Genomic DNA, 144179 nt, shown 5'->3' with positions numbered 1-144179 from the left:
ACTGTACATAAGCAATTTGTCAATGCGCATTTGCGAAAAGCGAATATTACGACAGCTGTGAGTGCAGCATCGCTAATAGTGAATGTGTGTATATGAGCATAAATGTATGTCGGATCGCGTGTCGATGATTTTTTTAATGTTCGTCGAATGGTATGTCGATAGTGGTGAATGTGTGTTGAATTATGTGTCGATCAGTATTAATGTGTGTTGGATAGTGTGGCGTAATGGTGAAGGTACATTGGATGCGTGTTGATGGTGAATGAGTGTCGAAATTTGTGTCAATGAGTGTTAATGTGTGTTGTTTTTCATGTCGATGAGTGGTGGTGTGTGTCTAGGAGTGTTATTGCGTGTCGAATTGTGTTTCATAAGAAATACATAATGCCAACATTGGCTTTTATACACTAATATTTAAATATAACATTTAACTACTTCTCAAAGCTTGTGAAAACTTAATATTCATTGATATTTTAACATTTTATTATCAGAGTGTTGGTGTGGATGTCACAATTTATAAATAAATAAATAATATTTTAATATAATAATATTTTAGTATCTTATTGAAATCTCTACAGTTATTTGTACATAGCCTCGCGTAGCTGAGGTCTTGTAGACTTCCATCGGGATCTGTGTGAAACTTTCCATCGCGGCGCACAGACGTGAGGCGTCCACTCACTGTGGTTTCGGGGTGAGTCTTCCAGAACGCGATTCTATGGCTGGTTTCACGTCGTTTGCGAGACGTGCGCGCGAATTAGCTGTCTCTTTACTAGCTCGTCGACTATCGAAGTAAACCGCTCCTACTTTGCCTTCACCCCCTAACAATAATTGGGTCGATAAACCACAGAGGCGAACAATTCTAACACCCAGTGATGAGTCTACATGCGCTCATTACTTTGTGTATTTTATTTCGTAAATTATGCTAAACAGAGTGGCTTGCAATATTTTGGAAGCAACGCCCTCAGCATATTACCAATACTGTTGTTGAGTACAATCAGAGGCCGGGGAAAAGTTGATACTTGGGTCCGTTTGGTGTATGCCGACCGACACAACGTCGTCTGCGTATACCTCGGAAAATAATCAAAAACTTTAATGATCTCGTGTCGCGTTTGGGTGGCCGCCTGCGGTTATGCAACCTGTCTTTCACGCACGTATGTGCAGCTGCGGGATGCAGGCGTTGTTACGGCTGACATCAACTTAATGTTATTAACAAGATATAAGGAGACTCTTGGAGATATTTATTTACTTTCTCCAATTTCTTGGTCTTTTCTGTCGCCAAAACAGATTTCAAACGAAGTTTCGGATTGATCCTTGGTACAACGCCTCCATATCACAATTATTTGAATTATTTATATTTCAGTAATATAACGCATAATTTGCCATGTATTCATATTTATTTACTATGCTGTTCTACATTTTAGTGTTTTAAATTATTTATTTTCTTTGATGATTTATTTATTATATTATCTTTGTGGGAGGAACTTTAGCATGATTTTTGCCTTAGAACTTCTTAAGTGCAAGGAAATATTAAACACTTACACATCGCCTTTAATAAAGAAACAAAAAAATTAAATTATTCTCTTATTTTTTACCTCCAGACTCATATCTCTCTGTTATACAAACACACACATAAAGCATTCCAGTTAACACGAAGATTTGGAAATAGACTTCTGCCAAAACTGCACAATTTAAATGATTAAATTCAGCCTGTGCTACAACTAATCCAGTTCACAACACATTGGGACAAAATGTTTATAGATGCTAAATATGAAAATTTTAGTTCTACTAAAAATGAGTGGGATTTTCCTTGGACACATTTTTGAAACTGTTCCAAAATCATTCATAGTAAATCAAAATTCACTGATTCGCAGTTAATTCCACTATTTCATAGGCCAACTGGTATGCATTATAGTTGGGCATATGGGCTGCTCGTGCTTCGCGAAGCGAAGGTCACGATTCGTGGTAACAAATGTCGTAACACGACAATATGGGAAAGAAACTCTGGCCAATAATTATCATTGGCGAAGCGCGAGACAATGTACTGCATTGCTTTCAAGCTATTTTCACTACACGCCGCTAGATGCCATTACGCTCACGCACTTAAAACACACTGTAAAAAACGTAGTTACACTCCACGCCACCAGGTACGCTCGCGTATTTCTTACGAGTTTCCTATATTGTCCCTATTACAATATTTGGTGGTAAGAGATAGAATTATTATGAACATGCGGTTTTTTAACTGCGTAACAAATATAACAAGCAAATGCATACAAAATGTTTGTTCCCATTACATACGCAACCCACATGCAACAGCCATCGATTACTACAAGTTTGTTTCAGTGCGCCTGTAAAAAAAAAAAAAAAAAAGTTTAATCCAAATGTCATGTTTCTAACAAAAAAAAATTAAAAGTGACGTATTTTAAAAATTTCGTTAGCTAATTTATAAAACATAACCTCTAAGATACACTAATGATAACTGAATCACCAATGACCCAGTTTAAACAACATCCTACAAAACATTTCAGTAAAATTGCGCCCGCGACATGATGGAAATGTAACAACTTTCTAATGGGAAACTAAGTATGTCGCGTCCGCAAAAAATGTTGTAGCCCCTGACGTCACGGACGCGTCGAGTCGTGATTGGTTGCAAACTTATTTTACTCGATTCGCGTCCGACTCGCCGTTGTGATTCCGGCCAGCTGCGTGCAGACACCCCGCGCTGCCGACGCGTCTGTTTTATTTCCGGCTCGAAGGTTGGCAGCCCCTCCCACTCCCTGCGCAGTTGCACCGGAACCAGACTGTAGCCCGGCATTTTTGCCTTTATTTCCGCGTGCGCCCCCGCACCGTAGATCTAGGGTGAGGGGTGTGTAAGAGGGGGGAAGAAGGAGGGTAAAGGAGGGGGATTGCCGCCCACGAGTGCGAAAGTGACTCACCACTCCCTGCGCGATCGATCATTTAAACTGCTCGCCGCCCCACCTCCCCCACTTCTTCTAGTTAGCCGGCCGGCCAATCAGACCGCGGCGCCTCCGTCCCCGGCGCCCCTGCGCCGCGCTGCCAATCGCAACCCTCGGCCACCCTCGCGCGCGCTTGTTTTTTACCCGGGGGGCGAAGCGGGCGACAGTCGAAGGGGGCATAAACAAGTTCCCTGAGTAGCTGAGCGGCTGTGGTGGGGGAGGGGGGGAGGGAGGGAGACTCGCTGATGGAGCGCATCTGCTGCCGACCAGAGATTCTCACAAAGCATCCAGCAAACTATCTCTTGCCGTCGCATCGGCCTCTGCCCAGTTGCCAAACTGTCGCTTGCAAACCATCGCACATTGGTTCTTTACCTATGCTAGGCTTTTAGTTACCTGTAAATAAGCTGTTTGGTTAAATTTTGTAATGACGACCTCTCATATTTGATAATTTAGCTAAAGCTTTATTCTGATTTCTATCTTATTACCTATTTTGTCATCTATTGTGTTATTATTTTTATTTTTGTAAAATTCAAATGTATAGAGCAATTTCATAAAATGTGTTTAAGTAGGTATAAGAAACGGCACATCGCCTTAACTTCGCCATCAATAAAGACGATAATAAAAACATAACCACTTCAAAAATTTTACAAATACAGTTCACAAAACAAACAAAATATCTCTTTTGGCACAGCCAACAGGGGTAGGTAGATTTCGAAGTACCTATTTATTCTGTAAATATTTTGGAATCCTCAATAAACTACTGAAACATTTTAAGAACTTAATGTGCATGACATATTTATGTTTTTCAATATTATAAAATGATTGATTAAATATTTGCCCATTTTCCATGCAGCGAAAATATTACTCCTTGTATCCAGCATTCAATAGTTTACAACACAACATTGAGTATCTTAGAACGAATTTCATATTAGGCTATATGCCAACTAAGGTAATTATTTAATTTTTTTGACCTTCAAAAACTGTTTTCCATCCCTTGCGCTAATAATATGGTCAGATAAAAAATTTCTTTGCGCCGGGGTTAAGATAATATTAAGATGGTTTAAAATAAATCCAAACGAAATTGATACAAATAAAGTTTTGATTTTTTTAAATTTTCAACCCATGTTATTATGGCAATAATTCGTTTCATCAAAAACTGTTTCAGCCAAAGTTTTAGATAAAGTTTAGGATTCATACAATAAATTATAACGGATATGATAGATATCTATTCAAAAAAAAGTAATAATTATATTATACTTCCAAACATTTACACACCGTGCAGTAATGGTTTGGTAAACAAAAATTATTTTAAGAATAGTTTTAGTCAATATTTAGACAATTGCAAATATAAGAATGGATTCGATAACGTACCGGGTAGGGAAGTTTAATTTATTTTATCAATCCAACCCCAGATTTTTTCAACTCCTTGCAATAATGGTTATATTATCAAAAACTCTTTCAAAAAAAAGTTTTAAATAAAATTTATAATATTTACAAACAATTTTTACGGATTTTATAGTGTGTCTGCAAAGGGAGTTATGAATTTTTTGTTATTCAACCCCTGTTTTTTTCACCTCTTACAGTCATTGTAGATCGTATAAAAAATTATTTCAGACAAAAGTTGTAGATGATAATTCAAGGTTTTACAATAAATTAAAACTAATTTGATCTGTACATTGTACGGAAATAATGATTTTGTTTTAAATTTTACCCTTGATTTTTTTCAACCCCCTGCAGCATTGGCTCATCTTATCAAAACTTGTTTCAGACAAAAAGTTTAGATAAAAATTATAAGATCTACAAACATTTCAAACGGAAGTGATAATGTTCTTACTAAGGGAGATATGAATTTTTTAAAATTCTATCCCATTTTTTTAAACTCCTTGCAGGTTAGTTTGTCTAATCAAAAATTGTTAAATAGATAAAAGTTTTAGATAAAAATTACAACATTAATACAACATTTTCACGAATTCGATGTTGTTTTGATGAAGGGAGTTATAATTTTTTTTTGTCTTCCACCCCCTGTTTTTTTCAATCCCTTGCAGCAGTTGTGGTTGGTCGCAACAAAAACTTATTCAGACAAAATATTTTGGTATTACTCCTACGAGTTATAATGCGTTCAAACTGATGTGATATTTTCCATATTATAGGAGTTATGGCGATTTTTCTGTTTTTTAAAAACCTTCCCCATTTCTAACCCTTTGGTCGGATATTGCCCATTAATGTACTCGACTGAGATTTTCCACTAGTAGATTTTATTTATCAATTTAGAAGTGATTTAAAAAAATTGTGGCACTTATCGTGTTCACAAAAAAATTATATATATATGTATATATATATATATATATTCACACACACACACGTAAATATACATATATATATATATATATATATATATATATATATATATTTATATATGAGTCGACGAGTTTTGGGATCTATGGACCATATGGACTATATAAACATTTTCCGAAAGTCGCACCATGGTAACGGCTACAATAGGTTGTATTGCTTTGAAATCTACCTAAAATGGGAAGAAATCAAGTTAACCGCCTTTTCATTTTGTTGTGCCTTAGGTGGGTGCCCTTCCTTTCTAGCACTTTGTCTTGTAATTATTTAGCAAGATCGCTAACATGATGCCTGCGGGGTTTGTTAACCCGCAATGCTTGCTCGCCAAGTGAGCAGTCTAACAGCCAGGAGAGCAGCGGTTATGCTAAGAAAAGATGTGTCCCAAGGAAAAAAAATCCTATTGTCAACATCCGGAGATGACGTCATACCGGAAGGCAACCATTGTTGTGACTACATAGAAGAGTGTTCTAGGACGTTCTCTTCCGGGCCGATCGGCGCTGCTTCGGGCGAGTAAAGGTGGGTTTACGATTAAAAATTAAGAATTAAGACTTAAGACTTAGTCGTGTACTTACCATATGACTCTATGTAAACTAGTGGAATGGTTTATGATTGTCGTGTGTGAATTTTGACGGGTAGTGTGCGAACCATATGATGACTTAAGACTTAACAGAAATTGTTATTTTTATATTTTTCGTTAAGACTTAAGGGAAGCGACCAATCACAACAAACCGGAACCTTTCAACCGGAAGTTTATTTCTTATTATTGGACCGAGCGAGGCAGTATTTTGGGTTAGAATTCGTATATTTGTCATTTGTTATCATCATCCATTTCGAAAAATAGATATCCCATTTGTCAATAACCTATTTCAAACCTGCTTCTCCGGTTCGAATAATGGCCGACCACGTGTTTTGTGCTGTGATTGGTTAGAATTAACGACTTCTATGTCAATCATAGACTGGAAAATGTAGTTTTGACTTAATCGTGTGCTCGATGTTAAGTTATAATTCTTAAGGAAATCAATCGTAAACCCAGCTTAACAGTAGGGAGTCCGTCGGTGCCCGCCACCCCGTGACGTCACTACGCCCGCCGACGCGTCACGCCGCTAGAACACCGCTGGAACCACACGCCTCTGGGTTGGCAACGAGACGCTAAGTCGTAATTAAGTGTGAGGCCGGGCCCCATCAGAGTCCCAACTCCCACTGCAAGCACAAACTCTTGTTTCCTTCCACAAGGTAACACTTGCCCAGACGGGGCCTAACCTGCATATTAAATTCAAAAATCAAACCAAAATCAAACCTATGCTGAAAAATGTAAGGTGACAGAACATTGACCGAACACATCAAATTATTTTCAATGTTTATTGTTAATCTTTATATCTCATAAATAGTACAAAAATAGTTAGATCTGTTATGACTAGATATATCTCATAAATAACAAATATTTTATAGTTTACACACAATAAATATATCTGACTTTAATGCTTTCTTTGGTTTCAAACTCTAGGCTAGAAGAGCCAACATTTATTATAAGGAATATTTAAATGCTTCTTGTCTTTAAACCAAACAAACTTTGACAACTCATAAGGAAAAGGTCTTTGGAGAGCTAAAATAAATTATTGGAAGCAATATGGCCGCCACAACAAGAAAATGCACAGAAGGTGCAGCAAATTTTACCAAGTGCCAATCCACATTATGAGCACCTAACATACACTTTAATTTCAATAGGTGCATCATATTCACACAAAACACAAGTCCAACAGTTACTACACACAAATCTTAAAGTTATTTTCATCATTATCAAACATTTAAACTCTACTGGCCATTTCATAACAAATAATTACAACACTCATACTTAGCTCTCCAAAACACCTTGCCTGCTGTCAATCTCTCTCTCTCTCTCTCTAATGCCTCATTATGATGTTGGTGATGGTCCTGCTGCTCCATGCTTAACTGATCAAAATTCCGAGCTTATATACCCATTTCTCACCCCCCCCTCTTCCCTCCTATTGCCCCTCCAAATCTCGGGATTAATAGAGATGATTTTCGAATGTTCTAGAAGGATCTTCATACCAGTTCACATAATCGATAAACAACCAATTTCCGGGATTTATTCTTCTTCTTGCTAAATCCGGGGTTGGTAACACTGAATTCGATGTTGTGTAGGAATGAAGTCTCCACTTTGTCTATGGTATTTTGTTTGAAAGTGCACTGTCTTCTGCCGCACACAGCCGTAGCCTATCTATGAGTCGTGACGTCACAAGATGTCAGTTTATTCCTACACGTAAACATGAAAGGTAAGCTTCTTCATGTCCTTAAATGTTTTGTGGTGCAGGGTCGTAAATTACCGTCTCGTGACCACACACGGTCACAAGTGATAAAATAATTCCCGAGCCTGAGTGACAGAATATTTCTGAAGTTGAACGCTGTAGGAAGATGTTGGAAATATTCTAAGACAATTTTGGACTGCGTCATTTTGGGAAGACGTTGCCGTTCGTCGCAGAGTTTGTTAGACACTTAGGCTACTACTGGACTTAATGGCTGGTGACAATTATGGTTGGAGTAGTAGAGCTGGTCCGCGGTCGATGGTAGTGGCGGCGACTTTTATAGATTTGACTTAATTTCTTGTAGGAGACCATGGTGCTTGTGTGTTGTTACGTGAGTTACGTAATAGATGTTACGCTTACGTGATAGAAAAACCACTATGCATATTCAAACTCCATATGGCAGGGCACTCATGAAAATGATTGTCCGAGGTATTTTTTTTTGTAAGTGCCTACAGTGGGTTCGCAATTGAGTTACGTAAGATAGTCGCGCGCTTGTAATGATACAGTGCATTTATTAACGGATACGAGTACGCAGTGACTGTCTTCAGTCAAGGGACAAAGACAAGCGGTAGTGTGCCATATCTGTGCGACAGTTCTTGTGCGGGACGAGTGACTGTTTCAACTGTTTGCTGAGCGCTCGGAAGACCTGGCACCCAGAGATCAGCTGGCAGCCCGGTGTCGCTGTACGAGTGGTTCGCTCGCTTCGGCCTGCAGCGAGTCGCCCGGAGCGAGTTGAGGACGACACTACTACTAGAGCCGGCGCCGGCGAGTGGGAACTCGGCTGCAGCGCAGCAGAAACCAGGGCAAGTTGCGATGAGATTCACGACCACTAGAGCCAAGTGGTGGCTTTAAAAACTGACTCTGAACACGCGTGGTGCCCTGATAATATATTTTTATTTTAATATTTGTTGGTAATTATGTATCTTATTCGCACTAGTCCTTTGGTGCGCACAGTTAACAAGCGAATTTTCATTAACAATTGTTTGCTTAAACAGCCCATGTAATCTTACACTAAGAGTACAGTCTTGTATTATATCGTTATTGATTTGTGAATTAGGGTCTATTTACATTGTGTAATTGTGAAATCTGCAGTCCTACACTGGTCCTGCCTGTGTCAGCGCTGTACTGGTCTACTTTTGCACTTATTTCAGAATTGGCTTAATATCACTTAAACACTTCTCACGTGAAAGTTTAAATAAATATAATACTGTGTTTTACACAAACACACTTAAGGTCATACAAAAATACCTCTGTATTAGTGTAAATAATTTAATTTACTTTAGCAAAGTCGAAAATCAGATGGTCTTAGTACATCATTAATTAATTATTCTACTACGTCATTTTAGATGCCTTCAAGTTCATTTTTTCATTGTTCATTTAAAAATTACTTAAATTTTGTTTCCTGGTTCCTGATTGGCCGGAAGGTCGTCCAGATAAACGTTATTCAGCTAACAAACACACAACCAAAACTGTCAACAAAGGTAGTGATGGGAAAAAAGTGTGCATAGTCAGAGTTATCGTATATAAGGCTCAAATTGAAATACACGATACTGTTTATTATGACCAATGTGATAAATGCAAAGTATTGGAAATAAAAAGTTATTGAAACCATCTGTAATATACTGGTTTTAGCTCAGTGGTTGGTATATTTATTATGTTTATTATTGTTACCAAAAATAATGTATTATCCTTAATTTAATTCGGAGATATATATTAATCTTAAAACCATACCCTTTTTAACTTCTTGGTGGTTGGATTTCGCAAAATGTAAAAAGCAAAAGGTTGGGAATTTTCGTACATTCATTATTGGTACCATATTTTATATGCTTAATTAAATTCGAAGATATGTTTATCTTAAAACCAAATTCATTCTTTTTCAACCCTTAGAGGGCTGGAATTTTACAAAATTAAGTCTTTTTCACTCATAGACCTCTATAACTGAGACTGCTACTTGCCTGTACCTCTATAAGCGATAGTCGAGCGTATTTAACATATGCTATTTATTACATTCGTAAATTTCGTGGAACTAACATTGTTGTTGTTTTCTTAAATTTCGAAGAACTAACATTGTTTTTGTATTGTATTCTAATCGAATTGCCAAATGTATCGACTTATTTGTCGAACTTACTTCAGTTGACAAGTATCAATTGCGAAGAAAGGTTTGGCACTTACTCATAATGTTAAAAATAAAAATCAAAGTGTTGTCTTCTAAGTGATAAACTTAATTGTGAATGCATTTGAGTGCGGGAAATCGCGAAATGAAATATAGAGTGAGTTTGGTTTACCAGAATCTACCTTTTATAAAATTATAAAATCAAAAGATTCTATGCTCTGAGGGGCACGGGAATAATAAGAGGAGTCGACTTACCGAGTTTCCCGACGTTGAAAAGTGCCTTTTAGAATGGATAAAACAAACCCTCGATAAGAACATTCCCACACACATTTGCTACAAAATTGTGAATTCAGAACTTTTCAGCTAGTAATGGCTAGTTAGAGGGTTTTAAAAAGCGTCTTGATGTAGCTTTCAAAAAAAAGCAGCCGGGGAAAGTAAATCTGTGGACCAAGAAGTGTGTAACCAATGGACTGAAGATCTGCCAAGTCTTTAAGACGGGTATGATCCAGAAGATATTTACAACGCGGATGAAACTGCTTTGTTCTTCAAGTGTCTTCCGGATAGAACATTCACATTTAAAGGCGAAAAATTCCACGGAGGAAAACAAAGCAAGGAACGACTTACTATTCTTCCATGTGTAAACATGACTGGTACGGACAAACTTCCCCTTTTCATAATCGGTAACTCAAAGCGACCTAGATGTTTTAAAGGTGTCAAGACTCTACCTGTTGATTATGCCAGTAATACAAAAGCTTGGATGACAAAGATATTATTTAAAGATTGGTTGAAAAAAGTTAATAAGGAAATAAAGATAAAACAAAAAAAATATATTACTTTTCATTGACAACTGTGCTGCTCATACGGACTTACCAGCACTTTAAAACGTAAAAGTCATGTTCTTGCCTGCCAATACCACCAGTAAACTTCAACCTTTAGATCAAGGTATCATACACACATTCAAATGCTTTTATCGCAGAGAAGTCGTTAAACATATTCTTACGTGCCTGGAAGAAAGCAATAGCCATGTACTTTAGCCATGAAATTTGCAAGGAGAGCATGCATGGTACACAGTAAGTGACGTTTCTATCAAAAACTGCTTCAAGAAAGCTGGGTTTTCGATCAGTACAAATAGACAAGACTTTCTGCCCGAGGAAAATGAGGTTGAAGTTGGACCTAGCAACGGGGAATGGGCCAAGCCTGTGACTCACGAAACTACTGTTAATATGTTAACGCCAACCTTTGAAGACTTCATACGTATTGACGACGAAAGCGGAGAATACACTGATGACGATATCGTTCAGAATTGTGTGAGCACGTGTGCTGACGGAAATGACAGTGAAGATGAAGCCGACCGATCACAGATCTTGAATTTAGAAGTAGAGAAAATTCCAAAGAAACAAGACGCTTTAAATGCACTAGAGACGGTCCACAAGTTTTTTTGAATTCTCAACGGTAGGTATTTTATAAAACCATATTTTATAAAATGTATGAACTGGAAAAACATATACAAAATGTTAGATCAGAAACGCAGAAGAAATTAACGAATTTCTTTAAGTAAATATTAGTGTAAGATTTTTTTGCTAACATCTATGACACATTCTAATGAATATGCAATACAAATGTATGTCTATCATTACATATTTGCTGTATCAATACTAATATTATAAATGCGAAAGTAACTCTGTCTGTCTGTCTGTGTCTGTATGTCTGTTTGTTTGTTTGTTACCTTTTGCCGGCTGAACGGCTGAACGGATCGTAATGAAATTTGGCAAGGAGATAGATTATATCCTGGGGATGGACATAGGCTATCTTTTGTCTAAAAAAATAAATTTCAAACGGGTTAAAAAAATATATCTTAATTTTATGTAATGTGTGTCATAGAGATATACAAACTGTTAGTGTCATTCCTCTATGTCTGCCGAGCAATAGCTTTCAAGCCATTACGTTTCGTTTTGCTATTGTAAGGAATTTAGTAGAGAGTAAGAAAAATTAAAGCTGTGCATCGTAGTACCTCAATACACCAGTAGATGTCACTGTTTTTTTTTTTAAATCGTTTTATAGTTTGCTCATCCTAACTAATATAAAAGCGAGTGTTTGTTTGCTACGCCAAGAAATTTTGCATAGAGATAATTTATGGGCTGGAGAGTGGCATAGGCTCATTTTTATGTACGGTTCCAGTGGAATTAGTAAATTCCTCTAAAAAAAAGTATTTTTAAATTTTTACATTTTGTTTGGTTGATCGCAAGGTAAATTTATTGTCGGTGGTCGTCTCTCGGGGCGTGCGCATCTCTCTCGCGGGCTGTTGGCTGGGAGTTCCCTGCGACCTATTGGGTATACCGAAGGCTGGCAGTTCGTGTGGGATTTGTGTGCGTGCTGGGGGCGGCCTAGCAGCGCCAACTGCTACCGACCGCGTCCCGCGGGTGGCGGATACGGGAGCCCAGCTCGAGAGTTGCAATCTCGCTGGGGTGGCTGTGAATAACCAATAGCAGTCCGCGGACCAATGGCCGGCCTGTGGAGTCGTTATTACGGCTATCGGGGTGAAAGGTAGCCTGAATGCAGCTCGGCGCGTGGCAGGAAGCAGCTTCGTCGGCGAAGGCACCGCAGGGGAGCTCGATGTGCTGCAAAAATGCGAAGTGTAGACGAACTGCGGGCTGGAACTTGCGGAGCTGTGGACTGCTGCGCGCGCAACGGAATTGAAATGCATCGGAACTCTGAAGGGAGACATCAGGAACCTTCAGCTGGGGCTGCTGTAGGTGTGGCAGCAGTAGCCTCGAGCGGCGCGACCTTAAACCGTCTCGGGGATTTTGGGTGGCGAGGTTGGTTCCCTCCCCCCACCCTGGCTTGAAAAGTACTGCTGTTGACCTGAAGAAGGAAGATGAAGATGGCGCAACGTTAGGCTGCCTTGCGCTCCGAGAGCCAGCAGTTCGAGCCGGTTTACTGGCTCGTCTGCCCGCTTCTGTCTTAACTGTGGCTGCCTGGGCAGCTGTGGCTGGGCTGACGTGAAGTCGCCCGCCCCTGGGGGCGCATGCGCCCCTGGCTAATAATAACCCAGGAGCTCCCAACTTTAAATGCGGGCCGCAAGGCCCAAGCACCCAACTCCACCAAGGTTGACTTTCAGCCCCTCCAACTCTTCTTACCTGGACCCTTCTTCCTCTTGTCCAGTAGTTACCTGCTTGCTTAATGCATGTTAATTGATCCCCGCATGAACCGGCCCAGGGTTTTCCCTGTGTCTATGCAGGTTTTACCTGGGTCACACTTAGCTAGCTTTTAAGCTAGGCGACCAATGGGGCGTCAGTCATGGCGCCAATTGCAGCCATGGCTGGCCAATAAACCCCAATAAGCACATGATGCACGCGCCCTTGTCCTGCATGGTTAAAAACCCGCATGGTAGAGTGTATAGGCTTCGGCCTGAGACACACTTAGGTCCTCCCCTAACCTGGACCCTCCCCTACACACTTAGAATTAACTTAGGCTAGGAAAAAAAAATTGTAAATTTATTTATATATGTTTTTTTTATTTAATTTATTCTATATATATTTTCTCCCTACCTAGGGCACTCATAATTCTTTAAAATTTCACATGTATGTTTTCAATGTCATTCGAGTTGTAAAATTTTTTTTTGTCAAATTGGTCATTATTTATACTTTGTTTCATTTTGGAAACATGCGTTTTTTAGGTATTATGACAAAAAAATAGTTTCACTAACATTCTTAGGTTTTTATTGTGTGGATAATTTCAAGTTTAATATTATGTGGGTACATAAATTCTTAAACTTATAAATTTCTTCGAAATTTATTCATAGGTAGGTAGGGCCTACTAATATTTTCTATTTGTCAATATTGTTATATTTTTTTACATTACCTACTTATTTGCAAAGAGTTTGGTTTAGTGTTTATAATTTATCTGCTGAGCGTCAAGAGTCTTAGGGCTGCTGAGACCTAAGACCAGAAATATTTATCAGTTATGTAATATATTGTTGAAAAATTTGAATTTAACTATTTCAGGAAAGTTAATTTTTTTTTATTAATTAGAATAGTTACGTGTAATTGCCCTCTTCCTTTATTTCATATTAAACATTATGTTTGGTTGAGTGTGAGATAATTATATTTGTGTATGTTTTAATTTAATTTAATTTCTTATATATACTTATATTCTTACCTACCTACTTCTATTAAATTTCAGGCGGATGTTAACATTGTCATTCCAGTTGTATAAATTTTTTTGTCAAATTAGTTGTTATTTATACTTTTTGTTTCATTTTGGACTATGTTTTTTTAAAATTTAATTCAAAGATTTGTGGTGTGTACAGAAGTGATATCTCTATTAATTTCTATACTACTTTGGATAAGCGGAATATGGCCACCACAGTTTTACATATAAACAAATCCTACAAATGTTTTAAACATTATGACTTAATAAAAAATAGTTTCACAAACATCCTTAAATTTTTTTTGGTGTGTATAGTTTGAAGTGTTATATTATGTATGTACGTAAATTCTTAAACATAGAGTTATTTATTAATTTATTTAGAAAATTATTCATAGGTAGGTAAAAAGTTTTTCTATTTGTCAATATTGTTATTATGGTAGATAGGAGTACAGTAAATGCCTACATTCTTATATTCCTTTATATCTCTTTCGATTTGGAGTGTTTCCGAGCCATTCGGGGTCCTCAACATCAAACCCCCAGGTGGTCAAAGCCCCAAAATTTCGTAAGTTTAAAAAAATTTAAAAATCTTTCTCTTTCGATTTTTAGTGTTTTCGAGCCATACAGGATCCTCAAACCCCCCGCCCCCCTCTGGGAACAAAGCCCCAAAATTTCGACAATTTCAGGAATTTAAATATCTATTCTTTCCAGATGGAGTGTTCCGAAACATTCCAAGTCCTGAACAACCACATCCCCCCCCCCCTTTTTTTTCTTTTCACAAAAGTGAAAACCGCAAAAGTTCGATAAATTGGATGAAATTGTATTAAAATTAATTCATTACGAACTAAAGTGTCCGGGGGATGGTGGAACATTTACCCAAAATTGACTTCCCCATCAAATTTTGGGAGGAGGGGGGGGGGGAATTCAAAACCCAAAAATTTCAAAAAATCAAAAAAAAAATTTAAATGTAAGTATACTTTTTTTACTATTTGGAGTGTTTCCGAGCCATTCGGGGTCCTCAAACTACCCTCCCCCCACAAGGAGTCAAAGACCCAATAATTAAAAAATTTACAAAAATTTCGAAGATTTATTTAATTTAGATTTGGGGTGTTTACGAGCCATTCGGGGTCCTCAACATCACCCCCCCCCCCCTCACAGGGGTCAAAAACCCTAAATTTAGAAAATTTCAAAAATCATTCTCTTTCGATTTTTAGTGTTTCCCTGCCATTCAGGGTCCTCAAAATTAACCCTTCCCCATCTGGGAACATAGCCCCAAAATCTCGAAAATTTCAGGATTTTCAAATATCATTTTTTGAGATGGAGTGTTCCGAACCATTCGAGATCCTGAACCTTCACCCCCTCCCCCTTTTTCAAAAAAGTGAAAGCCGCAAAATTTCGAAAAATTGGAGGAAATTGTACTAAAATTAAGTCATTACGAACTAAAGTGTCCGGGGGATGGTGGAACTTTCACCCAAAGTCGACATCCCACCCAATTTTTAGGGAGGGGGGGGGAATGCAAAACCCCAAAATTTCTTAAATTTAAGAATACCTTTTTTACTATTTGGAGTGTTTCCGAGCCATTCGGGGTCCTCAAACTACCCTCCCCCGACAAGGAGTCAAAGAACCAATAATTAAAAAATCTCCCAAAATTTCAAAAATCTATTTTCTTTCGATTTGGAGTGTTCACGAGCAATTCGAGTTCCTCAACATCACCCCCATCCCCCAACCTCTAAGGGGTCAAAAACCCCAAAATTTAAATATTAAAAAATCATTCTTTTTCGATTTTTAGTGTTTCCCTGCCATTCAGGGTCCTCAAAATCAACCCTCCCCTCTGGGGACAAAGCCCCAAAATTTCGAAAATTTCAGGAATTTCCAATATTTCTTTCGAGATGGAGTGTTCCAAACCATTCAAGGCCCTGAACCTCCATACCCCCCCCCCCTTCTTCCTCAAAAGTGAAAGCCCCAAAATTTCGAAATATAAGAATATATATAATTGGATGTTGGCATGTATGACGTCGATAAACTCTTACACTGTTTGACCGATCGCCATGAAAGTTGGCACAGCGAAGTGTTTTTATCATGGAGAAGGTTTTTATGCTATAAATTTTTTTGTAACTCGCCGCTAGATGGCGCTGTAGCGCAACAACTTCTAAACCTTTCAACCGATCGCCATGGGTAAACAGAAAATCATAGTTTACAGATACACAAAAAGTAATTGTGTGTCATTTCTTAATGTCCACCACACTGGACATATAGCTATCCATTTTGCTGTAGCTCGCGGATAATATATCACCCGGTGTTCAGCCCGGGCAAAGCCGGGTACTGCAGCTAGTTTTTTTTATAAACCTCTATAAGTGAGAAAGGCCACTCCTGAACCTCTATAAGCCGCAACCACCATTCGTCATCTCGAAGACTTGTTGATATAATTAATTACATAATTTTTAGCGTTTGAGTTATTTTGTGTTTGAAAGATATGCGATTTATATATTTTTTTTAATTTCCTGTCAGTTATAAAAAAATTTAAAAATATATATTAATTACGGACTTCCATCAAAAACAAATAATACTGCCTATAAAACACATTTTATTTTCAAATGCATTTTGTTGATCGTCAGTGCTCTCTATTACGTCCATTTGAATTAAATATAATATCATCCATTAGAGACACTGTTACCAGTGTTGAAATGCTCTTATTTTTTTCAGGAGTGCAGTAGTTTACTAAAGACAGCGACTTCAGTGGGTCTACAGAAACTTTAGAGATTGTTTCTTCAAACTTGATGCAGCCAAAACCTACAAGAAAAGCTAATTAAGACAGTCATCCTTAAATACTGCATCCCTACTAATATTACACATGCAAAAGTGTGGTTTTTTGTCCTTTCACGCAGTATCGGAGCAAAGGATCGACATTATTTTTTTTGCATAGGCTATAGATTGTTTATGGGCCGGAGAGGGATATAGACTACACATTGTTACGGTCGTCGACTTCCTAATCCTGCGTTGACGTAAATATTGATATGAGAAGAAAGTATAAATGATAAAATTGATAGTGAAATTATTATGAGGTGTTGGTGAGGAAGGGAATGGAGGTGAATTCTACCAGGATCGTTAACTTTTTTATTTATTCATGATATACCTAAAGCCCTATGTAGATATCAGAATACTAGGGGGCTGGATCTCCACCACTCATCTTTAACCTTTTAAAAGAAAGAAAAGGGGATGAGTCCCTTTTCAAATGCGAACAAAAAGATTAACACTTAAAACACGATTTGGTGACTTCAAAACAACGAGCAGTTTTTATTCACATGGAATTACTGGTTAATATGGCTGGTCACACAACCTTTTACAACAATAAACTTTTAAACTAATAAAACCATAAAAAAACATATGTTTAAACAACCATAGTGGAACCTAGCAGCGATAAGTTGTTAAATTGATATGTCATGCTATCGGCCATTTCCGTCTCTTGCCCTCATTTGTTTCGCGGATCGTGCGGGTACAGTCCTACCAACTTTTGTTTATATTTTTCTCGCATGTGAAATGTTAACTGTTATTTAAACACAATTATCTAAAGGCTTCAAATTATGTGTAGATTCTTTATAAATTATTTACAGAACTTAAACAATTGTATCACGTTACCTTAGCGTACCTAGTTAAAAAACGAACTTTTAATTTTTAACTGGTTGAGACGTTTTTCTTGAGGAGAGAGAAGTTCTTCATTAAACCTTAATGTTCCTACAGAGGCCTTTAGACGTATTCGTAAACGTTTATCGTTAAACCATAATGACTTGGTCAAACACCGTCGTCCTGGCGGCAGTGTTGACTGACCCCGACTGACTAATTTCTCCCGCCGCCGTTTCCTCATATGCTCGGCCGGGAGCGTGTGACAGCGATACCGGGAACTATTACGTTCCCATAACTCGCTATGTGGTCGCCAATATAAATAGTGCAACCCCGTCACTTTGATCGAATCATTGGAAACGTCGGCGGGGCGCGATGTGTGTGATTTTAAGATTAAAGGTGGCTCACGGTCCAGAAGAAGTAAAATAGCTGTCGCATGTTGCTTGGCTCTATTTTTAATAGTGTAGGTGTCAGGCGGGGGGAGGTCACCCTTTCCCCTCAGTTAGTTGGCTAACTGATGCATGAGAGTGTCGTGATGTCTGTATTTAGAGGCGTGTGGAGTGTGCGCAAAAATGGCCTAATTAATTTCGTTGTGTGAGTGTAGTGTATAGCTCCAAGGCCGCACATACCCGGCTGACCAAGCAGGCATATCATCGTGTAAGTTTACCGATGTGTAGGAGAAATTACATAGATTAGTAAACACCTGGCCGCCTTAAGGACCGAACTATTGCGTTCCAGTATAGTTCGGTCAAAGTTAGGCTAAACCAGTATTGCTGTAGTTAGCCCCCAGGCTGTTGTCGTCTAAACCTGAAAAATAGAGAGTGAAATTAGTAAATGAATGTCATCCTATTCTATTATTGTTCGAGCAGAGAGATGCCCTCGTCCAGTTTTTTTTTTTTTTTTTTTTTTTTTTTTTTTTGTCGCAATTCAAAAACCCATGCCTTCCGAAACGCGGCCGGCACTGGAGGTGAAGCCTGCCAGGCGGGTCTCACCCTTCAGGCATACGGAGTCAGCCCTAACACACAGGCAGTGGACCGCTGCATGGGTCAAAACCTACACCTGCATGCTTCGGACCATTTCGAATTAGCAAGAAAATGAAAGTTACATTAATGAATTAATTAATAATGGCTGGGGAAAACAACTAGCAAGGACTAGTGGAGGAGGTGGGGGAAGGAAAGATTTGGTAATTAAAGGAATTTGGGCCTGCGGTCGAGTTGTCGCTGGTTTATAATTAGAGCCCCGCTGGGTCAAAGGTAGTGTTGACGCAATAAAATAGAGCCCCGCTGGGCCAAAAGTAGTGTTGACGCAATATTTACGAGTCCTGGGCATGTCAATCATTGGCTAGTCCAATGTTGATTATTTGCACCGCAGGACGTAGACAGGCACATCGGGGCCAGAGAGAAACGTCTGCTATGTTTGCTAAGTTGCCCTGCGTACATGGGATGTGTGGATTCTAGTATAACCTGGCTTAGGCAAGTCGCGGTTTTTTAAACTGTCGCTGTGCAGCTGGGTCGTAGTCCGGAAGTGAATTCATATAAGTATTGGCATGTTCAGGGAGCTGGCCATAAAAAGACCTGTTTTGCCGTTTTATATATTCCTCTACATATTCTACTTTGAGTAGCTGGTGTACTTCTAGTGTGCTGGTGTACCAGCCGCAATCTGCAATGGCTCTAAGAAATTTATTTTGAGTGACCTGTACTTTATCGATATGGCATTTTGCTGCATAGCCCCAGATTTCGCAAGCATATAATAATTGAGGGCGAACTATTTGTAAATACAGCTGTAATTTTTTCTTTCTAGGAAATTGGGGGGCCTTAAACATTGAGTATAGGCTGCGCAAAGTGCCTCGCGCAAACTGTGTCACCTTAGTGGTGTGAACTTTCCAGGTGAGCCTGGTATCTAGAGTTAAACCTAAATATCTAGCCGATTTAACAAATGGTATGGCTTGATTAAAAATTTTTAATTCGCGGTCGGGGGCGGTGTATTTTTTAGTTAAAATTAAAGTTGTGGACTTGGCTCCATTTATTTTAATGCGCCAGCGAGTGTACCATTGTTCGAGTGAGGTAAGCTGCCTCTGAACTTTGGTTAAAGCAAACTTCAAATTCGGGGATTGATATATTATTGCAGTGTCGTCTGCATATAATTGCACGTGGGCATGTTCCCGCGGGATGTCGGCTGTGTAAACATTATAGAAAAAGGGTGAGAGTGGGGACCCCTGCGGCACACCTGCTGTCAGCTCCCGAGTGGATGATTTCGCCCCCTCTATTGATACAAAAAATTTTCGACGCCATAAATAGTGGGCCACCAGATGAATATACGTGTCTGGAAAGTTAAATGTAATTAATTTTTGAATTAAGCCAGGTATCCAAACTTTGTCGAAAGCTTTTTCCGCGTCTAGCATCGTTGCGACAGTAAATTTCGCTCGTGAGTTAAAACCGTCAGTGGCCTCTTCAATGAGCTTAATTAGGGGGTGAGAGGTAGAGTGGCCCCTTCTAAAACCAAATTGGTTATCTGGAATGACTTCGTGTTCGTCCGAATGGTGTTGAAGTCGTTTGAGTAAAATTTTTTCGAAAATTTTACTCATGCTATTTAGGAGGCTAATAGGTCGCCTGTTTTGTGGTAGTGACGCATTTTTTCCCGGTTTCGGAATGGTGATAACTTTAGCTAGTTTCCATGACGCTGGGTAGGATTTAAGAATAAAAATAGCATTTATTATTTTAAGAAAGTATTGTATAGCCTGAAATGATAATTTCTTTAAAGTATCAAAATTTATTCCGTCAGGTCCGCCTGCTTTATTTTTTGGTCGCGAGTGAATAGCTTCTAAGAGCTCTTTAATTGATACGAGTTCCGGCTCGGCTTGTGGAACGATTTGTAAATAGTTATTAACAGCTACTGTCGTGGTCCTAGTAAACTGAGGCTCGTTTATGTCCTCGTTTGGTGAAAATTGTTTTTCAAAAATGTCTGCTATAGCATTTGCTTTATCTATCGCGTCATATTTAATGCCCGCGTTTGTAACAATGGCCGGTGTGGAGATAAATTTATTTTTCCCTCGTAAATTGCGTGTGAGCCGCCACATTTGCCGAGGTTGAGTTGCGCACTCTGTTATTAAGTTTCCGTATTTTTCTATTTTTAAATCTTTAAGTTTTCGCGAGACTTGAGCTTTAAGGCGATTGTATTCAGTCCTAGCTTGCGGTGTTCTCGTTCGTTGATAAGTGTTGCGCGCCTGCCGTTTTAAAACGATTAGCATGTCTACATCTGGGTAATTTATTCGCGTAAATTCTCTTTTATTCACGATTTTCGTGTGTTTTTTGCGCACGTCTGTAATTGTGTCGGTGAAAAGTTTTACGTGAGTTTCGAGCTCATCTGCTGTGTCTATCGCTGGAGTTTCTGTAAAAGTTAATTCCAGGTCTTCGCGAAATTTGTCCCAGTCGGGAATACCAAAAGTGCGGCTAAATATCGCTGCGCAAAATTGAGCATTAAAAGTTAATTGAATTAGTACCGGAAAATGGTCTGAGTCAAGCTCATCTAATTTTTCTGAAATAACCTGCGCACCTGGTATGTTTGTAAGAGCTATATCTAATATGTCAGGCATGCCGCCATTCGTTGGATAGCAAGTTGGCGAGCCTGGAGCAAAAATTTCGTAATTATTTGCTACCGAATGATCTAATAATTTTCTGCCTGCTGGGTTAGTATTTTTGCATCCCCAGTCTTCGTTTTTGCTGTTTAAATCGCCTGCGATGAAAAAGTGTTGCTGTGGATTAATTAATTTATTTAAATCCCTAGAAAGTAGTGGCTTATCTGGGGGTTTATATACTGCCGACATGCAGACATGCGCATTTTTATTACGAATATTTATGCTGGTGGCCTCTAGGTGCTCTAAGCCAGTTATTTCTATCGGATGGTGATGAATCCCGTGTTTAATTAATATGGCTGTGCCGCCCCCACGAGTGGCGCGGTCAGTGCGGTAAGTGGTGTAACCACAAATATTAAATCGATGATGCGGTGATAGGTGAGTCTCGGTAATGAATGCCACATCAATCCCATATATTACAAGGCACTGTTCCAACTCGTACGACCGAAGGCGGAGACCACATGCATTAAAGTTTAGGAGTTGTAGTGTTTTCCCCATGTTTACTGCCATTTACTGGAGCACTGTCGCGAGTGCTTCCAATAGAATGGTTTGGCGGTATTTAATGCTCTCGGTGGAGCGGATGCGCGCGTAATACGGTTCGAGTGCCTTCACTAAATTCCAATAATCGCACATGCGTAAGATCTCTGCGAGTTCCGCGAGGCTAGTGATATTATTTGTTGGCTGTGCTTCTGGCGCGGTTTCTGCTCTATGTTGACTTTTTTCGACGCGAGCCTGCACAATTTGCTCCGCCGTGCGCCGCGGTGCGCTTACGCCTGACGTAGCTGCCGCGTATGACGTGGAAGCTACTGCCTGTGATTGAGTTATGCCCGGTTGGCTGGCCTGCTCGCTGGGCCGTGCGTTTCGCGGACTGCGCTCTGTTGTTGTTGTTGTTCGGTGCACGTGTTCCCTGATGGGCGCGGGGGGAGGGGGGAAACTTTCCCGCGTCGGTGCGGCCGGCTGTGCTCGCGAGGCTGTGCGCGCAGCTTTCTGTGCTGCCTGTTCCGCGGCGGCCTGTCTCCGAGACTCTACGATCTTTAAAAACGCGGGGCACTGTCGCCAGGCCGCGGTGTGGCCTGTTTCCCTGCAGTTCGAGCACACCTTTGGTGCCTCCTCTGGGACGGGACATTCGCTGCGGGGATGCAAACCCGCGCACCTAATGCATTTCGGAACCTCCGCGCAGTTCTTTGTGGTGTGTCCGAAGGAACTACACCTCTTACAAAGCGGGACGTCCTCCGCGCGAGTCGTGTACCGCTCGATCTTTATTCCACTTGTATAGTACAAGTGTTTTACGGCGTAGATGTCGTGCGCGCTTGGTGCCACGCACACCACGAATGACGGAGTTGGTTCAAAATTTCCTGCCCTGAGTTGCGGTCTGTGAGCCGCCGACTAAGCTGTTTGATGAAGTTTACCTTGAAACCTAGCGCGGTGAGCTCCTCGGAGATCGCGTCTACTGGCGTGTATTTACTAAGGTTTTTAATTACAACCTTCTCGCCTCGCTCGCTGGGCTGGGAGAAGGTGTGGTAGGGCACATTGTTGGCCTTGAACCACGCGGTCGCCTTGTCTTGATCGGATTTACCGTCGAACGTGATGCGAATTTCTTGTCGTTTCGTTAGCGTCATCCGGTTTTTGACGCCGAGTCGCGCGAATGCAGGGCCCAAGCTGCCGATTGCCTGGCTGTTGCGTACGACGAAGGGGACGCGTTTGTAGCGCGGAGCCTCGTCAGTTGGTGTCCGTTGTTGCGGTGTCGGTACCGCTTGTGACGCATCGCTATTACGCCTGCGTTGTCTACGCTCAACAGTGGTGAAGCCACTGTTGTCGTCCTCGGTTGTGGTGGGCTGGAGCCCTGACGGTTTTTTAGACTGAACAGAGTGTTCAGTCTCTGAGTCGCTGCCCTCATGCGTGCGCTTCGTCGCGGTGCCGACCTCCATCTCCTCGTCGCTACTACTCATCGCAAGTAGGTGCCCCGCCTTGAAAAAAGCAGGGCACACAACAGGCGTATCGTCCGACCTAACTAGCGTGGTATTCCTATCTGTTCGCCGCGTCCTAACTACCTATCGAACCTAGCACCTTACGCACTGGCCACTGACCTGAGCTTCCTTTTTAGGAACGCCAGGCTAGGCAAAGAGAGAGGCTGACCCTTCTCCGACCAGCACGCGGTAAAGAATGAATTTCTCCCGGCTTAAGAAGCCCTCCTTTAACGAGTTGACGTTTGTTTATCATAACAACGCGAATCCTCCTCGTGCGTCGATTTGGAATATTCTTCGTCGCTGATTCGCTGTGTTTCTCCCTCCCTTTCACAGCTGTCTCTGTCGTCTCATAGGTCATTACCCCCTCCTCTCGCGACACGCCTGCCGATGTTTCTCAACATTACTTCTTTTTCTTACTCTGTTTTGGATTCTTTATTCTGTAACCTTTTTTCATTGTGTGAAAAAATCGAGGAGAGAGATAGTTTCCCCTGTGAACCGTCAAAACTTTATCCCTTATTCTGTCCCTCCCTTGAAATTATCGAAATATGGGATGGAAAGAGGTGGGTAACTTTGAGTTTTTCACTCTTTTCTGTTTGCTGTATACCTAAATGGTTCAGTTCTTTAACAGTTCCTGAGTGTCTATCACTTATATTCTTGCCCTGATGTATTGAGTTTGACTGCCTGCATAAACTCTGCAGTATTGTATGGCGTGTTTGTCTTTCTGACTGCTGTCACATATTCTTACTCTGCTAAACCTGTATCTTGGCGTCAGCTCACCTTCCTGCGTCTTTCTGCTGTGGCTGGTGCTGAAACCTCCCGAGACGATTCTCTTGCAGATGGACGTTGGGCAGCACTCAACAGGCTTCTTCTGTAGCATCCAGTAGGGCTGATGGACTTGACTATCTCTCTCTGGCCTGAAGTGTCTGTTCGATGTGTTCGGTGCGTGCTGCTCCGAGTAGGTTATTTTCACTGTTTGTGGTCAATGATGTTGCTTCTCTTCTTACAATCTTTCTCTTCTTGTTAGCGAGCCTTATTTTACTATGTGGAAGTATGTAACACTTTATAATCCGTCGGTATTGTTTGTCGTACTATTATGTTTGAGAGTCCATTTTGACCACCCATGGATTTATAATTATTGGATAGTTACTGGGAAAGGATTTCTGGATCTCCCACCCTCCTATGTTTATCATATTAGCCATATCCTTTTATTAACTTTAACTTATATTTTATAACTATTTAACTTTATACAATGTATGGATCTCTACGTGAATTGTTCTTAAGGTTAATATGCTTCTCCGACTTATGTCTTTAATACACGACTTTATATTTTAACTCCCGGTAAGAGTTTCTTTCCTTGCTGGACAATTGTTCCTAGCATACATTATTTTTGTCTTAACCTATACAATTGTTGGTTTTAATACCATTTCATTTTACAACATTCCTTAACTTTGCACGATTCTAACTATTTTATTATTATATTATTATAATCCTTTTAATTATAATACTTTTTTAACTGCCTTCACCCGCGGTCCTGTGTCCAAAACCTCGGGGTGAACTCAGTATGACGGATGCGAATGTCCGCGAATAGCGCCAGGCTAGTCTCCAGAGCTAAACACGAGAGAGGGGTGGGTCGTCCGCTCACTATGGTACACTGATTTCCAGGCTGCGATAGTTCGGGACCTATTATAACTATTACTGCGTCTCTTTCCAGCTCAGCTTAAGACGCTGATGCTTAACTAGTGTGGGCAGGTGAAAACACTACAAATGATTAAAACTATTTGGTCCATAGACTTTAATCACACGCGTTTGTCGGGACGTTACACTGCCGCGTTGGGGCACATCACACACTATAAAACAATGTGCAGCAAACACTTGCGACCTGAATCTGCGGCAGTCTCTTTAACCACGTGTCCCGTGGAGAGGGTTCTACACACCAATAGCTGTATAGAATGACAGTGCAGTCTCAGACGAAAGTCGGCCAGTGCCGTACGTAAGCAAACCGCGCGCGGGAGGGTCACCCAGCGGTTGAGCTGCAACAGGACAAGGTTGATCTCTTACTGTGAAATGGTTCAGAGCCACGATGGTTAGCGTAGATCAAGGCTCCTGCTTAATTGCTCACGGAACAGTAGACACAGTTGTCTACACAAGTGATGCGCACTGCCGGATACGGACAAGGGATGGCGGGAGGGGGGAGTATCCTCTCACCAGTTCCATGCAAACAAAACTTAACTACTCTCACATAGTCTTACAGACCAAGATCCCTTCAGAATTATTTTATAATTATATGGCATTGAACACTAAATTAACAGGTTTTATTATTTACGTGATTATTTATGTTATTAATCATTATTGGCTGCTGGAGTCAAATGGAAGATTGTTCGTCACTTGCACTTAATATTACGTACTTAAACTTACCCTGTCAAATAGTTTTGAAGGCGGTGCTCACAAATAATGAGTGTTGATTTACTATAAACACATCCTCACAGTGCACTTTCCTTTTTGGAGTTTTTCACCAGTTTAAAATGATGTCTACATTCTTACGGGGGGAAGGATCACTGGGTCCTCCCTATAGTCGTCTACGGGCCCTGTACGGGTGCGTGCCGCCAGCTGGGACGGATATTAGCGGGTTGGGGACCGGGCTTAGTGACCGTAGGAGGTACTACGTTGAATCATTTATAACTCTCTAGTCATTATACTGATTAATACTTTCATTACTATAACCAGTCTCTAATTATATTTCTTTAACTGGTTCATAATTCTATAATTTTAACTGGTCGACCAGATTTTTTTCTCTTTATACTTACAACATTTTTAAACTCTGATACGAAACAATAACTAACTAACAATAATTACTTTTAAATTCTTAATTACTCATTTTCCCCCTCATCTTCCACTCTTAACCAAACGAGAAATTTATTTCCTTTCTCATCTTTGTATGTTGCCCTCATCCTCCCTTGACCTTGAATAATCGTTAAGATTACTCCCACGGGTTGTCCGTTCTTCTTCTTTTGAAGTTGACTACGTGACTGGACAGTTTGGGCTCGGCATCTGTTTTCAGAAAACCTCCACAAAACCTCCACAAAACATACATTAACAATACTACAGCCCTTAGTGTTACTGCTACATAGAATGTTTCTAACACAAATAACCCTTCTGAGTACTATGCAGCTACTCTTGGTAATGAACCAAGTCCTATTAGAAATGAATTTAGGAGTATAATTACATGTAAAAACATGCTCACAATTCATAATTTCAAATTGTGCAAGTTTCTATAATAATACTGCATATATCCGTTGGGTTACTTCAATTCAATCGGTGAACTCTGTTTAAACATTTCCAACTAGGAGGTTGTAAGGCGCTTAAGGCGCTCTTTGAAAAGTGTTGAATATAACAAATAGGCTACTTCAATTTAATATAACCTAAATTTTTGTTACAATTTACATTTATTTTAATATTATGCAATTGAAAGTAATTTCTGATATATATAAATATGAAATGATAAATAATATTTGAAAAAATATATATACATACATAATGTGCATCTGTACTATCTACATATAATTTTAGCAGTAAGAAATTAAGTGACTACAAATTAAGAATATAATATAAAAATTTTAAAGTACATAACTACAAAAAAGCGAATATGCAAAAATATTTTAGGGCATACAAACGTATATTATATACATTAAAAACAAAAATATCAAGGTTTTAAAAAAATATATAAACTTAAAATATATAAGCATTTTTAAAAAATAAAAAAAAAAGATTTCCGAAAGGGAATAAGTAAAAAATTCAAAATACCACCAAAATTTTCCCAGTGACGCACACTTAGATTTCCAAAAAGGAAAAAAAATTCCAGTTTTTCGTTAAGAGATAAACTTTCTTAGATATTCTAATTATAAGCATAGTGTGTTGTAAGGAGCCGTTGAAAAATTATGACTATAACACACAATATTAATCTATGCTACTAACAGATAATTTCAGCAGCAGGAAACTAAGTGACCACAAAAAAATAACAATATAAACATTCAAAAGGGTATAACTACAAAAAAATCTGCCAAAAAACTTTTGGTTACACAAACACACATACAAATATATACTCTATATATATATATATATATATATCTATATATATATATATAAGACAAGTTCCAACGGTTTTTTTATAAAATTATAAATTTCAAAGATATAAGCATATTTAAAAAATAAAATAAAAACTTCGAAAGGGCATAAGTACAAAATTCAAAATAACAAAAGATTTCCAGTGACGCATACTTAGATTTCCTAAAAGGGAAAATTGTTCACCGTTGTTCGTTAAGAACTAAACTTTCTGAGATACAAGTTTTTTTTAGTAAGTAATTATAAGCATAGATGGTTGCAAGGCTCCTAAGGAAGTGTTGAAAAAAATTTAAATATAATAAACGTTTTAATCTAATAACTAAGGCGTGTTCCACTTATGTAGCTGTATTTCAAATGTTACTCTACTGTTATACTTCCATTTTCTATTTTATACACATCTCTATGGAGTACGCTAATACTTGTGCTTCATGATACGCTTGTCTACAAGGTAGACATGCCTCTTTGGCGTTACTCGATCAGTTAGTCTATGATGAGAGAAACTATATATAGGATGATACATTTAAGTAGGGAATGGCTCCTCCAAACAATTGGATAATGATGGGAAAGTAGTTCTTTTGGATGTGAAATGTGATGGGGAATGTAGATGTTTCAATTTTCGATCAATCTGCTGGAATTACATGAATCATTTCAAATTTTATTGTAGTCTGGTAATCACATGGGTAAGTTTCATTTATCTTTAACTCTCCCTCTAGATATATCTGACAATCACATGGTACAGCCACATCTATATATAGCTCCTGGGCGTCCAATTTCGCTTAAGACCTTACTCTGATCTGTACTTTTGCTACACTCTTATCCCAACCTTCCTACAGCATTGGTTATATAATACATCTGCGTTCCTACTTGAGTAATTAATAACTAGGAACCTGTCTGACACTCGAAAGCACATTTTTCTCCTAATGTCTCTGCGGTTTTACCTTTAAATACTGTTCGTGGATATGACGCTCCGGCCACCACATCGTCTGACTATCTTGGTACATTTCATAAATGATCCTGAAACGGTGTTTCAATCTTGTAGTGCTCGACGTCTAATTGTAGTGATCAGTTTTCCATTAACTGTCAAAAATGTATTTTCGTGTTGTAATACATGCTGTATCTGTCCACTTAAATGGTATTGCTATGAAATAAAATAATTCCCACTCTGAATTCTGTTTAATTATTGGGATTTTATTTTTCACAAATAATGTTGTTTTTTTTAGTACTGCATTCACTTATTTATAAATGATAGTAAACATGAACTTCTTCCACTGACATGCTAATCTGTAGCAATCCTTACTTAAATTGTTACTTAATTTTAATTATTTTTTTTAAATTTATATGGGGGAATCAAAACAGCTGGTATCATGTGTGACCTACATTGATTAAAATTTTCCATTCGAAAAAGTTGTTTTGTCTGTTTGGCCATTTTTGCTACTGTTAGTAATTGAAGCTGGTTTAATTGAGATATCTCTTGTACTATTCCTGAATATTCTTCTTGTACTGTGTTTCTAAATTCTGAAAGAAATGTTAAATTTTGGAGTATACTTTGAACTAATACTGGAATATACTTTGTACTTAGTCGAAAACATGTGACACTGCTTGATTGATGGTGATAACTCGATTTTAAATATTTGCTAGGCCTAAATGATTTTGTGCACTCATATCTCTCCTAAATTATTTGTGCACTCATATCTCTTTAATTTCTGGGCTAAATTTTGTTTATTTTTAGAAATATTTTTTACTTGACTTGTAATTGCTGTCACAACACCAGTTTGCTACCTCTCCGATAAATGTTAATCCCTCTACTGTGCATTGACAGAATCTGTTCCTGTTCTAATTATTCCCCTAAAGCTCTATTTAACTCATATAAAACAGTCTCAATTAAATTTTTTTTTTTAAGTTTCCTCTTTCACTAGTTTACATAACACTAGTGTTTTTCCTGGTGTGCATGCTGTGATATTACTTAATGCAGCTTGATTTGAAGTTACCTAATTCATCTGGCCATGTTACTCCGAAGTGAAGTAGGACTGGTGACGTGTACAAATTAACTTTACTCGGTGGCTGTAATTGTGCCCCTGTGTACTCCGACTTGTGGTTGGTTGGCTGTCGCCTCGGTGCTCCGGGCTGTGATCCATGGCACCTCCCATGTCACCATTAAGATAAGCATTATCCTTCCTGCGGTCGTCATCTTGCTCTCTCTCATCTGTACACTTCCTATAACAATTCTAGTTACACATATATGATTTTCTGACACGTTATTTTAACGCACGATGTTCGACTTCACTAGGATTGTTCCAATTATTTTATTTTACTATGCTTTTTTTATTTTTATGAATAAAATGGCACATTTCCTGTGTAACAACTCTCTACTTTATAACTCTTACTACCTTTGCTTTACAGTTTTACCTACTTATTACCTACATATACAACTTAATTATTCATTATTTGAACACAACTCTTGCACAACTGTTACTTTAAATTATTTTAAATACCTTTTTTCTCATTACTTTCACAATACACATATACCTACTTGCACAGGCTTTTTTCACTATCCTTATTGGACCCTTCCAATGGTGAAGTCATCCTTCCCTGGATCGTACTTGACCTCCTCTGTTGCTGTCTGTCCTCTCTCTCTCTCTCTCTCTCTCTCTTTCTCTCTCTGTGTGTGTGTATCTAACAACACTAGTACCCCTGAGTATGTTAAAAGAGATACGATTAATTTTTTCTCACTCCCATTTTTTTCTTTATTTACATATATTCCTATTTTTTACTTGTTAGTCAACTGTTTAACTAACTCTTAAATATCCTCTTTTTTTTCCATTTAGTTTAAACTTTATTATCTCATCTTTTATTAACCTGACTGTGACTTGTGTCACTCTCACCCCACTACCTGCAGCTAATTGAATATCCTGAGCCATCCTGTTTTACTACAAAAATCAAATCTAAATCAAAATATATCATAATAAAACTAACCTTACTTATTAATCTGTTCATTCGGGTCACCTCTTCTAACTATAGGTATAACCCTTACATAACCTCATCTTAATTCAACCACAACCACAACACTTTGGCACATTAAATTTCTAAAAATACTCTCGGCATTTCAGGGTCTTAACTGCTGCCCCTATTCCGGTACAAAACTCCCACTAACACCACTGTGGTCCACCTCTTCCTGGGTGACAATATCTTCTTGTCTACGATGTCTTACACAAACATGGTTTTACGACTACCTTAAAGGACATAACCTGAGATGAAGCTCCTATTTAACACTATCATGATGCTAGGTTTCTCTTAGTCACACTCAAGTCATTCCCTACCCATTTTTCTCTTGAGCACTACTAAATTCAATTTACTTTTTTCCCAAATAAATTAATTCTGTCTTTCTATAGCCACCAATCAACTCTCAATAGGTACTTCTTTTGATCACTTTAATACATTCTATCTTTCTTTTATTCTGCATTAACTCTTGACCTTTTTAATTAAACATCAACATACTTCATTCTACATCTTCTAACTGAAAGACTCTTATTATCTATATAACTTCTTTTTTTTTTTACTTTTAACATCTAATTTATCAACTGCTCAGGATATAAAAAATATTTACTTCTACCTTTAACCTAACCTAACTTCTACATAACTCTTGAAACTAAACTTCTCTCCGCCTCAAGATTCAATATTTTACTATTCATTTTAATGTTTTTATTATTTCTAATCGTTAAACTCTTTATTTCAAAGTCCTACTGGATTATGGTCATTGGATGGACTGCGGGTACGGATGTTGCGAAGGGGCCATTGGCCACCAAGGTGACTTGCTTCCTACCAATGCCCGCGTAACGGGAGTATAGTAATTAGATGGACTGTGAACAACTGTTGATCCTAGCTTCAGTGAGAAGAGTGAACTGTGTACTAGACAAATATTTAGTGAATTGTGAACAGACATTTTAATAGCGATAATTTAATTATTAATGTAAATTTTATTAGCAAATAAACCTCTATAAAATTAATCAGGCTATTTCTACGGACCTGTTTTCCCAATTCGTAAAATTTTGGTGTCCGCACCGCTCGCAAGGGGGTTCTATTTCCTTCTTCGCTATACTCGACTTCACTCAACTCGCACTTTCGGAACTCCTGCGGAGGCCGGCGTCACCGCTTTTATACCAGTAGGCTGTATTTCTGGTGGAACTGACTGGAGTGGTTGTGACGTGTCGTGTCATCCCGGGCTAAGACCTCCGAAGCATCCAGAACAGCGGCGCATTATTCACACCACTCCACGCGCTGGCCTCCGTAAGCTCGGAGAATTCCCAGGCCATTAACGGACAGATGACAGCACTTTGGAAGGCGGGAGTGGGGGCAGGGGTGTGGTGAGGTCGAGACGCTGTAATCCCCAACAGTATGCGCATGACGTCAGTACACGTGCCTGGCGCGCGTCGCAGCCTGCCTCCCACGTTCGTAACAATATAGTGCACCTTTTCTCGGTTAGAAATTATATCACCATTTAAGAGCACATATTGAAAAAAAAATTATTAATTAATTATACATATTTATATTATTTAGGTGTGAGCTATTTTATTTGTTGTAATTTTTAATTATTTTTATTAAATGTTTATTTGCATTTGTAAATATAATACATATTTTTTAAATCTATGGCTAAGTTTAAGACAATGGGGTGTCCACTCCTTAACTTTGCCACATGTTAAAATAAGACGAATAAACAAAATATCGAGGAGATAGATATAATATAAACGAGTGCTAAATCGGGTATTTAACGTATTTATCTGTTAATGACATTTTGGAGATGTAATCTGAGAGCAGATATTTTAGGATAGTATTTCATCAAATTAAAACTGAGCTGAATTATTGTCATTAGAATTTTAAGTCCAAGCCACATTGCGTTAAGGTATTTAATGTTATCTATGAATTTGTTGTTTCTAGCCTTCATCCATCGATTGGAGAGATTGTTCTCTGCACAGCCGAAGATCGTTGACCATGAATGCGTTGTACCCATGAGTAATCGTAATCCATGTGACACCACCTACCTCCCTCAAGACTGATTTTTAATCACAAAAGGTTAGTGGGAATAATTTAGGTTAGGAAATAAGTTAGTTCCTGTATGAAAATGCGCACTGTTTATCATTTAATTTTACAGAAAAATTTTCCCCCTTCAACCTTTCATGAACTAGGGATTCTGGTTTAAAAAAAAAGTTGTATATTTTGGGAACAAGTTGTCAAAGAATACGTTTTATTGATGGTGGCGCACTAGGGTTCTAGGGTGCTGTAAAACAGATGGAAAAAAAAAATGAAGCTCCCCTTGCCACTTCTTCCCCATTGAAATTCATGACGAAGAGTATCTTTTTTTTGCTGCTTGTGAAATCGAGCCTGTTCTCCTCGCCTTCCCTGTTTGGATCCCGCGCGAGAAGTCATCAGGTTTGCGCTTCCCTCCCCCCTTACCAAGGTCCCATCGGTAAAAAAACACGCTTCGACCCTCCAGGGGCAAGGGGGGGGGGAGTGCTCACTCCTCTCTTGTTACCCTTCAACCTCGCCCCTCCAGAGGGGCGATAAAATAACGCATTTAAGTTACCACGAGGGTTGGTTCATTTTTAAACCCCGGCTAAACGTTGAAAGCCCCGTGTTAACACGACTGGGGTGGCGTTGCTTCCACAAAAAAAGAAAATCGGGGTTGGCCAGGGGAAGGGGGAATCACAAAAAAATACTTGCCTTTAAATAACCTTTGCCATCTTTTTAAGACGATTAGGGAACTGTCATCCCGCGCGAAAGTACCTGTTATCCAAAGCTCCTCCTCGGAATAAATTAGGAACCATTTAAAGCAGGCGTGCGGACAGCTGTAAGGGAGGATATATATCCCCCCCCCCCCCGGAAATACAAAAAAAAACCTCTCATTCCCACTAATAAAAGGAACGATTTGAAAGCAAACAGCGGGAATAGACACCCCCCCCCCCCCCCCTTTTTCGTTACACACATAAATATTTTTTTGTGTATTTGCGTACAGGCTAAAAAAAAAAAAGGGTACGTTTACTTGTGTGCGTGCGTTAGAAGTTAAACTCACTTGGCGTGATAAAAAAAAAAGCTAACTTTAATGTTGCATGCAAATAATTAATAGAAATAAAATAATAAAAGGTATGGAATTATATAAATACTTTTGGTAAAATATAAATCAATCAAATTTTCAAATAAATACTCAGTATTCATCAATACCAATTAATATAAACACGTGTATAAAAATAATTTTATTTAGTAAAGTAATCGAGATCAATTTTAATTAATAATGAAAATCAATTAATATGCTGAATATTTATTTTAATTTATTAAATAATAATGTAATAGTTTATATTGCAAATCAATTAGACATACGGGAACATAACTTCACTTGCATAAATGCACTTGAAAAAGTTTGTTAAAACTATTTATAGTATCAATAATGTTCACTATAAATAATTGTTTTTTTATTATTATACGGAACAGTATTCAATATCAATCACTAAAGTATAATATTTAAAAGCACATATATAATTTTTATTTATATGTAGCCTCTTTTACATACTGTGAAAATTTCGTTGCATAGTGCGCGCGCATCGTAAAAAAAAAATCACTATTTTTTTTTTCGTAACGCGCCTAAACAAGTATAACTTAACATTTTTTTTTAACTTCACTAACTTGTTTCAAAAATAACTTCTGTTTCAATTACACTACCCGTGGTTTTTAACGTGGCGCTCAGTGAAGAAGTCCAGATGGGTTAGGTGCGGCTATCTATCGAAGTGGCCAACAAGCCATCGTCCAGGAGATGTGCTGCTGAGATGCTGTCACGAAGCACTTGTTGCGTGGGCCGGTGGACCGACATGCAGGAACCACGTGCTGCTCCTCACAGCCAGTCTTCTAACGGCCCTGGCAGCCCACGGGCCTAGCACGCGAACCCAAGCACTACCTGCCATCCACTGCGCAGTGCTGGCGCGTGCGGCTGACAGACTGGACGGGATGCGTGCCCTCCCAGCCAATGGAGCGGCGCCTAGAAATTCAAATTTCCGCGCTACCAACCGCGCTTGCAACCGAGCAGGGTCGTGTTTCCGGACATACATATGTTGCTGAATTCAAACTGATTATCTTGGCATTCCCTACCATCCGTTAAAATGTTTTGGCAGCAATTTCCCAACATCCTGTAGGCCTATTTGCGTAAAATTGTGGATTTTTGTTACCGTATCTCATCTTTACTACTAAACCGATTTCGATTAAATGTGCAACAGATATAGCCTGTGAACTGGTTTAACACATATGCTACAATACATTTACTAAATTCGACACATAATGGTGTGAAATTAGAATAGTTATGGTTTTACATTAATTCATTATAACTTCGAAGCTAATCAAGCAGAGATATCGATATTGGGTATAAATAATTGACACGTAAAAATTATACTTTTTACAATTGTTTTTATATTTCCGCTCTAAGGGAGGGCAGTAAAAGGAGCAAGTTTAGATTTTCTAAGATAAAATCATATCTCTAAACATATTAGAGCAGGAAGAAAACTGAGCGTGAACAACATGCATACAGACTGTACGTATTAACTTTTTATTTCATTATTCCATTGCTTGAAATTAGACCACAAAAAGGGCAAAAAGTGGATACGTACGGTTTTGTAGTATAAAAATAACATCTACGAAGCAAATCAAGCGTACACGAATAACGTATACGTAAAGCTTTGTGTAGCGCGTTTTTTCCACTTTCCGTGATTCGACCGCAAAAAAAAAAAAAAAAAAAAAAAAACACGAAAAGGGGATAGGTATGATTTTATAGTAGAAGTATCTCCCAAAAATATCAAGCTGGAGGTAAGAAACTTAGCACGAATAACATTATATATATATATATATATATATATATATATATATATATATATATACTAAGGTTTTATGCTTTTTTTTCTAATTTAATTTTTTTCGAAATCAGCCCGCAAAAAAAAAAAGATACTGTAAATTTGGTTTTGCTAAAAGCAATCATAGGCATATTTGACAAAGCTAATCAAGTACGAATAATTTATTAACATGCAAAATCTACAACTTCTTTTTCCGAAAGTCCGAATTTTTAGCCTTTAAGGCATTGAATATGTTTTCATTATAAAAATCATGTCTCCTATGCTACTCAACCTAAAGTTAAGATGTGGCCTATGATGAAGCGGTAGAAAAGTAACTTTGCTTGAAATATCTCTGGAATGGTTTTCTTTAAGATTTTTAGAGTTTGTTGTTGAATATGAATTTCCTGATTAGCTATGAACAGATTATTTTTAACGTCGTGTGTTTCAGTAGCATCTTGTGAGAGATTTCCCAAACGAAATTGCATCAATAGTTGTCTTAGATCCACTAAGTCAAGCTCGGCTCTCTGGCTTAGCCATCTTATCATCTGAAAATAAAGTAACCAAAAGAATTGGTTTTGACGATGTGATTTCCAACTATTCAGAGAACGAAGTAGAACAAAAAGTTTTAAGTGTTAGTACGGTTATGATGTCAAGCAAATAAACCACAAAATAACACTTGCAGCCATATAATATAAATTATTTTTACTTATTTTAATAACTTCATGCCTAGAAAAAAAATTGTGTGTGCGTGTGAGGGGGGTGGGGGGAGGGGGAGAGAAGAAAGACAAGAAATTATCTGCGCCGACTACCTACCACCTGACATAGCTACGTCACTTCATGCGGTTGGTTCCAATTTAGGTTACAGAATTAAGTCATCATATATTTCTTGGAATTAAACAAGCGATGGTAATGATTTAATTAAAACTTACAATGTTGCACTGACACGGAACTTTTATAAAAACACATATTTGCTTTAACTAATAATGTGAAATTAAAATTTTTAATGTGTTCCAAATTACAGTCATTAAATAACATTATTAAGATATATATATAATAGGTTGTTGGTGTGTATGACGTTGATAAACTCCGACACCATATGACCGATCGCCATGAAAGTTGGCACATCGAAGTATTTTTTCATGGAGAAAGTTTTTATGCTATCAATTATTTTTGTAACTCTCCGCTAGATGGCGCTGCAGTGCACCGCCTTCTACACAGTTCAACTGATCGCCTTGGGTAACCAGAAAATCATAGGTCATAGACATCAAAAAAGCAGTTGTGTATCATATAGCGCTATCAATATGGTTTTAGCTCGCGGACAATATATCACTCTGTGTTCAGCCCGGGAAAGGCCGGATACTGCAACTAGTATTTTATAAAACTATAGCAAACAATAGTTGTTCAAGGGTTAATGCACCACCAGGTATTTCTGGCAACGTCCTTGCAGGAATGGGAGAGACAGATGGAGAGAGAGAATACATTTCGAAGATAATCCATTTTATATTGAGATGGCGCCGCTTATACGTATGCCCGCTTATACGTATTCAACGGATTACCGTTAGGCCGATAGCAACCGTCCAAGGAGCAGTTTTGTTGCTTGAGAACTGATAACATCTCAATATCAGTACTGACTTTCGTGTATCCTACAGTCTCCACAGAAAACTAAGACTTTTTTTAATGCCATGCCACTCATAAACGTGAGCTTTAAAACGCGGCAAAGCACTTATCAGTACCTATCTATCACCGTTGATAAGGAATTCGCATGGGCTGATACAACCCACGGCCACAAGTGCCATAAGGAGGATTAGGCCTAACCATCTTGGATTTCTTCCATGTTTGGCTATAATCCCAATGTTTAACTATTTATTCCAATTTTGTTGGCATGTCAAGGCATAAGTAATGTCTCCCAGACCTTCTATACCTTGATGCCACCACACATTCACTAGCAAGCTCGAGTATGTAAGCGCCGCGAGGAAATAACTAATTATTTCAAGCGAGCGACTAAAACTGTCGTGATAATCACACCAGTTCGCAAGTGTTTACTTCAACAAGTAGCCAAAGCTAAGTCCTATGTCATGTTGAGCCAAAACATTAACACGGAAGATTTATTGCAAGCGGTATCAAATTACTTGAAATTAATTAATCGTTGGGGAAACCGCCACCCGTGCCCGCTGCCAGTTTTCTGCAGCGACATTGTGAATCGAGTTTCCCGTAACCTGCATCAAGGTTCTCACGAAAAGTTGTTCCTTTATTTATGCAATCACGGTTTAGAATAGTAAAGGTAGGCTTACCTTGAGTTGATCTGGAGAGCTGTAGTATTGTGCGTCTTAACCTTTTTTTTTAATTTCATATAACACTATACCAGGAGTAAAACTGATCTCTTTCAGTTTTTCCAGATAGTTTTTTTTTTTTAGTTGACGTTTGAAGGTATATATTACCTTCCTTATATTTCACTAATTATAAATGCACACAGTCATATAGCCATGAGCGTAAATCCCGTGGAGGGAGGCAGCCCCTGTTGGAAGGTAATTTTCATTTTGTTTATTATGTTGGCAATGGTAGAGGCAATAAGAGTGTGTAATAATAAAAATATAATATGAATAAAAGAACAAGAAAATGATATATAAAATGGCGTATGTATCTTGTGGTTGATTGTAATATTGGAACAAGATGTATTGTGATGTGATATAAAATAAAGTGAGTAATAGTATAAAGAGCAGTGTAATGATTAATAGTTAAAAATCCACACTTCACTAATAAATAAGATAAAAGGTAAATCAACAGGTTATGGGCCCAGGGAGTGTAAGTGTGGGTAGGATTGCGATCGTAAAACTTAGTGTGGCATGTGTAATATGTACCTAACAAAAGAGTGAAAAACATCAACGTAATTATGAAGGAGGAGGAAAGCGTTGAAAAACTTAAAAACATTGAGAACTTTAATGTGTGGAAGTTCCAGTTGAAAATAATACTAAAATCTCAGGAACTGTGGTCGATAGTAGATGGCAGTGAACCATATAATCCTGAATCGAAAGAAAAAACTTTGTGGATGAAACGTGATGCTGTAGCTCAGAAGCTAATAATTACCACCATCGAAAAAGGACCGCTTATACATATAATAAACTGTGAAGATTCGAAATCAATGTTTGACAAATTGTGTAAAATTTATGAACGGGACAGTGAACAACAAAAATATAACCTATTACAGGAGTTTTTCAATTTTTCGTATGAAAAGAACCTGGACATTGCCACCAACATCAGTAATCTTGAAAATCTTTCTCACAAACTGAAAATTCTGAAAAATGAAATCACGGAGGAGATGATCATTTCGAAGATTTTGTGTATAATACCTGAACAGTTCAAGTATTTTATAAGCGCCTGGGAGTCCATGCCAGATGACAAGAAGACTCTATCTACCCTAACCTCAAGACTTATAGCCGAGGAGATCAGAAATGAGACTATGAACAATACCGGTACCGACAATGTAGCGTTCAAAACTGAAATAAAATGCTTCAAATGTAAAATGACTGGTCACATAGCTCGAAAATGTACTAACAACAGTTTTCGACCAGGGGTAAGTAGGCCTAGTAATAGTAATAATGAAAGTGTAAAGAGATGTTTCAACTGTAATGACATTGGGCATTTTGCTTCACAATGCAGAAAGAAAAAATCGTGCTCAATCTGTAAGAAGAACAATCACTTGGAAAAAGACTGTTTTTTTAGAAAGAAAGATAAAAATACAAATCAGGTATCCTTCCTTACCTCAAACAAACTTTCTTCTAATATAAATGTAGATGCTAAGATTGAGTTTGCGATTGATTCTGGAGCAACCTCACATATGGTTAATAATAAAGAAATAATGAAAAATGTAGAAAAACAAAATGTTGAAATAGGTGTAGCAAAAGTAACTCAGACTATGAATTCAAATTTGAAAGGTAATGTTATTACTGAGGAGTGTAACTTGAGTGATGTATTATATGTTCCCGATCTAAGTAAAAACCTAATTTCTGTGAGTGCTATAACCTCAAAAGGTGGTTCAGTTAATTTTATTGATGACAAAGTTCAAATTAAGAAAGGTGATTGTATCATAGAAGGTCAGAAATTAGATAATAATTTATATTCAGTAAATTTAACTATGAACTATCAACAGGTTAGTCATGAAAGTAATGTAGCTGTAAAGGAAAGAGATGCTCTAACATGGCATAGAAAGTTAGGGCACATTGGTTTTAAAAATATGAGTAAGCTTTTGAGTATGAGTCATGGAATGGATGTTTGTAAGAAAAATATATTGGATACGTCCAAGAAACTGTGTGAAACCTGCGTGACGGCTCGCCAAACAAGGCAGCCGTTCAGTAGTATAAGAGAAAGGGCTACAAGACCTCTTCAGATCATTCATACCGATCTTTGTGGGCCGATAGACCCAGATACTTGGGACAAGAATAGGTACTTCCTTGTACTTCTTGATGACTTTACTCACTTTGTTATGGTATATCTGCTAGAAAAGAAAAGTGAAGTGTTTGATCTTATCAAACAATACTCAGCGGAAGTAGAAACAAAATGGAACTCAAAAATAGGTCGGTTTAGGTGTGATAATGGAGGTGAATACACATGTAACAATTTGAAAGAGTGGTGTAAGGGAAAAGGGATTGTCCTTGAGTATACTGTTCCATATTCACCTGAATTAAATGGGAAATCTGAAAGAATGAATAGGACTTTAGTTGAGAAAGTAAGGGCTCTTTTATTTGACTCAGGGTTAAACAAAGAAATGTGGGGAGAAGCTGTTAGGGTTGCTGCCTATCTGATGAATAGAAGTCCCACTGAAACTCTTGAATGTACTCCATTTGAAAAATGGAATTCAAGAAAACCAGATCTTTCCAGACTCCAGATTTTTGGGAGTAATGCTTACAGTCATGTACCAGGACATTTAAAAAAATTGGACAGTAGAACTAGAAAATATATATTCATTGGGTATACTGTGAATGGATATAGGCTGTGGGATTCTAAAGCTAGAAAAATTGTTATTTCTAGAAATGTAGTTTTCTCAGAACAAGTTCAATGTCAAATACAATCCGATGTTAGTAATAAGAGTAAAGTACAAGTAAAACTGATAGATGAAATTCCTGAGTGTGACAATGATGATTCTTTAGTTGAAATAGTTGGAGAGATAGGAGGAAATTGTGAAAATAGGAATCAAGACCAAGTAGTAAATGAATCTATACAAGGAAATGTGAATCAATACAATGAAGTAAGACCTCAAAGAAATAGGAGAATTCCTGTTAGACTTAATGACTATGTGTTGCTTACTTATGAGGAAGCTATAACAGGAAATGATAGGGACATTTGGAAACAAGCAATTGAAGAAGAAAAAAGATCTTTATTGAAGAATAATACTTGGGAGTATGTTAAAGAAAAAGATCTAGACAATTCTAAAATAATTAGTAGCAAGTGGATTTTTACTATCAAAGATAATGGAAAGTATAAAGCTAGACTGGTTGCTAGAGGGTTTGAACAGGAAAAGGGCATTGATTACCATGAAACATTTAGTCCAGTAGTCAGTAATGCAGCCTTAAGACTCATTTTTGCTGTTGCTGCAAATAAATGTTATAAGATGATTCAATTCGACATCAAGACTGCATTTTTATATGGTAACCTTGATGAAGACATATTTTTGAAATTACCTGAGGGGTTTGAAGAAAAAATAGTAAAACTCAAAAAAGCTTTATATGGGTTGAAACAAGCTCCACTGAAGTGGAATCAGTGTTTTTCAAAGAGTTTAACTGAGAATGGATTAAATGCTGTTAGTGTTGAACGATGTATTTTTAAGACTGGAGATTCTAAGATAATCTTAGCACTTTTTGTTGATGATGGTATTGTGATAGGAGATAATGAAGTAGAAATGAAAAGATTGTTGATTAAATTGAGTAAACAGTTTGAAATAAAAATAGATTATAAACCTAAATATTTTTTAGGGATGACAATTGATGAGAAATCTGATAAAATTATATTGAAACAGTCAAAGTATGCTAATCAAGTAGTTGACACGTATAACATGACTGATGCCAAAGTATCTAGTATTCCTATTTGTCAGGCACATAAAAATTCTATTACTGATAGTAGAGTCAGTAATTTCCCAATGAGAGAAGCAGTAGGCAGTTTGCTTTATCTATCAAGTAAAACTAGACCTGACATTGCATTGGCAATGAACTTTGAAAGTAGACATCTGGAAAATTTTTCAAGTAATGATGTTATGAATGTGAAACAAACCTTGAAATATCTGAAAGGATCCATTGATAAAGGTATTTCTTATATGAAAGATGATAATAATAGTAATATCCTTGAAGCATTTTGTGATTCCGACTATGCTAATGACATTGAAACTCGTAAAAGTATATCTGGGTATGTAATTTTCTATTCTGGAGGGCCAATTGCATGGTGCTCAAGGAAGCAACCAATTGTTGCTATGTCCAGTACTGAGGCTGAATATATTGCTGCCGCTGATTGTGTAAAAGAGTTGTTGTATCTAAAATGCTTACTTGAAGACTTACTTAACAGGGAAGTAAAAGTAGTTATGAATTTGGACAATCAAAGTGCTATAAAATTGATTAATAATGGAGTTTTCAATAGAAGGAGTAAACATATTGATGTACGTTATCATTTTCTTATGGAACAATTGAGGGAAAACAAAATTGAAATAAAATACATTGAAAGTTCAAAAAATATTGCTGATGGTCTAACAAAACCACTTAATACAATAAAGTTTGAAAAATTTAAATGTGCTGTTATTGTGTAGATACTTTATCTTTATAATTGTATATTACAGATGTTGACTTAATCTGTATTATTTGTTTTATAAAAGGGTGCTCTGAAATGATGTAACTTGTAAATGTGATAGTAAGATGTGATAAATTACTGATAAGTGATTTTTTTTTTGTAAATCTATTTTGTAAAAGCAAAATTGAAAATTAAGGGAGGATGTTGGAAGGTAATTTTCATTTTGTTTATTATGTTGGCAATGGTAGAGGCAATAAGAGTGTGTAATAATAAAAATATAATATGAATAAAAGAACAAGAAAATGATATATAAAATGGCGTATGTATCTTGTGGTTGATTGTAATATTGGAACAAGATGTATTGTGATGTGATATAAAATAAAGTGAGTAATAGTATAAAGAGCAGTGTAATGATTAATAGTTAAAAATCCACACTTCACTAATAAATAAGATAAAAGGTAAATCAACAGCCCCCCCCCCCCCCCCCAGGAATCATAAAGTCCTCCACTGGCGGGGCCCGCTTGCACTTGCAAAAGTTTTAACTGTGAAACGGGAATGATAAGCATAATTCCGTCCCGACCCCCAGTAAACCATGAGATCCTACAGATTTTCGCCCCATGCATAATATCTAAGTAAAAATAACTAATTATGTAAAGCTATCTGCCTTTAAATCCAGCAAATTACTGCCAAAACTTTGAGCCACGCCGTTACTGTGTCCGAAACAGATATTTTGGGCTTTAAATCGACCACAAGACTAAATAAGTCGGGATTTGGGCCTCGCCAAGGGTGTGTCTGTGTTAGTGAGGCGGGATGATAAGCGCGACGCTCCCTAGTATTTCTAGCGCAGTATCGCCTCTAAGCGCAAGAACTGGCGCAAAGTCTGCTCGTCATGCAAAGGGCAACCGTGAAATCTGAGCGGTGACCGTTGCATTATATGGCAGAGAAATGAGATAAATGTGCAATGGAAGTACCTTAAGTGCTTTCAAGTATCTGTACCGGTTTTAATGCCTAAAAATTACTCTGAAAACTCGCCTTTTAGCCATTTTAACTCTTTTTAAAATACAGTTAAAACATTTAATTCAGAAACAAAATTACTTATCGACCCTCAGCGAATTCTTAAATCTTTGTCGTTAACAGATTCCACTCGGAGATTTTGAGTTTTTTTCAAATCGCATTGTTTTTGCAGAAGTTCTGCGCACCGTGTGTGACTCCAGATATGCGGGGCCCTTAAGACTCAGTGTTACACCTGGAGTTGGTTATTTCATTTCGTTGTTAATGCTATCATAGTATCTGACATTGAAAGGATTTTCCCGTAAATTTATTCCTATATCCTATAAATCTCTTGCATTTGTTGGTAGTCCACGAATTTTTTAATCAGATATTTACAAAATATTTTTTTAGCTGTAAAAGATTACGCAAGCGACCATAATTACGAACACTGACGCGATGTTTTACAGCTATAAAATAATACTGAGTAAATGTCTGTTGAGAAAATGTGGAGACGAAACATAAAATGCAGGACAGCCGCTAGGGCTTGACTTGAAAAGCCCTCTAGTAAAAGTAATGGCAAGAAGATGAAATACAATGTGTGTGAGACAGAGTCTTAATTTACGAAGCTGGCATAGCCCCAAATAGCTCCAAAAAATTATCAATCGTTGTTTCGGTTACTTTTCCTCTCCCCTCCTCAACCTACTTTGATTAGGCTGAAAACATTGCAAATGAAGCATAAAATTGTTAATAAAAATATATATCATATGACTGACTGTACAGAAGAATAATGACGTGGGCTGTAGATCTACACTGATGGTCCCAGTCGGAGGAACAGAAACAGGGGAAGGAGAGGGGAGATATCCCCCCCTCCCCAAACCGGAAATAATCTCTCATTTCCACCAATAAATGGAAATAACATGAAAGCAAACAGCGGGAAATGTAATAATATCTTCCCTCTTCCACCTCTCCCCCCCCCCCCCCGAAATAAATTCTGCATACGCTCCTGATCAGAAACAGCTTTTGTTGCTGTACCGCGCACAGCGCCGGTGAAGTAACTGAATGCAGCATGTGTAAGCGAGCTGTTTGGTTTTACGACATGAACTGACTAAGTCTTATGGCTTGGTCGACCTCGGAAGTGGTGACTTGAGAACAGAGCACTGCCGGAGAGAATTGGTACGAGGAAAACACGAGTGCCCCTGAGAAAACCCACTGGCTGACAGCAACATCCGCCAAGTTTCGCAAAATTCCCCACAACCCGGGTTACCACCGTGAGTCTTTTTTAAAGATAGACTTAATTAGTGTTAGTAGTGTACGTACAGCTAAACGATGGTAAGAAGCAAGTAGCGTGACTGCTGGTCCCGAAAACGGCGTAAGATCAGCATGAAGTAATATTAGTGATATGTATGTACAGGTAAAAAAAACGCATCCTTTATTTTGTTTATAACATACACATATAGTGTAAAAAATATGTTTCTTTACCTGATAAGGTGATAATTTAATAGTGGTATATGTAGTGAACCGTTGTACACACCACGTTTAAGTAGCGAGGGTCGTGGAATAAAATCTTAATTTCCATAATGACAAAAATTGGCAAGCTCGGAGCCCACTATACGTCCCTATACAACAAAGAAAAAAGAAACTCAACCCTTTACCAGGGTTGATTAAAATAAATTCAACGAACAAACGCAATTGCTGGTTCTTGCAATGCGGATGATTAATTAAAATTTTTTTTACTGAAATAGCGCCATAAAAAGGTTTTAATTCCAACTTCCCCATTGCAAGAACCATTCAAAGAATGCTTTACCAGGTTGTCCACCTAAACCCACAAACATAATCTCCTTTTGACTTCTCTAGGACTTTTATCATAATTTCTGACTGGCCAAACACATGTAATATTTCCATACTAAATGACTATAGACCCGGAAATTACGCGAATTCGTTTGGCATCGGGCTAAAATTCAAAGCCATGTGTTTTCTCTACCGACGTCAGCTTTTCCACTGACTGATTTCTAAGTGAGAACCTTTTTGTTGATGTTAGTTGGCACTACCTATTCGCTAACTCCGGCCCAATTACGAACACAGTGCGAGAGTGTGGACCTTTGCAGTCTAACTTGCGAACAAATGAACCTGCGAAATTTCGGTACCTTTATAAGCACGGCCGTAGCAATAGCTTTCACATGGGGGGTGTCCGCGGGTAAAAGCTAAAAATTTAAACGCTCAAATCATAGTCATTTAACAATTTCTTAAACATGAAATGGGTATACACTAGTTCAGCTGCATACAACTAAGCTACATACAAACAATAGTTACTTTAAGTATATTTAAATAAAATTTGTAAGTAATGTCCATAAATAATTTATTTTACTGTAAAAAAATTAACAAAGTAGAAGAAAGATAACATAAACATAATATTGTATATCAATAGTTTTTTTAAAAAAAAAACTACATAGGTATTTTATTTAATCTTTGTTTGTGATGCTTCGGCTTTTATTTATTTTCGTATTGCACAATCAACATAAAACATTTTGACATAAAAAATACTACAATCAATTAAAACATTTGGCATAAAAAGCCTTCAAAATAAAATAATAAATTAGAGGTAAAAAGTTAAAAAATTGAAAACTTCAAAGTACTAAATTTAGCATTTTACGTCTTGTGGCCAACATATTTATGATTTCATCTGAATCCAGTTCAGAAACTATGTCACGATGAACGCTCATCAACGCAAGCCCAGTTAGTCGTTCATCTCCCATGCTGTTTCTCAAGTAGTTTTTTAACCTCTTTAGGGTTGAAAAACATATTTCTGGGGTTGCTGTGGACACTGGGAGTGTGGCCAAAATAGTGAGCAGCTTTTTTATAGTAGGAAAAAATTTATTCTCGCACTGATCTAGACTTTCTAGTGTGGTGGATGGTTTTTTCGCCATATGTTCCCAATGATTCTGCCATATTTCATACTCACTTGAAAAATTATTTGCCTCAGTTTTTCCCAAAAATAATAGTGCTATTTTTTTTAAGCCTTCCGCTTATCCTGGATCCTTATTGATCTTCTCAGGCAGAAGCATTTGAATCCCTTCTATTATTTTTCATGTGGTTTAAAGCGTGCATCAAGTTTTATAATCGCATGGTCAATGAAAGGGTAAATACATTTCGACAATAATATATCTCAGCAGTTTCTCCTGGAACATTACTGCGCTGAGTTTGCCTTCCAGTCGTTCTTGGAACATTTATGTCGTTTAAACTGATATTCTTTGCTTTTTCGAAAAGGATCGCGAACTCGTTTTCATTCCGAATATTTTGTAAAGTATTTTTTATTGTTTTTACATAACTGCAAATATTGGTCAAATCGGCATTGATCTTTTGCATTGCCTTATTTAGATTTACTGAATATGAAAATACTTTTCTCAGTACAACTAATGGACACGATGAATTGGCTGTTTTCCATAGCTGTTTGCAGTTGGTATGCTTCAGTGCTGACATTTCTATTAGCAGAATCCTGAAGTGTTTTAAGTGCTGTGCGTACTACTGGAAGCATTTCTGCGAATCTCTTAACAGCCACATGTTTTTTCTGTCCATCGCCTCTCACAAAGAGAGATAAGCATTGAATGAGATGAGTTATTTTGATCCGCAATTTTCTTCATAAGACTGTATCTAAGTGGAAATTGAAGAAAAAAGGTTTACTATACTTTTTATGGTTCCGATACAGTTTCTTATCATAGGTAGCTCACTTGAATGCGCTAGAACCAAATTCAGAACGTGAGCCAAACAGTGTACGATTTGCGCTTTTGGGTATTGTTCTGCGATAATTGTTCTCACGTCTCGTAAGTGACCACTCATCACTGCAGCACCATCAAACCCTTGCCCAATAAATTTATCCATGTCCAAATTATAGCTTAAGAGATGCGTTATAATAGTCTTCGCTAACGCTTGAGCTGAAACATCTTCAACGTTGATAAATTCTAGGAAATCTTCTCGGATGACAGATTTTCCAGTCGAGCAGTCAGTCTACTTCTTCAAGGTTGGATTTCACTCTCTCCTTTTTTTTTTCTTCAAAAAATCCAAAAGCGATACTTGGTTTGATGACCGTTTCATAATAAATTTTTATTCAAGAGTAGATATTTAATAAACCACAAAAAATGGCTTGAAAAAACATGTTGGCTGGCGAAGGCGTGTGGTTCTATCAAGGTCGCGAGACTCGACTGTTGTGCGCATGCGCAGTAAGCGCGTCGCGCGGGAGGCGGGTGCGGCGCATGCGCAGTATTAATGGTGCGCAGAAGTTGGGAGGGGGGATGTGCAAGGCGCAGTGTCCACCTAGCATATATAGGTAGTTCATTGTTTTGACGCGTGCTCATATTTTGTGGCACAGATTATATTATCCGTCATCAATAATCTGCTAATTTGAATTATGTCGTATGCTAAGGGGGGGGGGGGGTCTGGACCCCCTGAACCGCCCCCTTATATACGCCCATGTTTATAAGTAACCAATATAGATATATACCCTACTTATTAACACTACAATAGTCACATCGTACTTACGGATTCCTCCGTGTCGTGACAAAACTGTCTACACAGTTCACGAACAACATCTTCCCACATTGGTACGGTCAATACAGTATTTTTCCCTAAACTTCCGCATCTCCAAATGGATACCCCAACGTTCTTTCCTTTTGCAAAAAGAAATATCAGCTCGTTGCTCCTCCACAGTTGACGATGTTTGCACAAACGCCATTTTACATGTGACTGACGAACATTACCAGTTCGTGGACTCACGAGATCTTGCATTGCGCCCAGCCATTAGCGCGCTATAGTTCCCTTTTTTAGTAAATAAATTTTACTAATGTAACCAGTCCAACTGTTTACAGTCATATTATTATTATCTTGATTATTATTGTAACATTAATTGTATATTTCATGAGCCGATCTTATGTATTTAATAATTTTATTGTAAAGAGGACAACAAAAGTTTAACATATATAACACATCTAATTGCCAGAGACAACACACTTTTTAACTTCAGGGTTCTCTAAGCATTATTCTTTGGAAACTTTATTCATTTGCCTTAGTTCAGCACTCTTACACGCTAATATCCAAGTTTTATTTCACTATGCAGTTAATTTGGTTTACTGATGGCCCTATAGCTCCTTGGTTGCTAGGGACGGAAAATAAATAGTGAGAAGGAAGAAGAAAGAGACGCCATCGCCATCTTGCAGCGGGAAGACGTTTCTCGGGCTGGGGCGAACCAAAGCCTTGGTTGCCGCTCGAGGAATTGAAGACTCGCGTCATCCGCGGTCGTGTGCTATACATAATTCTCCACACTATGATTTGCGAGAATAGTTCTGGACTGAATAAGTCTCAGATAGGGAGTATCGGCGACATCTAGTGCCAACTTCCGCGTCGGTCCCGTTCGTCCCCGTAGTGGTTCCGGACGACTGGTGTCAGCGCCAGCTACGATCGGCCACGACGTTTGGTGAGACCGATCCAAATTAAAACAGACTTTTTAGGACGAGAGGGAAGTCGAGTCTTCAGCCAGACACCCAGCTACTTCAGATCTTCTGTAGTTCGCCAATTACAGCTTCCAGCGTCCAGTGTTCCAGCGTCGCAGCAGACCACCTGGAGGTCCTAGGAGGAGAGCCTCAAGCCTCCGACAGCTTCTAGCTAGACCCGGCATGGTAGTCGATGTGTTTCTATGACCTCATTTACATTTACTTACTGACACATAGGTCTGACAAAAATGCTAACATACACTGTAAATGATTTTGGTTGTTCCTCTCGCTGAATTGCATGTTGACAGTAACTTCACGTCAATATCTAAGAACACATTAAAACCACATGTTTTCCAGCTATTCCTATTTTATTTATGGTAGGCTAAATGTGAATTACGTCTAAAACAGACCTGGTCATAGGTAATGCAAATTTTCACTCGTCACACAACACTACCAAATTTATTTTTAATAATTACTCTCTTGACAGTAATACAATGCAGTGACGTGCTAGCTGGATTAGCAGTCTGGATAGTCACTCCAGCAGCAGCGTTCCTGAGATTTACTGCGGAGAGAATAGGCGACAAAACCCTGAGAATATTCATATTTTATGATAATAATTATTGGCAGTGTAGACTTTCACAATATCTACTCTGCAAGAACCCCAATAGTTCACAGTGGCACCCATTATCGTGGGGCTTGTACAATTGGCCACCACCATAACCACTGTGACCGACCAAGGAAGGGGAGTACGCGACGCGAGAGTACCCACACTAATTATTTTCTTACTTAAAAATTGACACATGCGTTACTTATTGATACGCTCTCATACAAGTAGAGACACGATTATTTCGCGATAATTCACTGGGAAACAGAGTAGACTTGAAGCACCTGCACATTTGCTTCATGTTGATGACTGGCTACAGTGCTCTTGACACGTCCTTGATACGCACTTGACGCCTGAGCCAGTTGTAAACAAGATGGAGAAGCGGTTACCCAGTCACGTGTGACCCACCAAAGAACGTGTGACGTTTTTATCCAAGCAAAGAAGCTGCGCGCCTTGGGGATTTACGACATTTAATCAAACAGTGAATGGGATCACGACATTAAATATCCTCACAATGGCCACCACGAGCGCAAAAGGGGCTTTCAAAACCACACAGAAAAAAAAAAATCCCGTACTTTTACCAAAGATTCCTTTGGAAACCAGTTGCCAAGAAATAGGGTGAAATACTACTAGAAAGATATTGTAACTTTGTTCAACACATGGCTATGGTTATTTTTGCATATACGAAATATGTTTTACGAGTTAGTACTGAGTATTTCTTACTAAAATTGGTGCATAATTTTATATTTTAATTTATGTACAAATTTACAAATACCTGTAATTTTACATGAATGCCTATTTCTGTTCCATTTACAAAAAAAAAAATATAACTTCAGTGTACGCGCCCTGATGAACTAGTCCTCCAATGTCTCGCTCCCAGACGTCCCCAGACGCTCAACAAACCTGTTACCCATCTTTGCCATAACAAGCTAGCAGTCACCCTCAGCGAAGAGTTTCGAATACTATTCTTTTACATGATCATGTAACGTTGTTTGGGGCAAGCCGCGAATTCACGAAGCCAGTCGCCATACCGGGAACTGGAGTCCTATTAGCTGGAGGACAGCAGCTGGCCTGTCCAGTTAATTCTCGTGTGTTCACACGTTATTACATTTCTGCTTCAACAACAGCGAAGTAACTAGACTAGTTTCCAGCCGGGGCAAGAACTCATCTTGGCGCCCCCACCCCCCTCTTTTTTATAAACCAACCAAACCAAAACCTTTCCCGACGACACCTCATTTCGCCACTACATAAATTAATTCCACTATTCCAAATATTTTTGATTCCACTTAGATGGTAAATGAATAGTTTTATTTGCAGTTATTTCATTTTTAATATAGCGCAAGTTGTATAGTATTCGAAAAATACCAACTTTTAAATACTTGACTATATGCATGTATGTATATTTCCATACAAATAATTCAATTCATCTGCCCTCCTACTATTTTTTTTTTTTTTTGTATTTTAACACTACGATGTTCAAGTAAATATCTATAGTGAAAATTACTCTGCTAGTTTAGCGCGGCCCCCCCCCCCCCCTTCTGGTTTCTTCCCTGCTTGACAACAGAGAAATAGAAATAGCGGGGCGCTCATTGTTAATGTGTCGAGAAGATATAAATGTAACATTACAATAACTGTGCCGAAAATTCATTTCTGAATCATGCAAGGTGCTCGTAGGAAATGTGGAAAAGAAGTCGGGACAAAATAAAGGATATTGAGAAGATACATTATGATGACTCATCACAGTAACGTAGCTAGTTGCGAGTAGAGGACCCCATATAATGCAGGTGTACACCTGGAAGTTTTGAGCTAATTTTGGTGATATCGCACGGATTGCCGACCAGAAAGACGTCTTCGAGAAAAAGTTTCACTGTGAATTGGAGTCCCGAACTTTTTCGTGTGATCCACGTTCACGAATCGAAGCCAGGACATCCTGTACACCGAGATTACTGCGTAGGATATTGTACCAGAAAATCTTAGGTTGTGTATACTGTTTGACTGTAGTAGGTGTCTCTTCTACATCGTGGAGCTTACGAATAGATCAGCCATTGGCCAGTGCATGTCAGTTCCGATTCCATTGGCCGGTGAAGGGGGGGGGGGGGGGGGGGGGGTAGCAGAAACTCTAATTGCCAAGATTGATAGCTAGTTATTGAAGGAATTTTTGACCCATCCGCTAGATAGTAGCCTTTAAAATATATTACTTACATAGATACATTGATTGTGAGAAGTAAAACATCACCTATTATCAGGCAAACAAACCAGTAAAAAATTAGTTCACTTTATTTTGGTAGCCACATATTCTGTGGTTAGGCATATCAGATATGTGCATCGCCTACTCATTTATACAGAACACGCTTTTTCTTTATTAAAAACCAACATTGTTTTTTTTTATATTGTCATCTACTAAACAATCAGTCGTCGAATAGCTAAATTATCATTATAAAGCCAAAACTTTGGATTGGAACTTCCCGTTCGAGTTTTTTTTATTAGCAGATATGGGCCCACCCAACAGATGGCGTCACATGATGCGCGAAACATGGTTTTTGTTGTCACTGTAAGAGTCGCACTTCTGTATCTCCCTCCTTGTTCTATGGTCAGGACAGTTGACTGAGCTGGTAAGTTTTCGCGCCACTGATGTGTGAACTCAAACCAATTGTGTCCACACGGCGTCAGCTACTGGTACACTAACTGGCTTCGTTAGGACGCTGCTTTAAAGCTATGTATGACTTCGAGGATAAAAAAAAAGTAAAGAAGAAAGAAGGGGAGCGGCTGCTATTAAAAAGAGTACAGAACCGGTCCTAACTCCCCACTCCTTCATACTTTTTTTTTTGTTGTTTTAACCATCCTCCTGTATTGTATTCGTCTTGCTTAGATTTTTTATTCTTTATATACTATGGCGCTGTGATGTAGAGTAAATTTTGGCCGAACCTGTTATCTGTCTTCTTGTGTTCCAACTTTTGAATCGATGAAATGAGTAAGAAGATCAATTTCCTTGTCAAGACGCTGGCTGTTAACGTTTTACAGGTTCCGTGTGTACACGATCCTAATTGGTTGTCGGCTTGTGTCAACAATCCAAGCCTTTCACTCACCGCATTTGTAAACAGTGCTCTCAAGGCTTAACACTGCGTGGAAGAAGAAAAAAGTACGAGTACTCCGCAGTATAAACATTCGGACAAGGAATAAAAATAACTTCGAAAGGAAAAAAAAAAAAAAGCAGTGGCTGGTGTTCCCGCGATAAACGCTTGGCAGCTGAACCATTGGAAGATAAGACCAGTCAGAGAAAGTCCGCCGCAGCAGGAAGCAGGCACACACAGCGACGATGTTCCCGACCAGCCGACAAGTGGACCACGCACAGCTCTCCAGGGTACGTCAATACAGATGCACTACTTTTAAGCACAGCTGTCGAGCATACAAAGTTACAGCATGACTTCTGAAAGGCGCGTCATGACCTGCAAATCCCTAAACCCAGTGGCGTAGCCAGGATTTGTGTATGGAGGGTGTTAAGAAGCATGCCCCCCCCCCCCCCCCGTATTAAAGCGGGGGGTCCGGGGGTCCTCCCCCGAGAAAATTTGGATTTTAAGGTGTAAAATAGTACTATTTTAGCAGTTTTCGGTACTTAAATGTAAATATTGTAATGGTAATTTTTTTTATTAATTTTGATATGAAATTTGTTTGAGTGATGAATAAGAAATTAATTAAAGATTTGGTGCTAGGGGGGGGGGGGTTTGAACCCCTAAAGCCCTCTCCCCCCCCCCCCCCCCGGCTACGCCCCTGCCTAAACCAAATTAAATTACTTCAACAATTATTTCCAACTCAAAGTCGTCTGCATAGCCTTAAGATGATAGAGAGGGAAATAAAAATTTAAGAAAATAAACAACCTACAATTTGGACCAATAGACAGTATGTTTAACACGGTGACAATTTTCTTTACTAATTACTAATATGTTGACAACCCCCTGATTTCATTTTGCTACTTTTTTACTTCGGTATCAAAATTCCATGCACTAAGTTTTTAATGTTTCCCAATTGCAGTGCAGAAGCGAACAGCGTATGTGCAAGGCTCTGTTGTTATTTCCTCTTTGAATTGTCTGAAGCAAACATGTTTATCTGCTACTAATGAATCACTGTTATCTCTTAGGTACCTACGTAGCTCGTACACAAATCTACAGATGTCTGGACTGTGTGAAGCATAATATTCTTTACCAAGCACTAAGAAAATTTATAAAAAGCAAATGTAATAAGAGTAAACAATAATATATTATCCATGCAGATTGGTACGATCAAGCACCTCACATTCTGATTTTTTCAGATGGATTCTGGTGGTCTTTGACCTTATGACCATGATATTAGAGACTTTTTCTAAACAGTAATGCTCATGTGTATTTTTTCTTGTTATACAGAAACGTATTACAACTTGTTATATTGTACTAGGATATTAATTTTCCTTTAAAACATGTTTTAATCCGGTACGGCATGTTTAAAGACCCTTTCCAATACTTCATAATATAGTTGTGTTTCATTGCTCTCCAAATACTGTTAATGGTGATGTTATGTTTTCTTTCATATCCACATCTGTTGCACAACACTTGGACCTAGGAAAAAGCAACATGCTAGATTTAAAAATAGAAGCAAACTCGAGAGAAAGGTCGTAAGTGGCAGTGTTTTCTAATGCCTCACGAACATGGCGAGGGTCACAGGTTCTGTCCCTACTCTCTGGTATGACTCATACTTATGAGCACTGAGTTGGTATCCAAGTAGTTAGGAGCCCACTGCAATCTTAGGTAGTTTTATAAACTATTACCTACAGTATGTTGGAACCTCCATATATGTATGTGAAGATGTAATCAAAATATAATCAAAAACAACCTTTATGACAGCCCTGGTAAAACAAATTTTCATTTTAAGAAATTTATGTAGAGATGAGAAATTTATAGTTGCACAGAAAGAAGACTTCTAACACACCCATTCTAGGGTTTATAACTAGAAGCAATAATGTGAGCTCTTATAATAGCCAACAATAATGTTGGATGAGTTGTTGAAATCTTGGAGGCCTCCCTCACCTTAAGCCTCTGTGCATAACCGTGCAACGTTAAATTCTATCATTTGAATTGAAGATTCAGAGGATACAACACTGTCCCATTAAAACTTTAGTGATGTCTAGAATCTGCCTCAGTGAAATGATTGAGAATCTCTACAGGACATTCCAACATATTGTGGTTAAAATTAGTGATTTGCAAAATAAGGCAATGAAGTGAATGGTTACATACTTGTATTGCAGTATATACTAAATTTATTCTATTAAACAAAAAATAAGCAGATAGTTATTGGAGCCAGTTAATTATTTTCAGTAAGCATGTCATAGTTTAGGCTCCAGCATGCCGAGCTCAAATGCCACACAATTTAATATTCATAGATGCCAATGCGCAAGTGTTTCATAACTTGCCTTGAAATTAATTTGCAAAATTTCCCAGTCCCGAGATGTGGGTGGGGAAGGATTTTGAAAAAGATCCCAACCAGCGCAGCAAACTGAAAGTAGAATTTTCAAAAGATTTGTTGTGTATGTAGGGTAATTGTGGACTGGTGACAAATGTGGTGTGTTGGCACCACTGTTTAGGAGGCGGAGTTGGTGTGCTTGTTGTGTGGAAGACAGTTGAGCAATGGCGCATGATGGCGTTCGTTATGTATCGTGTTGTGTTGTAAACTGGCAAATAAATACCTACAATAAGGAATAAAATGTGTAACAGTAAACCCAACATCTGGCGACGAGGATGGGATTGAAGTGCCCCAGTGCTTAATGCATGCGTCGGTTCGCCCTAGTATTTAATTAACGAGTCGTTATATCGGCATCTCCGCAATGGCTTCTTTGTTAGGCAACATAGAAGAATTTGATGTGGCAAATCCGCAAGGTTGGGATGCCTATGCAGAGCGTCTTGAGTTTTACATGCAAGCAAACGAGGTTATAGGCGAAGAGAAGAAACGTGCAGTGCTTCTTAGTGTGTGCGGTCCGAAAACGTATGCGGTAGTAAGATCGCTTAATTCTCCAGCTTCTGTGGCCTCCACATCATATGCGGATATTATGAAAATTTTGAAAAATCATTTCTCCCCTAGGCCGTCGGAGATTTACCAACGGTTCAAATTTCATCGTCGCGATCAAAAGGACGATGAAAGTGTAGCAGAGTACATTGCAGAATTGCGTAGGCTAGCAGAACACTGCAACTTCGGCGCTAATTTGGACCTAACTCTCAGAGATCGATTTGTGTGCGGGATGAAGGACGAGACAGTGCAACGTCGGCTATTAGCAGAAACGGCATTGACATTCGCACAGGCACAGGAGAAAGCCCTTGTTGCGGAGGCAGCAAACCAAAATACCAGAGACATCCGGGGGGCTGTGTCCAAGCCGGTGTACACTGACTACGTAGGGCAAGAAGCACCACAGGGTAATGGGGTGCAACAAGCAGCGGGGGTCGACAGGGTGAGCAAGGTTAAGCAACCTCCCAGATACAATCAAGGGGTAAGATGTACTGGATGTGGTGGACAACATTTACGAGCTGCTTGTCGGTTCAGGAACGTGGAATGCTATTTTTGCAAACGGCCTGGCCATCTGGAAAAGGTATGTAGACAGAAGGTACGTGAGATGAACTCTAAGGGTAATGTTCACACAGTGGAGGAAGTCCCGGAGGTGCAGTTGGGCACAGTGACAGGTAGTACTGAACCAGATATTTACAACTTATGGAAGATAACAGCAGCAGGATGTGAGGAATTGTGCACAACTGTATTAATAGATGGTCAGGCTGTTGAAATGGAATTAGACACAGGGGCTGCGGTGTCAATTATAGATGAATTGACTTTCCAGGCAATTTATGCAAACAGAAAACCTGCACTGTCTAGAACCACTTGTGTGCTGTATGACTATAGCAAAAATTCTATTGAGACATTAGGCTCGTGCAGGGTTCAGGTGACATATGGTGGGTGGAGGTGCATGCTTCCATTGATAGTTTCCAAGGGGCGTCATCGCTCTCTGTTGGGCCGAAACTGGATGCAACCGTTAGGGATTGAAGTGAAGGGGGTGTTAAAAGTAACGGGGGTGCTATCAGAGTTAGTCTCAGAATTTCCCGAGGTATTTAGTGAAGAATTGGGCGAATTTAAGGGACAACCTATAAGATTCCAACTAGACTCTAGTGTGGCTCCGGTGAGGTTAAAACCTCGTGCAGTACCATACGCCCTGCTACCGAAAATTGAAAAAGAACTGGAAAGATTAGTAACACAAGGGGTATATACGCCGGTCACGTACTCAGACTGGGCCACACCCATTGTTCCAGTCTTGAAGCCAAATGGTGATGTGCGAATATGCGCTGATTATAAAAGCACATTGAATAAGGCATTGAAGGAGGATCTATATCCTGTTCCACCAATCAGCCAACTGCTTGCAAAACTATGTGGAGGCAAAGTATTTGCAAAAATTGATTTGGCACAAGCATTCCAACAGTTACGAGTGGATGAGAGTGCGGCAGCAGCGCAAACTATCATCACACATAAGGGGGCATTCAAAGTAAATCGTCTGCAATTTGGGGTGCGAGTAGTGTAATACCTCAAGTGTCTTAAAAAATAATTAAATAATAAGGTTAAAAGATTTGGAAGCTTTGATTACTGAGGCCCTTAATTAATAACTAGAAAAGTCAACAACAGAGGCGACACTAGAAGTAAACAAAGAAAATTTAGGGACTCCCTACAAATACTTGGGAGTAAAAGGATCGTTATTATATATTAAATAAATAAAAACAACTGTTACGTCTATAGACTTCCTTATTTTATTAATCATTGTTCTTTTTTTTTTTGATAGATTAAATTTTCCTTAGTAAAGACTGTTTTTCATTGATAAGTGATCTTATTTACATAACTCACAATTACACTTATTATATGATATTCCTTAACGTTATTTACGATAGAGCCGGCCCTTAATGTATAACAAAAATTAAAATATTTAACAACAAGACTGAAATTAACATTGGTAACTTTAAAGTTTGTACATATAGTCCTTCCAAAACATAATATAAATTTCTTCTCCTCGAACTGCCTTTTACTGTCCGCTGTCTTAACTGGGTTACACTAATCTTGGGTTCGTGAATAAAAAGATAGAATTATGCGGGTATCACCCGGGGCTGTAGGTAGACGGTGATCAAGGTAGTAGGCCTAATGATGTTGGATACTGCGCAGGAACCGACTCCAGAGGTTCTGGCAGAGGATTTTGGTTGCCCCAAACTTGGAACCCTGTCTGAAACAAAAGTCCAAATTCCAAAGAATTAGACCTGTTTCCAGACAGTATACTTAAATGGCGCAAAAGGCCAATAGAGGGAAATAAAAGGGGGGGGGGGGATGATGTCAAGACTTACCAAAACAGGGTGTTGGTCCTGGCGCTCAGGAGAGGGCGTCTCGTCTCCGCAAACTCGAACCACGATTCGCGGTAGCCACGGAAGTCATCATGATTAATTAGAAAATAAATTATATAAAAATACTAAGTTTCTCTACTTTCACCTAAACTACTGACTGGTTAATAATTTTAGCTAGGGACTCCATCCCTTTAGTCTGAGAAGACTACATAATATACGATGTCGATGATTCGCCGAAGATCGCAGATACAAACGGTACCAGTCAGTCAGGAGGCGCGCACCGAAGTAAGTTCAGAGCGGGATCTCACCAGGATATCATAAGCGCGGGGTCTCTAGTGAATGGGAGGGGGGGTAGGCTCTGGGCCGAAAATTACCGAGTCCACCCGAAGGTGTCCGGCATAAAAAAAATAGATCTTACTGGAGTGACTGCGCGACTGAGGCGCTATCTTTTGGTGGCGAGAGGAAGTACTAATAAATCGACTAGTGACCGACGAGAGTGTCAAGCTAGGGGGTTAATGGAGTAACCAGTGGTGCCACCTAGCGGCCTGAGACATAAGGAGGGGAGAGGTTGTCGTTACCTCCGCGCGAGCGCGGTAGTGTCGGCGCTGCCGACGCCTCACCAGTGGCATTAGTTACCACAGCCGTCGCTAGGTGTCGTTAAGGTGCAGAATCGTAACTGCGGCTGCCAAGCCTGAGATGGCCTTGAGTTCGGTTAACGCACTCGAGCGGTCGTCGCTCCTAGCCACTTCTGAGAAGAGAGGGTGGGTGAGCAGGCGGGGGGTGGCTTCAAAAAACGCATGGTCTGTGGGACACAAGGCCCACGGGATCCTCCTGTCGTGTCTTGCTGCTAGTGAACCTTATACCGATTCGTGACAGAGTTAGCAGGGCTCAGCACTGCTTCACAAGCTGCTCTTAGCAAAAGGAGACCCGCGAAGAAATAACGTTACCGGCTCCGACGTGCCTGGAGGCGGGAGAAATATTAGCCAGAATGCTAGCCTAGCATGAGGCTGGGAAAGAAAATCAGCTCGCCTCTGAGAACAGAGGCTGAGGGCCTGGCCGTAAAGAAAATAAGATGAGAGAAAAAAAATAATATTTCCAAAAATATTTAAGATTACAAAATTTTTAAATAAAACGTGCCTAAATACCTAATACACGGCACAGTAGCACCAGGGAAGTTTCAACGATTCATGGAAGACCTACTGGCGGGGCTAGAGAACGTCGTGCCGTACTTTGATGATGTACTAGTGAAGGGCACATCCATGGAAGAGTTGCTCATCAATGTGCGACAGGTACTACAGCGTTTCAGAGATGCTGGTATACATGTCAAGGCAGAGAAATGTGTGCTGGGGGCTTCAGAAGTTACATTTCTAGGCTATGTGGTGGATCAACATGGGTTACGGCCCACCCCCGACAAGGTGCAGTCCATTCACGATGCACCAACACCAGCAAACAGAGATGAATTACAGGCATATCTAGGTCTTCTTAATTTTTACCATGCATTTCTGTTGGATAAGGCTAGTGTAGCAGAACCTTTGCATCAGCTTTTGAAGAAAGACGCTCGCTGGGAATGGACCACGGTGCAGGATGCAGCTTTTGCGGCTACAAAGGCTCTGTTAACCTCAAACTCTTTACTAGCTCACTACGACCCACAAAAGCCACTTATATTAACGTGTGATGCATCTCAGTATGGAATTGGAGCTGTTCTTAGCCAACCGAATAATCAGGGGGAAGAAGTGCCAATTTGCTATTATTCACGAACCATGGCGTCAACAGAGCGGAAGTATGCCCAAATTGACAAGGAGGCTTTAAGCATTATAGCGGGGGTCAAGAAGTTCCATAATTATGTTTATGGTCGGCAGTTTGAAATACGCACTGATCACAAACCATTATTAGGACTGTTCACGACCGATAAAGTCACACCAAACATAATCTCGCCCCGAATGCTTCGCTGGAGTGTAATACTAAGTGGGTACGATTTTGTGTTGGTGTACAAGCCAGGATCTAGTATTGCGAATGCGGATGGCCTTAGTCGGCTACCAAGAGCAACCCCAGAGATGGAGGTACCAGCACCCATGGAAGTGCTGCTTCTGGAAGTGTTAGACACTCCCCCCCTCAGGGCACATCACATTGCAGGTATGACTAGGAAAGATCCCATTCTATCTAGAGTTTGTTCGTGGGTGGGAACTCGTTGGCCAAGTGACAAGTTAGGGGAAGAATTCCAGCCATATGTGAGGCGGCAGCATGAGCTATCACTGCACCGTGGATGTTTGCTGTGGGGATCGAGGGTAGTCATCCCAAGTGAGGGCGAAATCCCCTTCTGCGAACTTTACATGCTTGTCACCAGGGAGTAGTAAGAACCAAGGCATTGGCTCGCAGTTATGTGTGGTGGCCAGGACTGGACAAGGAAATCGAAGAAATGGTACAGCAATGCGAGGTTTGTCAGTCCACGCGCCATGCGCCACCAAGGGCCCCAAACCACCCCTGGGAATGGACCAGGCAACCATGGTCACGCCTACATGTAGATTTTGCTGGCCCTGTTCAGGGGCAGGTGTTTCTGGTCGTCGTTGACTCGTATTCTAAATGGCTAGAGGTGCTTCCAGTGCCATCCACAGATGCTAGAAGCGTTATCACAGCAATGAGGTCTTTGATGGCTACCCATGGAATTCCAGACACGATTGTGAGTGACAATGGAACAGCATTCAGTTCGGCTGCATTCACTACCTTTGCAGATAACAATGGGATCAGGCTTATTAAAGTTGCCCCGTACCATCCATCATCCAACGGACAAGCAGAAAGGATGGTACAGTCGGCAAAAGAGATGTTGAAGCGGATGAGCGGCAGTGACCTTTCACAGCGTTTAGCTCGGATGCTGATAACACAACATGTAACACCTACAGCAGTTACAGGGACAAGTCCAGCGGAACTGCTGATGGGGCGTCGGCTAAGAACATGCTTGGATAAAGTGCACCCAGATCTGGCAGAGGACATGAAGCAAAGACAAGAAGACAGCATGACTACATCTCCACCAAGGAAGTTCAGGCCACAGGACCTGGTGTACGTCAGAAACATGGGGCGTGGGCAGAAATGGTTGCCTGCTAGAATCATTGAAGTAACCGGTCCATTATCATACAAGGTAATCACCAATGATGGGGTGTTGATGAGGCGGCACATTGACCAGTTACGGTCCAGACATGCCCACCCTCCGGAAGAAGCCATAGAAATGACCCCATATGCAGGCAGTGAAGTAAGGTCACCAATGGCAGTAGAGGAAGAAAAGGACCAGGCCGTACAAGGCCAGGGAGCGGAGGAGAGAGCAAGTCAGGACCTACCACCACCGTCTCCAGGTGAAGAAGCAGACTTCAAAGGGTTTTCGCCAAGAGTACCCATGGCTGCAGAACAACAAAGCACCTTTCAGTCTCCACTAGCTGCAAGGGAAACAAGCGAAGCTCGTACACCAAAACGGACCAGACCGGCCAGAGAATCTGTTAAGCCAGGCTGGATGAAGGACTGTGTCATGTAAAAGGGGAGGGGTGTTGTGTATGTAGGGTAATTGTGGACTGGTGACAAATGTGGTGTGTTGGCACCACTGTTTAGGAGGCGGAGTTGGTGTGCTTGTTGTGTGAAAGACAGTAGTGATGGGCAGAACGGTTCTTTTGACCGAACCGGTACTTTCGGATCAGTTCCGTGAAAGATTCGTTCAGAACGATTCGTTCATCTCGGTCATTTCGTTCTTTTCTGTGAATAGGATCTGGCTCTTTTATCAGGTGTCGTAACTCGTTCATCCTTTAGAGTATTGGCTACGTGTTTGCTTCCAGCCTCCCCTCGTTATCGCGTGACCCGATAACGAGAGGAGGCTGGATCGCGTGGGTGGTTATCTTTATCTACTCTGCATGGGTAAATGAAATTTCAAACGTCTAGTTGTATACTGACTGTTATAAAATTATTGACTGTTGATCGCTGCAAATGCTTCATGCAGTGATTCTATATAATACGGGAGCATTAAATCTAAGAATGTTAGGTACGAAAGTGATCTTTCTTAACTTTAATTTGTAATCGCACTATTATAGCTAGTACTTGAACATTGCTTTTCGTAGCCAGTGAATCACAGTTGCGTATATGAAACAAGATTATTTATATTGTATTACTTTTTAAGTTACAAATATTAATATACAGGCTATTTACACTCTAGAGAGAGTAAAGTGTTTACATGTAGACCAACACATTTAGAAAAAAAAAGACAAAAATTGAATACTACTACTGCGATTCAGTATGAAGAGAGAAAAATGAAGTAGGTACATTAATTAACACCTAAATGGTAAGTGTGAACATTTGTAGTTACTTTCCCTGTTATTTTTAATTCATGTTTTTTTTCCCCCCCAAATTTGTGTATGTGAATGTGAAAACGCAATTTTAAACCACTACTTAACAGTTGACATTTTCAGGTATAGATACTTTTCATGTTACCCTATTTTATTTGATCAGTTATCGTTTGCTCTTATGAACATGCTCACGCTGTGATTACTAATTCTTCAGACTCCTGACGTCATGAATCATTTCACGAACGAATCAGACCGGGCGCGTGGCCGGTTCTCTCATCTCGTTCTCTCGTTCTCTCCGCGTTTTCGTTCTTCCGAATCTTTCAAGGTACCGGCTCTCAAAGAGCCGGTTGGTTCTCTCGTTCTCTCCGCATTTTCGTTCTACCGAATCTTTCAAGGTACCGGCTCTCAAAGAGCCGGTTCTTTACATCGCGAACGAATCGCAAGATTTCGTTCTCTCAAAGATTCGTTCTTTTTGAACGAATCGTTAACGAACGACCCATCACTAAAAGACAGTTGAGCAATGGCGCATGATGGCGTTCGTTATGTATCGTGTTGTGTTGTAAACTGGCAAATAAATACCTACAATAAGGAATAAAATGTGTAACAGTAAACCCAACAAGATTAAAACAACCCAAAATTGATTAAATTCATTTCACTACTTTCCCAAGGGAAAAAAAACTTATGGGAGTGCAGAGATAATTTTTTTTACTTAGGAAGAAAAAAAAATCACCCAGTTGAACTAACTGTTAGCAATCAATTAAAAATCATTTTGTTTTAGGTGGAACTTCATGTCCACTTAGATGGTTCGCTGAGGCATGAAACTATTTGGGAGCTTGCAAAGTGAGTATTGAAGAACACAGCCAGACCATGGGCGTATACAAAAAGAGGGTACGAAGGGGGGGGGGGGGGTTGTCTTAAAATAATTTATCACACCCACCAACAATTCTATCACCCCCCCCCCGCCCCATCAATTAAATTCTTTCTGCATTCACTCCTGAGCCAGACTTACTTTACATTTTACACCAATGCCTTTATTGCTTTCTTGCATTGCCAACAATGTGATTACTCTTGTGATTCACATTTCTTTCTACAAAGTGCAGCACTTGAACTTCCCAAGATCCTTGCTCATTATTTTCTTATGCTAAAGAAGTGTTGTGGAAAGAAGGTTAAGTTTACTACAATAAATATTATGATAAATTGAATTTTAAATAATAATTATAGATAATCCTGTAAATAAAGGAAATCATTGAAGAAACACTAACCAATCATTATTCATATATTGTTGGCTTTCTTTAACCCAGTATTATTCAGTTTGGCAAATTCCATACTTCGGCACAGATCCACCCGCTCGTAGTCAGATGTTTTGTAAGGATCCAGCGGTTTCATGGCCTTAATCACAATGTTGCGTCCTTGGTCTTAGATTGCTCAGCGTTTTATCTTTCTTGCCAAAGAGCACCTTATCACAAATAGTTTTAAAGATCATTGTAATGCATTACTATTTTTTTAGTATTCCTGTGAAAACTACATCGACATTCTATAATCCGCAAAATTGCCTAATACGACACGGCAGAGGTATAAATGTGCCAAATAAAAAAGCTTTCATGATTTAAGGCTGTGACTACACTAGAATTAAACTGAAAATAGTAAACAATTTTTTCTTGAACCAAGATATATTTAAACAGCTTGTTAATTCTTTATTACATAAATATAAGCCACTATACCACCACACAAGGGCGCCCATACCCGGGGGCAGGGGGGGGCCGTGGCCCCCCCCTAGCTTTCAGGGAAGGAAAAAAATATATAGTGTAGTCAGGTGTTTTACTTTAAAGAAAATTATTTAAATTCGGTATTATGTATAAGTGGTTCATCAGGAAGATATTATTGTATATTGTTTTTTACATGTCTACTTCATTTTTTATGTTAGTTCAAGCATTAGTTTCTGCTGCTGCGATATAAGGTGTTGTGTACAGGGAGAAAACGCTGTTCAAGCGCAACGCCCGTGGCGAGTCATTCCCCTTCGTAATGCTACCCAAGCTCACGCGATAACACAACACAACAGATTTAGACCAGTCAGAGTTAGACGACGCGACAGTTGACATGTGCTTGTAGACGGCGAAATGTTTTGCTACTTTTTCGTCATAATAATGTGTATGTTCACAATTAACATCTCAAAACAGAGATTTTTCAATAGTCTTTAGGTCTACAGTTTTATGCATCTGGTCTAGATTTAGTTTAGTGTATTCAGTCAGTATAAATAACTTAGGTGTAAATAAATCAGTGAAAAGTGTAAAGATAAAAACCATTGTTATTATGTAGTGTTTCTTAGTTTTCCTCATTCGTCACATCCGCTTAGAATATTCACAATTTTTAAGGTAAGCTTACACCTTTAAAGTTTCTCAAATAAGAATTATTGTTCAGAAAAGTCTACAACGTAAAATTTATGTAGGAATTTTGAATTTAGAGGAAAACCACTTTTTCCCTTCAAAAGTGTTTAAAGGGATAAGGATTCTGCTACCTTCAGTAAACTCGGAAGCAATTTACACTGGAATCCCGATTTTACGTACGCTCACGGTCGCTTGGATTGCATTCGTAAAATCGTTATCTTCATAAAATTTTAAACACCCCACCCCCTGAAGATACATGTTATAATTTATTGAACGGAATGAATAAATATATATATATAATATTAAATAGTAAAAACAATGACTGCCATCTGCCCTCTGCCCACCCTTGCGTTCGCCTTATTTTTTTAACATTCCACAACTTGCCTCATTGCACGAGTGATATAAAAGTGACATCTCAGCGACTAAACACAATTGCACCACGCATTGTATCATGTTAACTTTTGTGTGGTGACAGTAGGTTGTCTGACATGCCTTTCTTGGATATCTTTCCTTTTCGTAAGACGCGTGCTACTAAAATAAATTTATATTTGAATTTGCAAACTTGTCCACTCCTTGCCAGAGACGACTGAACACAGACGAGACTTTCCAGGATCGGGTTGATGAGCTGGAAGAATTCCCTGCCTTGCATTTTTTTGGACTTCACCTTATCATATTTATCAGTTAATCTTTAACAGATCGGCTTGAAAAATATTAATGAACGTACTTTTAGTAACATATTCGAGGAGAATTAGCACACAGTTCAGTGTACACCTGTACTGTTTCATAAAAGTGATCATAGGTAGGGACTGGAAAAATTCGCAGTTTCAATGACCACTAGGATAGACTCCACGATTCTCTATGTACTTGTGCAACTATCACCTGGTCATTGGCTACCGACTCGGGACACCTGTTTATTGCGATTTTTATGATTCGATACTTCTTTTGTTGAGCGATTGCCATTGGCTCAGAGTCCTTCAGGTAAATTGCGGTCCAATCACTGACGCAGCATTAAGCTAAACGAGTTTGGATTCCAGCCTGTCTCGAAAGGAATCCGCGAATTTTTACGGTCTCTAATCATAGGCTTATTTGGTGAAGAAAAACGCTGCTCTGTAACGACAGACATTCATTAAAAACACAGTACATTTTAGTGCGAGAAGCCCTTGAATTTGTGATAGCCATAGGGAATTATTTGTTTGTACAGTAAGTTAAAAAAAGCTTAGTTTAAAATCCGCTCGTCGCGTCTACTTGCTGCGTCACTTAACCATTTTTGAGCGTTGTTTACTGGGAAACCGATGCAGCGAAGGTAATGAATGTGACACATGTCAAGATAATGGCATGGGTTGCTGGAGATTAGCGGAAAGGAGAGGAAGTAGCTACTCAATATCGTTTCTTTCTCTCATGCTTCACAAGGTTTCAAGCTCAGTTGCTATGCTCACGAGCTGGAAATGTTGGAATGGGTAAGGAATGTTGAGTATAGTTCATTTGCGGTAAAATAAATATTTTTACGGCCTTGACATAATTTTTCAGTCGAAGAAATTTCGAACTTTGCGACAAATAAAGTGTACCTAGTCCATTTTTTCTTTTCGATTTTGTGTTTAATTAATATTTTTATATGTTTTCATTGTGTTTTTTTTTATAAAATATATTTTGGTGTCAAATTTTCCGCATTTTAGATGGTTCCTGAAAAATGTATTCGTAAAATCGCGGCTTCGTTGAGTCCGGGCTCCGTAAAATCGAGGTTCTAGTGTACTCTTAATTCTGAAGTTAAGTACTGAACATGTTATTTAAGTGTTTATCAGGGCCGTATTTACGCGCAGGCTATCTAGGCTGTAGCCTATGGGCCCGCACCACAAACGGGGGCCTGCACCACACGACACGAAAAAAAAAAAATATGCTGTGATTTGGATCTTCTTATATTCTTAAAATACGCCTCGACACAGTGTCCGGTTGTTTTGTGTGGAATAATTGCGCCGAACTAAACTCTTCTGTGGAAAGCTGATATATGAGTTGTGTCAGCATTTAGAAATTTTCGATTATTTTCATTGGTTTTGTTGTCACTTAATTCCTTAACATCTAAATACTGTTTGGTTAAATTTTCTAGTTTAATAATAAACTATTTTTTTCTGCGCTTTACTATCACTAAATAAACTTATAGTCATCAACTACTGAATCCATCTGTGCTAATTCTAAATGATAAGCAATTATGATTCATATCGAAACATAGTAATATTCATTTAATTGTGAAACAATTTTTGACTATAATTATAAGCGTAGTTCAGGTGTTACATTTAAAAACAACTATTTTCTGACTGTGATAACATATTAAAATTGTTTCTCTCCCAAAGTTAAAACTTTTGACCAACACGTTTTAAACTTTATAATCATTTTAATTTAATTTGTATGCGACATTTATTTAGGGGTAAAGAGAGAAATTAGTTGAAGGACTGTATTCTTGATATTCGTGTACCCGAGACGCTGCAAAAATATAAGGACTGTATTCCTGCATTTGTGTTGCTAAAAATTCATTTGTTTCAATAAAATAGTTAATATTAATTAATAAAGTAGCCAATCAAGTTTTTGTTATGGCGAATGAGTACTGTGGTCTAGTATTTTAGTAACAGGACAAAAATTTTTAACAGGGTCAGAACTGGAACTATTTTATGGCTAGTAACAAGCCGCAGTTAGTCTTCCAAAATATTAAAAATACTTTATACCCCTAAGTCTGGCCCCCCCCTACAAATTATCATATGGGCGCCCTTGCCACCACATTCTCACCACCAATCTTGTTTACTAAACAAAGTAAGGTACTTTGTCTGTACTGTGTCACTTTGGCATGATCTACTAAATGGTAATTTTCAGGTGACTTATGTTTTTGTGCAAACATACATCACACATTAAATTCCCAATTGTTGAGGAATTAAATATGCGGGATGAAATACTTTTTCTTCCAACAAAATTTTACTTTTTTTCTAGAGATAGATAAGCAACTAACACACTTTAATATATATATATATAAACCATGTTCAACATTCTTAAAGAGACTTTAAATCCTCTACTACCATCATCCTATAAGCCATCAAGACCGCCATATTGGAAATTCGTAATTGTAATGCTAGAGATTCGGGAAAAAGTTCAAAATTCATTAAATAAATTTGTAATCTATATACTGATTGATTAGATCGACTAAGGTCCTTGGTTCGATCCCTGGCCGATACAAAACAACTTTAATTTTAAAAAAGTACCAGAAAAGTGTAAGGTTCGAGAAATAAAACACCACAAAGTCTTTTACAAACATAATATTTATTACACAATTACTATCCTACTACAGGATCACCTGCGAAAGCCAGCAATCTTATAAACATTTAGCTTTGCATAGACGTGCAACGACTACTTCTTAGCTCCAACAGCTCCAAATGCTCCAACAGCTCCAAATGCTCCAACAGCCTCCAAATGCTCCAACAGCCTCCAAATGCTCCAAACGGCCTCCAAATGCTCCAACTACCTTTTCTTTAAACAGCTCCAATGATATTGGGCTACAATGCTACGAGTCTAAAAGGTTCTAGCTGGTTCCGAGTTATACATGGCTGAGAGACTGCATGACTAAAAGACCGCATGGCTACGAAACTACATGTCTATGAAGCTACATGGATACAAGTCTACTCGGCTCCAACACGCAATGTACACACAGTACACACAGGAAAACTAAAAGTACACACAGGAAAACGAAATGTACACACAGGAAATCGGAACGTACACACAGGAAACGGAACGTACACACATATATATATACATAATTTTACAAATTATACTCCAAAATCTTATACACAAACATGCACATATACTGTAACTGGAAAGAGATTCGTCATTGTACTTCACTTACTTTATTTGCCTTCAAACACATTCATTAGAGGAAATAAGTTAGCTCAATTTCTTCTTCATAGAAAACTTAATTTTCATTTTGCATCAAGTTTACAGTGGTACAAAATAATTTTCTTCTCTTAGCTGTCTGCATTCCCACAGCTTCTGTGATTGACTGGGCATTCCTAAAATCGTCACTTGAACCTAGGGCTTAACGCCTCAATAACATCAAGTTATTACACACTTGAATTAATTTGTAGCTGTAAAGAAAATCATTAGAGATGTAAGTGCTCGAAACTCTACATGGCTGAAGACAAGCATATTGTTGCGGCAGTTGCAAAACCTTATAGTAAATTTTCTTGATTTTACAATCTCAAAATACAAAAATCAGTGAAAATTTCCTGCACTAAGTGCAGCTAACACATATGACAGTAAATAATTATCATACGACTACCAACTAAAGCAAAAAAAAAAAAAAAATCGAATAGTTTGACACATACAGTATTGCACCTGCAGTGACAACATAAGAGTTGCTTCCCAGCACTCGGGTTCACGTTTACTGGCCGTGTATTCATCCTTGCAGTGTGGACTGCTTCCAGGAAGAAGGGACTGTCACTGGCCGGCTGCGAGACCCTGCAAGACCTGCGGGACATGTGCGTGATCTCGACGCCCAAGGACCTGCAACACTTTCTCAGCCCGTTCCGCTTGTTCATCCCGACCATTGTGTCAGTGTCCAGCAGTGTGCTTGTCTGCGACTATCAATCAGACTAGACACAAGATTTCATGGTTTTATTTTTAGTCCAATTTCGTTTTTAAAACGGAGGATTTTGATGTTTTTGTTTTTATTTATATAAAAGCTGTTTTGTAATACTTACTTTGTAATATTTAAAATTTATATGCTGCATTTTTACAGTAAAATAATTTTTAATAATTTGTTCTACAACATTCAGAACAATAAAACAAATTGAATTAATTTTTCTGATCAAAATAATGACATTCCTTGAATTTAAAACTGAAAAGATTTTTTAAAATTAATGTTTTGAACTAAGTTCTGGTTTAGTGCCTCTTAATTCCACGATATAACTTGCATTGCGGTGCTATGTAGTGTATTAACTTGCATTTCATGTTATGCCGTGTTTTGACATGCTTTTCGTTTTTATTTTGGTTTTATCGCAACTCACCATATAATCTTGTCACTACTTATTGCTGGTCCCATATAGGGCCATACGGTCAGGCCCTGTCATTAGCCATTCATGCCACAGCAGGTGCATTAACTTATTTAGATGTTTCTACCAAAAAATGCATTGGAAACAGGAATCTAAGTAAGTTCTCAAACTTTATATAAATATCCCCAAGATGAATCCAACAAAATCTGAGAAAATTCTTGCTTATTTTAAAGGTCGGTGCATTAACCATTTCAATCTATTCTTCCAGTGACATGGATAATTTATATCTCAATGAAACATTGAGTTTATCAAACCTTGAATGTGTGGGTTTATGTGGGTTTAAGGTGTACCTACATTCTCGTGGACATCATACTTTATGGCTGTGAAATAAATAAATTTAATTTTACTTTTATTAATTATTATAAAATAATTATAAATTAATATTATAACTAAAGCATAAGATTATCATTACACAAGAAAAAAAAAATAGTTGCGTTACAATAAACAAATAAAATTAGGTACATCTTAGGAATTGACCAAGCGTGACTTGAAGGGCTGAAAAAAAAATTATATCACTCAACATCAGAGTTGTGTATCTGAAGTCTCCAACTGCAATTTCAAGAAGAAACATACTTGGTCGTCACAGTCAGTTACCTGCACCAGCAGCAACACCCACTTACAACTCCAATTTACAAACTACATAATGTGTTCAGTGTCACAACTCATATGGGTTGTTTCATCTTCTTTTCATTGTTATTATTTTATGGCTATTCTTGTAAAATAGTCATGAAAAATCTCTTCAATTTCTAGTTTGTTCAAATATTTTGTAAATGTACATTTACAAAGTGTAATCAGGGGCATATGCAGTGGAAATATACCCCCCCCCCCCCCCCAAATGAAATTTGGCATATGTTTTACTAAGTAATCCAATAGAGGTAAAGAGTTAAGCAAATCTTCATAATTACTGTCACATCCACGATGCTTCGCAACTCACAAATAATATTGCTTATGTAATTAGTGGCAAAATTATGCATCCAAATGACATACACAAGAGAGCTATCGTGGTAAGATTACAGAAATGATGTTCAGAGCAGTCATAAAAATTAAATCATCAACATGCCGTGTGAAAACCTTAAGTAAGGACACAAAATGACATCCTGATGCCAAGACATATGCCCATCAAGAAAACCAACTGGTTGCTACATTTCCCACACGCCAATGCAGGAAGGGAAAAAAGGGTGTGATAAGAAGGTTCTTTCCCCCCCTCCTGAATTATGAAAATATATGTGAGATTTTGGTGAAGGCAGTGTGTTATTTTGGGTAATGCAAAGTGAGCTGTTACAACGCGTGGAATCACAAACTACAAAGCAGTGATGCATGTTGACATGGTTGCACTTAACACACCGGGCCAACTAGGTATAAAGCTATAAACTGCTGTTGACTTTGCTATACATTCCGGGCCAACTAGGTAGAAACTGTTGTTGAATTAAGTTTTTAAATAAAAAAATTATTAATTTTTTTAAATCACCTCTTGAAATACATTCTTGCATCCGCTACTGTCTGGGATTTATGCGAAATGCAAAGATTTCTTGGACTCACACATATTAAAAAAGCCTTTCATAACAACAAACAGTCACTAATAACATTCGTATTAAATTTTGCGTTTTACCAGTATTATCTCTCATATTGCGTTGAAACAAAATTAGGTGCGAATTTCACATTTATCATCATTTTTTCATATTTTGGGAAAATTGAATGTCCCCTAACATATACTTATAGAATACATTGTGTATTAAGGTTTCTCTGCATATCATAAATTGCAGGTTTGAAAGTATCTCCAACAACCGTGTGTTCGCTTGTACTCAGAGGCGACCTGCAGGCGATTGAGCGCATTGCGTACGAGTTCTGCGAGGATGAAGCCAGGAACGGAGTCACTTACGTTGAGGCTCGCTACAGCCCTCACTTCCTGCTGCCACTGGACGTCCCGCCAACCTTCGAAGGTGTTTACTCACAGCCACTTCTTTGGATCATGCACATTTCACTGTTGGGAGCCCTGCTTGAACCTTGCTTTTATTCTCTTTCTGTCTAACAGGGATTTATTTGTATTAACACTTGACTCATAAAATTTTTTTTATTGCTAGAAACAAAACATGTTATCTTACCATAGCACCAAATCTTATTCTAAAGTTCACTAGCAATGATGAAAATAAACTAAAAATAAATTTCTTCTCTCATTTAGTTAAATTAAGATTTATTTCTAAAGTGTGCAATTTAGCACAAACAAATGCACTTTAAGATTTTTGTATCTGTAATACAATATTTCTGTAAAATAGATTGCTGGTAAAATTATGTTTTTGGTATACTAACAAAAAAATTTAAGAAGTGAAATAAATATTTACTCATGAATATTCAGTTCGAACAATATTAAAAACCTAAAGAATTTAAGAAAAGATTTAGCCCATTTTTCCTGGAGCTTCGGGTGTCAAATCGACCCTGATGACGCGACACTTAAAAGTGATGCGAGACCATTCCAGAAGGGGACTGAGGGGTAAGCCAGCCTCCGAGGCAGTGAAGTGGGCGAGTGAGGGTGGACGACGAACGACTGGCTTCGTGACAGGAGACTGGCACATCGGGAAACTGTTATGAGCAACGGACGAGTGAGTAGTGCGAGGCAGAGTTTTGGGACGTAGGTGCGCGGTAAGAGACGAGCAATGGGGAGAGCCACAGCCGAGTCCTGCTCCCTTAGTGAGAGTAAACTGTGTTGTAATTTAATTAATAGTGTAAATAGTAGTCTATTAATAAAAAGTAGTTAATTAATGGGGCTATTCTTTTCGAACCTGTTTTCCCTGTCGTAACAAAGCATATATTACATGAACATATGTAGATATTGTAATAATAAAAAACAAACTATTACAGTGAGACAAAGACCATGGTCTGACCACACGTCATCTCCCACAAAGACAATTTCAGGTTCAAATCTGGTGCCAAAGTAGCTGTTGCTGTGATCTATTGGGTTTTCTCTGAATATTAACTTTCTTGCCACAATCTTGGGATGATTGGCAACTTTGGTTTCCAACTCATATGAAAATAAATTCTGTGGGTGTTACACATAATCTAGAAGTGCCACACCCACACCAAAATTTATTTTTTTCTGTGAAACAGTGTCTAATAAGTGTCCCCGCATAAGCTTTAGTAATTCTGCAACTAGAGTATGACCACAGTTCATGATAAAATGGATATTTCAGTCCATTCACCATTCAGAAACATTTGAAGAGAGATTCAGCATGTGGTATACTATGCCATGTTTCCATCAGTTTCCCGGTCATGATCACAACAGCAAGCGAGCGTGCTAGTGACGGTCGTCTAACTGTAAACTGTCGTGTTGGCCGCAGCCCTGTGCGAGGTGGTGCGTGCTGTCGACCGGGGGTTCGCCCGAGGGGAGAACGATCACAGAGTGAAGGCACGGCACGTACTGTGCACCCTCGTCGGTGCCGACATGGCGAGAGATGTGCTGAAGCTGTGCGAGCATTTCCGCGGCGAAGGCGTAGTCGGGATCGACATGGCCGCCTTGGCTAAGGAGGACTTCAGCACGTATGGTAAGCGATGGCCAGGATAACACATGGGCGAATGTATTAGGGCTAGTCTTGTCAACATCAGGGTCATTAGAGAAGGTAAGTGGTGATGAGAAAAACTGCATGGGTGAGGGAAATGGGATTATCCTGAGAAAATCCTTGATTCCTACTTGCAAACATTCTAGCTTTGATGCGCACACACACACACACATATATATCCATATAAAAAGTATCTGTGGGTTTTTAAAATATCCACAGTTTATAACTTTAAGCTAGATGAAAATTTGCACACTTAAACTTTCAAAAATGCACTCAGCATAAAGTCCGGGCAAAACCAGGTACTTACTTCAACTAGTGTTACATACAAACTGCAGGCAGTAGGTGCACGGACAAGTGTTACCGCTGTGATGTGCGTGCTGTCCCCAGAGGAGGTGAAGGAGGAGTGCGACGAGGTCCAGATCTTCCAGGAGGCCCGCCGGCTCGGGATACACCGGACAGTGCATGCCGGGGAGTCTGGCCCTGCAGAGATGGTCCGGAGGGTGAGTGTCTGCACTCTCCTACATCCCACACTCTTCATTCAGCTAATTTCCCCCAGATTTCCTACTTTTCACTGTCCCAACTAGGTTTTGTTTTTGCTGCCTGAGCGGCCAATTTGGCAAAATAAGCAATATATTACAGTACAAACTCACTTCAAAAAATATAAAAAAATGTGCAGAACCGACAGTTAAATTTTTACATACACAATATAAAGTTTGCACTCACCATTACCATTTATATCAATACTGAAAGTCTGAAATAGAAAACTAATACGCCAATCCCTCACTTAGCACGTCTTCAAATTGCGCAAATTCATTTAGTGCAATGTTAACTTTACTGCCCCAGTCTTGAATAGCACGTCAGTAAATTTGTTAGCACGAAATCGCCACAGGTAAAAAAAAATGTCTGGCATGATGCCACAAAGTCTATTCAACTCGGTAAACAACACATGTACTGTGCCATACAATTAGCTGTACAAAGAAGGAAGAGATGCACGTGCATGTCTGACTACGCTATCGGCTGTTGTGCAAACGTCAGCTATGATAAAATCAGTTGCTGCTATTGAGTGTAAAGGATCAAATGTGTTTACATCCAAGCATGTGCCGCCGGGCCGTACCATTGTCGCCAGGCCACAGACCGAGCCGTGATGAACTTCAGTCTAGTCAGTGGCAGGGAACTAGCACACACAAACACAAAGCAACATCTGCCCATTCATCTACCAGTAACTGTACGTGTGCAAGCACCTGCAGTTGGAATCATGTTGGAATCATGACTTCCAAGTGAGAGCATAATGCTTAAGTATTTGAGACAAAACTAGAAGTATTACAGCGTGCAGAAAGTCATTAAGGTCACAATTATGTTGGTCGCACTTTAGTTTTAAGCAAGTCAACTGTGCGCACAATCATATGAAATAAGGACTCTATCAAACGTTTATATAAGTCTGATGCTGTTGGTTGTACTAGCAGGAATATAATTGACATTAGATACCAGAACAGAAATGAATAGATGATTCACATGGAAAAGGTTGTTAAATTAATGGTGCAATGAAAAAAAATATCACGGGCCTGACAGGATTGGAGTGAACCAAGCAGTGATACGCGAATAAGCACTTTAATTTTTGAAAAATTCAAAGTTTATATCGGTTTCACTGTCAAAAAAGGATGGTTAGGAAAGTTTGTGGAAAGGTACACAACATGAGTTGTTCACGTCCAGACGGGCAAGCCAACCAGCCAGCTGACGATAAGTACATAACCACCTATCATCTCCCATTATGCTGTGTCATATTTGTCATACAAAATATTTGATGGTAGGCTTATAAAGATAAATGGTGTGACATTTATTGTCAAGTGTTATTCTACGCATTTATATTACGTAAAGAATATTTCCCTACACATTTTGGAACACATTGAGTAAATTAGCCTTGCTATTTGTGGAAACCAATGCTTCAGAATACATGAATTCGAATAACTCGAACATATTTAGGAACACATTAGTCATGCTAAGTGAGGTATTGGTGTACTCCTATTTGTTCTCCTGCTATTTCCTGAGGAAGTCTGCAAACAACTAGTAAACCAATTTCACAACTTTTCCACAATCTTTTAATAAAATTTTAAAATAACTGTTTGATAGCACAGGATAAGTTAATGTTAATATACGTAGCACAGTTAAACCTCGTCTATCCGGACTAACTGGGACCAAAGGCAATCTGGACAATTGAAAATCCCGATAACCTGGGTAATATGCAAAATAAAATCCTTAAATAAGTAGACCTACCTTTTTTTATGATAAAAACTAAGTTTTGTTACAAAAATACCTCTTATACATGGCATGTATTGTTTACAAGACAATTATGTTTAAAAATAAGTTTATTTCCTTACACTTTATTGTTATAATTTGGATAAAAAAATAATATAGCATATCATAAGTATTTCATACTCAAAAAACTGCTTAGCACTGATACTACTATGTAAGTACTTACATTCCTAGAGAATCTGGGAATACTAATTTTTAATGCAAGATATGCATTATTTGATTATAATAGTGTAGTTAAGGAATGACTAATTAATAAGTTAAAAGGAAACTTTTTTTTTGCTTATGGTTATAAATAATCTATGGTGAAGCGCTCTGATGAAATTACACTCAAGCTTTCAGTTTCACTTTATTGAAGGACAGACTCTCATACAGGCTTTGTCTTGGAGTACATTCAATATTCCATCTCCAATGAGAATGTCACTTTGTGCGACCAATGCCCTAGTTTTGGACAGTAGCAATCGGGTCATATTCGGCTTCTCTGCAGTAAGGTCGTATAAGTGTTATTTTTAACTGTCCCAACAGTGTCCACCTCACTCTACAAAAAAGCTGATCTCCTTCTGGCTGAAGAACTACTTACCTGAACAGATGAACATAACACACAGTTCAATTTGAACACTAAACTGAATTCCACAATCTTGTCGGATCAACAAATGAAACTGTGCATTTCAGGCGCTGGAAATATACGGCGCAGAGAGGATCGGACATGGCTACCACGTCTTGGACGACCTGCAACTGTACAGCAAGTGTCTGAAAGAGAAGACGCACTTGGAGACATGTCCAATATCCAGTTTCTTGACGGGCTCTGTACCACTTAGCGTGGAAAAACACCCAGTCGTCAGGTATGTCGAAAGAATAACCCTCACCCAAAAATATTTTTTAAATTAAAGATTAAACAAAAAATTAATTATACTAAAAGGTGAAAGAGAGAGACACAGATAATTGCCATCAGGTAATGTAATGGTACTTGAGGTTGAACAAGTATAAGTATCAAGTATTGATACTGCATACAAGGTAAACATTCTCTAGAGGAGTCCACAATCTGAACGCTGGGTGACTCCCTCCTCCTGTAGAATTCCCAGCTGCCGTCCAGCGTCAGATACTGTTGCGAGTCATCCACCACAGTCTGCAGTCGCAGAACCAAGTGCTGTACTAATGATTATCTAATGTTTCGGGTGCACGCACAGGAGCCCTGGGTCTAGTTCCCAATAGAATCAGGAGCACAGCAAAGATGCCTCTGCGTAAAGGGTGTGTGATTCTTGTGTTCACGGACATTCAAGTTTGCTTCTCTAGCCTCATGAGATCTGCTCTGAGCTATAGATGGATCAAAATCCCTTACAACATGTCTGATACATGGGAAGGAGACATGCTTCTATGCGTAGTGTACAAACCAACTCTCGCTACTGAAAGTTCATTTTATACAACTTTAGACTGTACTTACTACGTCATATGCATCATTTGTTTCTTTGGATGTACCCCTTTGTAAGAACTTATCTTTCTGGCTAAAGTTTTTGTTAGTAAACTAGGCACTAGTGCCCTGTTTCCTACCTGTAACTAAAACTACTGCCTGTTGACTTTTATAATTCTTTAGGCTGCAATTTATTTTGCCAATATATATCACAATCATTAAGGGTGAAAAAATAGAAAGTTTAATATCTTTAAATGTTTAGTACAGTAGTTGTTCTTTATGACTTATGAAAATGTTACTACTCTTGCTAACACTACAGGATTATGTTCTTAATATTTGTATATAAAAATAGTTCTTTAGCAAAAGCGTAAAATATATTCGCATTTTATTTTAACTACACCCTACTTAAAATATTTTTGTTGTTTATAAATGAAAGAGAACCTTTTTTGGTGGTTTTCTTAGACATAACATACAGTGGCATAGCTAAGGTGACTGGCGCCGTGGCGCCCCTGGCCAGAATTGAAAATGGTGCCCCCTCTTGGATTAAAAGAGAGGGGAGAGGGCTCAGTAATGCGAAACCATCGTGGCAGCGCCCCCCCCCCCCCCCTGCTCCGGCAGGGGCCATCTCTGCCACCTGCTTGCTACGCCACTGATAACATACATCAACGCTAACTTTTTATGGTATGCACCTGTACATCTTACTCTGATTTATCTGAGCAAAAACAAAGGTGTAGTGGTTTCTAATTTTCTATCATATTAATTTGCAAGACACAAGTGTTATAGAAAAATATGAGCAAAGAATAAAGTGTGATCGAATTACACTGGTAATATTGCAACTCCCATATCATATTAATGCCACCACAATAATTTCTGCTTTGACAGGAATCTAGAACCAAAAAAACACATTAAAATGGTGGTTAGCACATTTTTAAGCAAAGCAAAAAGTCTACTTTCATACCACTGGTTATTTCACTGCCACATACAAAAAAAAAAACAGGCAATAAATTGCAACAAATCTTTTTTTTAAACACTAATATGGTGCTACGTTTTCAATTCTTTCTTTAACAGTAACACAAATTCAACACAAACAAACCATCTTAAGTGGATGGACAATTCTATGACACTTTATGGGATTCTTACCTGATAATATTTTTACAGACTTCCAATTAGCTCAACAGGGTGTCTACCAGGCAATTCAGTAATTTTATTTATTTTTATTTAAATTAAATAAATAAACCAATATGTTGAGAGTTAAGTACCTAGTAGGTGTCAAAAAATATATTAGTCACCACAGAAAAAGATGATAACGGCCTAGAGGGGATGGTGCATGAATTTCTGAATTTTCCTTTCCTTAAATTTTTTCCTTCAAATTGTTATTTTCAAATATTATTGATATTTTGACTACTAAATTTTATGATAGTTTTTGGTTTGAGGCCCATCTCTAATATTTCTTTTGACAGTGTGTTATGTTCCATGTTTATGCACACAAACTCAAGGCGACAACAGTGGGCCTTCGAACCACTTGGGTTCCCGCTCGGTATAAATGCTAGTGTGTTGGGCCACCCGTGACGCCCATATCTAATGATACGTTAGTGCAGCAGTGGATGTCCAACTGTGATCCACAATCTTCAAGCGCTGTAACAGTGTGTACAGCAAAACCCATAAACAGACTTCTCTGACTTATTACAATTTTTCAATGAGCAAAAATGTTATACTTTCATTGAATAACCAATTTTAATTTTTGCCTTTCTTCGTAACATTACCATTTCATACATTTTTCAAACACAAAAATACTTGACAGATCAATTTTATTTGTTCTGAAAAACAGGAGAAATAAGTAACATGGAACATTTAAGAGTCATATTTTTTCAGTAATAAGTTATATTTTTTAATGAACAGATTTCATAAAAAATAAAACCAATAACACAGAAAACACCTGTTTTAAAAATGAAATTGGCTTGCAAATAAACCATAAAATCTTGTCTCTAAAAATCACAGGTAGAATCCAGCATCATGTGGAAAAAATACAACTCATCTGAAAAATACTTGGCACCGGCATTTCAACAAAGAAAAAACTGAACTTAAAATAAAATATGCACGATACAGTTAATGCTAGAATCACAATAACACGGAACAGTGTGATGCGAGGATGTGATGCAACAGCAAAATAATGCATTGTCGTGACAATACAGTTTTTACCTGTGCAACATCCACAAATAAATGATTGTATATAAAATGCTTCTTCATTACATACAATAACCATTAGTATTAGGTGTTTTTAATAGATGTGTTTGAGTAATTTGTTTAATTCAAATTAAACATTCAATTGGAAAAATCACTGTGAGTAAACAAATCTCAAGATTTCACAGATAGATTTAGTAAACAAAACCTTAAAAGTACAAGAATACGTAATAATGTATAATTACCAATGCAACAGTTTTTAACTATCCTTTGAAAACAAAATTCTGACATGCATTTCAGTAATGCCATGTCCGCGACGTGATGGAAAATATTTCTGTCGCATCCGCCATTTTTGTCATGCTGACATCCTAGATGGTTGAACGTGATTTGTTAGATATCTTTGCGTCTCCATTTTTGCGCTATTGTGATTCCAGCATAATGAATCAATGATACAGAACAGCCTTTGTGTAACCAATTAATTTAAATTTCCTTATCCATAAACTACTTCCTGACTTTTCCAAAAATTTAAAATTTATGTTTTCCATGATGTCTGCGATCCTGTATTAGGAGGGGATGAATAGATGGATGGTGATGTTTGGAGCAGGTTTGCAGAGGACGATGCCAACTACTCCATCAGCACGGACGACCCAACTATCACCGGCGCATACCTCCAGGAGAACTATGACTTGCTGTGGCGGTGGGGGATGTCTGAGGCACACTTCACTCGAGCCGTGAGTCCCAGCCACAGTACTAGATGACAGATACAGATTTTGTCACAGTAAAATAGGTATTCAGGTCCTCAGCTCAAGACGTGTGCCATGGCAGGGACAGGTAGCAGAATACCAAGGTTGTAAAACTCTCATCATAATTTTTAGTCCCCCGCTCGCTGTGGTGAGCAAAATTTACAAATAAAGAAGTACAGCAGCGTTTCAAGCAAACTCTGGCAGATGCAAAAATTTGCATTCACGAAGAAGTTGTATTAACAGATCATAGATATGGCAAGTTGTCACATCGGGTCACGTTGTTTGTTGTCGCTAAATACAATTTGAAAATTTTGAACAAATGCTTGCAGGTAGTGTGTCTTAAAATCATCTGGAGAAGGAGTACCATTCGTTTACAGCCCCTGTTTTTACAGTTCTATGGAAAAACCATTACCCAAAGTTGAAACAATGTGCAGAAGCCAAAATCGGTCAATATCATATTTCGCATGTGGTCTCATCACAGACACACATGTGGCTGACAAGCTTTGTGTCGAAACCTGTTCAAACCAAATTATAGTAGGCCTCAGTAGGCTGGCAGAGATTACATCCAAATTAGTTACTGTTTTATAATAAACATAAAGTGAAACACCTTCCTTTTTAACCCACCCACCCACATATATATAAATAAATTAACCCTGTGTTCGTTCAAACCAACAAATTTATGATTCACACAAAATCTTAAGAAAATCTGTAGCACGCCGTGCATGTTTGCCGGCCCGCTCACCATCTGCTCCCATTGTGACAATGTACACAGAAGCAAATGAATTTGAGCAGACGGTGGTTTCACCTTCCTTCTCCCAGCACATGTGCCATTACCTTGTGTTCTACCTCCCTGAGACCACAAGTATGTTCAATTATGTACCAATCACCCAATGATGGAGCACATACCCTGTGGCCCGAGTGCCTGGGAGACCCTGTTGAGTTTCAACATTTTTTCAATGCTTGGGTTTACCATGATGACACAAATTACAAGTCTATTGTCAAAAGAATTCATAGGAAACCTTACAAGTAATGCAATATGCACAGATAACATTTACAGTTATGAACACAGTAATGTTAACAGCCTTCAGATTTTTTATTAAAAATTATCTGCTCCCAGGTTTCCCACAATTGCCCTGCCAAATAGAAGTAGTCAATTGACACTGATGTGAACACTAGAAAAAAAAATCTACAATAACCACACAACATTTATAAGTACCGGTTGATTAACTGGCTCTAAGTATGGTTGGCAGAAGAAAAGAAACTCTATTTGATAGCTTAGAATTTTTTTAAATTAATTAAATTAAGTGTTTTTAATTATTTTTATACATTTGTATATTCACAAGTGCCAAAAAGTGTGTTTGAGGCAAAACCAAAATAATAATAGAGGCTTATTTTGTTTAAAGTTATCAAAGCAATTTTAACACCCTGGAATTTTTCTTTAGGTGATTGCCACATAATTATATGTTATTCAAGTAAGTTCTAACACTTTTTTTTGTTGCACCCATTCAGACCTCTAGAAAATCAAAATGTTTTCCCAGTAAATCTAGCTGAGAAATGCTAAAATAGGTACAAGTGAATATCAGTAATGACTTTTCTAACTGAAGCCATGAGTGTTTTGCTCCTTGTGTACTTCAAAAAAGAAAGACATATATTACTAGGACTTTTGATTAATATAAAAAATTAAGACATTTTAGTGTTGACACAGATGCAATCATTTCCACAAATACATGTAAAATAAAGGTAATACCTAAATATTTTTAAAATTTTATTTGAATTAGAGTTAGTTTGTGAAATGTTTAAACATTAATTACTTTGCATGATGTTAGTTGCAAATGGATGAAGTTATTGTCAATTAGGTATTATGCCTATGGTTTATGTCACTATCTAATTTTGCAATATGGATACATTTATTTTCTGAGGGACAAACCACATTTTATATTTTTACTGATTACTGATTAGGTGATTACTGATTACTAGAGACCTGCAAAATTCGCGGTTTCGATGGCCTTCAGGATAGACTGCACATACCCCTGTACACTCGGGCAAATAACGCAAGTTCATTGGCTGCCGACTTGTAAGTCGTCTAAGCTGGTTTGTCTGTGATTCGATCCTTCTTTGGTTGAAGGTTTATAACTGGTTGAGATTCGTCCAGATGAACAGTAAGCCAATAGCAAAATTATCTAAGAGGTATATGTGTTTGAATTCTAGCCTATCACCAAATGAATCCGCGAATTTTGCAGGTCTCTACTGATTACTTATTATAAAGAACATGGGCTTTGATGAAACACATTCATCCTCTATTAGAGTAAAAGGTCTTTAATCAGCAAATTATAGGCCGCTGCCATGTCGAATTAGTGATTTTGCTGGATTATTGAATGTCAAATATAGTTTTAATGGGAATACCAAAGAAAAATTAAAGTACAGTACAATGGTATTTAAAACTAAAACATGTTGTAACAAACTTCTCTATAGAAAGAAAAAATAAATAAAAATGAGCATGACTGTTTAAAACAAAGTCTGTAATATCATGTTGCTTCTGAGATTCAGATTTATTCTTCAAAAAATCATCATAGAAAATTTTAATCCGATAGAAAACAGAAAACTGAAATGAAAACTATTAAACTCAGAGCGAACTAAAACTCCGGCAGCGCAGTAATGCAATAATGCAACCAGGCAGTAAAGGTCAACAGCCGGAATCCACCCAAAAAAATCTCATCAGTGGCTCTGCTGGTACAGGATTATAGTACAGTGAAACCTCTTTAATACAAACCTGAAGGGACCTAAAATTTTGCAGTTTGTATTAACGAGGTTTGTATTAACAGGTGCATATGCTCACATTAATAATAATCGACAAAATCAAGTATTGATTTTTTACTCGAAAATTAGTCAAATAGAGAATTAAAGAGGCTTGAAAAATTCATTGATTTTTTTCTGCACTTTTTTAGTTGCATAAATGTCCTTTACTGCACTGCAAAGTTTGTCGAAGGAAGACAAGACATCAGTGTCTACAGCACTAGCAGCCAGAACATTTTCCAAGACAATTAATGCTGAAGAAGCTTCATTTCTGCTTGGAAGTTCGTGAACGTCGTTATCCACATCATCACTCTCTTCTTCTTCTCCATCTTCACATACAACTGGAACAACTTTGTCCAGCTCACTTTCACATTCATTCAGTGGTGCAGCTTTTGTATACACATTATCATCAACATGAACATAATCTTTGAAGTTGCCAGAAGCACCATGTTGCTGAAGTTCTTCCCAGCCTTCCACTAGGTCTGAACTTTCATCTTCGGGACTTTCATCTGTTTTGCCAAACCCACTTTTGGCAAAACAGTTTTGGATTGTTGCTGTTGATACACTGTCCCAAGCCATTGAAATGTTCCTCATAGCATCCAACACATTCCACCTTGGCTGAGAAGACTTCTGTAGCTCAAGCTGCCTAATGAGGTACTTCACTAGACGTGTCCTGTAGAACCTCTTGACTGTGGCAATGATGCCCTGGTCCAGTGGTTGCATGAAGCTGGTTGTATTTGCTGGCAGGAACATCAGTGTGACATTATTCAGCTGTAGCCCATGAGCTGTATGTGCTGCACAACGATCTAACAATAGAAGAACATTTCTGTTCAGAGTTGCCATCTTCTTGTCAAACTGGATTAGCCATGACTGGAACAATTTACTCGTTACCCATGCATTTTCATTTGCTTCATAATCACAGGGCAGTCGAGCAGTATCAATACCCTTGAAACATCTAAGTTTCATTGACTTTGAAATTACTAAACGTTTCAGCTTTGTGCTACCATCCTGGTTGCAGCACAACAAAACAGTGATTCGTGCCTTGCTATGTTTGCCACCATGACAAGATTCTCCTCTGAAGGCCCATGTCTTGTTTGGAAGCAAGTTATAAAAAATTCCAGTTTCGTCCATGTTAAATATGTCGCGTGGCGCATATTTATTCAAAACTGGCTGCACAGAACCTAGCCAATCAAGTGCAGCATCTTTGTCCACAGCTGCACTCTCTCCACAAACAGCTCATAAACCAAATTATTTCGCTCCTTGAATCGCTGCAACCACCCATTACTGCACTTAAAGTCATCAATTTTCAGTGTCAGTGCAAAATAATCTGCCTTTTGTTGGATCATTGGCCCGGACATGGGTATGTTACCATCCCGCATCTGATGAAACCACTCCAGTAGCTTATCTTCCAGTTCCTTGTGTTGAGGACCACGCATACGTTTTTTTCCCTTTGTACAACTACCACTCGCGCATGCTGCTTCTAATTTTTCTCTCTTGCTCACTATCGTCGAGAGAGTCGACAACGGTATGTTGAAGGCTTTCGCGATTTCCGTTTTAGACTTACCGCTATTGTCGATGCTACTTAAAATTTCCATTTTTGCTGACAAAGATAACTCGTTCCGTTTACGCTTCGCCATTTTACAGAACGCTGGTTAGTTCAACAAAAGTAAACAGATAAAAAAAAGTGTCAGAGTGACCAACCCAACATCATGCACCATGAGTCCCGTATGACAGCATTTTCACCTCGGGGGACGCGGTATTCAGTTGGAACAGCAGCAGCTAACGCGAGCAGTTCATTGGTGTAAAGGGAGCCATGTTCTTGGAACAGCCCATGCGGCGTGTGGTTACGGTTTTGTATTGTAACTCTCAGGTTATTGTGGGCTTCTACTTGTTTGTATTCTGTTTTCAAAATGTGTAAAATTCTTTAAATGGGAAATTTATCTTTCAAATAAATATTTTTCTAATCAAGGTATTAATTTCAATAAAAGCAATTTCCTTTAAATAGCCGCGTTCATTCTAGTGCGTTTTCTACAGTTTGTAGCACTGCACTATTTTCCGTTGTCTATGAAAAATATGGTTGTTAACAAAACAAGACGTTGTCGTAAAATGTTTGCTGTTCGAAGTACACCAATCCCTCGCATAGCACGTCTTCAATTAATGCGAATTCAGTTAGCACGATGTAAATTTTACTGCCCTAGTCTCGAATAGCACGTCTGTAAATTTCAGTTAGCACGAAATCGCCACAGGCTAAAAAAAATCTCGGAAACAACGCGACGTCAGGTATGGAATTCGAGGGGGGAAGAGTGGTTTGGAATGCGAGGGGAAAGAGATGCGCACGCAGATAAACAAACACCGGGCCGTACTGTTGATGCCCGGCCGCAGACCAGGCCGTACCGTTGATGCCCGGCTGCAGACCAGGCCGTACCGTACAGAAACCAAAGCAGATTAAATTGGACACGTTTTTTTAAAAAAAAAGCAAGATGATAGTGTTAATTTCACCCCAGAAAATATTTAACTAACTTTTATGTTTTGTATATGTACATATTGTACATAGTACACTCCCTATTTAACGCGGTTGTCGGGGGACATAACTTTTACCCGCGTTGTTGCATAACCGCGATGTTTCGATGTGACCAAGGTCCAAAGGCATAAAACACCGCCTGTGTTCTAATAGGTCGGCAAGCACGCACAGTATAGACGGCCCGCCTTTGTGCGGACTTTGCATCCGCAGTTTCCACTAAACACGGGTGAAAAAATAAAAATAATGAATTTTAAAGATAAATATTAAATGTTGAATTGTTTTTATTTTTCCGCATGCCGCGCACACTTAGTCGCACGGCCTACGAGCGCGCCACACGCCGCCATACACACAAGCTGCTGCTGCCAGTCTCGTGGTGTTAGCCACAGTATCTGCTTCGTCAGTGTCCGTAACAAAGTAAGTGCAGTGTGTGCGGTTAGCCGAGTCAAGCTGGATAATGTCGCTGGACGGTGGGCTTTATCAGGTCCCCTGTCCGATGCTTCATTTGTGAGATAAAGCGACGTTAAGAACTAGTGTTTCAGAAAATATCACTGGGCTGGATTGGACCATAATTTGAAAACCCTACAAGATAGAGGAATAATGTACGGAGATATCTTGTTTAGAATTTTACTGCGGACATTTTCTACGCCTATGCTTTTTTCTGCCCGATGCTTAGTTTGTTAGTTACAACACAAAATTATCCTAATCGGCTGTCAACCATTTATTCCATTATTATTATTCATTTCTGACTGGGGGACATGGTTTGACCCGCGATATACCCGATTCCGCGATCAATCGGGGCGCGATATACCGGGAGTTTACTTTATTTTAATGTTATGTTTGTGCTCTAGGGAAAATCTAAATCTGTTTATCTGTTAACTGATTTGTTTACATAGCCGCTTTTATAAGAGGTGTGCATAACAAATTAAATGTTTACATATGGCTGTGTGTTTTAAAGTTATATAAAACCGGTTCTTAATTTCATAAAAGTGTTTTAATTTTGTTAAGTTTTAAACGTAATAACAAAGGATCCAGCTGCTTGCAACAGCAGGCAGACAGACGCACGCGCGTGTTGAAGGTCACGCCTGGGCGGGCAAGCCAACCTGCTGACTGACGATAAATATGTTACCACTTATCTCCCGTTACACTGTGCCATGTTTTCTTTATCTAACGTATTCGGTGGTAGGCTTAAAAAGATAAATGATATGACATATGCATTTTCAAGTATGTATTATTCTACGCATTTATATTATGTAAAGATTACTTCCCTACACATCTTGGAACACATTAAATAATTTAGCCTTATATTTATGGGGACTAATGCTTCAGAATACGCGATTTCGATTAACACGAACATTTTTAGGAACGAATTAGTCGTGCTAAGTGAGGGATTGGTGTACAGTCAAACCTCTATCTATCGTTTTTCAGGGGACCAACAAAAAAATTCAGTATGCGGACATTCAATAGATGTGGACTTCACTCTAAGAATTTTTAAAAAATATTTCAACCTCAAAATTAGTGTCAGAAATATATCAGTTACTTGTCATTAAAGTTAAATCAGTTGAAAAATAAATAAAAATGGAAGTATTTTACTTAATTCAATTCAATTAAAGTCTTTTTCAATATCCTGAAGTCTGAAATATGTTTACTCATGTCATCAAATGTAGAGCTGTACTGAAGAAGCCGATTTTGCCAATATTTAGTTGAATCGGCATTTCTGCCGACTTCCGATACGCTTGTTAATTTTCGGCCGATATTACTGAAAAACGAGAGAGACTGCCATAACCTAAAAATCCACGATTTCCCTTTTCGCTTTTCGTAGTAGTACTGCATTTTTTTCAGATCGCATTATTTCTTCGCAACATGTGCCAAACGTACATATAAAAATTTAACATCCTATTTTTCAATAATGTTCTTTATTTTTAATATGTCATAAATAAATACATTACCGTCATGGTAAATATACATCTCGGTTGTTACGGTAACTGTAGTGCAAATGTGGTAGCTATCGTGCTTCTGTAGTAATTATGGTATCGACAAAGAATCTTTAGTTCATTTTATGGTAATTATCTTAGGATAACAATTTATTGGGTTTGTACTGTAGTTATGGTACATCATCCATATTTCTTCATAAGTTGTTGTTCATTTGTCTTTTCTTCATATTTACGTGCTCCATTACTTGGCTGCAGATTTAAGTTGATTTTTACTACTGTATACTATCGTTACTGTTTTTATGACGGTTTCTTTCTAAGAAATGGTTATTTCTGCAAAATCTTACTGGTTAAACGATTATCTATTATAATTTATAGTGACGGGACCACATATTTTGTACGATCAATGCGGACAAAACGATAATTCGAACATCGGTACAAGCGGACTTTTTTAACCTTAGTTGTATGGCAATTTTGCCGGGACCGTAGAAAGTATACGATAAACACGGACAATCGATACATGCGAGTTCGATAGATAGAGGTTTGACTGTAGAGTGTAGACCATTTACCGTACAAATTATTTGCCGTTAACAGAATTATAGTGAAGCTGCGTGCACGTGATTAAAGTGTGTGATTCTTGTTCTAAAATTTCATTCGGTTTATCCGATAATAAAACAATAGTACACTACATGAGCGGACGTGAGGTTACTTCGTAATACATAATAACGAATATTTCGTATTAACCGTATTGATTGACATTAAATATGCTATCCCAGTCTGAAGGGGAATTAAAAGTGTTCGAATAAACGCGAACTTTGAAATAACCGGTATTTTATTAACGAGGTTTCACTGTATATGCCAAACCATAGATTGCTGGAATGCCATTGCATTGTTTAAGATTAAAAATAGGATCACCGATTATTTTCTTAAGAATTTTAGATTCACTAAGATCATGTAATGGAACAAGAACTAAATACTAAATAGATGTGAGCCAACTGGAAAACGTATGAGGCCTGTTCAACTTAAAAACTGTAACTGATCACAGACCCACAAGATATTTACGTTCACTATCTCTCTTACACAATGCATGGAAGCGTAACAAATGGCAACCAATGAGATTTAATTTCATGATTACAAAATATTAATATACTTTAAAACATTTTGAGCTCAGAGAACATAAAATGGTAAGGATTTACATATAGTACATATAATAAAATTAAACACAAATTAATGTAAGAACACTAATATTATTGTACTTGAAAAATATTTTAACATATTTTAAAATGTAAACAAACATAGCTACCACTGCAACCAAAAACTTGGCTTCTTTTTGGTCACATGAAGTAACTTAAATGGAAGAGCTCAGCACTGCAGAGTTAATCCGTATAGCTTCGCATCCATGCCATTGTATACACGCCGTTCTGTGACACCCGTCTCATATTAGAAAGGGCCTTAGAGCAGATACAGGCTATATTACCAACAAACTAACAATTATTTTTTCTTGAAGGTAGGCTTCTGAAATACGAGTCTGACTTAAGAATTCTAACATATTGAAATATTCTGATTTCTTGCAATAAAAGTCTGCCATTAAGTTATATAGCATAGTGATACTGAAATATTTTCTGTAATAGGAAATTTACTTTTAGATACGCAAACAACATTGTTAATTGTACTTGTGGCTATAGATTTTATAGGTTAATGCCACAAACATAGCTTTTAAAATGTGCCACTTAAGCTATTTACCATCCGGTCAGAAGTTCTGAGGTTACAAAACTAATTTAAAGTGTGTGTTATGGACATGAACAGCAATATCCTGACTATACTATTTGTTATATGTATATATAATTTGTTTGTAACATTACAAGATTAATGAACACATATGTACTACCACACCAAAAGCATATTTAATCACAGTATGCAAAGGCCTATTTTATTTTACGTCCATTTGTAAAGTATTAAATAAACTGAAATACAACTATAGTTTTTACAATGGCACTGTGCACGCATGTGTGAATATTTACAGGACATAGACAATTTTCTCCTTTCTCTTTTCATCATATTGACTTGTTTGTAGTGCTTGGCATTGTGGGAAAACAAACAAGGAGTCTAGCAAGATGGCGGTTTGAGTTAGTGGTTTGTAATTACCGTATTGGTCCGAATATAAGGCGACCATTTTTACATAAACGAGAGATGCGAAAATTGGAAGTCGCCTTATTTTCGCACCCAAGACGTCAGCACCGCAAACATTAGTTCCAAGCTGAAAGCTACAGTAGAAACATTGTTAAACAAAATGTTCACGATTTTTTATATTAACTAAAACTTCGTTACCTCACACGGGGAAAACGATAAATCCACGCAATATTGCAGTAATTCACAATTGTTTAAAGTTGAAAATTAAAATATTTGTTCCTGAATAAAAATGTGAATGTTGAAGCATCTCAAAATGGCAACCTTTTATTACACAATTCATATTTGTACTTTGTGTACAATCGCGTGTTAATATTTACGGTAATTTATTTTCAGATTTTTAACGGAAATATTTGTACTAAAATATCACAGCTATTTTCAGAACGATTGTTTACGTTTACAAACAGAAAATGTTACGAACATTTCTAATGTAATGTTTGGAAATTCATGGCTGCCAACTGTCTTTCCACAATATTTCTTTGTTGTAAATCGAACATTGCCGAACACGCACGAAGACGCCATATTTACAGGAATTTGGTACGTTGCTTCAAAAGCTATTTTAATAATCCACTCTTTATTTATTTAAAACCTTTCAAACAACATAATTATCATAGATTATTCTTTAAAATTCATAGGACAGAGACTCTCTGTCAGAGAGTAATATGGACAAATATTCGCGGTCACGTCATCAAAGTTATTCATGGCCGTATGCTTCACCATGGCAGCTAGCAACTTGTTTTGTTCCGGCAAGCTGCATTCTTTGTTTGGTTTTTTACGTTCAGCACACTACGAATGCGTGATTAGTAGCCATTGTAACAATTTTAATTTCTTAGATACAGTAAACTGTGAAAAATGAACAATCACACATCGGTGGAACAGCGGGGAACGAGCTCTAGACAAATAAACACTGGTTGTAGGAGAAGTTACGATGCGAACTTCAAAGTGTTGGTGGTAAATGAGGCTGTACGGACGAACAATTGTGCCGCTGCACGGAAGTACGGCGTCACAGAAAATAATGTCCGGCGGTGGCGTAAGGATTACGACAGGCTGCGAAGTGCTCATTCAACACGAAAGGCGTTTCGAGGACCAAAAAATGGACGTCATTCCGAAGTCGATGAGCGCGTAGCTTTCTTTGTGAGAGCAAAACGTGACGAAGGAAAACCAGTCACGCGAGAAATGATGGTAATGAAAGCAATTGAAGTGGCAGCAGAATTAGGTGTTCCGAGAGCCGAGTTCAAGGCCAGTATTGGTTGGTGTCGAAGAATGATGAGAAGGTTTGGGCTGACACTGCGGCGCACAACATCTGTTTGCCAAAAATTGCCTGGTAATTTTGACGAGAAACTGATATCCTTCCAAAGGTACATTATTAAATTGCGGAAGGAACACAAATATCTCCTATCTCAAATAGGAAATGCTGACCAGACAGCAGTATATTTTGACATGCCAGGGTCAACAACAGTAGACAATGTTGGGGCAAAGTCTGTGCGAACACTGTCAACAGGGAATGAAAAACAAAGGGTGACAGTTATGCTAACTGTGTTAGCAGATGGAAGGAAGCTGCCGCCTTACATCATTTTGAAAAGGAAAACAATGCCGAGGGAAAAGCCACCGAATGTCATCCTTAGAGTTCAAGAGAAGGGATGGATGGACTCTGTCATGGTCCAAGACTGGATTAAGTGTGTATGGTGCAGGAGACCTGGAGCACTACTGGGCCAGAGAGCCATGCTTGTTTTAGACTCTTTCCGTGGCCATGTTACTCCAGAGGTGAAGGCTTCTTTGCAGAAGGAGAAGACAGACTTGGTGATAATACCAGGTGGGATGACATCTCAACTGCAGGTATTAGATGTTGTTGTAAACAAGCCTTTCAAAGACAAAATGAGATGCTTGTACAATGACTGGCTTCTCTGTGACAACCATCCATTGACTCCATCGGGGAAAATAAAAAAACCATCTGTCACACAGCTCTGTGCTTGGATCTCGACAGCATGGCAGAGCATTACTTCCGAGAGCATTGTCAAAGGCTTCAAAAAGTGCTGTATTTCCAATGATCTCAATGGAACTGAAGATGACTGCCTGTGGCAGGATGTCTCTGAAGATGCAAGTGGTACTTCAGAGGAAGAAAGGAGCTCTGAAGATGACAATGATGCAGCTGCATTAGAGTGAACATACAAAAAAATTTCTAGTGTAATACTTAAAAATGTAAATATTTTCTAATTGTTTTCTTTTGACTTTTAGGGTAGGCTATTTAAACTTTTTTTTAATTAAGTAATGTGATAAAAATAAATTGTTATACATAAATGCAAAAAGGATTTATCAACACAAAATGTATGTCCAATGAATTTTCATATTAATTTCTACCAAAATTATTTTTACATTTGTTTGGCCTCCTGAAACTGCAGGTCGCCTTATATTCGGGGTCGCCTTATATTCGGGCCAATACGGTAGTTGTGGTGAAAATAAAATACATTATCCGGCAATAGATGTTGTTGAGTTTATACATCAAAACATAATTTTGGTCCTCCGGGCCGGATAAAAGATATGAGCAACCAGTTTTAAAAACATTTCTGTGTGTGTGTGCTATTGGTGTCATGGCGGCTTCAACAACCGAGTTACAGCTTATCATTTTTGACTATGTTATGGACAAAGTAAACGAAGTTAGTGCAATTTTAAAGGAAACAGCCAACAATCCAGATCTTTTTGAAGAATTTGCAATTGCGTTTGAAGAAGTCTCAGAAAAGAAAGACGAATTGCTGGCTAACTACTTTGCTTTGTGTGCAGTACCGCCGAAACCAGAAGTACGAACAGTTGATGAATTGGGGACAGCCTTTGTGACGTTCGAAAGGTTGTTTAGGCAACTTCGTATTGAACATAATCGGTGTACAGTTAGAGCGGCAGACCTAACCTCTCGTACAACATTCTCACGTGCAGTCCTGCCTCCACTTCCTTTGCCGGTGTTTTCAGGAAGCAGGGCAGAATGGGCATCCTTTTCTGAGCTTTTTAAATCCATTGTGCATCAAGATGTGTCACTCAGCAACGTGCAGAAACTGCATTATCTTATTGGATGCCTGAAAGATGAGCCAAGAGAGCTGGTAAGTAATTTACCCCTCACCAACGAAAATTACGAAGTAATTTGGTCATTGCTGGAAAAGAAATACCAGAATCTACGCATTGCTGCTACCATTCATGTTCAGAAAATACTTCATCTTCCATCTGTGCATTCTAACCCACCAGACTCATTATCCCGCTTTGTTAGTGTGGTGCAAGAGAATTTGAATGCATTAAGGGCTGATAATTTTCCAGTGTCTGAGTGGAGCTTTCTCCTACTGAATATTCTTCTTGAGAAACTAGACTCAAATTTACGTGAATCATTTGAAATAGCTGTGGAGCAAGATTTGCCCACTTGTGACCATCTCCTTGCATTCTTAGAGCGTCGTGCTGTGGCGAATGAAAATGTTAAACTACTTAGTGTTCAAGGGAATCATGAGGTTAAAACCTCTACAGTTGGTCGTAGCTACAACAGGACTGCAACATTTAGTGTGAAACCACCCTTTAGACCAACCAGTGGCCGAAGCACTGCCCTCGTAGCAGTTGGAAATGTTCTGTGCTGTGCATTTTGTAACGAAAATCATTCACTTAGTAAGTGTGAACATTTTTTGTCTAAGAACATTGATGAGAGGATGCAGTTTGTGAAGGAGAAAAATATGTGTTTTAATTGTTTGAAAAAACATCATTATGCTCAGAGATGTTTATCAAAATTTTCATGCAATCATTGTCAAAAGAGACACCATTCAGTTTTGCACTTCAACCACAACAATCACCCAACTCAGCCAGAGAGTACTCAAAATGATACAAATGATACTCCAGCTTATGAACCATTTGTAAATAAATTACAATCGCTACATCTGTCAGGTGATAATCAGGATCAATCAACTACCATTTTATTAACCACTGCTCTTGTGCATGTGAGAGATGGAAGTGGACAGTTTCAAGTGGTAAGAGCCTTGCTAGATGGTGCTTCACCAACTACATTTTTGACTGAAGATTGTGTACAGCGGTTGGGATTGAAACATCATCGTCAGAATGTCGAAATTTCTGGTGTTGGTCAGACTCCTGTGCCAGGGGCCAGAGGCATTGTCCATTGTTCAATAAAACCAGTGGATTCTCAACATATTCAGTTTAATGTAAAGGGCACAGTTCTATCTGAAATAACACATCCCATGCCTTGTTCAAGAATCTCACAAGGCTCCGTTACTCACCTCAAGGGTTTAAAATTAGCAGATCCATCATTCGACAAACCTGGGCCTGTTGACATGCTCCTTTCAGCTGATATTGTCAGTGAAGTGCTGACTGGAGCTAAATTACCAGGGGAGCCTAATGCTTTCCACTCTCTGTTTGGTTGGGTTGTGAGTGGTAAGGCCAAGTGTGAAACACATGTGAACCCACCTGTGTCATGCTTGATAAGAACAACTAACCTAGATGTACAATTACAGAAGTTTTGGGAAATTGAAGAAGTGCCATCAGTCGACCTTATATCAGATGATGACAAGAAATGTGAAGACCACTAACACATGAACGCAATGCTGAAGGGCGATACATACTTCGTTTACCATTCAACCAGGAGGTGAAGGACATGGGTCATTCTTTGCACTCTGCTTTATCAAGATTTGAGCGCCTAGAGTGTAGGTTGAAGAAGTCACCTGATCTCGCGAGGGAATATAGCCAGTTTCTCAAAGAATATGAATGTTTAGGCCACATGACCCGCGTGACAAGCATTCAGCATATTCAGGGTCAAGATGATGAAATAGCCTATGTCATTCCTCATCATGCTGTACTCAAGGAATCAAGTTCTACCACAAAACTTCGTGTGGTGTTTGATGGGTCAGCAGCAACTTCTAAAGGCATCTCATTGAATGATTTGCTCCTTACTGGTCCAAAACTTCATAAAAACATTGGTGATATTCTTTTGAACTTTCGAACTAGGCCTGTTGTTTTCACTGCAGACATCTGTAAGATGTATCGACAGATTCAAATCCATCCTGATGACTGGAAATACCAGTGCATTCTATGGCGACCGTCTCCCGAAGAAAGTGTCCATGTTTATCAACTGAAGACTGTCACATATGGTTTAGCATCTTCTCCTTACCAAGCTTTGAGAACCTTGCAGCAATTGGCCTTGGACGAAGCCCAGCAATATCCTCAGGCATCAAAAACATTGTTAAGAGATGTGTTTGTAGATGACATTGTAACAGGAGCAAATTCTGTAGAAGAGGCAGTGCAACTTAAGTGTGAACTCGTGGACTTGTTAGCTCAAGGAGGATTTGAGTTACGTAAATGGTCATCCAACAATTCCAGTGTGTTGGAGGATATGCCTGTAGCACATTGCGAGACTCTCAGAAGCTTTGATCAAGACACAAGTCCAGCAGTTAAGGTTCTGGGCATTCATTGGTGTCCCATCACTGACGAGTTTATGTACCACATCAATGTACCCCATCTATCTGTCACAAAACGAGGAATTCTCTCCACCATTGCTAGGTTGTTTGATCCATGTGGATGGGTGTCCCCAGTTATAGTTTGGGTTAAAATATTGCTCCAGACTCTTTGGACACTGGGATTAGAATGGGATCAGCCAGTCACTGCAGAGGTTGCTCAACAGTGGTTACACTTCAGAACATCATTGTTTTCCCTGACTTATGTAAGGATTCCACGATATATATATTTTCTGGATGCCTGCTGCATTCAGTTTCACGGATTTTGTGATGCCTCTGAAAAGGCATATGCTGCAGTGATTTATGTAAGACTTGTGGACAAAACTGGTATGGTCTCAACCCATCTAGTAATCGCCAAGTCAAAGGTGGCACCACTAAAGACATTGTCCATCCCCAGACTTGAGTTATTGGGTGCTATGCTGCTTGCTAAATTGTGGTTATATGTGAACACATTGTTTGAGAGCAGATTGGACAATTTTACTATGTGCATGTGGTCAGATTCAACGACTGTGTTGTCATGGCTTAAATCATCTCCTCACAAGTTTAAGGCCTTTGTAGCAAACCGTGTGTCCGAGATTCAAGCTATCACACCCCCAGGAATTTGGCGCTATGTTCCCTCAGTGTGCAACCCAGCTGACTTAGCATCCCGAGGTGTTTATCCTGATCAATTGATTGAGAGTTCTCTGTGGTTTCATGGTCCAGATTGGTTGGTAGATTCAGACACAGAATGGCCTGTAAACAACATTGAGGTATCACCTTTCCTAGAGCTTCCAGAATGCAAGCCGGTGCAAAGTCAGGCCCTTGCAGTGCAAGAGGACAGACAAAATGAATTGGTGAAATTGTTGGAAACATTTTCATCATTTTCAAAACTTAAGCGAGTAACAGCATGGATACTCAGAGCCAAAAGTGTATTCTCAAAACTCCCGCATTGTGATTCTAAGATATTGAAGTGTGAGGAGATGCAGTCTGCACTGATGTTTTGGATCCATGTAGTGCAACATCAGTATTTTATGAAAGAAATCAAACTCCTGAAGCGCAATGAATGTTCCAGTAATTTGCGGAGTTTGTATCCATTTATTGACTCCCTCGGAATTGTCAGGGTGGGCGGACGTTTGCAATATGCTTGTTTGCCTGAAAGTACCAAACACCCAGTATTGCTTCCAGGAAAATGTCATCTTTCAAAGCTTATTGTAACCTTTTACCATGTCACATATCTCCATGCAGGACCTCAAGCTACTCAATCTCTCATTCAAAGGCAGTTTTGGATTGTGGGTGCTCTACATCTCATTCGGCACTGTATTCATCGGTGTATCTCATGTTTCAGGTTGACTGTAAGGTCTCCTGCACCTCTAATGGGGAATCTCCCAAGTGTAAGATTCTCACAAGTGCGTCCTTTTCTGAAGGTTGGTGTGGACTTTGCTGGACCCTTTTCTTCTAAGACCACCAAAACACGTAAAGCCCCAATCAGTAAAAGTTATCTTTGTTTGTTTGTGTGTATGTCAAGTAAGGCAACACATTTGGAGGTTGTGTCCTCACTATGTACAGAAGCATTTCTAGCTGCTCTAAAAAGATTTGTATCTCTGAGAGGAATACCATCTGACATACATTCAGATCAAGGTAAAAACTTTATTGGTGCTGACAGACACATGAAAGAAATTCGTCAAGCCTTGTTTACTGAGCCTGCCTGGCAGATGCTGCAAGATCACCTAGCTGACCTCAACATTGTGTGGCACTTCAATCCTCCCGCTGGCCCACAGTTTGGAGGTCTATGGGAGGCAGCTGTCAAGTCGGCAAAGGTGCACATGAAAAGAGTTATTGGCAATCAAATACTCACATTTGAAGAACTGACCACACTCTTTACTGAAATCTCAGCAATTTTAAACTCAAGACCATTGTGCCCTTTGTCAACAGATCCCTCAGAATTTGATGTTTTGACTCCTGGACATTTTTTGATTGGTGCTCCTCTTGTTGGCATACCGGAACAGGATCTATCCCACCTTTTGGAGAATCGTTTGGATAGATGGCAGCTCATCACCAAACTGAAGCAGTGCATCTGGAAACGCTGGAGCACCGAGTATCTCCACACGCTCCATCAAAGGACAAAGTGGAATACTGCAGTACCCAATGTTAAGGAGAATGCATTAGTGTTAGTGAAGGACTCGAACTTGCCACCCTTGAAATGGAGAACTGCCAGAGTTATCAAAACTCACCCGGGTAGAGATGGTGTTGTAAGAGTTGTCACACTGAGAACCTCTACTGGTGAAATTGTGAGACCTGTGACAAAAATTTGCCCTTTACCAATCTCCTAAACTTATGGACATAATCAGGAGCTTTTGTGATGTTGGATCTTATTCGTTTTGTGGTTTAGTATCAAGGTTATGTATGAAGTATGGAAAAAAAAATGTCATTTTTTTTGGTGGGCGGTATGTGCACGCATGTGTGAATATTTACAGGACATAGACAATTTTCTCCTTTCTCTTTTCATCATATTGACTTGTTTGTAGTGCTTGGCATTGTGGGAAAACAAACAAGGAGTCTAGCAAGATGGCGGTTTGAGTTAGTGGTTTGTAATTAGTTGTGGTGAAAATAAAATACATTATCCGGCAATAGATGTTGTTGAGTTTATACATCAAAACAGGCACTTTAAAACATAATTTAAACACTTTCAAGAGATGGTGCTACGAAGTACAAACATTACAGAAAAAAATACAGTAAGTTAACACGTACTTTCGTGCAGTTGATACTGGCTTTTTCAACATTTATGCAAATGTGTTACTTTGCAGCATTTCAAGTATCCTCATGCTATAATAAACATAAAATGCTATCAACTAAATATTTGATGTTCGTGAGTGGCTTGTTCTGGTTTCTTCCCTTTGTTTTAACTAATGACTACATATTTAAAACAAACACATGACAAGAAAACGTTATAGTATAATCAATTATGGGGAGACTGTAAATGTATATACTAATATTAACTAGTACGAATGATTCTTGCAAGAACGATTTGAGGAACAAGTTACACAAAAGAAATTAAAATGAGAAAAAAAAAACCAACAATCGTCATCCACTTTCTCATGACACAGAGAAAATGTTTAATTTGTAAATAAAGTTGGTAATAAATTATTATTATTATTATTGGCAGACAATTCCTTTCTTGCAGCCTAAACACATTCTAGGCACAGGACTAATTTACCCCTTCTGCTGTCAACCTTACTTGTAGTTAGCTTGTATATGAAGACTTAACATAGTTACGGCCAGTAATTTTTTCAAATGTTTATTTAAGAGTGTTTAGATAAACTGGAATGAATGGTCTATAACTATATGCACAGTCATGACTCAATATATAAGCACCAAATCACCAACTGGTTTGACAGGTTTTATTAAAAAAAGATGATGTACAGCACACATCTACACATAATTTTGGAAAAAATGTCCTATATATGGTAAAGAAACTTTTAAAATTTTTTATCATGACCAAGCATAAAGACAAATATGTAACAAGATACAAACTCCAATAATTGAAAAATTATAAGTTAATTTGGGCTGTGTAGAATGTTTATTGCCATTTTCCAGCCTGACTCATTATCTTACAATGAACTTTAAACAAGTATCAAAGTTATACAGTCTATACAATCTTGTAGGTCTTGCCTGCGGACATCTGTGCCATGCAAAACCCTGTTTATTTTTGGTGTGCTTCAGAACTTGAATGCAGCGGAGTCCTGCTTCTTGCCAGAGCATGAGAAGAGGCAGCTGGTGAAGCAGCTAAAAAACATATTCGTGGACGGCAACTCAAAGGAAGAAGCAACACAGGACTTGCCATTCAAGGCGACGGCTCACACAAGACTTGATCTTACTTATGCACTGAACTAAAAATTAAATTAAATTTTTTTATCAGCATTGAAATCTATTCCACAAAGTTTTTTGAACCATGATTACAATGCTGAAAGATTTTTTTTACGTGAAATTCATTTTTAACAAACACATTAGGTCAAGACTTCTGAATGTATAAAAAATGAGTCCCGAATTAAATTATTTACTTACTTTTGTTTACTACTAAAATAAAAGTACAGTAATAGGGATGGACATTAACAAAGAATCACAGGTTTAAATTATTAGAATCTGTATTTTATTATTAAAATGGATGTTTTTTGATTAAAAAAAAATAAACATTTTACATATTTCATACACAACCAGACATACACAAAAATGAGAATACTTAATAAGATGTATTTTAAAAATGCTACCATTAATCCAAACAGGATATAGTGATTTGCAAAACTACTTTCATATTAAAATAATTAATAGAAAATATCCTAATCATGAATTCAAGTAGAAAATATGGGAAGCCTACAACTCACGTAGTTTCGGTTCCCTGCAAGAATTTCCGAAGATTTCAGAAGTTTTGCGTTTTGGTATTAACGCCACTTCAGCTGCTAAATCAGAAGTTTCCAATGAAAACAAGCATGTTGTGACTGACATGACCTAACCTAACCCTTAGATTTTTTTAATTTCAATTTTTGAGAGAAATCCGAAGTTGCACGAACGTGGTAGGGAACCGAAACTACGTGAGTTGTAGGCTACCGTAGAAAATATGTGAAGTTTATTATTGTTCAGAACCAAAGGAATAAACCTGACTGAATAATGGCCACAATGCAGAAAGCTTAGCTATGAAAGTAAATAAAATATAAATAACACTTTTTATGTTGTCTGCCGTGCAAATGAATTCAGTTAAAGTCTTTGTTTCCATTAAGCTGAAACTGTCAAAAACTGAAATAAATAACTGAAAAGAACGCACTTTACGTACATCTGAGTTGATGGAACGTAACAACGAATGTGCGGTCGCCTACTGGTAAGAGCTAACAACACACTGGGTTTTCTCACAGAAATTCAAAGCTGTCTGGTATTAACCTCTAGCTTATTACATTAAATTGAAGACAAGACCAGCCACTTGCACAGCCCACACCAATAGCGTAAGTAGTACACGGGTTTGCACGACAGCGGTGCCGGTGCCTCTCATGCCCCCTGGAGCCACCTGACCTGGGTGGCGGGCCCGTAGCCCTTCTCGTTGCGGGCGGCGATGCGGAAGATGATGGCCGGCTTGGTGGTCTTGTCGATGTGGGCCGCGGACAGCGAGGCGGAGGTCACGGTGCACTGGTTGGTCGGTCCGCTGTACACCCGCACGAACGCCAGCTGGCTCGCAGCGGTCGCCACGGGCTTCTGCTCGCTCTGCAGGAGGAACACACGCCACATGAATGCAGCCTTACCACAACTCTCCAGCATTTACACATAACACATCAAGGGCCCACATATCTGGGCACACATACGGTTTGCAGAGCTTCAGAATAAACCACGTGATCTAAAAACTACCCAAGATATCCGAATGGGGTCTGTTTACGAAAATCATTTAAGAGAGTGCTGAGGGCTGATGAGTAGTTCTGTTTCTGTATTTCATTTTTTAAATTTATTTTAAGGAGGGTGAAAAGGGATCAAACTCATGTTTTCAGAATAATTTGTAGATGAAATGAAAGCACTCAAGGGTCTCACAGTACAACTTTATCTTAATTTCTTCACCATCTAATCTTAGGGTTACCGCTAAATAAAAGACAATACCGCACTAGAAGCACCAGCAAGCATCGCACTTATCATCCAGCATCATTAACACAGACACACACCTGACTAGGTGGGGCCCTTAACGTGACTATCTAGAGATAAAAAATGTTGTCAAACTCCCTTGAAGGAGCTGCATCAAAAAATGCTAAAATGCTGGGAACACCATCAATTATATTGACATGGTCTAAACCCAAAGCCAAGTAGTGGTAAGTGCAAATGTATTTTGTTTTAATTCCCACCTTCATACAACCTATCACAAACATTAAAATTGACAGTGAAGAGAAAATTGCTGATGCATGCATCAAGATTACCATTTTTAGATAGCTGGAAAAGGAAGGGGGACGGGGGGGAAAGGTTGATAATTTCCATTACATTATTAAAACCTAAAATAAAATAATTAAAAAAGGTTTCCAGGTACTTTGCTACACCTAGTAGTATCTTTAAATTTTAACTAAAATTAAATCAACATTGACTTTAATTCATAGTGCATTCCACCTAACTGCCATTCCACCAACAAAGAAACAAACTATTATATTACCTTTCTTACCTTACAAATATTCCAACTAACAACATACTGAAAAAAGCAGTTATATAATATATTTTCACACATTTTTGAGTGAAAGAAAACACTTGAGCAAGAATTCAGAAGTGTTCAGAATATGGAATGCCTGGACTATAGTCAGCAAAATAAACCTCAGCTAGTAATGCACAAATATGGAAGTGTTGGATGCAAATGCTATTACCCTATAAATAGTTGGTTTATGGTAACATGAACACTTTAAAATCCCTTTTTGGTGATTTCTTTCAGTCAATAACTCTTATAGATAAGACACTTCTTGACAAAAATATTTAATCAATTGGAACCAAAACACATCTAGCTATATTTGAAATCATTTTTGAGCAGGGCAGGGATGCTTTAAAAAGTATGTTTATTTCAAAAGTTAGATAAGCAGAAATGGAATAAGTATACACTACGTACAAGTTATCTAAAAACCTTGGTGAATATTGCAAATGGCATTCAAAAAAGGGAAGAGGATGATAGTTAATGCAAATAAATATTTCTTAAATGGTCAGAGTCCCTCAACTAATAATATTAGTGGAAAATATATGCTGGCAGTAGTATCTGCCACTCTTGTTCAAGAGCAGATTAAAAGACTGGCAAGTGTATGGACATGCTATGTAGGCCCGAATTCAGAGTTGACCTTCGAAAGCGCATCCAACTCTCATTCATCGGGCAGACTCTCCACCTCTCATACTTCAAAAACGCCTTTCGAATGACTGCCAGCTGAAAGCTTGTTCCCATCCACTTTCAGTGAAGATCTGGCAACATGGCACAAAAATTTTCTTAGATCAAGTACTTGGAGTGTGTGTGGAAAAGCGCCCTATTTCATTTTGATTGTCTTTTGTTTGCTCTCCCGCTGAAAATAATATTTTGTTTGGATTGGACACGAGGTTAGGGATACCAGACACTGATAATAAAAAAGGACGACATTCATTTCGCAAAAGGAGGACATTTCACTAAAAAGGAGGACAATATATATTTTTTTAAAAAAGCCATGAACTAATTACAATGGAGTACGATATTTTACAATGTTTTGGCATTTGATACAGTTTCAGTATAAAGAATCAAACAAACTACGCATATACAGCATTATAAAAACACGTGCTTCTGCATGTGCTGCTACCTGTCAAGCTGTCATAGAACTATTTACTAGTGGGATGACTCTGCGGACAGCGCGCGCTTTGCCCAGAGTGTAACTGCAGGAATTATCTCACTTTATAAAAAAGCCGGACATTTTGGAGCATTAAGGAAAATCCGGTCGGACGCAAAAAAATACATAAAAAGGAGGGCATGTCCTCCTTTTGCCGGATGTCTGGTAACCCTACGACGAGGTTGAGAAATTTTCTTAAGATGGATACGTTGCCTAAAATTATAGTGTTTTCTCGAGATGAAAAAGCGATTATTTTTGATCTCGTGAGAAAGCACAAAACCGTAATCGAAAACAAAACAAAAAAAAAGAGATGCAGTTTCTTACAGAGAAAAAAAAATTTGTGTTTCGAACTCTTGATCCCGACAAAAATCAAACGGGTCTGCTAAATTTCTTATATACCTTCGCGGAACTGGATTTTCATTTTTAAGATCATCAAAAAATTCAAAAACCTCGTCAATGTGATTTGGAAATTCATCCAAATCTTCTGCCATCGCTACAAAACACGTGTCTGATGCACACTTTGTGGGCGAAACGATTTCTTTAAAAACGCATATTTAATTCCAAAACATATTTTACATATCTGCCATATGACAAAAATGTTTTAAACAATTACAAACATACATGAACACGTTTTTATGTGGGAATTATATATTAAAACCATCAACTGCTCCGCCGATTTTCAACTGAACAGGCATTCGAATGAGCTTCAGACCACATTCACTTTCAAGTGGTTGGCTCTCCTTATCCAGCAGTCAACCAACCACTGAAAAACGTCTCTGCCGAGCAGCTTCAATGGAAAAGCCTTTCGGTGTGTGGATAACTGTCGAAAGAGCTCTCTGAATTCGGCCCGTAGTCTACATGCTGGGGAAATAAACTCACATTCATGCCTGAACTTGCAAAATAATAGAAACTCAAGAATTTTTTGCTTATATCAAGGCTGACAATAGTGTAAGAGATTTTAAACACATATTGTTTCATTCAATAAATATATGCATTTGTACATATTTACCTTAATATTTTTCTACTACTACATAAGTAGCGACTGGAAAAATTAGCATCTTGTTCTAGATCCCCCCCCCCCCCCCCAACCACTTTTTTTCTAATTTACATTTTAAATACAATTTTTTGCTAATATCAGACATACATGCTATTTTAACTAACTTTTGACAAAAATGCCCTTTTTTTGGTTGAATTACATAGTTAAAAATGTTTATGTGTAAAACAATTATCCTAATAAAATGCCACACAACTGCTGCACTTTTATTAATTGAATATTTTAAAAATCAATATATCTAATAAATGTAAGTGTGGTTTGTCCTTGCATGCTGCTATAACTCCGCTACCCACCCCCTCAAACCCTTCGGGGTTCTATGGTGTGGTAGCCCTCCATCCCCTATCCAAGAAGAAGGTTTTAGTTTGGAACGCAGGGGTTGGGTTTGAAGATATGGGTGTCAAAAGAAAGTATCACATCAATGGACTTCTTATGGAAGTTGGTGAAGCAGCTGGGAATCAAGTGCCGAAGTGGCCAAGACTGACCAAAATGTTCCTGATTATACAAAATGTTCCAGCATGTTCAGGAATGTTCTAGAAACCAGATATGGAAAGCCAGAATTTTCTGGAAAATTCTATAATGTTTCATTATACAATTGTGTGTATATGTTCCATCTCAGAAAAGTATATATATAGGTAATGGCGAAACACACGGTTCTATATACTTTTGGAAATTAATTAGAACAGATCAAGGAAAAGTGAAAATGACATTATAACATTGTTAATAGAATGTCAAAAACAAGCTAATGATTTCATCATGGATCATGCGAACAGAGGTAATGGTGAAGTAATCTATTTGGATGCACCAGAAGGTACTGGGAAGATATTTTTGATAAATTTAATACTGGCTGAAATATGTGCCAAAAAGAGATTGCGCTTGCATTGGCATCATCTGGAATCACGTCAACATTAACACAAGGAAAATGAACTGCTCATTTTGCTTTGAAACTGCCATTAAATGTTGCAGAATGAGAATTTCCTGTTTATAATTCATCAAGAGCATGTGGGTGAGGTCAATGTTTGAAACAGTGTAAAGTAATCATTTGGGACGAATGTACAATGGCTCATAAAAAGTCATTTGAAGCGTTAGATTGACACTACTGTAAAATTTCTGATGTAATTCAGAATTAATGGGAGGCGGCTTAGTTATACTTTCTGGAGATTTTCAGCAAACGCTTCCAGTTCTTCCAAAATAAACCCCAACAGATGATACCAATGCTTGTTTGAAGCAATCATTTCTTTGGCCTTGAGTGAAGAAAGTTCAATTAAGAACAAATATGACAGTTCAACTTCCCAATGATGAAGAAGCGAGACATTTTGCAGAAAAACTTTTAAAAATTGAAGGCACTCATCCAATTGATTATGTAACTGGCCAAATTGAACTTACAAATGATTTATATAATATCTTTAACAGTCCAGATTAATTAATAGATAAATTTTATCCCAACATTGTTCAAAGTTACAAATTCAAATTGTTTTTGTTTATTTAAAGAGCTATTTAGCAGCACAAAATGAAGTGTTTGACAATATTAATTAAAAATTCAAAATATATCCCTGGAGAGGAAAGAATATATAAATCAATTAATTCAATGGTTGATAAAAATGAATGTGTTAATTTTCCCACCAAATTTTTGAATTCAATGCAAGTGCCAGGAATGCCTTTGCATTGTTTAAGATTAAAAATAGGATCACCAATTATTTTCATAAAAAATTTAGATTCACTAAGATTATGTAATGGAACAAGAATGACAGTGAAACAGTTATCAAACAATATAATTCAAGCAAAAATAAATTCACGAAAAGATAAAGGAAAAATTGCTTTTATTCCAAGGATTCCGCTCATATCCACTGAACTGCTGTTTCGATTCAAGACAGAAATTTCCAGTAAGATTAGTATTTAGTATGACTTTAAATAATACCCAAGGAAAAAACATTAGGATATTGTGGTATTAATTTAAAAGAATCATGCTTTTCTCAGTCAGTTATATATAGTTCTAAAGCAGGAAACCAAAAAAAAAAAACTATACATTACTCACCAAATAATACAATAACAACTTTAGTTCACAAGCAAATATTATAATAGAATAAGTCAATATAATTAATATGATATAAAGTGAAAACAAAATTAAATACAGAGCAGAGTTTTCTTTCACTAAATTAAATACAATTGTAATGAGAATATGATGATTTAGTTTAGCTTTATAATTTCTATATTTAAAGGTTAATTTTTTAAATTCACATTTGATGGGAGCTGGGTGGCTTTTTTCCAAACGAAGCGAGGGTAGATCCAGCTACTTTTGTTATAAAACGTATCATGTCAGACTTGAAAAGGAACAACGCTGTCTTGTATACTTTCCGTTACCTGGGCCATCTCTCCAACAACCTAATACATACTGCTACTATATTTAAAATATGCAGTTTGGGACAAATTCACAATTCCCAATTATTATTATTATTTTTAATTTTTAGTGCATGTTTGTCACCTAACCATTTGCCATAGATTTCATTCTAGTCTTCTGGACAAAATGCAGGGTTGGGGCCCTGGGCCATTAACTTTCACTGTGTCTAATATTTCAGAGAGGGAGCCTGTGAGGTATCGAATTACTCCCCCCCGCCCCCAGAAAAAAAGGGGTTCAGGGGGATACCCCAAAAATTTTTAAAAATTGAATCTTTAAAAATCAAAGTTTATAAAACAACTTGGAACCTAAACTTCAAAACTGATTTTGCCAATTTATCAAAAGAAATTCTGATAGTACATGTGCATTGGTAATAAAATGGCCGGTGCGAGGTCCTGAGTGGTTGCCCGGCTTGCCCCTGGAGCTGCTCCTGATGAAAGGTGTGTATGGTTGGCTGATAGGATGGAACCAAAACAACCTGCACAGTTCTGCATTTTTATTTAGCGTGGGTGCCAAGGAAACCACAGCAGTTTTACAGGTTCTTGGCATTCCCTCAGATGTTTATACTTTACTACTTTTCCCAATTTGCAAGTTTCTGTCTATCGTTCTCCACACTTGTTTTCGAGACCAGCTTGCTTCGTGTCTTGAAGGCGTAACCAAGTTACATGCATACACATAAGCCCAACCCAATCAACCTAATTGATTTGTGAATTACAATAAATTAAACCTAAACTTAATGTTTGCTAGCATATTGTACCTACTCCCAATTTTTTTTTCCGCCAAATTTTTTAAATAAAATAAGCATACAAACTTTTTTTGTGTTTTTAAACTAGAAAGGACCTGATCAAAATTTGTTGTACAAATCTAAAATGGAGTGTTATTTATAAGTATTATTTATTATTTTACAATATTTAGATAAAAATATTCAGTGTCCAGACATCAAAAAAGTTAGTATTGAGTTTTAAATAAGTTGCTTGGAAAAACAAGTATCACAATAATAAATGCTTGTTTATACAACTATAGATGCTAATCTTGGAAAAGCAAATTTTAATTGTTCTAGCCCCTATAATAAGGTGCTAAATGGTAGTGATTACTAAAGTGTATGATCATATGGCTAACACCCCGGCATTACTGTAATTTATGGGCACTGAGTCAGAACCCAAGTGGTTTCCAGACCACTTTAATCTTGAAAGTTCCATTACCTTAGGCCTCTGTGCAATGTGAAACATGTACCATCAATAATTTACTGTTACATATAGCAAATGTGTTGTTATACCAGCTATATACGTATACACACTACAGAATGTCTACAAATACCTGGGAATCAATTTCATTTTTTTCCGACGACCTTTAAATGAAATTTTGTTAAACATAATTTTACATCACAATGTAAATTTTTATATCCATAATAAGCAAAATTAAACATGAGCAAATGTAATACAAAATAGTTCTACTGTACACTGGAACAAAGATTTATGATTTAAGTAGACAGCTTTCAAGTATTTATATTTAATGCTCAACTATTAACACGAGGCTTCAAAGAAAACCAATGTGCAGACTTCAGCACCAAAGGTTCACTTCAGAGCTTTTGTGACCAGTTCTTTACTTTTAAGTAACTTTCATAACACCCTGCACTACAGCTGTTTAAAGCAATCGGAAAAGCCACAACGCACGCCGGCAACCAACCTGGTTCTGAGAGCTGCGGATGGCGAGGTACACGGAGTACTCCAGGATCTCCCCGGATGTGCTGGACGGGGGCTCCCACGACAGGTGTGCACCTTCCAGGGACTTTGTGATCTTGATGGCGGACGGGGCGCCCGGAAACCCAGGCACGCACGTCTTGAACGCAGACAGCTGGACCAACACACCCTGCTCATGTAATTTCCGACACTGAATACAACTGTGTTGTTACCACCTGATGGTAAATTATCCTGGAGTTTATTTTATAATGTTTGGAAAATTTGTGAAAATTATATTTCATTATTTATTAATGATTTGAATTACCATGGGAAACTAAGATTATTAGCTCATAAATGAATTTATATAAAAATGTATAACAAAAATCTGTAGGATTTAAGATTAAAAATTTTTGTGCGACTTGAAACGCAACAGATCTAACAAGTATTTAAATTGGCACCAATCTTATCATGCATGCAAATAATATGAGGAAAAATACCCTCCAGAGATAACAAAATGTAGAGGTCATGTAACTTTCAAGTAACATGTTCCAGAACACTCTTACGATTTGCAAAACTTAATTCCAAGCTAACTAATTAGATGAACTAGATTGGCTTATGGTTGCATGCTGGGTTACCTGCACACATGATGCTTAAGTACAGAGATGCAAATCTGCAGCCGAAGGGTTTGGTGCGAGGGGTTAACCAACACAAGTCATCCCTGGGCCTATATCTATGTAATAAGCTGAAAATTTTATTAATATTCAAAAAGTTTTCCTTGAAGTATAGTTTAGGAACTATCGTTACATTTATCATACCGGTATCATGAGTTGGATTGCCTTCACAATAAATATCTTATCAATTACAGATGGGAAAGGAAAGGGAAGTGGTCTATGGCTCCCCTCCCTCCGCAGGGACCTTAGTCCTTGCTCTGCCACCTGCACTTTGTACCACATTGCAGAGTTTTAAGATCGTGGAGAGCTACACGACTTACTTCTACACTCTGGCTTTTAATAACTCTCCTCCAGCATTACACAGATGTGTGACACACCCGAACAAATGCTCTATTATCTTTATGAATGGTGACTCCAGCTCTAGTGCTATTGACAGCAAGGTTACATGTAGAATTTTTCCAAAACCAGTTAAGAGCATAAAGTTTTATGAATTAATTCAAGACATGCCCAGGGTGGAGCCACTTGGCCCTATAAACCGGAATGGCTGTAGTTTACACAGTGATGTAGCAGGGGAAAGGGAGGTACAACAGCATTAGCAACGACAGAGCGCCAATCTTTCGACTTATTTTGTATGCTTTCCTGAGGTTGGTCAACTGCAAGGTCTTCTCAGTTCTCTCTTAAAACTTATAGAGTGATTAAAAACCCCGTGGTCATTGGCAAATTTTCTCTCGTTCAGTAGAAAAAAATATCACAATATCAGAAGTCACTGAGTGTATTTAACATATTTACTAGTGTTACCATACATGATGTATTGATCAGGTTATGGTTCACCACCAAGTTTCCGCAATGCACAAGTCTTTTTTTTTTTTTTTTAAAGGTTTAATTTTCTTGGTTCTGGTGAATTTTGATGACATTTTCATGCATCTTTTGAATTCCTTATTCATATATTTTCTGGGCTGTAATTGGCAGAAAGCTATTGGTCAGCACTTATAATCAACAGGGGTCTGAAAGTATTTGAAAAATAGTTGAAATACGTGAATAATTTGATATTCATTTCAACATTTTAAATCAAATATATTATATATATAAATAAATATATTTGAATTATTCATTAACAATAGATACACCATGCAGAACTAATTTACAAAAAATTTAATTGAAAAAAAAATGTAAATTTATGAAGCTAAATTGATCTAGAGAGATATGTATATTAGTTTTCTGCAAAATTATACATATATTTTTTATATGTAACAAAAATCTGTGATTATGATTACATTTTTCTAATAAAACACTATTTTTATGTGAATAATCAGTTGGATCAACAAAAAAATATTCAAAATTAAATTTTATTGGTTTAAGAAAACGCATTGCCAGGTTTTCCTGTTTTATTTTACACCTTTCTATTATGATTCCATAAACATTTCTCACTTTTTTTATTTTCCAGTATTTTCAATAAATTTTTCTTAGATTTCTGTGAAGTGTATGAAAAAAAAGGTTTAAAAGGTTAAAAAAAATTGATTAGAAAATTATTCAATATTCAAAAATAATTTGATATTCAATTCAAATTTAAAAAAAAAGTATTCGCAGAAGCCTAATAATCAAAGATCAAAGTCAGGGATCTGTAGGTTAAGTGATGATATGTTCTCCGGCGTGCAGAGCGAGCTCGGAGGCGCGAGCGCTCACCTCGCAGAAGGGCCCACGGCCGCAGGAGTTGACGCCGGCGACTCGGAACTTGTAGGCGGTGCCCGGCTCCAGGCACACGGCCCTCATCTTGCTGTAGTCCGGGCTGTCGCCACCGCCGGCGTCCTCCTCGCCCTCACGCGGCACGAAGTACGAAGTGACCGTGAACTGGGTGCCCTTGATGAGGCCCACGTCGTACCACTGCTCCTTCTTCTTGGCGAGCCCGCGGGTGGGGCTCTCCCTGGTCCCCGGCTTCTGGGTCTGCACAGTCGCACTCGCTACACTGGGGATCATGCAGTCACCTCAAGGGACCATCATGTTTTCACTTTGCAGTAACCATACCATTACAAATATAATCACAACTTTCAAATGATTCATAAATAATATTCAAATCATTAAAATAAAAACAATTCTCATTCAGTACACGCACAACACATCTAAAAATATAGACCATGCTCTGAAGGTATCTTGCATACAATTTTATACAGCACGAAATGTACTTTTTTTTAGGGATTGTAAAATACAATTTTTGGATGGCTACACCTGTGGCTAAAATTTTTTTAAAATTTTTAGTACTTTTTAAAGGATTTAAGACCTCCAAAAAAACAATTTTGAAAAAAATACGTAATTTCTAAGCTTTTTTCCCTCAACCTATACTGAACCAAAGCAATGACAACAGTATTATCTTAGTTGAAACTTTACATGGTTTCTTAACATTCTAGGATATTTGTATTAAGCATCTTTTACTACATGTAATTGTTTACCCTTGAAATACAAACAACTTTGTATTACACAAAAACCATACTTTTGTATTAAACAAATTTTGTTAGTACTATAACTCTGATGTAATTTCTAGGGACTGCGAAAACACTTTCTATAAAAGAGTTTTTTGTATTAATAGGGGTTTTTGTTAATAAGGTTTCACTGTACTACATCCCATAAACAAGTGTACCTACTTTTCTGACAGATTCATCTGAAGCCTTAAACTGTCATTCCACACAAATAGTTACATTAAATAATATAAAGTATTTTGTTTTATAAATAACAAGGCTAGCCAACCATCTACCAGCATTCTTTCGTTCTCAAAAATGATGAGGAATATTCAGCTGCCTACCTAAAAAGGTTGACAGAGTTACCTTTCAGAAAAGTGCACTTGTTCGTGGGATACACTTCATGCATACCTATTTTATTCTTTAAAATGATAATATATTTGAAAAGAGAATATTTTTTAATCTATTAAATATATCATTCTTAACATTCACTAACCAAAACTACATGGGAAGACTTCACAAATAAAACTCTGTAACTCTGAATGTAAGTACCCATTCGGTGATAAAACTCATTGCAAGAAACAATATCAAAACTGGAACCATTTTTCCAGCCTACAAATGATTAAAAAATAATACATAATAATAAAAGTTTTTGTTTGAAGACATGAAGTTAGGCATGTTACATTTTTTAACACAAATAGCATAACTATAAATATACCAACATACTGATGACATAGTTTATAAAGAAAGTCAAAACCTACCAATTATTCTTCAAACAAACCTAACAAAAAAGTGTTCTATCATCTTTGAAAAAAATTACCAGTACTGATTTCTTTTAGATTAAATTCCAAACCCATATTCACAATAAATTTTGGCTAACTGACTGTTTAAGAAGTCATAACAGGAAAACAAAGAATATTTTAACATAATTAAACCAGGCAACTTAAGGAAAGATCTCGCACCTACGATTTTTATTTTATTTTCTTACCATTACTTGTATTTAAAGACTACTCCTGTAAATTTACTCAGATAGCTATATTGCATTTGTTGTTTGGTTCAAAATTTTGTCCACATTTGTTTACTTAACAAGTTAGCTATAAAATGACAAGCAAGCAATCATTATTATGGCTGATTGCATGACTTTTACAGTTATTACATAAATTTTGGTAAAATTTGTGACAAAAAAAAATGCAAAAGTTCTATTGCGAATAGAGGCAATAGCCCCTAATACTAATGACAAGAAAAAAAATCCTTACTGGGAGCACCCAACACACTCGTTAAACAGTTTTGCTGATCAACATTCAAAATAAATCTAGAATGATGAAGACGCACCAGACTATAAATGCAAATAGCTGATAAAAATGATATTTGTTTTTACTATTTAAATGTTCAATGTCTAAAAAGGTGTTTATTTTTTTTATTTGTAATATGGTGTAAGGAAAACTGACTAAAAAAGAGAACAACCTCGCCGGAAAAAAAAATAATAATTACGCTTGTAAATCTATTAAATAATAACTAATTTGATTAAAATTGCCCAGATAAAACTTTTCAATGCCGAACTATGCAAAACTTCTTGTCTCAGTGCTAGTACCCACGGATGGTAGCTCAGCTCACCTGTGCTTGTTCCTCGGGGAGTTCCTGCTTCACTCCATTCGTCGGTGCTTGATCACAGCTCAAGGCAGCAGCAGCCAATGTGGTGAGGGCGTCAGAGTCTATGTTTTCAAGTCTCGCCTTCATTTCGCCCTGATGCTTCATGTGAACGTCCATCGGCAGATCCAAGGGTTGGGCAGGCACAGAAGGAGCTGAAGTATTTTTGCTGTCCTCTGGCTTGATCAGGAAACCATGGTCGAGGTCGCCCAAGCCAACCATCCCAAAGGAGTAGGCATCTGTGCTGGTGGGCGTGGTCACGGGGAACGACGGTGGCTTGAAGTCTGTCTTGAGAATGGCCAGAGCATCTAAAGCGGAGTGATCATCGACCTGAGGTTGCGTAGTTCCCTGGCCAAAACCTTTATCCTGGATTGAAGCAGCACCGATCTCACCGAAAGCTGTGCCAATGTTACAGAGTGCACTCGTCACTCCATCCAAAGACGCATTCGCTTCGGCGGCGACACGACCGGCCACGTCCACCCCAACCACACGCAAGGCTGCATTGTCATCTAGAGTGGCGACACTGGACTCCCCCATCGCAGCACCAACTTTGGGCTCCTCGAAGCCTTCGTGGACCAACCCTCCGGTTTCCCCGGCAGTACTGCTGTCGTTGCTTCCCGCGGAGGTAGTGCTCTCAGACAAACTTGTCTTTCTTACCGGCATCTCTTCATCGTCTCCGATTACTGCCTTGTCGACTTCGGGATCCGCATCGACTGCGACAAGACCTTCTTGTGCTTCATTATCTTCCATCATTTCCATACTTTCCGCCTTGGCCCCACTGATAATATCCTCTAACCTCGTGGGACTCACATGGTCATTTGCAGATGCATTTTCTGCTGTGCCAATGTCAGATGCTGCTGATGCAATAGCAACTGCTCCTGGAGCAATGCTAGCAGCTGCTGGGGCAATGTCAGCCACTGCCACGTCTACATCAGCCACTGCTGCAGCAATGTCAGCTGTTTCTGGGATGTCAGTTACTATTGGGACAACATCAGCTGCTGCTGAGGCAACACCAGCTTCTGCTGGGGCATTATCAGATCCACCAACTAAATCATCTTGCCCTTGTTCCTGGTCTAGGCCTGTTGCAATTAAACTGGAGTCATCATTCTCTTTCTGAATTACTTTTGAATCGCGTGGAACTTCCGCAATTTCTGCACTTGGCACATCGTCCACACTGGGCAGTTTGAAGTCGCCAGTCAGTACAGCATCTGCATCTAAGGTTTCTTTTGCACCACCAGCATCTCCTGTCTCTTTGCTCCCTCCATCAAAGCCAGTGTCCTCTAAAGAACTTATCTGGAATGGTACATGGCTCTTATCAGCAGGTTCGATGTGATCATCCAAGTTTAAACTATCAGCCACACTTGTAGGTGCATCTTCCTTTGGCGGTTCAGCGACTTCATCACAAATATTTGGCTCGCAAGGTGTGGGCAACTTTTCAAGTACCTCACTTGCAGTAACTAGACCATCTGCACCTTCAGTGTTTGTTTTAGAGGGACTTTGAGGACTATCACTGTCTGCTTTGAGTATATTGTCATCCACCTTTTGTATGCCTGTATCTGTGCTAACAGATGGACTTTTAATATTTCCAACCATCGCTGAATCCTTCATAGCCTCTCCCTCTACTACTTGATCTTCATCCGTCTCCATACCTTCAAGCCCATCATCAACAACTTCCATTAGCGAAGCACCCGGTGCAACGTCAATAGAGTGCATTCTTACGAACTGTTCTGCAAGCAAAAAAAAAAAAATCACAAAAATATAATAAAATAAAGATGTTTCGAAGCAGTATCTGTCATCTTGAATTAAAAATATATAATGAAAAATATATATTTTCTTATCAATATAAATGGTACTGAACTGAAGTTTTTTTGTTATACACTAAAAAGTAAATATGGGCCATTCTCCCATAAGTGTAAATTTTCAGTCCCTGGAATTTTATATTGTTCATATTAGTTAAGCATAAATGGTTATTATCTTAAATTATTTTGTTGTGTGTGTTTTTCTTATTTTTATGACATTTTTAAAGTCGGAGTAATTAACTTTGGCTACAGGAAAATTTTAAGAACCCAAAAGTCACTTACTGTCCCTTGTCCCCAACCCAAAATAATGAATGTTAAGTCCTGTTACAAGTGTAATTTATAAAATAATACAGAAAACAATTTTTTTTCTAAAATTAATCATTGTAAAAGATAATACAATAATGTCCACTTACTAGTAAAAAATTTTTGTAATTTATTTGGGTTTATTGAACTGCTGTCCCTTTTTTGTATAGTCACTACTGTCCCTATGTAAATAGTTCCTCAAATACTCACCAGGGATGCTTCCTTAGCCTTGACCACAGCAGTTTCAAGTGCAGGAAGCCATATTGTTTGTTGCAAGAAACACAATTCATGGTTGTTATGTTTCACAGCAATTTTATTATCTTTAAAATGTATTAAAAGGTAAGAGTATATTTATTATTGTCACTACTGTCCCTAATGTTTATTAATGTATTAGTGTTAATTGATATACAAATATATTAGTTGCATGAAACAGATTTGTTTTCTGTTTACCAAAGGTCTTAGTGTCTTTCCTAGTAAATTCTAACCTATTTAAAAGTGGCAATTTTAATAATATTGTCACTACTGTCCCTTAAAAGCAACTGTTGTCATGGGGACAGTGGTGACAACAACAGGACAGTAGTGACTTCTGCATATTTGTTAATTAGTATTTTTATGTAACTATGTATGTTACAATTAATTTTTTTTTTTTTTTTTTAGGAAATAAATAAAATGGTTTAATTGCAAATGGAAATTTGACATCTAAATACATGTGAAACTGGTTTTCAAAGGTTACATGGATCTTTTTGACTATAATGCACCTTCAACAAGTTTGGGGATCACATCTAATCAGCAAGTAAAAAAAGGGAAAGCAAAAGTGCAATCAGATACCATAAACAATGACATTAGGCCTACTTCTGATGTGCCATTGTGCCATAGTACAAAAGTGTTATGCAACAAGATATCATCTGCAAAAAAAAAGTAAGAAGATAACAACAGAAGAAAAACGTTTGAAAGAACGGGAGAAAAAAAGAAAGCAAAGGGAAAGAATGAAACAGGATCCTGAGGCAAAAGAAAGATTTAGACAAAGAGAGAGAGAAATTTACCAGACAAGAAAGCAGAAAGGCAAAATAAAGTTAATCACAGATTTATCGCCTAGAGAGAAGCGACAAAGGAGGAAAGACTGAGAGAAAGACAAAGAAAAAGCAGACAAACTAAGAAAGCTCATGATGAAGTGGTAGCTTTTCTAGAGACTTCGTCACCAACACCACCACCAATTCAAGACAGAACAATTCCCAACAAGAGAAGGCAATCAGGCAGGAAAAAAGTAAGGATGAATAGAAGTGCAGTGTATCGAGCTCTTAAAATAAGTGAGAAAGATGTTGATAAATACAAGAGGAAGGCAGAGAAACTAATGAAACGACTTCAAAGAATCAAGGTACAAAATAATACAATGGGTTCTCCATCACCAAATTCTAAAGTGAAGAAAATGCTAAAATCAGGCACCCAGAAAGACATTAAAAAAAAAAACTGCATTTTGGTGAAGTACTTATGTCTGAGCTATCCAACACTGCAAAACATTCTACAGAGAAAGATAAGCGACGCCTCACAAATATTGTTTCTGGTAAAATTATAAAAAAATACAGACTTTTACACGAAACAGGATTTCTCAGTGTTCGACAGACACTTCATATAGGAAGACAACCTGTCAAAAGAAAACAAAAACAAAATGCAATGTCGCAACAAACAAAAGATATGGTTTGTAGATTTTATGAGGAAGATGTCAACAGCTCTATGACACCTGGTAAAAAAGAGTTTGTCACAAAGAACAAAACCAAAAAGAAAAAAAGAGTTCTTCTAGATTCATTGAAGAATTTACATAGGAAATTTAATGAAACTAAACCAAACAGCATTAGCATATCATATGCAACCTTCTGTAAACTGAAACCATTTTGGGTTGTTCATCCTCAAGTGTCCAACAGGGATACTTGTTTATACACAAAACATGCAAACTACCAATTTTTGATAGATAAGCTACACTATCATAAACTGCTGAAAGTCAAAAATGTCAGTGACGTGAGTAACTTTGTTTGTTGTAGTAAACTTTCCAAAGAATGTATGTACAGAGAATGCAGTTGTTGTGAAAATAAGGCTTTGCCCATAGAAACAGTAGAAAGCAAACTGTCGGAACAGACATTTTATTATCAATGGACTCCAAAAACCGAAGAACGAATTGACAAAAATGGGAAAACTATCAACGTTAAATTAACAAAGAAAGAAAAAATTGTTTGTGACATCCAACAGCTCAATGCAAAAGCTCAAGAAAACTTAGCAAGTTTTCTAAAGCACACATTCAATTGGTGGCATCAATTTTCTACACTTAAGAAGCTTAAAACATCACTTAATGCAAATGAAATTCTTGTTGTCATTGATTTTTCGGAAAATTACGTTTGCAAGTGTAATGAAGAAGTTCAGAGTGCACATTTTGGAGCCTCTAAAGATCAGGTTACACTACACACAGGTGTAATTTACTTTCACAAGGAAGTTAAATAAACCAGTAATGTAGTTACACAAAACCAATATGGTTATTACGTGATGTCTTTTTGTACAATATCCGAGTGTTTGAGGCATGATGCCTGTGCCGTATGGGCCCATGTGCATATGATACTACAGGTTGTTCAAGATGAGTTTCCAGATGTCAACACAGTACACTTTCAAAGTGATGGGCCAACAACTCAATATAGGAACAGAACTAATTTTTTTCTTCTGACTTATTTTGCAAGCAAATTCCAACTAGAAAATGTTACATGGAACTTTAATGAAAGTGGACATGGAAAGGGTCCAGCAGATGGAATAGGGGGAGTTTTAAAGAACACAGCAGATCAGGCCGTAGCATATGGAACAGACATAATAGATGCTAAAAGATTGTTACAAACATTATCAAATTGCAATCTTAATATCAAACTTTTTGAAGTAGAAGAAACAGATATAACAAATGTTGATGAAATAAAACTGAGTAGTTCTTGTATTCCAGTACCTAATACAATGAAACTACACCAAGTTACATGGAATAAAAATGATCCTTCAAAGCTACAGATACGATACTTGAGTTGTTTCATGTGCGCTACCAACAAAGAATGCAAACATTTTAGCTTAAATCCCTCATCTGTAGAATTACTTCATCACTCTTTGGTTGCAAGTATCCTTTTACAAAGCATTGTATGTAATGTTATTCTCCATGTAAGTAGTTATGTTCTGTTCATATTACATTTGTTTTTAACAACTTCCTGGTTACTATTAAACAGTTCTCTTATTGAGATTGTTGTTCTGTAGTTTAAATGAGAGACACAGTACACAATTCACTTGATTTGCATCACATAATCTATGTATCTGCATTGAGTTATTTTCCTCAATTTTCTGCATTTAGACAATGACTGCAATGGATCAACACTTGTAAATAAATCTAAAAGAAATGACAGTAAAACATCACTTGTTGGAAAATGGGTTGCAGTTATTTATAATGAACAGTGGTATCCAGGTAAGTTCAGCTAAGTAAGAAATAATTAATTTTATTAGTCAAACATAAATAATTCTACAAAAGTTGATTGGGTTTTACAGGCTTAGTTGAAGATATTGATGGCAACATGGTGACGATCACTTTCATGTCCCGAGCTGGAAAGCGGTTTTATTGGCCTATCAAACCAGACAGTCATGTAGTGCCTGAAGATGAAATCTTGTGTTTGATTGAAGCTGCACTGTGCCCTGTGTCTTCAAGACATTATACAATCGCAAGTGATGTTGAAATAGACATAAAATTGAACATGTTTTAGCTCATTCATAAGTTGATTCTTATTGTACAGGAGCGTAATATTGTACATTTAACTGCACACAATTTTTTTAATACTGGGATAACCAGTAGCTTATTGTGTTTTATTGAACAGCATAAGTGCTACTTTACTTTGTTTTTGGACCTTGATAAATTAAGCAATACCGTGTAACATAAATTTATAAAGTTTTTGTTATTACTTTCGAATGGCTATTTTTTTAAATGTTAATCTCTGCACCTATCCTGTATAACTTATCTATTTCTAATTAAATTATATATTAATATATTAAGACACAATGCTATATATGTATCAGCAAATAACTATTTACAGTTATATTTATGAGGCCTAATTGAAGGGACAGTAGTGACATCTTATAATTTTTTTATTGTATTCAAACTGCTGTTAAAAATTAATTTAACTTTAAAGTTTGCGTACAAGTGCTGGTTCCTATTTTGTAATATATAACGAGTTAAGATATAATCAAAACCAGCATAAAAAACGACTTTTATAAATCAAAATTTTATACAGCTAAAATTTACACTTATGGGAGAATGGCCCATACGTAAAATGCAATTTTCACTACACTAACAACCTCAAAATGGAATATCTGCATTGATAATACAAGATGATACTAATTTATTTTCCTACAATTCCTTACATCTTAATCATAAAAATTCCAAAGTTTTCATTATTAACTTAAAAATCTGGCCACTTTCTTTTCCAATAATTAGTATTATAGAGACAGTGGTTTCAATTACACAAATCCATCAATATTTTGATTATAAATCTTAGACTTATTTGAGTTTAGGATGACATTTAATATAATATAAAATAATTATAGTCTTAAAACACAATCATCAAAAATATTACATAGAAATGGGATTTTATTTTTAGTTTTGCGCTGTATTTAATTTGTTAAAGCTCAAAGTGTTTGATCTGGATAATCTAACAACCCAGTCCCTTCATGGGACACACAACAAGAAAACAGGAAAAAAATCCCCAAACAGCAAAATATCGCAACCAACTTTGAAAATGATTGCAATCAGGCTAGCTAGAACATTGGGCACACCAACAATTCCGCATACATGTCCTCCATCCATTAGACGAGAAACATTTTATGTATACTGACTAGGAAAGCCTACAATCTAGATTTTAAAAAAGTTTCAATGAACCTGTTGGCGATGGTGAATTGGAGTGATGCATCTCTGCCATTTCAGCTTCGAGACTGGAGTCTTCCATGCTGGAGGCAAATGCAACCTGCCAGTTAGCAGCTGGATGGCAACCACTTCTCCCAGCCAACTGCCACAAACAAGTCCTACCAACATCATGAAATAAGGCCACTGGTTAGATCTAGAACTAGTTACATCCTGCTACCGTTTTGACAACAAAGGATGCAAATAGCTATATTTACCTTAACAATAAAAATAATGTCTACTAACTATGTACTAAATTTTTTTAAATACATAATGCCTCTAAATATATTTATTCAATAAAGTATCATTCATAATAAAGTAGTCACTTGAGCTTTGAATTAAAATCTGCTGAAAGATATTTTGTTTATTTAATAATAACTAGGCCTATAAATAATAGTTAATACAGTTTTATTTGCAAGTATCTAACTTAAGCCCTTAACTATTTTTTCTGCATAACTTGAAATTATTTTTACAAGTAGGGAAAAAAGGTCCAGATAAGATAGCCCAATTAATTTGCTGCAGTTAAATTTATTCGCTCATATTTACACTGTTTGTAAAATTACAATTATTTAAATGTCTGTCTAAAAATTAATCACACTTTAATAAGTCCACCATTTACTCTCCTCTCTGGAGCTGGGCTCAACAGTGGCTCTCTCTACTGTTTGTCTCTTACCACACACGTCAGTCTCAATACACTGCTTTGCACTACTCATTTGTCCGCCACGTCATGACACCGTTTTGTCACTCCGATCCACGCAAGCACCACACACACGAAGCCCGTCGCTTGTCACCTGCTGTCATTCGCCAAGGAGTCGCTTATCCTCTTCACTTCACGGCTTTTGCAGGTTGGCCTCCCCTTTTATATACCTCTTAAGTCCTGCCCTCGTAAGGTCTCGCAGCCCTTCGAAGTGCCGTGTCATTAAAGTCAACTAACAAATGAAGCTGTTGAAAACATGGCATATCTAGTTATTCCACTTCACGCAAGGGGCTCTGGAGACCTGCCGAACCCTCGAGAGATGGAAAGGCATCTATACTTTCGAGGTCATGGAAGAGGTGAGGGGGTATGGTCCTTAGAGATCCTGCAGGGTCGTGCACCGAGCCGAAAGCTAGGTTTCTAGCAGCCTCGTAACACCGCCCCCTCGTGAATCCTGTTCATCCTGAATAGGTTAACATCTCTTCCAGCATATTCCCTCAATTGGTCAAAATGTACCTCTTTCATTCATCCTCTCTTTAATCTCTGGATGCCGCAGACCACATAATTTAGTAGTTTCAACACTTCATATGGGCCTTCCCAAGCCGCTTGAAGTTTATGCCCTTATCATTCTTTCATTGCAGGTTCTATAGCCACACTAAATACCCTTCCTGATATCAAGGTTAGTTAGCCTTCACGTCATACCTTGTTCTCATCCGGTATGTAGCTAATCAAAGGTTTTTACAGGCCTCATCGTTTTAGAGTGCCATAAGCTCCTCCAGAAGATAGGCTTAGTCTGTGGTGATAGTTAGCTCTTGGCGAGGACTGCCACTATAGCCTCAACTCCTGTCCAAACACAATCGTCACAGGAGTCTGTCCAGTCATGACTGGCAACCCTATATGCCATCATGAACAACACAACGATTTGGTCCCAATCTTGTTGATGGTCAGCCACAACCTTGGCAAGATCCTCTAGGGTCCTGACGAACCTCTCAACATGACGTCATAATGAGAACGTATGGCTGTAGCTCTGTTTTCTATATACACAGCAAGCACACACACAAATTGTTGCCTTGGTCTGAGTGGAGCTCCATTCGTACCCTGAATCTGCAAATGAGATTGTTGACTAGTGCGTACGCCATGGTGGTGGCTTCCTGGTTAGGAAGAACATAAGCCACCGGCTACTTTTCTAAATAATCAATTGCCAACAGGATGTACCAGTTATCATCTTTAGTCCTGTGAAACGGCCCAGCAATGTCAATGGCTACCCTATCAAATTGGGCTCCAACATCGTAGAACCTCTTTTTCCACTATTATGGTACTGTGCCCCTTTGCTGGCTGAACATGTCACATTGCTTACACAAGCCTCTATATCCTGATGGCACCTTAACTAGTAGTAGCACTGACACTTGGCTACAGATTTATATACTCCAAGATGGTCAACCGAGGTCCCATCATGCATTTATTTCAGCAATTCTAGCACAAGGCTCTTCGGGAGGAGTAGTTGCATGGTAACCACTTTCCTCTTTGGACTCTCCCATGTTCTCTTCAATAACCCATCCGCCATCCCTTAAGATTAATGCCAAATAAGCTTTCACAGCCCTTTAGTCAGTGGATGTCCCTGGCCATGATGGACATTCTGTATCCTTCTCTAACCAGCCTATAATGGCCCTAGGTCAGAGTCTTTGTCCCTATATAAATTTTAAGCTGGCACTGTCCCATTTATCTTCGCTGTTATTGATAGTCGGATGTCGTTGATTCCTTCGTTTTTCTCTGCTCTATTGCAGTTTACATTACATGGTCGGTGAGAGAGGGCATCAGCATTGCTGTGAGTTTGGCTCTTTCAGTGTTTGATTCAGCAATCACACTGCTGTACCTGTTCAATTCACCTAGCAAGTTGTCCCTCCGGCCCTTTGAACTGCAACAGCCATTTAAATGCAGCATATTCAGTGCTTACAAGGATTTTTTCTCACATAAATATTGTGAAAATGCTGCCGGGACTTAACTACAGCTTAAAGTTCTTTTCTTATGATGCAATAGTTGCGTTCCAGCTTAGATAAAATTTTGCTGTAGAACCCTATAACTCATTCGCTACCATGGGGAAGTACAGCTCCCAAGCTATACTGCTTGCATATGTTGTCAAGGATGTACTCTCTAACATGCCGATGGGAATAGGCGAGTATGAGGCTAGAACACAAAGCCTCCTTGAGGGCCTGAAAGGCAGCCTCACACCCGAAAGTCCACAAAAACTTTCTCTTTTTCTAGGCCAGCTGGTTTAGTGGTCTGGCAATAGCTGTGAACCCAGGCACGAAGCCCCTGTAGTAGGTAAGTCCTAACAAACTCCTAACCTCATGTTTATTTTTAATTTGAGGCCATTCCTTGACAGACCTGATCTCAGGGTCTGTTCGTACTCCATCCAGCAAAACATGACCTCAAAATGTTACCTTATTTTGAAAAAAAAAAAAAAGTACTTCTTAGGGTTAGTTTGAGCTGTGCATAGCAAATCATGTTAAAAACTTCCTAGAGATTTTGCAGATGCACCTTCATGGTATTTCCAACTACAATAATGTCATCCACATATACCACGCATGCTTTCCAAGTCAAGCCATGCAACACAAGTTCCACCTGTTTTTGAAAAGTTGCAGAAGCATTTCATAATTCCAATGGCAGCACAGTGAATTCTAACAATCCAGTTCCTGTTGAGAAAGCAGTTTTCTCCTTATCCTCTGGATGAAGCTCCACTTGCCAGTAACCACTCTTCAAGTCCAGTGGTGAGTACCACGAAGTGCCAGCAAGTATGTCAAGAGTGCCAGCAAGTATGTCAAGAGTGTCATCAATACATGGAAGGGGGTTGGCTGTCATTTTTGTTTATGTAATTTAGCTACTGGTAGTAAATACACTCAGTTTACCATCCTTTTTTGCTACCAAAATGACTGGGGATGTCCAAGGATTCATTGATGACTCTATTACCACACCCTTGATCATTTCTTTAATCATCTTCTCTGCCTCATCATGCTTTGCTAAAGGCAGCCGCAGTGGGGCCTGCCATACTGGTTCTTCACTACCCGAGTTAATGAGATTGTAGACTAGGTTTGTACTTCCAAGGTCAGTATCCCCTAGGGAGAACATATCCTGGTTGTTTCGTAGAAAATCAGTAACTCCTCCTTCAGGAGGAAGGTTCTCCTGGGATTGCTTTAATAATTGCTCTAGTTCAGGGCTAGTTTAGGGCTCAGTGGTGGTCGAGTACTTGTGAGATGAAGCAGCTTCACACAGGGCTACCCAAAGGACTGGTTCACAGTTAGCTATTGGTTCCCCTGCTTCAAAACCTTCATTTTAGAATTGAGGTTTACTGGCACAATCTCACCAACCTTATTTTTCTTTTTATTTATGTTTGTAACATGCCCACCAACAGTTTGAAACTTTGATGGTGGGAACGACACACAAATATACACTGTGCCGCACTATTCGCATCCTTGCGATAGGTCTGGACGCAGGAGCCACTGTGCCGTGTGATTAGTCCATCCGCCTCACAGCAGCATCATGTGGGAGAGGGAGGTCCAGGCGCTGGTCCTGTATCTCTCCTCACTGCCGGCTAACTTCTTTGAAGGCATCGAGAAGCTTGTGTCACGATATGACAAATATCTCAACCATTTTGGCAATTATGTTGAAAAATAAGTAAGACCTCTACTGCACTTTTGGTAGTAAAATTATTATGTTAAGTAAATTTGTCTTTTTTTGTACAGCCCATCGGAGGTGGAAAAATAAAAAACAGCCTTCGCAAGAAAGATGGTTTCTCCATTGCTTAAGAATGTATACACAATCATACAGTGTATGTAATTTACATCATTGTAATGTACCAGCAGAATGAAAGAAAATGGTCCTATTTATTGATAAGGTCTATAAAAAAGTTAAACTATACCTAAGGTTACAGTTTTTATCTACACTTTGTATGATTATACAACCCAACTTGGGGAGTGAAAAAAAAATTAATTTTTAAATGTAAGGAACAAATATTGAGCAATAAGAAAACTAAGTTACATATAACTTTTTCTAGAGAAGACCAAAATAAAGTGGGACATAGTTGCATATTTTAATATTTAATATTAGATCAGGAAAAATATTACCCTTTCTATGATTTTTAAGTTTGAGCATGTGTATTTAACCAATTGTTTTGCTAAGCCCTTAATGCAATTTGTCTACAATAGGTTTAAAACCTGATATAACAATTTTTAATAAGTTATATAAGTAATAAAAAGTAATGGAAATCAAACTTGGAAACTAATGTCCCTGCAAGCATACTCTTACCCATGAGCTAAACAGAATCAGTATAGTTTTGTGGAAATTTGAGGAAATAATATTGTATCCCAAGTTTGAAATGTATTTTAAAATTTACTATTATTTTATTTAGTGACTATTTAAGTTTATAAAATATATTCCAGAATAGTTTTGCTATCACAAAGACTTATTTGGTACACCGATATGCTTTACACATTCCCTGATGTTCATGTAGGCCCTACAAGAATGTAGGTATACGTAAATGCAGCCACACGTGGAGCACAAACACTTTATTGCATTTCCTTTGCTTAATAAAATTTCCCACTCCACATGCCTAAAGTATAACTTTAAAAATTACACGTGGAATGCTTGTATGATTTCAATAATTGGTTTTGCAATGACAATTACATTTTGCCCTAGCACGCTGTGAGCCAGAGTGTTTGGTAGCACCTTTGAGAAAAAGTTATCCAATGATGCCAAAGAGACACTACGAGCTAACCTCATTACCCTTTCATGTGTAAAACACCCTCTCTTTACTAACACTGATTTAATATAGATCTTTAGGTCAAGTTCAAAATATGATAAAGGTCTTACTATTGGTCATAAATAAAGTAGGGAAAATGTTTGACATCATGGAAGTGAAGTTCGGCAAATTACAAACTGAATTGCGGAAAGAAGGAAAGTATATTGAGTCAAATTGGTAACAGCAACAACCAAACAGATGCTGTAGAAAAAAAAAAAGATAAATTAAAGTATGAGTTTCGGAGCACTTGTGCTTCAAGAAGTGAATGAGTAAGTAAAATGAAATATTTTTATGAAGTCAATAAATAAGTACCAAATAAGTACCTATTATGTAGGAATTAAGAAATTTATTGGATATGTGTGGAAATAATTGTAGTCGTCATGAGAGAAGAGCGAGGTCATGTTTATTTATATTGAATTAATATAATGGTGCAGTGTACAGAATCAGTGTGGGGTTGCATGATTGTAGTAAACAGGAAAGCGATGGTTTGTGCTTCACGATATAGAATAAATTAAATGGAGAAATGGCAAATTTAATATCGACAACAGAAATATGTATTGGCAGTAAAAGATTATTGCCACTAAGCCAAGAAAAGGTAAGGGATTTGTGATTTGTAGTTGAGTTATATGTACATTTTGTTTTAAGCATTAGGTGAGAGGTGTGTTGTGTGTATTTCATTACAGTGTTGTGTGTATTTCATTAGCAATGTTAGGTTTAACAATTTATTTGGTTAAGTGAATCATCAAATTCATTAGGTAATGTAAAAAAGGCTCTTTTTTTCTACAGGTTAGTTTTGCAATCGTTGAATTGATAAAAACAAAGCAAAAGTTTTGATGAGGGTAGGTCTGGACTAACATTCTCACAATATAAAAAATTTGTAATATTTATACCGAACATGCACAAACGCAGCCTCCAATGGACTGTTGTGGATGTTAAGTTTGCAGATCCTGTGATTCTCCATATACAAGAACGTTTAAAAAAATGGCGATGGTTGCGTACATTCATAGGTATTGTAATGTTAGCTATAAACTGTGGTTTAGATAAGATTAGCTCCATTAAAAATACTTTCAATTATTGTGGAGGACGGTTGGTTAGGTTAGAATAGCAACATTAAAAATACTGTACAATATTGAAAGTGTTTTGATTTTTAATATTAAAGTGTTTTATTTTATGATTTGTTGCAACAACTTTAGGTGTAGATTGGCGGCACTTAAAAACCACCAAATCTGTAGCTGCGGTGGCATTAATACGTAAGTACCAAAACATATATAAATATACATGTTTATATCGAGATATGGTAGAGATTTTGACCAAGTCGTTAAAAAGGCTGTGCTCAAGTAATTACAACCTCTACGTTCTTGCGATATAGGCGTGGGAATGAACATTTTGAATTGGGAAGATTCACATGCTTGTATTGCAAAAAATATTGTTGTTGAGAAACGTAAATTAGTGTATGGAAATGTTTTTGGTATAGTGTTGTATAATTAAATTGTAAAATGTGGTAACGCAAAATCTACTAAATCGGGCGGGATCACAGTACATAATACGATACCATAGTAAATTTATCTTTGGTATCGTGTTCTATACTTGAATAATAAGGCTGAAGTATAGAATACGATAACATAGGAAATATTTCTTTGATATCATGTCCTATACTAGAATTGGTAGGACTGAAGTACAGAACAGTTAGTTTAATAGAGAAACATGGTTTGAGCAAAACAAGCATGTGAATGTTTCTCGCATAAAACCCCCAAATTCCCGCACTTGTCCTGTAAGAATGCAAGTGTGGAAATGACATCAGGGTGGTTATGTTGGTAAAGTCAAGATCATTATGGTATTCGGACCTAAATTACTCCCAGATTACTTTAAGGGAAGTGTGTGAAATGTGTATTAGATAATTACTGTCCATGCAATTACTTAGCAGTGGAACATTATTTTTTTTTTAAGACCCATAATTCGGTTGTAACCAATAATCTTGGTGACTGATATGAGAGATCCTCCTTTTTTTTTAGTCTTTTGTTCACACAATACAGAGTACAATGATGTTCCCCATGTTATTGACACATTCTATTCGATTTTGAAAATAGCTTTATCAAGAAAACTATGCGGACCGATAAAGTATTGATATTTCTAGCACAAAATATTAGCTATTACACAATGATTTTTCTGGGGAGAAATTTAATTTAAAGTTGTAACATACGAGAAAATATTCCGGCTATAACAGCCGGGAACAAGCCAAAGTCTACGCGAATTTCTGATATTTAAAAAATAATTCACAGCCGTTACCAAATTAATAAAATGTTACTCAAATAAATATTTACCAATATTTCTACTTACTTCTAAGAAAGTCAAATAACCTTAAAATAAAATTATGTATTTATGTATTTACCAGCAACTACCAAAATCCCGCCGCTAAAAATAATAAATAAATTCCACACACCATAGAGTACCATCAGATCGTAACAACACTCTGGGAACAGCAAATTTATGAAATGTAACTCTATATGCGGAATCAAGCTTCTTGGGCGGAATCAGAAACTTAAATAATGAAACCAGCACGGTGCCAGAATGGGAAATTCACTTGGTAATGACCGGAAAATATATATAATACTTAAACTTTCGCAATTATATGAAACAGTAAATTTATGCACTTCTAGGTTCATAATTAATGTAATCTATATAAACAGAAGGGTGTACTACTAGATTGTCAAAAATTCTCTAGGAATTATTTTCCCGATGTTACATTTTATGGTAACACTGAAATAAACATTCTGCTGCTGGCAACAACGTTTACAAAATTGTTACAAAGCACGAAACATTTGTTTTTGGTTAAAAATATTTAATCCTAGATGTGTGCTAGAAGGGGAGGAAACACACAGACAGTCAAAGATGATCAAGGTACCTACCAAGGAAATAGAGTGGGAAATAGATAAGGGGAGGAGGTGGGTGGAAAAACTGGTAACCCTGTTCAAACTGATCTAGAGGAATAGTGGTTGGGGAAAGTTGGGAGTTTAGATGCACAGAGGTAGGATCAGAGGGAGGAGAGACCATGGTGGAAGATACAAAGAGAATGAAAGCGAACTTAAAGAGGGAAGCACTCATTTCTAGTGAGGATTGGGTGGGATTGGAGTGGACTTGAGGATGAGGTATTAAATGTGAGAGGTACAAAGGACTTATGGAGAAAGCTTCAGGGAATTGGCGAGTGTAAATATGGGGGAATACAGAAGGGAATCCTTGCCACAAGGTGATAGTGTCGTTGTCTGGTCGACTAGTCCCTGAAATGTTACGATTTTGCCGGCTACTCAGGGTTCAGTAGAGGGTGGTTCGGGCTGCGTGGCCGAGGGATCTAGTCTCCAGAATTAAAAATTAAAACAAATCAAATAAAGTTTCCAGGTCCTTTATTCTCAGTAGGATGAATACTTTACATGGGGCTGCCGCGCATCCGCCTGTGACTATCTCTATTGGGCGAAGCCCGGTTTCGCGCACTTTTATAACATTGAATTACGGGATGTCCCGCCCGTGACGATAATTACCCAAGTGGCAAATACTCGAATTCGCTATGACTCGCATGCAATGAGATATATGTCTGACTGAAGAACACATTGACCGAGACGACACGTAAAAACACAGTACTAGCGACAGAGAACGCCCAGTTTACAAAAATAACCAGCGACACGCAAAACCTGTGATGAGAACACGCACGAGAAAATGACAAGATGAAAAACACGACTGAAAGACAAGGTAAAAACCTCGACTGAAAGCTGTGATCACTCCTGCACGGCACAGCCCGAAGCTACTGCTGATACCGCTCCCGCTCGAATGTACTCTCACCATCCCGGAGCGACGTCGCTCACACATCCATTGCTACTCGTGCCGGGTCCTCGACTGACTCCCACTCCCCTGGGGCGCCCGAGCGCCCGTGTCTCTCCCCTCTCCGCGTGCCCGCGGAACACGCTGATTTGTCACAGGCGGAAGCCACGGCCTTGGCGCCCAGTGAACAAATAAAAACTTACAGAATACATAAATCTACAATAATAAATTAATTACAATAAAATATAAACAAAATATATACAAAAAACGTTAAATAAAAATATATTTACAATAAAATAATATGTCAAATCCTGTAAATAAATAGTATGTCGCACCTCACCACACTTGTGTCGCACTAAACACGCAAGAGATGGCGCTGGTGAGGCATAACGGCCTGAAGGAGCCGGGGAGACTCTTGGGTCGATGTCAAATGCCCCCCCTCCGACGAGGCCGTTATGTCAGTCAATTCCTCTAATTTACCCGCGAGTCTTCATAGCCGCGCACTGCGTAGCACTTGGTGGGGTAGCGGGAAGACGTCTGGTTCCGTGGGGCGGGAATTGTACCCCCTGTTAATGCATTGGCGTAGCTGTGTTCATAAAGTTGGGGGGGACAAATAATGATTTTGATGTCATGAAAACCCATTCCCCTCTTACTAAGACGGGGGGTCCGGGAGTCCTCCACCGGAAAATTTTGATTTTAAAAGTGCAAAATAGTGCTTTTTAAGCAGTTTTTGTATCTATCCATTGGATACATCGATGTTAAAATTATTATTGTTTCCTTAAGATAAAATTTGAGAGTGAAGAAATTACAAATAAATTTGTGCAGAATAATATTATAAAATAAAAATATCACGGTCTAGAAAGTTGGGGGGACAGTCCCCTCCACCCAAAAAGTTCAGGGGGACATGTCCCCCCTGTCCCCCCCGGTTCCTACGCCCCTGTCTTAATGATAAAATAGGGCAGTAGGCTCCTGACACTAGCTCGGAGCCCTGTTGGCAAGACAGGACTGACTGTGCCCATCTGCGAGCACACAAAGTCACACAGATACCCTGGTGCCCGGCGTGTCCTAGTGGGACATGTCAGGTTGGCGGGTGACGTGTTAGAAAATGTGGCGGGTGAGGGTGGGCGGTAACATCCCCCACGAATGGTTACGGCTGGCGGTCGTCAGCCGTTAAGAGTGTCTCCGACTCCGTCATGTCCGCAGACCCATCTGTCCGTTCATTGTCCGTCGGCAGGGCCGGTGAACCCTTTCCATCATTCCCCTCCTCGTCATCGTCCGTCTAGGGCTCCGTGATCTGGACCGAAAAGTCAGAGTCAGTGAGACTAATGCCTAGTGGCCACAGGGGCTCCACAAGCCTCTGGGGCTCCTGGTGCCTACCGGCCAGACTCTCAAACCATACTACCATCCTGGTTGTGACTCGTGGGCTATCGTCCGTCGGCACTTGTCCGTCCATCGGGGGCTCCTGCGTCTGTGTCCCATCCGGACACCTCGATGGCCGGGTCCTCCTGCCCCTTCCGCTCACCATGTCCTGCCTGAGACACTGCCTGCGGCTGGTCGTGCCTCCCCTCACCGTCCTGTCTCATGTCCCGTCCTTCCGCCGGGTCATTCACCTGCTCTTCTCGTCTTTCGTCAGCGTCCCGCTCATCCCGCGGCCCGTGAGGAATGCCGCCTCGCGCGGCCGGTGTCACATGTCGTGTCCCCTTGTGTTGTTGAAAGGGAACTCGTCCTGTCTTCCCTGTCCTCGTCGTTGACCCACCTCAAGTCGTCACGGTGTATTTTAGATGGGCGTCTACTAGGTGTCTGGATGTAGTAGGATGTCGTGCCAGCCCGACGCAACACCACTCGGGGCCCGTCCCACTTCGAGGTCAGCCCCGCGCTGAACTTGTTGATGCCCGACAACAGATGGTGCCTACGGACGTACACTAAGTCATCTGGCTTAAGAGGTTTGGGAGGACGGTTTTTCAGTGGAGTGTTGCGCTGCAGGTACTGCTCCTGCCGCTGACGTGCCTGCTCTCTCATTTCTGAGAGTTCCACGCGGGGGTTCTCCCCCATCCTCCTTCTGTTGCCGCTGCGGCCACACGGCACTCTCCCGGTAGGGCCAATTTTTGTCCCTGCACAAGCTCCACGGGAGAGTAAATAAACATGTTGCCGGAAACGCGTAGTTAAGCCCCTGTAGCCCGAGAAACCATCAGCGTAGGCAACCCTTTGGGCTTTGTGCGAGACAGGCGATGCTGTGGTGAATTACGTGTTTACGATGTCGAATGCTCACCCGCACCCCTTTTTACTTCCGTTGGTGGCGCCCTCACCTCTTTTCTTCCGTTCGTGCCGTGCCATAGCACTGTGCAGCATGACATCGCAGTGTCGCAGTGTGTTTTGTTATCACTAGTGGTCTGTCGTTGACTGTTCTGTCGTACAAGCAAACTCGTGGTGTCATTTCTTTCGCTGTTGTTCTGAAAAGTGCGACATTTTAGTGGAGCTCAATGGAGTACACGTTTAGTAGTACACGGACATGCTGCTTGTTTACGGGGAAGCTAGACAAAATGGACGAGCTGCCCGTCGTCTGTACGAAGAACGATATCCGGGTCGTAGGATTCCAGCTCACACCATGTTTGCAAGACTTACTCAGCGAATGCGTGATACTGGTACATATGCCATCACAAGACCAAATCCAGGTGCTCCACGCAGGGTTCGTACTCCCAGTTTTGAAGAAGATGTACTTCAGAGATTTGAGGAGAGTCCGGATACAAGCACAAGGGCAGAAGGTTACGATATGGATGCTGACAAAATGGCTGTTTGGCGAATTCTTCATGAGCAACTCTTGTACCCGTACCACCTTCAAAAAGTGCAACACATGGGTCCGGCGGACTATCCTCTTCGCATGACCTTTTCTCGTTGGTACATTCGAAGAGTATTGAGGAACCCCGAGTTAGCGGTTTTATTCAGCGATGAAGCCAAGTTCACACTCAAGACGCTATTCTCAATTCGCACAACAGTCATGTTTGGAATGATGTCAATCCGCATGCAACATGTGTTACAGCTCGCCAGGAACGTTTTTCAGTTAATGTGTGGGCCGGTATTGTTGACGGCGTACTCATCGGGCCTTTTTTTCTTCCGCCACGACTTACTGGCGCCGGATACCTCCACTTCCTTCAGAACGAACTACCAGGTCTTCTTGAAGAAGTTCCATTGCATGTCCGACGTGTAATGTGGTACCAACATGACGGGGCACCACCTCATTTTTCCCTGCAAGTGCGAGAGTATTTAAACCAAACATTTCCAAACCGATGGATTGGACGAGCGGGCCCTGTCGTATGGTCGCCAAGGTCACCGGACCTTACCCCGTTAGATTTTTTCTGTGGGGTTACGCAAAAGGGCTTATCTACGCTACGCCAGTAGAAACGGTAGAAGAGCTTACACAGCGAATCATTGAAGCGTTCGAAATCATAAGGTCGACTCCACACATGCTCCAACGTATCCTTGAAAACATGATTCGCCGTTGCCACCTCTGTGTCGCTCAAGGTGGGCGTGTTTTTGAGCCATTGCTTTAGGCTGTCACGTTGTTAGAACGTATGCAACAATTTCAATGTTGTGAAACAAAGCCGAAGCTGTGATTGATTTCAGAGTGATATTAAAATCTGTGCCACAATTAAAAAGGTTATTTCTCTACTCGAACGCCCGCACATCCACAACATAATAATCTACAACGGGTTGCCTACGCTGACTCTTTCTGGGGCTACAGGGGCTTAACTACGCGTTTCCGGCAACATGTTTACTGGCAAAAATGGTTGCAAATAATAAGAGCTTTCTACCCTCAAGCTTTGTAACATGAATTTTGATACATACTGTATGATGTTTATGTTCGGTCAGGGTAAAAGATCGCCTTGTTTTGTCTATTTTATTAGAGTGATGCTATAGTTAGCCCCATGATCGCGATTCCACGAGTAGCTTATCTACAAGAACAATATTGCAAATAATGTATGCAATGTCGCCATTCTATCTAGGCTGAAAAACAGGCAGAACCTACCACATGAGTGCAAACAGTTATGGTGAGAATCGGGCAAAATAGCATGGCTTTAATGAGTGTATACCTTGTGTATTGCCCCGAGTTGATGTTCCCTGGCCCAAAGATTTTTCACCATTTGTATGAGGCTAATGCTACGAGTATTTTGTTCATGGAATGACTACTTAAAACTTTTTCCAGCAACAGCTGACCAATGTTATGCTCCCCTCATTCCCATCACTTCCTGCGCATAACCTCCTTCGCACATATTTTAAGCTAGAGTCCCAGCCCTGTCTGTACAACCAACCACTGTTGGAGTGCACTCTGTGATGTCACGGTGAGTGTCGTGTGTTGAAGATGCTGCTTTAAAACTCTAACCAGCATGACGGATGGTGTTATATTTTCCTTTACAGCCCCCCCTCTCTCCCCCCAGATACAAACTGGCAGCATATGAGATTTCCATTATTGATATTGTTGATGCGAATTCTGCTCCACAGGAACGGAACCCTTATCCTTGTAACCCTTGCTCCAGTCCTGTGCGATCCACCCACGGGGTCAGACCTAGTCCCACCATTGACTTGCTTTAACTGATTAGCAAATATAATAGTGTTTTGAGTATATTTTAACTTCTTTTCTTTTTTCTGCATCTCCACACGCATCTTACTGTGTGCTTTTAGGGTGGGGGCCTAACCTCCCTCCTTAGTTCTTCGTCTCACACCACGGAAATGTGGGTAGGGACCATGCTTATGGGACCAGCCGAACCTGGCGTGTTCTTTCAATTAATGCATCCGCACAGATGCAAGCTAGCCTCAATTTTTGAACCAGTAGTACATGCCATTATAAATATAAAAATTACAGTTTTATCCAGAAGAGTGTGGCATACTGTACATTAAAGCCAGTCGTTACTACTACTTCATATGTAAGTACTGTTCACCCTAGATCAGCATCCTGTCCCAATGAGTGCCACAGTGGCCTAACTAAGGGTGTACCCACAAACCTGCAACATGTGGACCAATGAGGGTTCAGGCTAGGTTTCATAGCATCATATCTCCAGTTCGGGTTACATCCCTAGATATGCCACATGAGCAGAATAGCCAAAAATGTAAATAAAATTAGCAAAATAATTTATTTAATATGGGTTCTCTTTGCTCTGGCTAGAGAGTGGGGAACACAATAATTTTATCATTGAACTACTGGATCTGCAAGTTTCTTCTTGTTGTTAAGATTTCAATAATTAATTTTAAAATATTAAAATGTTACTTTCGGCTTTCAATGATAATGTAAATTATGACATCGTACCTCTCCCGAGGGCTGAAGACTGATCTCCAGCCCGCTGCCAATGTCACCTCTGCCTGACGAATGTGCTCACCGACAGAAATCAGCAATCGTCCCAACAGTCACCAAACTGACTCAATGTGTCTGACTTACAGAATTTATAAACTAGTGTATTTGTGAAAAAAAAATCCAAAACCATCATGCAAATTAACAATAATTTTACTCAAGCAAGTGTGACAATTAATATTATTAAAATATAGGATATTTATATTTACCATTTTTTGTGGGTTTTGGCATAAGGTGATGCTGCCTTCCTCCATCGCGTCACCCTCTTCCAGTAGTCTTCATCAGGCTGCAGCCCAGGGAGAATCTTCAACTTGTTATTTTTGAACTATTCATTCTTGTAATTATTAATAAAAAACCAAAACAATATTATTAATTATTCCCAACATTATCTTGGGCGATTTTACGGCGCAGGGCCTTACTTGACTTCTTTAAAATTCATCTCGCCACATGAACATGCTGTGAGGTTAATAACTTATGGGACTGGCCGACTCCAGTGCAACATTTCAATTAACAAGCTGTGCACGTGCCTGCCAGACTCAGCAAAAACATTTTTTACTTCCTAATTTAGATTTGCAGTTGTGTAGCTGAATCCTTTAACGGTTAATTAATCAATCAATTTACGGGATTGGCCGCCTCCAATCAGAACTTTCCTTTAGCAATACTGCTGCTAGGACTTAATTACATAAAATTATAAGTGACTTGGGTAATGTGTTAAAAATTAACAAAGCAATATGTCGGTGCGAGCCACATCAAATGTAAAGTGCAACTCCTTGTAATAAAACGATGTGTTTTAAAGACTTTACTATCATTTACCAGAGTTCCATTAGGCATAATCAGGAATCAGAACACCATGCTGACTAGGGCATGTCTATGTTTTAGTCGGATTCATAGCCTTTAAGCATAGTGACATGCTAGGGCTATAGACCCACATAACAGCAAATTGGTTATATTTATTGTTTGCCTGGCAGCCTCCCAGATAAATTCAACAGTCCAGCACCAATAAATAACATCACTAGGCCCAACATGGATTTTGACACAAAAATTGCAGATAATGTCAATTATATCTGGAAATCTCTAGTTTATAGTGTCAGTCTATTACAGTCAGCCTTGCCGTTTGGGAATAGTGATTTTGGCATCACTATCACTATCGTTAATGCACAACAATAGGTAAATACACAGTGATATGTAACACATTTTTCACTCCTATGTGCGATACCATAAAGTGTTGGCCTGGCTTCTATCTTTATTTCACACTAAATATTCTGCTAACCATATATATATATATATATATATATATATATATATATATGGATGCTACACTAGAAATCTATTTGTTTTAGATTTTCCTTGTGCTTCCCTAGATACATATTCACATCATGATGACCGAAGACAGAGGGTAGTATTCAATTCAAAATGCTTAATAGTTCAAAGATTTTAAATCATGAGCCTGATTGGTGTGCTACAGCGCTGTCATCACAGTGTAGACGTAACAAAAGCACAAAACAAAAGTAAATAAAGAAACAAAGTCTTTAAATAATGCCATTTTTAAAACAAATGTTTATATTTTCAATAAAACAATCGATAAGAATCACTAAAAATTAGTAGAGAAGTCATGGCAATTGCTTCAGAAGTGGGACACTAGTCAAATCAGAGTCTATATTGACGTCGTCCAGCCGAAGGCCACCCCAAAGCCCGATCTGCACCCGCCAGTATCCGACCCCGCTAACGGAACGCACCCCTAGCCATGGCCCACCCGAGTCAGGCGAGCTTTCGATGCCAAGATAGAATCAAGGGCCGTGTTTAATTAGTTAAACACCTCGACCCCAGTTCACTAATAATCAAACATAATTTAATAATAACCACACTAGTAATTAAAAACCCCGCCTAAGGAAAGTGTGATGCAAGAGTGCCCGAGTCACTCGCGTGTGAACTTACACTAACAAGTTTGAGTGTGCCTCCTTTGCGGCCTTCAGCCTTAATTAATTATAGTGTTGTGTTAACGTAAATATTACCTCCCCGTTTTTTGTGTGTAACTAGCCACTGGAGCAGTCAACAAGTGACGAACAGTCTCTGGTGTGACTCTTATTATTTAAACTTAAATGTACGTAAATTAGTTAACAATAATTATAAAGAGTATCTGCCAGTCAGGTTAATTAGCAATAATTAATGTACAAATTTAGAGTTACTCTCAGCTTCTTGTTTTTAAAATAATTTACGAACAACGGAACTTTAGAAACTTTGGCGCGAGAGAACTCTGAAACCTTCCCTCGCGCCAAGAGAAAATGCCAGTACCGAGCGACTCGCGGACCGGGGTGGTGGGGCGGAAGTGGGTTCCACGGGGAGCCATCATCCTTTGTCCACACCGAACCGCACTTCTGGTAAATATAGCCATACAACCCAAACCTTTTTCTTCGTTATATTAACTCCCCGTGCGCCCCCGGTACTTTTTTACGGTGTAGGGCCTAACTCAGCCGCTTAACTATAAACTCCCCGCATAAGACATTACGTGGGGCAGTTCAACTTACGGCACGGGCCGACTCCCGCTACCAAGGAACTTTCATTAATGTCGAGTGCACAGGCGCCGACGACAGCTACGTGTAAACTTTATAACTAATTTAACTGCGGTCCGCGATTCACACAGGTGAATCCGGGCGCCGCCAAGTTAGCAAATTTCGGGATTGGCCGCCTCCAATCAAACTCCCCCTTAACCAGTGGCGTAGCGTGGGTGGGGCGGAGGGGGCGGCCCGCCCCGGGCGGCAGCCCGCAGGGGCGGGTCGCCGGTGAAGCGGGTTGAGATCTCATTTATAATTCATTCATTACATGTGTCAGACACACTATAATGTTCAATTTTTATCTAAAATTTTGCGCACCAACTATTTTTTGATATTTATTTTAAAGAAAAACTGCGAAATCACTGACAGAGCTCTTTATAACATTTGTTTGTTTACATACGAACGGCAACATCGTATCACGCAGCGCCCCCCGGCGCGCGCGAGCCGAGTTGAGCGGCACTCATTATGTTAATTACTCATACAAAATCTTTTGTTTCACGCGTCGGCCCGTGTCGATGCCTCTCTTTCGCACTCATTGAATTTAGTACTACGCATTGTACTGTAAAGTTTGGCCTTAACCCAGGGCAAACCAAACAACTTCCGCAAACCGGGACACAGTAAAACTCCTATATTGCCCCGTACCGCGAGCGCAGGTAACCCCAAAAAAATATTAAAACCCAAACTAATAGCAGGCTTAAAAAATACTAATAAGGTTGCGAACAGTGAGAGGAGGCAGCAAGTTAAAAAGACGCAAAATTTATATGACAACATTTAATAAATATATATATATCATAAAATCGTTTCATCACAAATCGACGCATTTATCATAAAATACATACCCTATTACTACTTATAAAAATATAGCTATATAATAATACTAAAAAAATACTTTAACAATTCCCCCAAAAAATTATAATTTGATCATATATTTCGGAGCTCCGAAAATTAAATATAATTACCAAAAAGGCATTAAAAATATATAAGAACATATTAATACAAATACAAATACAAATATAGATACGCACCGGGCGTATCACCGCTGTAAATATCAATTAACATAGGCGAAACCTAGCAAAAAATTGACACACCTTAACATGCAAATAAACATACCAAAAATTTAGCAAATTACAAATTATGGGTTTACAAGCCTTCTCAGTTAAGTCATTTTCTAACGGTCGACGCCTTTTTTCTTCTAGGTCTGGCAGGGATTGGGTGAAACACGCTGAACGTAAATTCCCAGTTTCAGTTTTATTAGTTGTTCGCTCAGGGACTTCAACGAAAGGCGGTACCCGAAAACTAACCAAAGAGTGGTTCTACAAACCATTATCTAACGGCGAAAAGGTTCTCCGAACATGGATGGTGTACTCGCCTTTGAAGCAATCCTTGTATTGTTTTTCTTGCAAGCTGTTTGGCAATTCCGGCTCTAACTTAGCATCTGAAGAAGGATTCAACAAATGGTGGAAGCTAAATCCAAGAATAGGAGACCATGAAAATAGCCTGGGCCATGAACAGAGCTTCTTGAAATGGAAGGAGTTGGAAGTTCGCCTGAACTGTAAAGCAACCATCGATCAGAAACAACAAGAAGTTTTCGAAAGTGAGGAGAAGAAGTGGAGGGATGTACTGTACAGGTTGCTGAATATTATCCAGTTCTTAGCCAAACAGAATCTGGCCTTCAGAGGACATCGAGAAGACATTCGAGGAGATGATAGTGTCAATCGCGGGAACTTTCTGGAGTTAGTGCACCTCCTAGCTAAATACGACCCTCTTCTAATGGAACACCTGACAAAGATAAAGCTGGGAGCAAGAGTCTCAGTTTCGTATCTATCTCCAGAAACCCAGAATGAATTTATAAACTTACTGGGACAGCAAGTTCGATCCACCATCATCCGTCGTATTCAAGAAGCTAAATATTATTGCGTAATCTTCGACAGTACACCAGACATCTCCCACAATGACCAAATGAGCCAAGTTCTGCGATACGTACATATCGAAGGAGAAAAAGTCGCCGTGGTAGAATCTTTCATTGAATTCTTCGAACCAAAAGGAAAAAAATGCAGAAGATCTCAGCAACGATATAATCGCGAAGATAACATCAGACAGACTGGACATACAGAATCTGAGAGGACAGGCTTATGACAATGCTGCCACAATGTCAGGGATCCACAATGGAGTTCAAGCCCGGATTAAAGCACTGAATCCGAAAGCTATATTCGTTGCATGCACAAACCACTCACTAAACTTGGCTGGGGTACACGCTGCTTCTGAATCAGTGGATTCCGTGACGTTTTTTGGAACTCTGGAGAAGCTGTTTGCCTTCTTTTCCGCATCAACTGTTCGATGGAACGCTTTGGTTGCCGTCACAGGTCAAGCAGTAAAACGAGTCACTTAAACGCGCTGGAGCGCTAGACATGTAGCTGTCAAGATGCTTAAAAATAAGTTTGAGGTAGTTCTTGAGGTACTGAAACAATTAAAAGATTCATCTCAAACTTCCGAAACAAGATCGGGAGCCAGTCTTCTCCTGACAGCCATGCAGTCATTTAACTTCCTAACTTTTCTTGGCTTTTGGGCTGCAGTGCTACCTGAAGTAGATGACGCACAGATTTACCTGCAGCAACGAGGACTAAGTGCGGATAAGTGTGCTTAGAAACTCTGCGCTTGAAAACCCTCTTAGTGCAAAGTAGAGACCGTTTCGTGCAAGAAGCAATTGACTTTGCTAAGGCTCTCTCCGAAAAACTCGGAATCGAACTCAAAACGAGAAGAATTCGCAGGAAAAAACGCATGCATGGCGATGAATCCTCTGAAGATGCAGCTTTGTCTCACTAACAGGAAATCCGTCGAGAGATTATCGCATCATTCGACAAGATCATTCAAGAAATGACGACTCGATTCCAGCAAATTCAAGAAATATCGGACAGTTCGGATTTTTGATGCCAGCGAAACTTTTGGACAACAAGTTCGAGTGTGATCTTTCCCATGTATTAGAAGACATCGACAAGGACGAGTTTCAGATGGAGCGGAAGCGTCTTCAGTAGTTTGTTGTTGTTGCCTGTTCTGAATCAGAGGAAGATATAAGTGGTAAAGGACCACTGGTGCTCCTCCAGTTCATTCAAAAACTGAATCTCGGAATTTCGGTTCCAAATATAGTCATCTTGATTCGTATATATTTGACTTTGGCGATTAGTGTTGCAAGTTGTGAGAGAAGATTTTCGAAGTTGAAGCTAATAAAAAATCACCTCAGATCTACTATGAGCTCCGCTAGACTATCAAACTTGGCTATATTGTCGATTGAACAAGAATTGGCTGCTAATATTGATTTTGACAAAGTTATTTCTGACTTCGCTGCTCATAAGGCCCGTAGAATCCGCTTGTAAAACCGCTCATCCTATTTTAACTTCAATAAAAGGTACCTCATTGCATGTGAAATTTAATTTTAATTAAGCACCTATAGAATGGGGGCGGCAAAATGGGTCTCCCGCCCCAGGCGCCAAGATGGCACGCTACGCCACTGCCCTTAACCTCGGCTGGCGTGAGGGTTTAACTAGTGACAGTGTGTCAGAGCACTCATATTGAACTAATTGTAATTTTGTAGGGTAATTCTTTGTGCGACGTGCAAGTGTAATGCAAGTGTAATGTAAGTGTAATTTGCGACTGTCATTCATCTAATTAAAAGGCCACTCCGCACCCTCCGTGCGCGACGTGCCAGCGACAAGATAACTCCCGAGTTCGTGTTGTTCTTGTATTGAGCCTCCCCATCCCAGCTAGGAATTAGTGTATTATGCTGCACAGGGCCTGTGATGTGATACCAGCTAGGGGCCCCTCCAACCACGAACTTCACCGACGGCCCTAGCGGGCCACGCAGGGGCAACGCACCCACGAGACCCAATTTTGGTTAGACGCTGAGCTAACCTGGCGCCCTCCCGGAACACATTTTCAATCAGAGCCAGTTTCCCGATAGGATACACGCCCGGTCTCGAACACGAGAACCCGGACGACGGCAATATTAATAGCTGGATTCAAAATAAATCCATCACAAATATATCACAGAAATCACTGAAAATTCAGTAATGTCACATACAATAACAATTAAATTGTTTTCATTAAATCTGTGTGCATGTTAATAAACATATTGCTGCTCCTGCTAAATAATACAACACATTACTGTCTCGATCATGTTATTTTACTGTTGCCATTGTTGTAGTGAGTAAAAGTGTGTGAGACTAGTGCACATACTTTTAACCTTTATTCGTTGGATGATCGCGGCAAAACACAGAACTCTGTGTCGCTACTCGACATTTTCTGTGAAGAATCTCAGCGACTGATAGCCTCCGACCACTCCTAGAACCGTAGAAGCTGGTGGTTGGGGGAGTACACGGCACATAGGTGAGTGTAACACTGGATAGTAGACAAGGGTGGACAATATGCACAACAATATGTCACTTTACCGGGGACAACACAGCTTCGTTAGAGTGGCTGACATTTTCATTCCTGTTGTAGTCTCCATGTGACAGTACCTCTTCTGTAGCTCACAAGAGGACGTGTCGTCGGATTACAGCGGTGTCGTAGACGGGTGGCTAGGGATGACTGCAGCGTTCCCTCATAACTAGTTTAAAATTCAGGCAACGCCATCTATTGAGGAAATGTGAAACTAAGCTGTTATGAGCGTCGTTATTTCGCTAGCCGCCGCGAGCTTCACTAAGCGCACGGGTCTCGCCAAGAAGGATAGGAATTATCTATGCAAGAATGTGGTTTTTATGTAATATCTACGGCTCCCCTCGTCGTAGCGAGATAAAATATAGACCAGTTTTTAAGTCAAAAAATAAGTTTTAAACACAAACAGTTTCATCAAAATTGACCAAATAGTTTTTGTGTGATGCTCGAATAAACAAACAGACAAATACATTTTTATAATAGTATAGATATTGCAAAACATACCATTCATAATTGTTATTTGTGACTTGCTACCACTAGGTTTCAACATTGATGTCACTTATGACATTTTTGCTTTTAACATAAACAATTTTAACTGTTAACAATATTAATGTTTAAAAAGTACATTTTATCTCTTGTAACTTTCGTATGCTCTAACATGTTCATATATAACAACATAATAGAACAGGACTGATTCACTGAGCACTTAACACAACAATAGTAGGTATTGCAAACAGTAAAAATAATGAAGTACGTTTTATAAGTAAAAAAATTCAGACATCAACTTCAATAAGATAGCATTTTAAAAATATATACAATAACCTTAAAAATATTGACCATTCAATAGCAGAAAACATTTACTTTGTTTTGTTTTTATTTCATTATTATCTGATTGGGCTATCAGTGTGCTTCTTTTTACATGTTGTCCTTTTCTCAGACTTGATTTTTCTTTTCGTTTTGTATCTACAGCGGTGCATGTCTCGCTGACAGAGAGCAGGTGGACTGGCCACTTATCGCCTCTCTCTTACATTGCACTTCTCACTGTCGATGTCTACTTTTACTGGAATGAAGGAAGTTAGGTTTGAAATGAGGAAAAAGTGTGTTTGAGCACCGGCCAGTGTAATAAACAGAATAATAACTGAGCACCAGTTCACAGTCGGTGGAGCAGAAGACTTCTCAGGACGAAACAAGTTCCACCTAAGAGGATGTAAAGATATGTTGTAGTCTCGTTGCACAACGGACATAACTCTGAATGTAGACTTCCGGGACGCTGCTCACAGAATAATAACTCAATTAAATTGCAATGCATGATTTATTGAGAAAAAAATCTGATCTTGATCCGCGCCTTGCTGCTGCGCGTGGCGATCATAAACACTACCAAACATATACATTATTTACAACAGTTAAACACATACCTGAAAACACGCTACAATGCAAATCAGGGTTTGGGGTCTGAATTAAATATGAAATAAAATAGTAAAACCAATTTAAATAACCTTTCAGTTTAAAGTCTTGCAGGTAGAAGATTTCGAGGCCGATCATTAAGATTCACTTAATAGGAGTCTAGAGTCTAGTATTGTGGCGCGTCCGAGCAACGTGACCATCCTGTGTGCTGACCAAGGGCCAACTGTCGTGCAAGCGCGCATGCCCCTACACCTGCTGCTGGGTTCGGCTGGGATCGGCCGGCCTCGGAATGGTCCGCAAGCGGAGTTCTCTTCGTGTCACTTGATTAATCTCGACTATTCTCGCAACTTGTCGAAGGGAGTTTTGGGGTATAAATGCCTCCGATTCGGCGAGGGAAATGCAGAAGCGGAATGGGGAACAGTTGGCCACCGAAGTCTACGAGAGACCTCTGTACTACACCGTCAAGAAGCTGTCGTCATTACGATCGTCACCTCTTGGACTTAGAATTCGGAAATTTCATAAGCCCTCTACTTTGCTTAATTATGCCTAAAACAGATTTATGGACTTGTCGTAAGAGTGACAAGCTGCGACTTGTAATAATTTGTGAATCAAATTAAATCGAAGAATCAGGGGTAATTTATACTGGTTTTGGACTTAGTAAATAAGGCAAGAAAGCGAGGTCTGAAAGAGGTTGGTATGCGGTGGCAGCGTGGGTTGTAGTGAGCGTTTTGTTGTTAGCGACAGAGTACTACAACAAGAATTTTATACCCTCGGCATTCCATCGCCATTAATGAACTTAGATACGATTTGCCTCCCAGTACTCGTGAATTAAAGGTGAAGTAGAAATTACAGTTAGTAAATGTGACGTGTAATTTGTGGAAAACCACGAGTCGTCGCTGGGTTAGGGCACATTCCTATTAACACTTTGAATATGCCGCCTTCGCTCGGGAGTTAACGAGTTGGCGAGTAATTCCGATGCAGACATACATGACTGTCTAGACCTAAGCCTGCAATCCTGCCTACTAGTTAGTGTCTAAGAACTCGGGTGAGATCGTTGAAGTCGTTAACACATCCCAGTTGACGAGTCGGGCCGCTGTCCAACTGCATCCTGGTCTAGAGTCGCTGGAGCTGAGCGAGTAGAGGAGAGGCGAGTGTTCCGCGACCGAGTACAGCAGTCGCTGGTTCGTCACGGGTCCCCGGACCACCACGGCGCCATCGTGGACTGTCCATCCACGAATAAATACTAAGGCGAGTAAAGCCTCCAATAAGAACTTCACCACAACAGACATTTTATGTTGCATTTTTGCGCAGAGTTGTTGCGAACATTTTATGTGCATCCTTATGCAGAGATGTAAATATTTTTGAAACAGTTTTTTTTTTTAAATTTTGTAAATGAAAAGTATCTTTTTAAATATTTAAATATTGTAAGGCCTACTCTGGTGTGATATGCATTTTATTGATGTTCATTTTAGTGCAATCAGCCATACGCTTATTTAGTCCTTTTGATTGGATATTTTTTCTGTGGGCAGTTAATATTTTTGAGAAGCCCAATAAAATTAATAAATACGGACATATACATGCATACTTAGCCTATTTGCCTTTAATAATTGTCTGTGCTAAGAATCTGCAGCTTATAACACTTTGATATACAAATGAATAGTGTTTCAGTTTTTTTTGACATTATAACGTCTTATAAATCGATGAACGCCGGCTGCACGCACGAAAAAGCATGACTCATTGTCACGTTCCGCCTGAGCCGAGCGTGCAACAACCGGCCAACCACCGTGCGAGAAAATCTTCTATAATATCAAACAGGTTATGGTATGCAATTTTTCATCAATGTTTTCTTATGACATTATCACGTAATATTATCGTCCGTACACCGACTTTACAGACAACCCCCTTTTTTTTAAACTGTCACTAGTTATTGCAGTGTATCCAGTACTTTGTGAGGTGCCACGAGCTTGTCTTGTATAAGTGAGAGCAAGAAAGACACATCTGATAGGCAGTCACACAGCCCTTTTTTTAAGGGTATAATCTGCATACTTTTTAAGGCTATTGCTAATTTATGATTGTTATGTTCGCAGAGTGCTTCTGATCCCAGTACTATCTATGGAAGAGTTTAATCATAACCATACTCTTGTTGATAGCGTACTGTTTATTCGCCAGTTGCATGGTCATAAGGAGTGTTATAAAACTTCTGTTTAAAGTCACTTACCATTTCGTTTACATTCTCTACCAGGTTTTCACCCCTTGTGCCTCACTCCTGTAATAAGCGATAGGAGAGAGGTTACATGTAAATTTTATGTCGTATGTTATGTCCATGAGAGATTTCTCAATACACACTTTAAGACTGTAAAATATATGTAACATATCAAGCAAGCTGTTCCAACGAGTGTGGCAATTTAGAATTAAACTCAGTTCTTTTTCTCCCTCGTTTTTTTTACGTATTTCTGCAAATAAATGTCTTGTTTGGTTAGCGAGTGTCTTATAATCTTTACAACTTTTCGCACTTAATTAAAAGATCATTGGAACCGGGAATGACTTCACTTCACGCTTACCGATTGAAAGGGCGGAAAATTTGACTGGATTTTGAGCGATTAAATGACAAATATACGACTTTGCGGAACCGCGTGCAGATAAAAGCCAGTGCGGTATCCCCAGTGCTGGATCCCGCGGGATTTCG

General features: G+C 38.7%; 2 protein-coding genes across 9 annotated transcripts; one reads left to right on the top strand and one right to left on the bottom strand.

The window, feature by feature from the left end:
* The first annotated feature begins 27686 nt into the window (after positions 1-27686).
* LOC134530956 (adenosine deaminase-like) lies at positions 27687-98145 on the top strand. Of its 5 annotated transcripts, XM_063366310.1 has the most exons (11): positions 27687-27895; positions 32148-32282; positions 51941-52280; positions 62401-62462; positions 68464-68589; positions 70897-71030; positions 72423-72626; positions 73029-73141; positions 75621-75790; positions 79142-79268; positions 97895-98145. In XM_063366310.1, exons 3-11 carry the CDS (start codon positions 52236-52238, stop codon positions 98063-98065), a joined length of 1152 nt encoding a protein of 383 aa, XP_063222380.1. In that variant the 5' UTR covers positions 27687-27895; positions 32148-32282; positions 51941-52235; the 3' UTR covers positions 98066-98145. The 5 variants fall into 5 exon arrangements, with proteins under 5 accessions (XP_063222380.1, XP_063222382.1, XP_063222383.1 ...); XM_063366312.1 differs by lacking the exons at positions 27687-27895; positions 32148-32282 and having other exon boundaries at positions 52174-52280; positions 68464-68517; XM_063366311.1 differs by lacking the exons at positions 27687-27895; positions 32148-32282 and having other exon boundaries at positions 52183-52280; positions 68448-68589.
* A 153-nt stretch (positions 98146-98298) lies between these two features.
* LOC134530955 (host cell factor 1-like) lies at positions 98299-126420 on the bottom strand. 4 transcript variants are annotated; one of them, XM_063366306.1, is made up of 6 exons: positions 126348-126420; positions 118449-118591; positions 111378-113137; positions 108997-109254; positions 106650-106817; positions 98299-99421 (listed from the first exon to the last, which is right to left on the bottom strand). In XM_063366306.1, exons 2-6 carry the CDS (start codon positions 118513-118515, stop codon positions 99209-99211), a joined length of 2466 nt encoding a protein of 821 aa, XP_063222376.1. In that variant the 5' UTR covers positions 118516-118591; positions 126348-126420; the 3' UTR covers positions 98299-99208. The 4 variants fall into 4 exon arrangements, with proteins under 4 accessions (XP_063222376.1, XP_063222378.1, XP_063222377.1 ...); XM_063366308.1 differs by having other exon boundaries at positions 118449-118575; positions 126348-126377; XM_063366307.1 differs by having other exon boundaries at positions 126296-126357.
* Between the last annotated feature and the right edge of the window lie 17759 nt (positions 126421-144179).

This window comes from Bacillus rossius, chromosome 3, assembly GCF_032445375.1.
Source record: "Bacillus rossius redtenbacheri isolate Brsri chromosome 3, Brsri_v3, whole genome shotgun sequence".
Taxonomy (NCBI): domain Eukaryota; kingdom Metazoa; phylum Arthropoda; class Insecta; order Phasmatodea; family Bacillidae; genus Bacillus; species Bacillus rossius.
The sequence above is the reverse complement of the archived record's forward strand: the minus strand, read 5'-3'. Positions and strand labels throughout refer to the sequence as shown.

Excerpts from the sequence above, each read along its gene's own strand:
- LOC134530956 (XM_063366310.1), top strand. The coding sequence starts at position 52,236 with ATGTTCCCGACCAGCCGACAAGTGGACCACGCACAGCTCTCCAGG. Across the intron at positions 73,142-75,620 it reads CTGCAGAGATGGTCCGGAGG|GCGCTGGAAATATACGGCGC; the intron begins GTGAGTGTCTGC and ends TGTGCATTTCAG. Across the intron at positions 75,791-79,141 it reads GAAAAACACCCAGTCGTCAG|GTTTGCAGAGGACGATGCCA; the intron begins GTATGTCGAAAG and ends TGTTTGGAGCAG.
- LOC134530955 (XM_063366306.1), bottom strand. The coding sequence starts at position 118,515 with ATGGAAGACTCCAGTCTCGAAGCTGAAATGGCAGAGATGCATCACTCC. Across the intron at positions 113,138-118,448 it reads CAATTCACCATCGCCAACAG|AACAGTTCGTAAGAATGCAC; the intron begins GTTCATTGAAAC and ends TTTTGCTTGCAG. Across the intron at positions 106,818-108,996 it reads GCCGTGGGCCCTTCTGCGAG|CTGTCTGCGTTCAAGACGTG; the intron begins GTGAGCGCTCGC and ends GTGTTGGTCCAG.